General features: G+C 38.1%; 1 protein-coding gene and 1 non-coding gene across 5 annotated transcripts; one reads left to right on the top strand and one right to left on the bottom strand.

Annotated features, from left to right (window-relative positions):
- Positions 1-48,224: 48,224 nt before the first annotated feature.
- Positions 48,225-48,331, top strand: LOC136126219 (U6 spliceosomal RNA). The gene has a single exon (XR_010656107.1). It is a non-coding gene; the product is annotated as a U6 spliceosomal RNA (small nuclear RNA).
- Positions 48,332-70,645: 22,314 nt separating this feature from the next.
- On the bottom strand, positions 70,646-142,706 carry AGFG1 (ArfGAP with FG repeats 1). Of its 4 annotated transcripts, XM_065880362.1 has the most exons (14): positions 142,317-142,483; positions 123,763-123,856; positions 99,425-99,540; positions 93,625-93,787; positions 92,433-92,586; positions 86,338-86,457; positions 85,599-85,670; positions 84,087-84,296; positions 82,813-82,993; positions 80,281-80,360; positions 79,971-80,063; positions 73,042-73,200; positions 72,060-72,145; positions 71,273-71,332 (listed from the first exon to the last, which is right to left on the bottom strand). In XM_065880362.1, the coding sequence occupies exons 1-14, from the start codon at positions 142,481-142,483 to the stop codon at positions 71,273-71,275; spliced, it is 1,755 nt and encodes a 584-aa protein (XP_065736434.1). The 4 variants fall into 4 exon arrangements, with proteins under 4 accessions (XP_065736435.1, XP_065736434.1, XP_065736436.1 ...); XM_065880363.1 differs by lacking the exon at positions 85,599-85,670 and having other exon boundaries at positions 70,646-71,332; positions 72,060-72,151; positions 142,317-142,706; XM_065880364.1 differs by lacking the exon at positions 85,599-85,670.
- Between the last annotated feature and the right edge of the window lie 1,473 nt (positions 142,707-144,179).

Raw genomic sequence — 144,179 nt, 5'->3', positions numbered from 1 at the left:
GCAGAGAGAGTCCCATACAGGATAAACCCTGAGAAAAACACACCAAGACACATATTAATCAAACTAACAAAAATTAAATTCAAAGAAAAAATATTAAAAGCAGCAAGGGAAAACAAAAAATAACATACAAAGGAATCCCCATAAGGTTATCAGCTGATTTTTCAGTGGAAACTCTGAAAAATCCAAGGAGGGACACTACATAATGATCAAAGGATAAATCCAAGAAGAAGATATAACTATTATAAATGCTTCTGCACCCAACATAGGAGCACCTCAATACATAAGGCAAATGCTAACAACCATGAAAGGAGAAATCAACAGTAACACAATAATAGAAGGAGAATTTAACACCCCACATACATCAATGGACAGATCATCCAAACAGAAAATAAATAAGGAAACACAATCTTTAAATGACACAATAGATGAGATAGATCTAATTGATATTTATAGAACATTCTACCCCAAAGTGGCAGAATACACTTTCTTCTCAAGTGCACATGGAACATTCTTCAGGATAGATCACATCTTGGGTCACAAATCAAGCCCCAGAAATTCAAGAAAATTGAAATTGTATCAGACATCTTTTCTGACCACAACACTATAAGATTGGAAATCAATTACAGGAAAAAAATTGTAAAAAACACAAATACATGAAGGCTAAACAGTGCACTACTAAATAACCAAGAGATCACTGAGGAAATCGAAGAAGAAACTGAAAAATACATAGAAACAAATGACAATGAAAACATGACAAACCAAAGCCTATGGGATGCAGCAAAAGCAGTTCTAAGAGGGAAGTTTATAGCAAGTCAATCTCACCTCAAGAAACAAGAAAAATCTCAAATAAACACTCTAACCCTGCACTTAAAACCACTAGAGAAAGAAGAACAAAGAAAACCCAAAGTCAGTAGAAGGAAAGAAATCATAAAGATCAGATCAGAAATAAATGAAATAGAAATGAAGAAAACACTAACAAAGATCAATAAAACTAAAAGCTGGTTCTTGGAAAAGATAAACAAAATTGATAAACCCTTAGCCAGACTCATCAAGAAAAAAAGGGAGAGGACAAAAATCAATAAAATTAGAGGGGCTTCGCTGGTGGCGCAGTTGTTGAGAGTCCACCTGCCGATGCAGGGAACACGGATTCGTGCCCCAGTCCAGGAGGATCCCACATGCCGCGGAGTGGCTGGGCCCGTGAACCATGGCCGCTGAGCGTCCGGAGCCTGTGCTCTGCAACGGGAGAGACCACAGCAGTGAGAGGCCCACGTACCACAAAAAAAATAATAAAATAAAATTAGAAATGAAAAAGGAGAAATCACAGCTGACACTGCAGAAATACAAAGGATTATAAGAGACTACTGCAAACTATATGCCAGGAAAATGGACAAACACAAAGAAATGGACAAATTCTTGGAAAGGAACAATTTTCCAAGACTGAACCAGGAAGAATTAGAAAATATAAACAAACCTATCACAAGTAATGAAATTGAAACCATAATTAAAACTTTTCCAACAAACAAAAGTCCATGACCAGATGGCTTCACAGGCAAATTCTATCAAACATTTAGAGAAGAGCTAACACCGATCCTTATCAAACTCTTCCAAAAAATTGCAGAGGGAGAAACACTCCCAAATTCATTCTATGAAGCCCCCATCACCCTGATACCAAAACCAGAAAAAGGTATCACAAAAAAAAGAAAATTATAGACCAATATCACTGATGAAAATAGTTGCAAAAATCCTGAACAAAATACTAGCAAACAGAATCCAACAGCACTTTGAAAGGATCATACACTATGATCAAGTGGGATTTATCCCAGGGATGCAAGGATTCTTCAGTATACGCAAATCAATCAAAGTGATACAGCATATTAACAAATTAAGGAATAAAAACCATATGATCATGTCAGTAGATGCAGAGAAAGCTCTTGACAAAATTCAACACCTATTTATGACAAAAACTCTCCAGAAAATGGGCATAGAGGGAACCTACCTCAACATAATAAAGGCCATATATGACAAACCTACAGCAAGCATCATACTCAATGGTGAAAAACTGAAAGCATTTCCACTAAGATCAGGAACAAGACAAAGGTGTCCACTCTCGCCACTCTTATTCAACATAGTTTTGGAAGTCCTAGCCCACAGAAATTAGAGAAGAAAAAGAAATAAAGGAATACAAATTGGAAGAGAAGTAAAACTGTCACTGTTTGGCGATGACATGATACTATACATAGAAAATCCTAAAGATACCACCAGAAAGCTACTAGAACTAATCAATGAATTTGGTAAGGTTGCAGAATACAAAATTAATGCACAGAAACCTCTGGCATTCCTATACACCAACAACAAAAAATCAGAAAGAGAAATTAAGGAAACACTCCCATTTACCACTGCAACAAAAAGAATAAGATACCTAGGAATAAACCTGCCTAAGGATGTGAAAGACTTGTACTCAGAAAACTATAAAACACTGATGAAAGAAATCAAAGATGACATAAACAGATGGAGAAATATACCATGCTCCTGGATTGGAAGAATCAACATTGTGAAAATGACTATAGTATCCAAAGCAATCTACAGATTCAATGCAATTCCTATCAAACTACCAATGGCATTCTTCACAGAATTAGAATTAAAAAATCTTACAATTCGTATGGAAACACAAAAGATCCCAAATAGCCAAAGCAATCTTGAGAAAGAAAAACGGAGTTGGAGGAATCATGCTCCCTGACTTCAAACTATACCACAAAGTTACCATAATCAAGACAGTATGGTACTGGCACAAAAACAGAAATATAGACCAATGGTACAGGATAGAATGCCCAGAGATAAACCCACACACATATTGGCACCTAATTTATAACAAAGGAGGCAAGAACATACAATGGAGAAAAGACAGCTTCTTCAATAAGTGGTGCTGGGAAAACTGGACAGCTACTTATAGAATTATGAAATTAGAACACTCCCTAACACCATACACAAAAATAAACTCCAAGTGGATTAAGACTTAAATGTAAGACCAGACACTACAAAACTTTTAGAGGAAAAAATAGGAAAAACACTATTTGACATAAACCACAGCAAGATCTTTTTTGACCCACCTTCTAGAGTAACAGAAATAAAGACAAAAATAAACAAATGGGACTTAATTAAACTTAAAAGCTTTTGCACAGCAAAGGAAACATAAACAAAACAGAAAGACCACCCTCAGAATGGGAGAAAATATTTGCAAATGAAAAAACAGACAAAGGATCAATCCCCAAAATATACAAACAGCTCGTGGAGCTCAATATCAAAAAAACAAACAATCCAGTTAATAAATGGGCAGAAGACCTAAATAGACATTTCACCAAGGAAGACATAGAGATGACCAAGAGGATCATGAAAAGATGCTCAACATCACTAATTATTAGAGAAATGCAAATCAAAACTACAATGAGGTATATCGCCTCATGCCAGTCAGAATGGCCATTATCAAAAAAGCTAGAAACAGTAAATGCTGGAAAGGGTGCGGTGAAAAGGGAACCCTCCTGCACTGTTGGTGGGAATGTAAATTGACACAGCCACTATGGAGAACAGTATGGAGGTTCCTTAAAAAACTAAAAATAGAGCTACCATATGACACAGCAATCCCACTACTGGACATATACCCTGAGAAAACCATAATTCATAAAGAGACATGCACCACAATGTTCATTGCAGTACTATTTACAATAGCCAGGACATGGAAGCAACCTAAATGTCCATCGACAGATGAATGGATAAAGAAGATGTGATACATCTATACAATGGAATATTACTCAGCCATAAAAAGAAACAAAACTGAGTTATTTGTAGTGAGGTGGATGGACCTAAAGTCTGTCATACAGAGTGAAGTCAGAAAGAGAAAAACAAATACCTTATGCTAATGCATATATATGGAATCTAAAAAAAAAAAAAAAGAATGGTACTAATGAACCTAGTTGCAGGGCAGGAATAAAGTGGGAAACATAGAGAATGGACTTGATGACATGGGGTGGGTGGGCAAAGCTGGGGCGACGTGAGAGTAGCATTGACATATATACACTATGGAATGTAAAATAGTTGGCTGGTGGGAAGCAGCAGCGTAGCACAGGGAGATCAGCTCAGTGCTTTGCGATGACCTAGAGGGGTGGGATAAGGAGGATGGGAGGGAGGCTCAAGAGAGAGGGGATATGAGGTCATGTGTATGCATATGGCTGATTTGCTTTGTTGTGCAAAAGGAACTAACATGGTATTGTGAAGCAATTATACTCCAATAAAGATCTATTTTTTAAAAAAAAAACTGTAGGGCTTCCCTGGTGGCACAGTGGTTGAGAGTCTGCCTGCTGATGCAGGGGACATGGGTTCGTCCCCTGGTCTGGGAAGATCCCACATGCCGCGGAGCGCCTAGGCCCGTGAGCCATGGCCGCTGAGCCTGCGCATCCGGAGCCTGTGCTCCGCAACGGGAGAGGCCACAAAAGTGAGAGGCCCGTGTATGGCCAAAAAAAAAAAAAAACCCAACTGTAATGTATTAAAAAAAACAACAACGAAACACTGTTTTTCACCTGTCAGAGTAGAAAATAATCTAAATGTGTGATGACAGAATTTGTTCTCTCGGAATGAGTCAACAGTCAGTCTCGAAGATTCTTGGTGGGAGTGTACATTAATTTCATTGCTACAAGGGAAAATTCAGCATTCTAAAGATTAGAAATGTGTATGCCTTTCCACCTACAGATTTCTCTGATAGAAATATATACTTCTGATATACTTGCATGCCTGAGAACTGATTTGTTTAAAAGGTTTTTCATTAAAGTTTCTAAACACAAAGTATTGGAAACTATTCAAATTTCATTAAATGGGGACAGGGAAGATGTATTATGGGACACCAGTATATTCACTTGTAATAATATTAACTAGATAAAAAAAATGAGGAATATCTTTTCATAGTGGTAAAGGGCTCTAAAATATATTATTATTAAGTAAATAATAAAAATTTATTATTAAGTGGAGAAAAGTTAAATGCCAAAATAATAATGAATGCAATAGCTCATCATTTGTGTAAAAGTAAGGAGAAAATATCTATATTGGCTTATATACATATACAAGTTTTCTGGAAGTACCAAAAGAAAAAACCAAACACCTAATAATAATAATTCCCTGTTGTGGGGTAATGGGAAACGGAGGGAGATGTCATCTCATCATGGTTTTTGATGTTCACACCATACAAATTACCCATCCCCGAATTAAAATATTAATTTTCAAAAACGCGTTTAAAGTCTTGGGAAATAAATTAACATTGGAGAATAAGGAGCTAGAATTTTTTAGTTTTTTATATGTAACCATTCTGATGTTTTTACATTTTTGGCAATATGCATAGAAAAATAAATGTGCATTTATAATTAAAAGGAACAAACACAGAAGAAAAACATCAAATATTTTTTAAATAAAAATTTTTATTTGGTATCTCATTAAAGAGAAAGATTATTACTCCTTTGAATTAAAACATAGGTTAGCTTTGTAAGGTGTAGGGTTTTGTGACTGGTAAGAACACCTTATGGAGAAATATTTTAAATGTTTTGTTTTGTACATAGAATGACTCAGAAACAACAACAGAAACAGAACTCATAGACAAATAACAGAAATAAGGGGATAGAAATGGCAACACAATAGCCATTTCTGAGAAGAAATAAATAAGGTGATAGTTCTAGCTTGTTTGGACTTGCCCTTTGCCTATATTTAGGCCTTGACATAGGTGAAATCTGTAGATCTGGTTGAGAAAGTTGTCACTGGAGGAATGTAATGCACTTTTGACAGATAAGCAGGGTCACAGGGCCTTTAGGGAAGAAGTACACAAGGTTGCAGGAGTTGAATTGTCTTACGGAATCATCCATCTCATGAGATGGGAAAACGGCGTGTGGCTGGGAGGCCTGGACCCCAGAAGCCCTGTGCGTGCATTGCTGTCTCTGCATGTGGGTCATTCAAATTTTTCAAGAAGATGGAAATCTGTTGTTGCCATAGCAGAATAAAAGTAGAATTCCTGAGGGTCGGTTTTCATGTTTTATTAGGAAATTTAGGCAGTAGCTATGTGATGACTGGAAACAATAGTAATAGGACGAGAGCAGGTAAGAGTAAGAGACATAGTGTGCGCACAGAGAGGTAGAAGTGCCAAGTTGGAAGGCTGCAAAACACCCATCACATAGAACACTCAGAACTGTGATCCCTTTGGCTGGGTTTACAGCTCTGTAATGGCCATTTCTTGTTTGTTTGGAATTTTTTTCAAACCATTTCTTGTTTGTTTGGAATGTTTTTCAAATAAAAAGGTTTAAGACTATCATTTTGAAAGAGAGGAGCACAGAGTTCAAAAACCAGAGATATTGGGCTTCCCTGGTGGTGCAGTGGTTAAGAGTCTGCCTGCCGATGCAGGGGACGCGGGTTCGTGCCCCGGTCCGGGAAGATCCCACATGCCGCGGAGCGGCTGGGCCCGTGAGCCATGGCCGCTGAGCCTGTGCATCCGGAGCCTGTGCTCTGCAACGGGAGAGGCCACAACAGTGAGAGGCCCGCGTACTGCAAAAAAAAAAACCAGAGATATTGTCCAAAAGAGTAAGTCCCAGGAGATCCAGGTGACAGCAAGTGGGAAGAGGAAGGGAAGTCTCCTTAACTGCAGAGAACAGCTTCCAGCATCTCTTACCCCAGAAGCAGGGCCGGGCCAGGCCACCTAGCAGCAGCAGTGCTTCAGGCAGCAGCTCTTCTGCTGGCAACAGCCCTTCCCAAACCCACAGCCATACGAGTTGCAGCTACAGGTGTGGCGATGGTGGCAGCAGACCACAGGGACGCTGCAGGGAGAGGAAAAGAAAGAAAAATGGTGGTAGAAGGAATGAGTGGACGTGTATCTTACCTTCTCCCTGGAGTACTCTGTTCACCTTGAGAGAGTAATGCTAAGTGTCCCCTGGCACTGAGGAAGTACGAGGAGGAGAGCTGGTTGTGCCAGCTGCTGAGGTTGCCAGGGGTCCTGAGGTTGGGCAGGAGTAAAATGATCCCGGAAGTAAGGACTTGAGGGCAAACGTCCAGGATTATGATCAGATGGGAGATACAGCCCATCTTCCAGGCTTTCAGCGGCACCGGAGAGAGCCCACTTGGGGCTGTGTCATCAAGGAAGGACAACTGGGTCTTGACTGAGGCCAGAGAACAGGTTTTAGTCATATGTAGGCCACTTATCTTTATTCCATCATCATAACCACAGACTATATCTAAATCTCCCTATCGTCCTATAAATGTACACCATGGGTTGGTAGGTTGACTTAGGTGAGGAAATGTGTATTACTCAGAGCAAATCATTACCACCTCTAGACACACAATTGAAAGTACCACCTCTAGACACACAATTGAAAGTACATATCCTTCTGACAATAATATGGCAATGTCATTCATCCTGTCATCCATATCTGATGTGTTGACTTGCAAACACAAAGATGATCATGGATGGACAAAATAGAATTAAAGAAATTATAAAAATAACTTGTGCAATTGAAATCTTATTTTGTATCTGAACCAAGTTTCCCTTTGAATTTTGAATTCTATGAGAGTCATAATCTCTCTGGTTTCTCCCACTACAGTCATAAAATGTAAGCCTTAAAAAAATGTAAGCCTTAATTCAGATTACAGGGGAATCTGAAGAAAAAGTGCTAGATGTTTGATCAGTTTCCAAAAATGGATAAGAGTCTGTCCATGCCCTCAAGATATTGAATGAAGAAGAAAATATATTTATTTACAGAGAGGTACTGTAAGGTTACTTGTCTGTCACACAGAGTCTTTTACCTTTCTTAGTGATAAATGAATGAGTGGTATTTCTTATAATCAATGATATCTTGGGTTCAATGACATATAGAAATATAAAAAGGTTAATATATGTATAAAGAAATAAAAGAAGCCAATTTAAATATGACAAAGGAACACAAGGTTATCAACGATTACTAAATACATTTACAAAAGAAGCAAATTTCTAGAATGTCTAGAAATGAAAAATAACTGACTTTTAAAACCCAACAGAAAGGTTAAACAGATCATCAGACACAGCTGAAGAGAAAACCAGAGACGGAAAACACAGCTTAATAAATTACTTACAATTCAGCACAGAGAGGCATAAAGATTAAAACTATGAAGGTGAAAAGACTTAGATGAAAGAGTGAAGATTTATCACAGTGGTCCCCAAGCAGAGATACTTAGTTTTAGGGGTATTTGGGTATGTCTGAGGCACTTGCCTTACAATAATAACATTTAGTGTCTGGGAACCAAGAATGTAAAACGTCCTATAATGCAAGGAACAGTCTCACACAATGAAGAATCTCCTATCCAAATTTACAATAGTACTTTTGTTGAGAAACATTAGTTTAATAAATATCTAACTGAAGTTGGAGAAGACTTAATATTCAAAGGTAGTGGCTGGTCATTTTCCAAAGTGATGTAAGATACCAATCCTCAAATTCAAGTATCTCAACAAATACCAAGTTGGAGAAAATCAAAGAAATCCACACTTTCCCACAGTGAAACTGAAGAACACACAAAAATAAAATCTAAACATAGCCAGTTAAAAAAAGAGAAAATTACCTACAAAGAAATGATTACTAAATCAAAGGCAGATTTCTCAACACAATGAAAGTCAGGAGACAGTAGAAGATAAAAGTCAACCAAGAATTGTATCCAAAAGAAACTCCCTTTCAAGTGTTTTTACCACAAGGAAGAAGGATGGTCCCTCTACTGGACAGAATTCATTTGCACGTTCACAGATGAGAATTATTTCCTGTTGCTTTTAGTTATCTACAATATACAGCTCTATGAAATAGCCCACGTGGCAGTGAAAGGCTAGAATCAGGTAACTGGAAGGCATGTGCTCTAGAGCAGCAGTCCCCAACCTTTCTGGCACCAGGGACCGGTTTTGTGGAAGACAATTTTTCCACGGAGCATGGAGGTGGGGGGATGGTTCGGGCGGTAACGTGAGCGATGGGGAGCGATGGGGAGCGGCAGATGAAGCTTCCCTCTCTCGCTCGTCCGCCGCTCACCTCCTGCTGTGCAGCCTGGTTCCTAACAGGCCATGGACCGGTACCAGTCTGCGGCCCGGGGGTTGGGGACCCCTGCGCTAGAGTCTAGATAATGTCTAGTTCTCCACGATGCACAAATTCTTCCCTATATGTCAAAAGACCTCATATTCAACTGAAAAGTAAAAAAGCCAGATAAAAGCAACAACATTCTAACCCCACCATTCCGTGTCCCTTTGCTTTGCAGAGGCTGGAAAAACATCACGGGGGGACGGGGAGGTGGGGGGAGTATTCTGTTGGCAGTGACTCTGGGCGGGAAGCTACCCTGGAAATCTTTTCTAAATCTGAGGTTCTAGGAGACTTTAGGCCGCTGAACACAAAATTCCAAAGAAATTCTGAATTAGGTTTCTTTGATCATATCAGTCTGGGGGAAATCTTGGTTTATGCTTTTTTCCCCAGCTACCCGTATTTCCAAAAAGAACTGGACCCAAGAATCAAGTTTTTGTGTGACTTTACAAAAGAAGTTGACTTCAGCCGGGTGTGTGCATCGGTGCCCAGACTATGCCCTTACAGTTTAGCAGTGAAGGGGGGCTGGCTATGGGGGTCTCAGAAGCTGGGCGATCAAGGATACTGGGAGCAGGAGAAGCAGAAATAAGAACTCATCCAGAAAGGAATCAAAACAGGCAGAATTGAGAAAAGGTAACTCCATCCATTTGCCAACCTCCTGTCTTCCTTGACGACAGAAGAGGGAATCAGGTGATTTGATATGGTATTCTGATGGAGCTTCAGGGGGATTTGTTTTATTTGTGCAGTCAACCTGCCCAGCTTCCCATCCCTGTGCACTGAATGACTTGGGGAAAGATACTTAACATTTTTGTAACTCAGTTTTCTCACCTACAAAATGGGGACAAGAATGATCTTACATCATAAGATTGCTGTGAGGATTAAATGGGTTAAGACATACAGGACACGTACCCAAGAGGGCCCAGGACACAGTAAGCCCTGGGTAAGTCCTGGCTAATATTACTGTTAATGATTATTTCTCTAAATGTGAGATGTTCAGGCATACACGTTTTCTAGAACTACCCAAGTTTTGACTCAGAGACCACATTGTTAGCATTTTTCTAGGGCAGTCAAAGTTTCAAATATCTCACTGTACTGAGTAATCACGTAGCAGAGCAGTAGTTTGGGTTTTGGAAACTATTGTCACTGCACTAATGGGAAAATTAGAGGTCTTGAAAGGAGACGGTCTGCTTGAGGTTGAAAATACTGAATTGCTCTGGAGAAGAACCCATCGAAAGTAAGACCTTTTATGTACTAGTAATAAATGGAGTGCTTGATATGAACCAGTCATTGTTCTAGGTCCTGCATTAATCAGAAGGCTTAAAAAAACCACCTTCCATTTTCCTATTTTCAGCAGAGAAATAGAAATCCAACAGGTCTCTTTTCTTCCCTTAGCATTCTCTTCTGCTTCAACTGGACCAGATTAGATCTTGGCCCAGATTAGGACATCATATGATGGCTTTATCTAAAGGGACGGGGGATTTTCCTTGCTTTAACAGGAGGAGTAAATTAGAAATTTATTTTATTTGAATGTATATGAAGTTCAACTAAATCCTTAAATTTCCATTTTTAGGTATTCAAGTTTTGTAGTCCCTACCCCCAGCCCCCAATCTATAACTTTATTGTCAGAGTTTATTCTGGGGACAGTATAAGGAAATAGTGGGTTATGAAGAAGGGTGTAAAACATTATTGCCAAAATAAGGTGGGCATTTGGGGCAATGAAAATCAATCATTTACAAATTTCTTATCCCCAGCTTAGCTCCTCTAGACCTTTGGAATTAAAAACGAGGGGAGGAGTGAAAAAATATTGGGGCATTTGGCTGTGTCCACTCCACAGACACTATTATTAGAGGTACTGCGTTTGAGTCTCTCTCCCAGGATGACCCAGAAAGATAAGGGATGAATCTTGAAGGGCAAGGGGAGGCTAAAATTCCCCAAAGCAAATTCTTAAGTGCATTTGGCGGAATGTACACCCCACATCCTGTTCCCTTCTACTTTGCACAAATTGGAATCTTGGCAACACTGTTGTTCCTTTTTGTTTTCTTCATGAATGTCATTTCTCTTTCAGATCTTCAAAATGATTACAGTCGATCCTTCATATCTGAGGGTTTCACATCTGCAGATTCAACCAACCTCAGAGCGAAAATATTCGAAAAAAATTCCAAAAAGAAAAAAAATAAAAAGATCCCACATGCCATGTGGTGAGGCCAAAAAAGAAAATTCCAAAAAGTTCCAAAAAGCAAAACCTGAATTTGCCACTCCTTGGTCACTATTTATATAGCATTTACATTGTATTAGATATATAAGTACTCTAGAGATGATTTAAAGCATACAGGAGGATGTTTGTAGGTTCTATGCAAAAGTTATCCCATTTTATATAGGGACTTGAGCATCTGTGGATTTTGGTAACCAAGGGGGTCCTGGAATCAATTCCCTACAGATACCGAGGGATGGCTGTATAAAGACAGCTGACCAAACCTAAGAATGTTTGTGGGCTTCAGGGCCATTATATAAAATCCATAGTGCTGACAGGCAAACATCTAGCCCTGTACAGCCATGAGCTATACCCACGTTCAGACAGAGGAATGCTGGCCTGGAGCCAATGCAAATGTCTTAAAGGAGGTGATTCAAAAACAGGTTGTGGGCGTCCCTGGTGGCACAGTGGCTGGGAGTCTGCCTGCCCATGCAGGGGACATGGGTTCGTGCCCCGGTTTGGGAAGATCCCACATGCCGCGGAGCGGCTGGGCCCGTGAGCCATGGCCGCTGAGCCTGCGCGTCTGGAGCCTGTGCTCCGCAACGGGAGAGCCCACAGCAGGGGGAGGGCGGCAAAAAGAACAGGTTGTAAGTGTTGTAACAGGAAAAATGAGGCAGCATGCTAATAATTGCAGTAAAAGGAGGTAGATGTCTAAATTTTAATCCTAAAAGACCAAAATGCTTTTGCGATCCTGGAAGGAAGACTTTATCAAAGAAAATGGTAGAGGAAAAAACACAACCAACTTTGGAGATAGGAATTAATAAAATGTCAGAGGAAAAGGACAAGTGTGCAGACTTCTAAAAGTTCAACCGAATTAAATGTTCCAGGAAGAAAACTGTGACTTTAGAAAAGCCCTATGGCATAAGATTAACATATGAAGCTAGTGAAATAGTAAGAATGGGCCTGTTCTTCTGGTCACTAACAAAATTAGGTGCTGAGAAAATCCAAAAACTTAACTTCTTCAAGAAGTTGTTGATATAATAGTAGTCATTTATTTTTAATACAAGGAAAAATCAATTCTCTTCAACGCAACTGCAGACATTTCATTAACCTGTGGTAATGGAATTCTGACGTATTGCTCAATAAAGATTTGTGGCAAGTGTTATCCCATCTGCCCTAGAGATGGGAACTTTGAGATCATGACTGACTGCGGTTGGCCTTTGTGTTCCAATGGAGCAGAGTACAGAACTCCACATTCACCTTGTTAATTCTGCTTTTTATTGGCTGACACTCTCCCTTTGTGGAAAGCCTTCTCTTCCAAGACCACAAAGGTAAGCCCAGACAAGCTTGACTTAATCTGCTGGAAGAGGCAGCTGATGAAAAACATCTTTCTAGTTTTTGCTTCAGACATTGGTTTCACCAAATATCAAACCACTCTTGCTTGATCTTAATACAGTAAAATGTAGTACGGAAAAATTATTCATTCTAGAGGGAAGAAAAACTGTTACATCAGAACAGAGAGGGCAATAGCAAAATAGCAATTTGTATGAATTCTTATTTCTACTCCTCATTGGGTTTGTTAGGGAGAAGGTCTTTACATGAGTCAGATAATGATTTAAATGTCATTGATCTTGTAATCTGCCATAGGTTGGAGAGGGTCTGCAGCATACACTCAAAATTATATACCATTAGGTGCAATAATAAAGGCAAAACATTTTCGAAGCAACCTCCAAAACTCTGTTAGTAGCACCAGCAGCGGACTGGAACAGGGGTCCTGGGGGAAGGGAAGAAAAGGGGTCTTCCCCCTTCCTGCATCCCCAGGCCTCACAGACACAGGTGGCTCTCAGTGTAAATGCTCCTTCCCTTTCATCTGGACTTTCAATTTAGGAACCTTGCCAGATGGTAATTAACTGTCTTACCACTAAAAGCCTGACAACTGGTAGATGTCACCAGCAGTACAGTCAAGTATCCCTTTGGTATAAGGAACAGCTTTGGGGGACAGGGTGCTTAAACTAGTCAAAGAAGATCTTCTATAAATGTCCACTGAAGGGGCTTCCCTGGTGGCGCAGTGGTTGAGAGTCCGCCTGCCGATGCAGGGGACGCGGGTTCGTGCCCCGGTCCGGGAGGATCCCGCATGCCGCGGAGCGGCTGGGCCCGTGAGCCATGGCCGCTGAGCCTGCGCGTCCGGAGCCTGTGCTCCGCAACGGGAGAGGCCACAACAGTGAGAGGCCCGCGTACCGCAAAAAAAAAAAATGTCCACTGAAATAATCTCAAGAACGCATGCTCCACGTCTTATCAGTTGGGGTGATACATGAACATTTATGATACTCATCATTTTAGATGACAATCTTAAATTGGGAACTCAGCCCAGGTTCAATCTCTAGGAGTATACAGCAAGGACAGAGGAAGTAAACAAGCTTGTGTATCAGCCTGAAAGGAATAAGAGAAAGAAACTGAGATCATCATGTCCTAACCCAGTAGGAAAAAAAAAAAAAAAGAGTTCAGGCTTTACATACTTACAGAGCTGGATTCTAAAATTCTATGACCCTGGGCAAGCCACATTATCTGTCTCTGAATTTCTGTTTTCTCATCCACCGAATGGAGATAATAGCTACTTTGCAAATTTTTCAAAGGATTAGAGACAAGGCATGGAAAGCAAGTGGTATAAATAGCTGTCCAAGTAGGAATTAAGTAAAAAAAAAAAAAAAAAAAAAAATACGGCAATTACCAGCAGTATTACTTTTATGAGCTTGTTGATAGTATTCGTTAGGAAGAATTGATTTGGGGTTTTTTTTGGGTTTGGGGTTTTGTTTTTTTTGCCACACCTCACGGCTTGCAGGATCTTAGTTCCTCAGCTAGGGATTGAACCCGGGCCCACAGCAGCGAAAGCACCAAGTCCTAACCGCTGGACCGCCAGGGAATTCCCAGAATTGATTCGGTTTTGATGGACAACTGCGTACTTGGAAGACAAGCTGAACGCTCAGAATCTCAAGAAATGTGGACGGACAGGGACAAGCAGACTGAATTAGGTTGCTAGAAGCCATGTGTATAGGCGGTTATTAAAATTAAAGAGGTTTTAGAGGAAGACAAGTCGTATTTTACTTGAGGGACTTCCAGGAGGTGTGTAGGTGGTAGAAGTCTTTTGTGGGCTGAAGAGTGTCAGATATTTATGTGCATGTCTCCTTTAGCCAGTGTAGCCCTGCCATACCACTTTGTGCAGCACTGAACCAGGACAGCATGCAGACCTGACACTCAGGTGATCCCTTTCTGGGAAAGCGATCTGGGCAGGGGCACCAGAGTGGTCCTCAGCTTAGGGGTGGAGCACATCAGAAACAGAAGAATCACAGAGTAGAAGCTGAAAATTGCACATAGGAGATTCTAGTACCTCTTCTTAGAAGGGCACTCTAGGATCTCCATGAGATATGGGGAAAACGCAAAGTACAATAGTTGTAATAAACTCGCCTCCTACCTTTGTGAATGGCCATCCTCGTACATACCTCAGGGGGTTGTCTTTGGGAGACCTGGGCCAATGGAGAGGATGATATGCAGTGTCCCTTGGTCTGCTGCTACAAACTGTGACCACTCCATCAGTAAAACTACTGCTTTATAAATGTGCAGATTCTTGGACTTCAAACTTTATCTATTCAATCAGAAGCTACAGAGATAAGACCAGGACCTTTATATTTTTACCAAGTTCCCCAAGTGAATACAATGCTAAAAGCTATTCATTACAGTCCTGGTAAATGGCCCGTGTGTGAGAGAATCAAAGGATAAGGCCGGCACATAAATGAATCAACTGGGACAGTCACCCAAACATTGGAATAAAGGTAGAATTGGAACAGTGCCCACATCTGAGCATTTGAGAGGCAGGATTCAGGCTCAGAAGCCTCCCAGCAGAACTCAGAGCTGGGGTTGAAGGTCAAAGCCAATAAAATTGCTTCTTACCAAGGAATCCTCTGATGACTGCTGAAAACCTCAGCTCTTCTCCGCAGTCCTGGACTCTGGCCTCTCTGCCCATCCTCCCAAGATCAAAGGTCTGTTGGCTGGTCTGAGCAAACGGTCTTCCTGTCACTTCCCTCTGGCAGAAACACCTGCTCTAGGCACAGTGGACGTGGTCAAGGGTCTGGAGAAATATAGGCTAAGGGAGCCTCTGAACCTCCCCAGAGGTCAACAATGAGCCCTCCACCCCTCCCTAGGCCACTACTCATTGTTTTCATCCGCCAAGACCAGGGTCTGGACCACAGAACACCCACACACTCAGGCAGGCAGGTAAACAGTTGCTAGTTATAAAATGGGAGGAAGAAAAAGGGGGAAGAAGGAAAAAGATTGAACGAAAACTATATTGAGCAGTAAATTTATGCCAGATACTGTGTTGGGTTCCTTACATGCACAGATCTCAGTTAATCTTCACCAGCCTTACTCTGAAGCCTATATTACGATCCCTACTTTAAAAAATGAGGCAATTGGGGCTCAGTAGATTTTCCATTCATTTAAAAAATATTTATTAAGCCCATACTCTACCAGACCATTTCCTAGGCACTGCGAATAAACTTGCAAATAAAATAACACACATAATCCCTGATGTCATGGAGCTTACAGCCTAAGGGAGAACTCAGCTATTAATCCAATAGACACAATAACGAATGTAAAATCACCAACTAAGAAATGGGCTCTGTAAAAACCCCAGAACTGGGGTTTTTCCACACAGGTGTGATCAAAACATTTACAGGCAAGGGAATTTAGGGCATTGGTATGATTATTATAGAAATAAGGAAAAGAAAGAAAGGAGAAGCCTGGGAGATTGGAAGGAGAATAGAGGTATCTTGATGAAGAATGGTGCAATGGAACTAGTTGATCGAGTAATAAGCCAGAAGAGATGAGTGTAGTCAGAGCCAGATGACCGAATTCTCTAATTCACGGGGAATAGGGTGTGGCCATGAGAATGGACAGCTGAAGTAGAATGAAGAAAGAGGTCTTTGGAAATAAGAAGTTCAAGGAACTGGAAAGACAAGATACATTTTCATGTGGCTGTTGAAGAACTGCAAGATAATAGCAGGACTTGGGATGAAGAGTTGATGCCAAAGAGGTTGATGACTAAGGAAAAGTGGTCAGGAGGTCCACAGATACCAGCAACTAGGAGAAAGTGGTCAAGTTAAATGAGTTACCAGAAAATGAGCTTGTTGATATTTTCTTAAGGAGATTGGGAATAACTGGAGCAGCAATGAGGAGCAAGGAGAACATCAGTTACCACATGTTAAAAGCCCAAAAGCACAGCTAGAAAAGGGCGAAGCTGGTATTTGAATTCAAGAACCTGAACAACCCTGGCAACATTATTGGTCTCCTTATCAATTGGGCAAAATAACTTCCATCTCCCTTCTTCCTCAAGATCATCTTCCTCTATTTCTGCCTGATCCTGGCACCTTTTCCTATTCATCCTCTCCTCTCTTCAAGGAGGCTCTGGTCCTCTCCCATCCCCATCAAAGTGGGAGATTACGTTTTTTCTATTAGGTTTCTTTCTGATTTTCTCAAGCCAAATTCAGAGGGCAAGAATGCTAGAATCGACAAAAAGATGAGAAAAGACAGACTTTCAGCATCTCCAGGACAGCAGAAATAGTCGTATGTCCATGAGAGACATGGAGAAGAAAAGACAAGAAGTTCAGCTCAAAGTTCAACCTTGGACTTGGGCAAACAACCCATGATCAGAATAGATAGAAATATAATGGACAAAAGAAGAGACTGGGCTTCCAGAAGCACAGAAAAGAGATGATCCCAGTAAGGCTCATCAATGACTCATCAGTTACTTACACAAGAACGAACTGGAAAACCCCAGAAGCATCCTGCATAGAAGAGCAACTCCCTACTTTCTGTGAAGTAGAGGTAGATGGAAAGCAGTCACCTCCACTTAATCATTGGGAAGTTTTTTTCATTGTCATTATTGTTCTCTAGTGACATAATCCTGTTTCTGTCATTGCCACCTACTCTAAGTAAAAGCTTTGTTGATATAAATTGGATCAGTATTTATTTTACCTCAAAGAAGAGGTCAGTTCATCTACTAGGTCCCCAAATAAGGCATCTTCATGTGGACCCAGCTTGTAAAAGGGTAGAGTGGGTGGTGAACAATACAGGGTGACCTGGAAGGTACATCCCTCCCAAAGCTCTTCTGCTGAGAGCTGGAACCACCCTCATTCTTTTTTCAGGTGAGTATCATTTTTCACGGTGAACATTATCTCTAATCTCCTTTCAAAGCAAAATTACCAGAGGACTAATCGACTGTCACTAGCAAGTTAGTGTAAATGCATTTATAAAGGTAATTTCATCTCTCATGTAGACAGGATTGCTCCAGCTAATACCAGAAGCCAGGTATTTAACAGGTGAATTCTTTGACACACCACATCTATTTTCAAGCTTTCTTTTATTTCAGAGACCACACACACACACACACACACACCTCCACTCCTCAATTCTATTACTCTATTACCTCATGGTCAGCAGGAGAAGTGTGGGAGGGGTCTTGTGATTCAAGGAGAAAAGAAAAAGCCCTCTGAGACTCAGGATGGCGGGCAAGGTAGACCTCATCCCTGTAAGGCAGTTCACCTCAAAAACAACTTGGAAAGATCCTGTGCTTCCTTGTTTGTTGGCAACTCGGCATCATCAATACCATCACCACCACCACCTTCCGGGGGCCCCTCCCTCCTGCATCGGAGAAGCCTGGAAAGACATTTGCCTGGGTTCACTTCCCTGTAGGGCTGCAGGTCAGTCTGCCCATTCGAGGCACTCCTGCGACGTTCCAAGAGGGGAAGGTTTTTAAATGACCAGTGTTCTCCAAGGCAGTTATCTTTTCTTTTAAGAAAGCTGTACATTTATTGAAAAACTTGGTGCAGATTTTCTTGAACACATTGTCTTTTAAGGCCACCCATTAAGTCACAATGAATTCTTAATCCTTCGTCATCTCTTTATTTTCTGTTTGTTAACTTCTGCTTTTAATTATTTCCAACTGTATACTTTCCTTACGTTCATCCTGCTATATATATATATATATATATTTTTTTTTTTTGCGGTACGCGGGCCTCTCACTGTTGTGGCCTCTCCCATTGCGGAGCACAGGCTCCAGACGCGCAGGCTCAGCGGCCATGGCTCACGGGCCCAGCCGCTCCGCGGCATGTGGGATCTTCTCGGACCGGGGCACGAACCCGTGTCCCCTGCATCGGCAGGCGGACTCTCAACCACTGCGCCACCAGGGAAGCCCCATCCTGCTATTTTTATTTTATTTTCATTGAAATAACACTGGTTATAACATTATTTTTAATCCCAGTCAAACCCGGTGTAGACTTCCTTCTCAGAAATGCCTCTACATAAATGTAAATACCCATTATCTTAAAAATATTTAAATTCAAACTTCCTGAAGCCTGTAAGAATATTCTCTAACATAACTAGAGGGTATAAAAATAAAATACCATTAAACTAAAAAGTGTTAGATATTGGACTTTTAACCCCAGAAATGCAAGTGGAAATTTTCTTATATATTTAAAGAGTGTTCAGATTATCTGGATCCTGTTAGAACTATTTCATAAAGCACTCCAGTTTTTACCATTTTAACACATTTAACACATAATATTGAACTCCTATTGGTTCTGTTTCTGAGAACCCTGACTGATACAATAATCAATCTTATATACTTGGATAGCATTAGTAAATTTATCCAAAAAAGGTTAATAAGCATCTACTTAGGAATATAGCAGACACCAAGATGGATAAAGTCCCTTCTGTTAAACAACAAGGAGTTACTGTAAAGCACAGGGAACTATATTCAACATCTTATAATAACCTATAATGGGAAAGAATCTGAAAAAGATTATACATATATGTATATAAACTGAGTCATTAGCTGTACACCTGAAATTAACACATATTATAAATCAACTATACTTCAATTTAAAAAATTCCTTCCGTTATGGCACTTCTATTTTAGAAGGAATAAACAGATAAAAACGATTAAGCATATTAATATATAACAGGGGGTGACAAAGCAAGGCAAGAAAACAGAGGATGACATCAGAAGGGCCATATTGAACAGGGTGGTCTGAGAAGTTGTCTCTAATAAGAGGCATTTGAACACAGTTTGTACCAAGGGATGGGGCATGGCCTGCAGGTACCTGGAGGAAAGATATTCCAACAAGTGGAAATGAATACCCAAGGGCCCGCAGGGAGTTGCATGCGACTGGGCTGGGCACTGTCACTGCACGCAGTCCTGTAGGTGTTTGATCCTGTGGAAAGTCCCTGCCCAGCAGTCATTTTATCTACTGGTCTCTGATTCCTTCTGGAAAAGATGAAGGATTAGGACCAGATCATTGATTCCTGTCCAAAATACCCACAGTCACCCTGCATTCTACAACCCCCTCACAGTGGTTTCCAGTTGACAAATAAAGGCTCTGAGGAACATTCCAGTAAAGGAACCTGTATAACTTTATTTAACCCAATGTTTCCGAACTTACTTGGTCTCAAAACCCTATTTCCATTGTTAATTGAACTTGGGTTCATTGAAAGCACTTTTAGAAACGCTAGCCTCAAAGAGCTAACTCATACTTCAATTCTAAAGTTGTCTGAATTAGATATCATATGATATCACTTATATGTGGAATCTAAAAAAATGGTACAAATGAACTTATTTACAAAACAGAAATAGAGTCACAGTTGTAGAAAACAAACTTATGGTTACCAAGGGGGAAAGGTGCCAGGGAGGGATAAACTGGGAGATTGGGATTGACATATATACACTACTATATATAAGATAGATAACTAATAAGGGCCTGCCTGCTGTATAGCACAGGGAACTCTACTCAATAATCTGTATGGGAATAGAAAACAAAAAAGAGTGGATATATGTATATGTGTAACTGATTCACTTTGTCGTACAGCAGAAACACAACATTATAAGTCAACTCTACTCCAATAAAAATTAATTTTAAAAAAATTCTTTAAAAATTAAGAAAATAAAATAAAATTGTCTGAGTAATGGGACATAAAATCACACACACTCCCCCCAGAGCCCCAGCTCTCCAGATAACAGGATCTATGACTTTACAAAGAAGGGACTGGAGAGAGCGCAGCTTTTAAAGTTATTTTTAGCAGCACAACCTTTCTTACATATATATTCCAATGTGAAACATCAATAAACAAAACAGTTAAAATCAAAGATGCCTGGGCTGAAGCAGTAGTTTAGACTAGTTGGAAATCACTAGGCTCGATTTAAGTGTGTGTGATGTGGTCACACCGCCCTCTAGTGTCTAATCTTCAAAGAAAGTAAAGCTGAAATTACTACGGAAATCTCTTCTTTCAAACATTCGACCTAAGAGTTGACCAAGATGACTGTCTGCTAAGCAGTGACTCTCAAAGTAAGGTCCCCAAGCAGCAACATCAGCATCACCTGGGAACTTGTTAGAAATGAAAATATTCAGTACGAACCCACATCTCCCTCCCCAAGACCCACTGTGTCAGTTAATGGGGGAGGGACCCAAAAATCAGTATTTAAACACGCCTCCCACATGAGGAGCAAAATCACAACTCAGCCTATCACTCACAGGTGGAGAGCAATTTTTTATACCATGTTGCCTTTAATTAAGAAAAAATGAACTTGGGAGCAGCCTGTTGAAAACCCAAAAGCTCATAAACAGGAGAGTTTCCGTACTTAGCATTTGTTCAGCAGTTTTCACTTTCTGCCATAGGAGTTGCATCTATTCCAACAAATCACTGGACCCAATTTTTTTGTAGCACTGCCATGAATGACAAAAGAACATTCTAGAATGGATCTGATCGACTTTACTTTGAAAGAAAATTTCTGTGGTGATAACACCCATTGTAAAAAACAGGGATTGCATTGTGAAGTAGTGGTGAGAACCCTATAAAGCTGACCTATGATAAGACGAATAAAGGATGGTATTTCCAGCATAAGTTTTTTTTTTTCTGGCCAGCCATCGTGAATTTATGTTCTGTTCATGACCAGGGAAACCAGATAAAGGTGCATGAATGGATTAAAGCAATTTCACTACAACGACAAGAAAAAAAGTCTTTCTTCCTTCTTCCTTCCCCCAGAGGCTGCCTGAATACTTAGGATGGATGAGGGCTCCATCGGCTGAAAGCATGTATTCACTAAATGCTCTGGGAGCACCAGCCTCCCATACAAGAGACACCTTCATTGCCACCATGGCACACTTGTTTCCAAGACTTGATTATCTGACAAAGACAACAGAGCCAGTAAAAAGCAGAGCAATGGTTATACACATTAGTCTCACAAGCAGAAAATCAGTATAAGATAACTTTACAAGTGGAGTAATGACTAAGCTATAGGGCGAGGCAGTATCATTTCTGCAATTCATATAACATTAAATTTTTAAAACTAACATTTCAGTCTTTTATGAGAATACTTAAGTTTCCAAACAACCACCATATGGGGTGTAAATGATGTTCATTACTTAGCTAAAGATATTTATCCATAGCTGCAAAAACAAACTGGGAAATTTTACTCCACATATAAATAAAGACTCATTTGTTCTATTTATATTTAACAATAATGAAAGTATGTATACATGGAACTCCAGGATAGAGTATATTTAGTGAAAATTTTTTAATGTGAAATACATCTTACATTTTGCCCAAATTATCAAAAATTCAAGAAGCCGAACTATACCTTCCACACTGCTTGGAAATCTCCAAGCAAAATACCCAAGTTCATTGCTTACAAGTTCTATTATACTTTCAACAATAGAACAGAATTCAAACATGTTCTCTGCCATTTTATAACAAAGATCACCTTTCCTCCAGCGTCCAGTAACACGGTCCTCCTTTCCATCTAAGACCTCTACAGAAGCACCTTTACCATCCATATTTCTAACTATTCTGTTCATGATGATATATGAATTCTCTAAGACAGTAAACCCTTTCTCTATAGCCCCTCTCTCTTCTTCTAAGGCCTCATCAAGAAATGTCTTTAATGGCCTTATTTCTACCAACAATCTCTTTAAGGTATACTAAGTTTCTTCTATCAAGTACCTCTAAACTTTTCTACCCTCTATCCATTGCCCAGTTCCAAAGCCACTTCCACATTTTTCGGTGTTTGTCACAGCAGCATCCTACTTCCCAGTACCAAAACTGGTATCAACAATTCATCAATCCTTGTGATTTCCTGGGTACGAAGGAAACATGCAATTGAAATGAGTCCCTACAGCTAGCTCATAGCATGGACATAGTGAGATGAGTTAAGTGAGCATTGAAAGTGAACTAGGAGAAAATCTATCTAATCACCATTAAAAAATGATGAGGCTACCTAGTCAGTGTGTATTAACCAACACTACTGGTTAAAAAGGGCAAGGCAGGGTCCAGACGGAGAATGTTGCTATGGAATGCTGATATACATAACCTGGGTAAAAAATATTTTTAGCACTGAGTCATGATGAGCTGGAATATAGAGATAATTTCCTTTCAATTCTTTAAAAAGTACATACAGTAAATGTTCATTAATTTAGACTATAAGGAGAAGAATCTAAATGAACTAGTAAAACATCTGAATGGAGAAATATGTGTGTGGACAACATGTATTTTGAGCAGAACCTAACTAAACTGACCAAGTGTTCTTGTAGTGAAAGACCATAAAGATTTGATTAAAGGGCAGATAAGTATGACTTATGATTTTTTTATGTAAGTTAGTATTTTTAAGGGGTTTTCAGACAAGGTAATTCCTTCAAGAAATGGTTTTCCTTGCAACATTATTTAAACTGTAACTTTACTTTTTCAATCTCTCCTTATTGTCTTAAAATAACCTTGACCTTAATTATACATTCTGTACTAATGATCCACAATCCAAATTAGCTGGCTCTGATATGAGCTTTTACTTTATCAGCAATTCTTTGGCCCTTGTGATTTCCTGGGTCACTGAGACTAGAACAGATTCTCAAAGAAAGGCAAGGGAAAGACACTGGTATTAATTGTGGTAGGCACTGCTCTGAGCCCTCTCCTATTGAGCTCATTTACTCCTCACAAATGGTAAAGTAGATAATTTTTATCTACTTTTTTATTTAACATTTTAAAGTAGATAATTTTATCTTCTTTTAATCAGTGGGACTCAGAAAGACTAAGGGATTTGAGTAAGTTCAGCCAACTATGATTAAGTACAACAGAAAAAATATATATATATGTGGTCTGATGGCCCACATCACATAATAGCTGGGATATTTATTTAATTCCCACCCACTCATGGAGTGAGCCAGCTACACAAACAGCCAGGGCCTCCGGGTTCCCAGACTCCAGAGCTGAAATGACGCTAGGATAGATCAGTGTCCTGAAACAGAAGCCCCCCACTTTCAGTGCACCCAACTTTGCATTTTAACATAATTAGGAGCATATCAAGGCATCTGTCTGGTAACATTTTAACTGATTACCAGTAACCTTTGAAGCAACGGGTTAAAAATTAACTAAAACTTATCACTTGCTTGAAATATTAAAAATTGTACCACTAAGACTATCTGGGATTGTAAATTCAGTATCTGGCCTTTTTTAAAGTTACAACTCCACCCCTAATTTTTAAAATTGAAAAAATAATGCCTTGGAATTAGAAAAAGAGCTCTAAGAAAGGTGTGCTTCACCTTCCAGGTTGAGATTTTTTGCTCCCTTCAATCTTAGCAGCGACAACAGATCAAGGACTACTGTACTCATGTTTTCAAAGTCCTTCCTAGGGAGCCATTAGGTTTCCGTCGACCATAGGAAAGTCATTCAGTTCAGAGGGGCTGTGCAGGCAGAACATCGATAGGTAAAATAAAAACACACCGTCTTTTTGCAATAAATAAAGATAACAGCAGGGGGCAAACTTGGAGCCTGTCCTTACTGAAGTACTGTAGTGGAAATCTCACATTCGAGAGGATTTGCTGTACTATTTCTCCATGCGATCACTTATTATAGGAGTCTTTTCATGGTGGTGGTAATGGATTCCATAACCTAGTCAAACCAATCCACACATTTTGAGTCCAATATTCTGCTTTTACTCACTGGCTGCCGACATTAGGGGTAGAATCGGAAGTTATTTTCAACATAAAAACCTGAGACATGGTTTCTTTGGAACCAAAGTCCCTGGTCTCAAAAATGACGCTATTTCATCCCTGCCAACAAGCGAGGCATAGATTCAGGAGGGGGATTTGAGACTTCCTCGATACAACCTCTATTAGAAACTCCCTGATTCTATTCTGCATTTTATTAGTAGTATCTCAAGAATTACTACTCTCTCAAAAACACTTTCAAAAACTTCAGTGGGTCTGACAGTGAGAAATTATGCATTTTTATAAAGTGTGCAATTATTTAGTATGTTGCTCTTTCGGGGATTACTTTCTCATGAATAGAAAACTCCCCTGGCTGTTCCCCTTAACTGCCAGCAGGACTCCTCTGTGTAAAAACCATCTCAATTGCTAAACTCACTCACTTAAAACCTAATTGTCCCAGGTTCTAGAACCTACCCGCAGATTAAGCATGTCATACTCCAACAGAAACCAGCGCAATGGTGCCAAATGCCACCACTCTCTAGTATTTTCCCTATCCATTGCCACAGAAGTTGGATGTGGATTCTCCAGGTAGAGGCAGGAATCTAGTCCATGTTATGCACCTGCAACAATGACAGGCATTATACCAGGAAATCTCCCCACAGCTACACTCATGTGATGGACATTACAATACACCTGTGCAGGTGAAGAAAACTGAGGTCCCAACACACTAAGAAACTTGTCCAGAGTCACACGACTCGAGAGGGCAGATTCGAGATTTGAATTTGCTCAACCACAAAGCCGATGTCTTCCAACCAGGAAATCCTCTTTTCCTTATTCCAAAACTGCTCAAGAGTAACCTACATATTTTTGAAAATCAAATGGTGTGTAGTTCCCACTCCAGAGAACAACTTTAAATAACTGAACACTTGGATAACTTCTTGTTCTCATTATTTCGAATTTTTCTGGTCAGTTAGAAACTCCATTTGGTCCAATGGCTATACTTACAACAACTTTCCAGGAGACCTTCAGTGTGTCAGATCCTGTGCTAGGCTCTGGGTGACAAAGATGAATCCCTGCTCCCGAGGATCTCCCAGGCCACGGAGCAGAACTACATGTCCACACATCAGTGCCTTTCAAAGCTCTCAATGTTACAGACTGTGTAGCCCTTGCTTATGAACTGGCATTGTTCTACCAGGTACTGATTCATGTAATCCTCACCATATAAGGTAGTTATTATCGTCCTCATTTTACACATGAGAAATCCGTGCAGAGAGGTCCAGGAACTTGCCTAAGATCACATGGCTGTATGTAGCAGAGAAGGATTTGGACCTAATTGACTCTAGAGCCCTGTCTTTGACTGCTGTGCCATAATGTCTTGCCCAGGGCTGTAACTGAGATGAGACACAGAGTAAGGAGGGAGAGCAGAGAGGAAAACCCAGTCACTGACCAAGTGAGTGAGATTTCGCCTGGAGCTGTGTATTGCCTTTCTTAAAGGATGCCCACGGCTTTCCTTTTTGTCAGCCAACCTTAAGGCTTATCATCCAGAACATAAGTTCTCACTTTTCAGTATTACCAACATAAATGGAAAAAAAACAGGAACAGGGCACAGGCTAAATATCAACTCCCCAAAATACTTCTAAGCGTTGTGTTTTCATTTTACCCATGACATGATATTATCTAGATGGTGGGGTAATTCTTCTGAAAACAGGTATTAAAAACAAATCAATTCACCTCAATGGATGACAGCTAAAATTAATGAAGGCTTCTTACACTAAATCAAAATCAATGTTCACTGTGAGTTTGATACAGTCGGCCCTCGGCATCTGCGGGTTCCACATCCCTGAATTCAGCTAACCTCAGATCCATACCGAGTGTTGACTGAACTGTGCCATTTTATATAAGGGACTTGAGCACCTGCATCTGCGTCCCACCCTGCCCCCCACCCCGAACCGATGCCCAGGGATACCGAGGGACGACTGTACTTAGAAAAAGCAAGGGGTCTAGCTGCTTTATAAATCCTTGCTTCCCAAAGGCCATTTTATTCACCACTTCTAAATACTCAGTAAAATGAATTTCCAGTTTATCAACAGCTACATGTTAATAACCTCTTGATTGGGCGGGGGCACAAAGTAGATGTTTTTGCTTAGCAATTATGTCTGTTGGAAACTCTCTTTTCTACCTAAATTCTACCAATCTTATCTTCTGTCCATGATTTCTGCCTCAGGAGAAATTGCCTGATTGTTTTCTACCATAAAAGACAAAAGGAGGGTGTGACTGACTTACTCAGGCAAAGCTTGAGAGTACTTTTCTATCAGCGACCCCATCATTCCATCTGAGATGAAATTTAATCCCTTACTACAGTGCCTTCCAATAATCATTAGTTTTCTCTTTAGACCAAGAAATCCAAAAGAAAAGACTCAAGTTTTGTGTTTTGACCTGTGATACATTCTGTCACAATGGAGCATGGGGAAGAGAATGCAAGTGTCATGAAAAGAAGTCAATTAGATTGATGACCACTCTTCTTACCTGCTTTCCTCTTCTTTCTGCAGTGGTTTAACCATCCTTGAATTGGTGCCCAACGTCACCAAGCCATTCCTGGGTTTCTCCCCCAATCATTCTCTGCTTATTTGGATTTTTCTCAATGATGACATTATCAGAGCCATTTGTCATATTTTACTCAGCAGGACCGGAAGAAAATATAAGCCTCAGTGTGGTAAGTTAGCTACCACGCTGATCTTAGATTTAAGTCCAGTTAGAACCAATATCTAAAGCCTTGGGTAGGAGCAAAGTATCAGCACTTCCTACATCTCAAATGTGAATAAATGGGCCTGAATGATTTTCATGTATTTGTCATGTAAGACTATAAACGCAAGCTACAACAAAAATACGGTGGGTGCAGAACAACTTTAATCTTTCAGTTATAAAAAAAAAAATACTTGATTTTGGTGAAAATGGCAGCAGAGCACAAAGAGCCTTCTGGAAAGGGAAGGGCCCTCTGAGAGGATATGGTGTCCCTGAGCATTTATGGCTTTTCCTTGAGTTGGCTGGTATGTGTCTGTTTCATCCTTATTTACTACAGATTTCTGATATTGCATCTTGTCCAGTAGGAAGAAGGCAGGGAGACTGAGTGGCCTGGAGAAGCCTTGAGAAGGTCTCTAGGGGATGGAGGGTATCCAGCTTCTGCTACAGGAGTCACCCTTCAACCCTTCCTGGGCTTTCTGTTTTGGCAAAACTTCCCTCCCAGCTGAGAAGCTACAGTCTTTGGGGTTTTTAAGATGCATGTCCAAGCACTCTTCCTTTTTCCCAGAACATATTTTGTGAAATTTGAAACACTTTTCCAAAAGGAGGGAACTGCAGAGAGAGACGGACGATGGGCTGATGCAGAAGTTAATACTCTACCGTCAGAAGGCAGAGCCCAGAGCCATCTTTGAAGTTAGCCCAACAATGCACACGGATCTTCCTGATGAAACAAAGCCTTCACATCAAATAAGACTTTGAAGATACTTACGTTTGAAGTTGGGGTGTTCCACACCCACGTATTTATTGAACATATCAGGGTCCATTGTTGAGCTCATATTCTTCTCGTTTCCCTTTCTGGAAATTCTATTTTGACTCCTAGAAAACTGTTCTAGGAATTGGTTCCCCTTCACTTATTTCCTCTGTAAGTACTTGCTCCTGGGGAGAAGCAGGAAAAATTCCTCTTCTCTCCAGGTAATGTGTAGAAAAGATAAAATTTTCATAAAATGTATTCTTGACAAGCCCTTTAAACACAAATAGTCTTTAGTCTCTTGGTGATAGCGAAGACCTTACTTAGTGTCAAATTTTTAGGCAAAACCAGGTGAGGTAGGATTGGGTTGCTGACCTAAGGCCTCATGCAAATTAAACTATGTTTTTAAGAAAGAAAGCTGAGGGTAGTAAGAAACCTGACAATTGGCTACTTAGCTCCCAGCACATTGTGGGAACACACTGGAAGTTTGTCTATATTATGCACATTATAAAATGGCTTGTCCTGTGGCGACATATGCTCCCAAGCACTCCATTAGTTGGATCAGGGCTTGGGTCAGGGTTTCTCATCCTCACACTGTTGACATTTTGGGCAGGGTAATTCTTTGTCATGGGGCCTGTCCTGTGCATTGTAGGATGTTCAGCAGAATCTCCAGTCTCCAGCCCACTAGATCCCAGTAGCCAGCCCCTCCCCCAGTCATGACAACTAAAAATGTCTTCGAATATTGCCATCTGCCCCCTGGAGGCAAAAATACCCCTGGTGAGAACCACTGGGTTAGGGTTACGTTCGATTTGAGTTAGGATCAGAACTTTTACAATCTTTGTCACACTCTATTAAAACCACAAATTGGGCTTCCCTGGTGGCAGTGGTTGAGAGTCCGCCTGCCGATGCAGGGGACAGCCCGGTCCAGGAAGATCCCACATGCCGCGGAGCGGCTGGGCCCGTGAGCCATGGCTGCTGAGCCTGCGTGTCCGGAGCCTGTGCTCCACAACGGGAGAGGCTGCAACAGAGGAAAGGTGGGGGAGGGATGGATTGGGGAGTTTGGGATTAGCAGATGCAAACTATCATATATAGAATGGGTAAACAACAATGTGCTGCTGTATAGCACAGGGAACTCTATTCAATATCCTGTAATAAACCATAATGGAAAAGAATGTATATATGTATATTTGAGTCACTTTGTTGTACAGCAGAAATTAACACATTGTAATTCAACTATACTTCAATAAAACATTTTTCTTTAAAAAAAATACAAACTTATTTGTCTCATTTCTTCAGTAGGGTGTATTATTTTCAAGAGCAAGGATCCATAGTTTACTACCATGTTTTCCCACAGAGAAGCTCAAAAATGCTTGGTGGGCAAGTAAGTCAATGAATGACCAAATGAAGGGAATGAACAAACACACAAATGGGGAAGAAGTGTGTAGAGAGAATTCTGGAAAGGAAGTTTGGTATCTGTCAGGGACCTTGAAAAAATTTTTAAACAATGTTACAGAGAAGAAAGAGAAAAGCAGAGACAAGGACAAAGAGAGAGGCCGTTCTTACTAGAGCATCCTTACATGGCACAGAGAAAGGGTGTGCTAGAAAGAGCTAGTGTTTGTGTTTAAGAACTTGGTACCTCACTCAGTCACCAAGGGTTAACAATTGCCCATTTCTTACCTATCGCCTTGTCTTGACCAAACTTCAATCAGGCTCCTCTCTTTCCTACAGGCCTCCACCCCCTGCCTTATCTGTTTCTCCTGGGAACTGGCTGACCACAGAGGGACACTTTCCTGTCAGACTCTATTGGTCACTTCCCCTTGCTTGTCCAACTTCCCCTCCAAAGATCCTGTATATCTCTGCTTGCCCAATAGCAAAGGGTTATCTTTTAAAAGAAAAACATTTTTCAGTTTGATTTTAAGACACTTTCAGATTTGGGCAATTGCAGCATTCTCCAGATTCCAATCGTTTTTCTTATAAATAAGCCTCTCCCTGTTGACGTCTGGATTTGCTTTTGTTTGACACCAGGCTTCTGAGTCTGAGTTTTACCTTCTGCAAAGGGAAGAGGAAAGAAAAAGTGACCTCTATGGGTCCTTTGCAGTCTATGATTTTTGGAAACCCAAACATAGTTGGTCTATTTCAAACGCTGAGAGAAAAAAGATATGTACAGTTTGCAGAGCTGGATCAAGTGATTTTTCATTCAATCGAAGTTCACAATAAGTCAACCTTATTTACCATAGCCTAGAAATGCTTCAGTGCTTATGCAATGTAGATTTTAGCAAAACAGTACACTACTTTATTATGCATAGAATAACAGGATGATTGGGGTTTCCTCTCTTTTCAGGGGTACATGGCAGTGGGCCATGTAAACGTCAAGTAAAATCTTCTGGGAGAGTGGCTTTGGGAATCTTGGCTTTGGGAATCTTCTCTGCAGCTGATGCACAATCTCTATTTCTCATGCATCCACAGCTAATAGCTGGGTGTGCTCTGCTGGTCTTTGATATTCAACTCAAGTTACATGCTTCTTATAACTATAGCAGCTTATGTATGTATCATTTCTTTCTTTAACCATCTAAATCTCAAGCAACAAAATATGTTTCTTTCTTTATTCTTCCAGTTCCTCTAAATAGCATTTTGCATTGTTATATTTAATGCTTTGTATAAGAGACAATGGAACTATATTCCTATTTTAACCAACTTTCTCTTGGGACTTAAAATTATTAATCAGGTAAAAAGAAATCAGAGTTCTCACAATTAATAAACAGTGATATATTTTTCAGGTTTTGATTTTTTATCTTCTTGGTATTCATTTATTTAACAGAATCGTTTTATTGATTTTTTTCGTTCATAGTGCCTCCCTTTTCTTTCTTGGTATGAACATGTAACATGAGATCTATCCTCTTAACAGATTTTTCAGTGTACAATACAGTATGGTTACCTATAGGCACAATGTTGTACATCTGATCTCTAGAACTAATTCATGTTGCATTACTGAAATATACACAATTATACAGGTTGATTAGCAATTCCTCATTTTCCTCTCTACCCAGCCCTTAGAAAGCACCACTATATTCTTTGTTTCTATGAATTTTATATTTTAGATACCTTGTAATAATGGAATCAGGCAGTATTTGTCCTTCTGTCAGTGGCTTATTTCACTTAGTGTAATGTCTTCAAGGTTCATCCATGTTGGCCAATATTGCAGAATTTCTTCCTTTTTTAAAGGCTGAATAATATCCCAGTGCATGTATGTACTACATGTTTTTATCCATTAATCCATCAATGGACATTCAGGTTGTTCCCATATTTTGGTTATTGTGAATAGTGTTATAATGAACATGGGAGTGCTAATATCTCTTCAAGATCCAATCTCTGTAAATTCACTCATATCTAATTACTACTCTAACTTCTAGGCAAATTTTAAAATAAACTTAACAAGTGTGGGGTAAATGTATCTATAATGCAAAAGGTTAGTGTTCAGGTTTGGAAGAAATTCTAAAAATTATTGACCATGGTTTCAACCATCATGTGATATAAAAAGTTCACATAAAATGATTGTGATTCTTCTATAAAAATATATTTTCCTATTTCTTTTTCATGATACAAAAACTGATAAATTTAATTAAATATTAGACAAAACAGTTACCTAGTACCAATTACTTATTCTCTGATGGAGTGCAAGCTCTGTGAGGATAGTGTCACGCTTGTTCATGATTATACACCCGGTACTCATCCTGGTCCTTGCTCTATGGCGAGCACTTGACCAGCCTTTCTAGAGAAAAAAAAAAGAACGAATAAAATATTTTTAAAACTTTGGGCTATTGCATTTTTTTAAATTTAACCATTCTATTTTCATATAGGTACAAATTAATGTTCTTTAATGCTTTAGAAAGCGTTCCTATTACTTTCCTTTAAACCTAAAGGAAATTGGTAAATGCCAATCCCATGATCCCATAATACATGGGGCATAAACAAATAAAATTTCAAGGTGGTCCTATCTTTTAAATTATAGACTATCCCAAAGGCTCACCTGTATTTAGTGTTAAATGCCTAACAAAAGAACATGAATACAGCTCTTTTCCAAAGAACTTACTAGCTGGGGCCATGTACTCTGCATGGTAGCTTTATGGCTCCACAGTGAACAAGTGGGTGCCGTTGAGAAATGACCCAGCAGGAATTCTGAAATAAGGTCTTAGATAATATGATTACATGTAATTTCAGGTACCTGGGAAAGTAATTTCTGGGTCTAAACTGAGAAATCTTAGTAGTCAATGCCACTCTCAGTCTGCCATCAGAATTGTGGTTTCATCCGAAACCACCATGTGCATAGGTCTTATCCAAAACCAAGTCATTACTGACAAGCTGTTTAAGCATCTGTACAAATTAAATCAAGATTCCAGCCTGGAATAATTTACACACTAAATGGGAATCTGCCTTTTGATTTAATCTAGGTTTCAAAACATCAATCTAGTATAACATTTGTTCAAGGGAAAAATTTTTAGCTTAACAAGAAATACCTGAAATTATAAGGCTCATTTGGACCACGTGTTCTGTTCTCTTTGTGGGACCTAGGGTTATTTTTGGTTTTAGTTATGTTTAGTTGGTAACTCTTTACCATGAAATAGTGCATTTTCACTGAATCACATAATTTTTAAATGCTTGCATCTGTTGTTTTTTTTTATATATATATATTTTATACATCTTTAATGGAGTATAATTGCTTTACAATGTTGTGTTAGTTTCTGCTGTATAACAGTGAATCAGCTATATGTATACATATATCCCCATATCCCCTCCCTCTTGCATCTCCCTCCCACCCTCCCTATCCCACCCCTCTAGGTGGTCACAAAGCACCGAGCTAATCTCCCTGTGCTATGCAGCTGCTTCCCACTAGCTCTCTATTTTACATTTGGTAGTGTATATATGTCCATGCCACTCTCTCACTTCTTCCCAGCTTACCCTTCCCCCTCCCCGTGTCCTCAAGCCCATTCTCTACGTCTACGTCTTTATTCTTGTCCTGCCCTTAGGTTCTTCAGAACCTTTTTTTTTTTTTTTTTTTAGATTCCAAATACATGTTTTAGCATACAGTATTTGTTATTCTCTTTCGGACTTACTTCACTCTGTATGACAGACTCTAGGTCCATCCACCTCACTACAAATAACTCAATTTTGTTTCTTTTTATGGCTGAGTAATATTCCATTATATATATGTGCCACATCTTCTTTATCCATTCATCTGTCCATGGACACCTAGGTTTCTTCCATGTCCTGGCTATTGTAAATAGCTTGCATTTGTTTTTAATGTGAGGATTTTGGAAGGGATATAAAAGTAGTTAAACCTTCTCATTTGGTTTTATGTTTTTAAAGAGATTCAAGTTACAAATGTTTGAGTAAATTGCATGGAAGAATTCTAGTTGGTATACGTTAGCTTGGCCTGACTAAATTTAAAAACCAGTAAGATTATTTAAAATGAATTAACTGCCAGATATTATCACCTGTGAAAGGAAATAATTTGTGACTTTTCCAGAGAAAAATTCACCTATTAGACTCTGAAATTGCTAATTTAGACAATCAGTGATCCAGTGAACAATCTCCAAATAAGTACAAATTCATCAATGGACCTGTGTTTTCATTCACTGATACAGCTCCTTTAAAAAGTGGTGGGAATGTAAACTGATACCGCCACTATGGGGAACAGTATGGAGGTTCCTTAAAAAACTAAGAACAGAACTACCATATGACTCAGCAATCCCACTACTAGGCATATACCCTGAGAAAACCATAACTCAAAAAGAGACATATACCACAATGTTCACTGCAGCTCTATTTACAATAGCCAGGACATGGAAGCAACCTAAGTGTCCATCGACAGATGAATGGGTAAAGAAGATGTGGCACATATATACAATGGAATATTATTCAGCCATAAAAGGAAACGAAATTGCGTTATTTGTAGTGAAGTGGATGGAGCCTGTCATACGGAGTGAAGTAAGTCAGAAAGAGAAAAATACCACATGCTAACACATATATATAGAATCTAAAAATAAAAAAATGGTTCTGATAAACCTAGGGGCAGGACAGGAATAAAGACACAGATGTGGAGAATGGACCTGAGAACAGGGGGAGGGGGAGGGTAAGCTGGGACAAAGTGAGAGAGTAGCATTGACATATACACACTGCCAAATGTAAAATAGATAGCTAGTGGGAAGCAGCTGCATAGCACAGGGAGATCAGCTCAGTGCTTTGTGACCACCTAGAGGGGTGGGATAGGGTGGGAGGGAGGGAGACGCAAGAGGGAGGGGATATGGGGATATATGTATACATATAGCTGATTCACTTTGTTGTACAGCAGAAACTAACACACCATTGTAAAGCAATTATACTCCAATAAAGGTGTTAAAAAAAAAAAGATGACCTCTGAACCTCATCTACATCACATAATGTTCAATATCCTCTAGTTGCAGAGTAGTTGGAATATTTGGCTTAATTTTAGAACAGGTTAACTAGTTTTAAATTCTTATCATAATCTATCACATCCCCCCATGTAATGTTAAAATGCAACATTTCACTATTTCATTTGTCCTTTCCTTCTTCTCTGCTAAAAGAGCTTTTAGCAAAAAAGTGGCAACAAAAGCCTTGGCTTCCTGAGCAGAGCAACTCGATTTACCGCTCTGTATTTAAAAGCCCACATATGTGCTCTTTCAAAACTCTTCCCATTTGTACGATGTCAGATTTCAGATCGCCATTAATCTCAGCATGGAACCCTCTGCCCTGGTGTTGGGAGTCAACGCCTTCATTGCCTTGCTGACCCAAACCATCCTGACTGTGGCCGTGATTGACAACCAGGGACCAGGGCTTCCAGCCCACATTGAGGTAAGTGCATTGCTTCTGTGCCTGCACTGACACAGAGGCATATCTTTAAAAATATATATATTTTTACAATCAGATTTATTGAGACATAATTTACATACAATAAATTTACACATAAATTTATGTACAGTTCTATTAATTTGAGCAAAGATACAACTGTGTAGTCACCACCACAGTGAAAATCAAGAACAGTTCCTTCACCCCAAACAGTTCCCCATGCCCCTTTTTCGTCAGTCTCCTCTTTCAACTTCCCTCCCCAGCCCACTGATCAGTTTTCTATCCCTATAGCTTTGTCATTTTAGAAAGTCATAGAAATGGAATTATAATAGTATATAGCCTTTTGTTTCTGGCTTTTTCCATTTCTCATAGTGTCTTCAGATGGAATAATTCTGTATTGAGAAATAGAAATATAATGTAGTTAAGATGCATTCTATTTCTTAAGAAACTTTTTCATTAAACAGATGACCTTTTTATTAAACAGGTGGAAGAATGAAGGAACTACCTAAAATAGGACCATAAAGTCATTCCCATTTAAGTGGTTCCCATTTCCCACAGCTAAAGGTTTTTCCTTGCCTTGGCTAAAGTTCATTCTCATTAAAGCTTAGTTCACAAACTCCATAAGCCTACTCAATCTCATGAACAAAATGGTCAATTTTACATATCTCTATAAATATGTAATACAAAATATTTAGAATATTGAACTATCTTCTTTGAAAACAAAAAACAGAAATCATTTCACAAAACACAATTAAATAACACCAGGATATTTAAAAAATCTATTTTAACCTCCCACCTGTTCAATAGAAGGAAGGATATCTGCATTTAGTAAATATTAAAACTAAGACTCATATAGATTCAGTACTTTCTGAGATAATAAAGCAAGGAGTTTTTACTCTCTAAAATTAAATTTGAATTCCCGATTTATTATCTGGCTTGCAATTCTCTCCCCTGTTTTTCAGTAATTATTAAGTGTGTGATGGAGAGAATACAAGCTTAAAATCAGAAAAATATAGATTTGAATATTCAAGTTTATTAGTAACTATTTTAAAACTTCTAATTTTGGAAAATTTCAAATACACTTTAAAAAGTAGGATAGTGTAGGGTAACTTCACCCAACTTTAACAATGATCATTTTGTGGTCAGTCTTGTTCTATCTGTACTCCTCATGCAATTCCTCACCTTTTTTAATATTTAAGTTTATCGTCAATAAAATGGAGAATATAACACCTACTTCAGGAAGTTTTACAGAGACGGAATACCAGCCTGTTAAACACATGATTCCTGGCCCATAGTGTATTCAATACATGGGTGTGTTTCTCTCTTCTCCTAATTGAATAAATATTCACATCAGTCACACTGTTAGGATGTACTTATTTTTTCTAAGGACTTTTACATTAACATCTCCAGATAGTTCCTTTTTTTTTTACACAAACCGTGTCTTAATTTGAAATGAATATATTCCTGTGACTGAAGTAGGCAAAATAGAACTTGAGATGAAAATTATCCATCAACCTGTCTATCCTCCTTCTGCTGCTATTTTGTATAACCTGATTTCAATGTCTGCTTTGCTGGCAAATCATTTTGACCTTTCTGGGGAGTTCATGCAAATATCAAAGACTCAGAAAAGAATTAAATTTGGCAGAAAAAGTCAAGCTTCATCTTGTTTCCCCTGATGATACAAGATTTTTCATCTTTTTAACTTCTCAACCAAGGGAAATCTAGATTTAAGAAACTTCTCCAAGATCTTTCTTTGTATTTCTATATTTTCTCTTCTAGTTTCTGCCAACATCCTCAGCACTAGGAATAACTTTCATTGAGGTTCTTTCATTGAAAATTGTTTTAAACCTCAGCTCCCAAAGGACGGACTTGTTTACCCAGGGGCCAGAGCAGAGTAAGCAAAAAAACACACAATCCAAAGGCATAATAGAAGATAAATCCTATTTCAATAAAATATTTCCCTAGACAAAAATGTGTTATTGCAAATCCCTGGTTTTGAAAAGCAAACTTCTTCAAAATTGATTTTTGGTAGGAATCTAATTAAATATGCTTGAATTAAACTTCTAAGTTTCAAGATTGTAAAGATATATTGATTAATAACTCCCTAATCTCCATCATAAACGTTCATTTATCATTGATTATGCACTTATGACATCCCATGAGCTCTTTAATGTAATGCCATTTTAAAAGATTGGAATCTAAAAAAATAGAAAGTACCTTGTCAGCATTTTCCACATGACACAGATTTATCGGAGAGAAGACTGCATTGAAACATCCTAAAGTAATTCTATTTTCTCAGCATTTCTCAAACCGTTATGACAACATAGGCTATTTATGAATTTTGCAATTTTAAAAAAGCCATGAAGAGCTTAAAAAGATGATTCAAGCACATCTTCAAAGATTACTGAAAAGCTAGGGGGGAAAAGGCCCATGAGAAAAGCTAAAAGAATCTTTTTACCTCATCTAGAAAGAGTTAAGGAGTAATTTAATAATAATCTTTAAATACACAGCCAATTAGGCAAGGAGTGGTAACTGTAAAGTCTCCATCTTTACTAAAAGCATAAGAATATGTTGTGATAATAGATGATATAATTTCCTGGCGGGAATCTTATTTTTAGTAGATGAAATTCCTCAGTCTAAAATATGGGGGGTGGGACACGGGGTGTTAGAGAAAGTGGGTGAATAACCACACAACCTCTCAATAAAGGTTAACTTCTTCAGATAACCCTTTAGCTAAGTAAATGAAGTAATAACACCTCACTAGTTTCACACCAAACACCCAGCTATTGACAAATTGGTTGCCTGTTACTCTATCTCTCCACCTCTCTCTCTGTCTCTCTCTCTCACACACACACACACACACACACACACACACACACACACACACACACACACACACACACACACATCCTTCCACCCTCCAACTTGCAAAGATACTCTTTTGAATGGGGAACAGATTGGGTGAACATCCGTTTCTTCCTGACTGAGGGAGTTGACAGTTAGAACCTCCTCTCATTCACGAATCTCATTGGCTTCGCCCTCCTCCTTCCTGGATGGTCTGGAGGCTTAAGATATGAAAAGCAACTCTGTAATTTTAGAAGAATATTTTTTCCTCCTACCGTGTTTGGTTCTTAGCTGGGTCTCTGTAACAAAAGACAGATTAACAAGAGAAAAGCATACAAATTTATTTGATCTAAGTTTTATGTGCCACCGGAGCCTTCATAAGGAAATGAAGACCCAGAGAAATATCTAAACCTGTGTGTTTTTATCTTAGATTTGATGAAAACTGGAAAGTCATGAAAAAAATGTGATAGGACAGAAAGGATATGAGCTAAGAGTAGTAAACTGGGGGAAACTTAGCATAGCCTGTTTATTCAGGTTCCTTTCTGTGTCCCTTTGTCTTTGGAGGTAAGGATGCTCCTTTCCTCTGGGTATAGGGAGGGCACCTCTCACATGAGGGTCTAATGACCTGCTTCAGGGGAAGGTCAGAAAGTCCTTCCTGCAGTATCTCAAATTCCTATTAAAAATATTAGAGAGGCTTCCCTGGTGGCACAGTGGTTGGGAGTCCGCCTGCTGATGCAGGGGACACGGGTTCGTGCCCCGGTCTGGGAAGATCCCACATGCCTTGGAGCGGCTAGGCCCGTGAGCCATGGCCGCTGAGCCTGCACGTCCGGAGCCTGTGCTCCGCAACGGGAGAGGCCACAACAGTGAGAGGCCCGCATACCGCAAAAAAAAAAAAAAAAAATTAGAGAAAAACAAATATTGTATATTAATGCATATATGTGGAATTTAGAAAAATGGTACAGATGAACCTATTTGCAAAGCAGAAATAGAGACACAGACATAGGGAACAAACATATGGACACCGAGGGGGGAAAATGGGGGTTGGGATGAATTGGGAGATTGGGATTGACATATATACACTACTATGTATAAAATAGATAACTAATGAGAACCTACTAAAAAAAATATTTAGTATGCCAAGATGCATATTTGGGGGTAGCATTCCTAAACCCCATTACCACCAAGTTTGGGAAGCACACATGAAAAAGAAGAGAAGAGTAGTGGTGCAAAGTGGTCACTTGATGTCATGAAAATCACAGCGCCGTGCTGCTCTGTCTTTCCTGTCCTCCCTGGGGAATGCAAAATGATCCTTTCTAGCTCTCCTGGCAGAAAGCCATTGCACTCAGCTACTCTAGGACCTGCCAGATGGACCCTGATTACACACTCCATTAGGTTATCTAGCTAGGATAACTGGTGCCTTCGTCTACCCTAAATTAAATAAAAGTAGGATCATGAAAATGGATTTTTAGTTATAACCCCAAAGGGCTTAATTAAGGGAGGGACACTCTAAACAGAAAGATTACCTCACAGAAAGTAGAGCAGTGATGCTGTTATTTTAAGTGCATGAAATAGGGTTGTGTTCAAATTTGGGGCAGCCTCACATACACCAAAACTGAAAATTTTCAGATGTGTTTAAAGCATGTAATACTTGCCAGCCCAGGTAGCTCAGATGAGTGTTTTCACTTCACATCCATTAATCCAAACCTGTGATGGGTACAGTTGCTCAGCCTTAGGCTTCACTATTTCATAAGCTATTTTGGAGTCAACTCAAAGAATAGCTGAAGTTGAAAGCCAGATTTTCAATATCAAACAAAACAATGACTTATATGGATTTTCAACGTGTTTGGGCCCTGATCATTCGGACAACTTTTCTTACCTCTCTATTCTCGTGGAGATGGCCTCAATGCAGTTATCTTCAGGGGAATAGGATTGAGGGATTGAACTCGAAGAAGGAGAAGAGAGTGATGTTTGACATTTAAACAAATTTCAACAAGTGTTTTTAAAAATATTAAAGGCTTACTTCCATTAAAGCAACAACAGACTAGATATCAGGAAAATCCTTACACTACAAAACACCTAAAACTTGTGGATATAAATTTAACTTTTTAAAATAAATGTCTGAATTGGTAATAAGTAAGAAAAATTCCTCGGAGGCCAAAGCAGGATAGGAAACCAGATAGAAAAGGAAGCACTGTGTCTGTCATGTGCTCAAGGCATCTGCTGATTCTCCCAGTGACCTGGAGTTTGGGCTTCAGTGGCACCCCAAAGGGCTACATCCTCAGTGAGTGGTGAAATAGAATAAAGCAGGGGGGGAAAACCCTAACAAAGAAGATTAATCTGGGTGGAATTGGAAGAGTTAACTCTAAGAATGTGTCTTCATAAGCCAGCACTCACATAATTCTAGAACCCAATTCCTGCAAGCTAATTTCTTTTTTTTTTTTTTTTTTTTTTTTTTTGCGGTACGCAGGCCTCTCACTGCTGTGGCCTCTCCCGTTGTGGAGCACAGGCTCCAGACGTGCAGGCTCAGTGGCCATGACTCACGGTCCCAGCCACTCCGGGGCATGTGGGATCTTCCCGGACTGGGGCACGAACCCGTGTCCCCTGCATCGGCAGGCGGACTCTCAACCACTGCGCCACCAGGGAAGCCCGCTTATTTCTTTTTTAAACTGAGAATTTAGTTTAAAGTGGTCTGGGGACTTCCCTGGTGGCGTGGTGGTTAAGAATCTGCCTGTCAATGCGGGAAACACGGGTTTGAGCCCTGGTCCGGGAAGATCCCACATGCCATGGAGCAACTAAGCCCGTGTGCCACAACTACTGAGCCTGAGCTCTAGAGCCCGTGAGCCACAACTACTGAAGCCCGCGCGCCTAGAGCCCGTGCTCTGCAACAAAGACAAGCCACCCCAATGAGAAGCCCGCGCACCACAACGAAGAGTAGCCCCTCCTCGCCCCAACTAGAGAAAGCCTGTGTTCAGCAACGAGGACCCAATGCAGCCAAAAATAAATAAATAAATAAATAAATAAAATATTTTTTAAAAAGTGGTCCGGATTGGCAATGGTTGCAGGCACATATATGTATTAAAGCAGATGCTCTCTAGAAGAGTGTCGCTCAATACAAGAATCAAAATATTGCCACAGGGGCTTCCCTGGTGGCGCAGTGGTTGAGAGTCCGCCTGCCGATGCAGGGGACACGGGTTCGTGCCCGGGTGTGGGAGGACCCCACATGCCGCGGAGCGGCTGGGCCCGTGAGCCATGGCCGCTGAGCCTGCGCGTCCGGAGCCTGTCCTCCGCAACGGGAGAGGCCACAACAGTGAGAGGCCCGCGTAACGCATAAAAAAAAAAAAAAAAAAAAAAAAAAAAAAAAAAAAAAATATTGCCACAGATGAAATTCCGCCAAATATGTTTATGATTACAAAATCCAAAATCATATAAGGATATAAAATATCATAAGCAAATCAACTGAAATAATAAACAGCATAATCAAACCAACAAAGGTTTTAAAAGAATTATCAGCATCATTGTGTGGAATTGCTGGATCATGGCAATAATAAAATGCAAACAGTTTTAATCAGTTTTATTATTTCTTTTAAATTCTCTATGGACAATTCTCCCCCTTACTGACTGTACCCAGGACAGACAACTCCCACCACCAGCATTCTTATACACCCCCGCTTTGTTTAAGGGTGAATATGTCAAGTGTAACTACTAAAAAATTAGAAGTAGATTACATAATTTATATACAGAAGAGAGGAATACAACATATTATGGAAAAATGATAACCCTAAAGAATTCAAGAAAGGAGGGGGGAATTCAGGAGCACGAAAAAATATGAAAAATATAGTAGTAAGAAATAATAAACAAGCTCCTAGACTGAACTACCAATTTACAGAAAATAGAGGAGGTACAAGGACTCATTAAATAACATCCAGGGATATCACTCAAAAACACCAGAATCTGGGAAGCTATGGTTCTTTTCAACAAATAAAATTCAAGGGGATAAGAAAAAGAAGTTGATAGTATCTTAGGGGATTTATCAATCAATTGTCATGTGTGAATTTTATTTGAATCCTGATTCATACCAAGAAACTAATCAGGGAAATCTGAACACTGACTAGAGATATTAAAGAATTATTAATGTTTTTAGGTGTGATAGTAGTTTGTGGTTATGCTTTTGTGAGTCCTTATTTTTAAAGATACGCACAAATATTTATTAAGCTATATGATACAGGATTCAAATTAATCTATGAGGGGAAAGGGTAAGTGCTTGGGGCATTGATGAGACAAGAGTGGCTCTGAGCTGGTAATTGATGAAGCCTGGTGATGGGTCAATAGGCATTTGTAAACTATTCTGTCCACTTTTGTGAACGTTTATAATTTTTTAAAAATTAAATTCAAACAATTTTAAGTTAAATTACCCAGTAAAAAAAAGTAAAATACTAAAAGGTATTGCCAGACAGGATTCCAATTATAAATGGAATCATTATAAATGATTCCAAATATATTCTATTTATAGAAAACACATCTAAAATACAAGGACATCTAAGGTTCAAGGGGGAGATGGGGGAAAGAAAAAGTTCACACCATACAAATGAAACAATTTTTAAGTTACTATAGTTAAATTTTTAAAATATAAAATATAATTAAGGCCTCTTGATCTAGACATATAAAGAGTCATTAAAACAAGGGTTCAATTATTTCATTAGAAACATACATTAATTCTAAACTGTTATAGGTCTATTAATATAATTTCAATGGTTCTAGATGGAAACACTGCCATTTTTTCAAGTATATTACATTCTAGGAAATAATAAACTATATATACAAATATAGTAAATATGTACTATATCTGTATATATAACTATATATAGTTTTAGAATATGTATATATTTGGAGAGTTTCAGAAGCATACAAAGTTAAAATTTACTGAATTCATACTATATAGGTACACTTCTATATGCCTTACATGTATGTAACAACTTATTTAATCCTCACAAGTGTGTGAGTAGGTATTGTTATTATTCTAATTTTACAAATGAGAAAACCGAGACAGAGAATCACACCTGCGGAAGCTCTCTCAGCTTATAGTAAAATATCATTATATATATTCAGTGTCAGACTTATGTGACTCATTAATGTCCTTTTCTTTTCCTTTCATTCTTTTTTATTTTTATTTTTTTTTAGTTTTTAGTTTAGGGGAGTTAATTTTCTGTCATTGTTGGACTTTTCCTAATAATAAGCATTTACATAATCTATTCAGCCAAATACAGAAAGGGAAAATGTAGTTCTACTATGAGTCAGAAACTAAATGAATCAGAGGACTCAACTCCTGACAGGAGCCCAGCAACACAGTTTTAGTCTGGTCTCTCCCACCATGGACTCAGAGGACAGGCTTCCTGAATATGTGTGGTGCTAAAATACATGGTTCTTTAGTGTTTTATCCTAGACTAAGATACCATGAAAGACAGGACCATCACGAACCTCATCAACATCACATTAAAGCCTCAGCTATTGGCCAGTAAACAGGATACAACCAAAAGATGGAGGTGATGAAACTGAAACAAACCCTCTGTATGGTCTCAGTGAGCAACTGGGACCCAAAATACCATTTCAATACTTTCAAGTCTGTCCCCAAAATAACATGGAAATCAGACAACTTGGATCATCCAAGAGCAGGAAGATGAAATATCCTAGAGTGAATGATATATATTAGCTGTCTGTGTCTTACCTCATAAAAGTGTGATTTGTTTTGATTTGGATAATAGATAAAGAAATACAGAGCACAGGTCCAATACATATTAAGTGATCAATGTGTGATTATTATTATTATACTAGTATTGTATACAGGCATAGTTCAGAGATATTGCAGGTTTGGTTCTAAACCACTTCAGTAAGGTGAATATCAAAATTAAGTGAGTCACATGAATTTTTTGTTTACCAGTGCATATAAAAGTTATACTGTATTGCACTGTTGATGGCAATGTAAATTGATACAGCCACTATGTGGAAGAGTATGGAAGTTCCTTAAAAAACTAAAAATAGAATTACCACATGACCCAGCAATCCCACTACTGGGCATATACCCTGAGAAAACCATAATTCAAAAAGAGTCATGTACCACAATGTTCATTGCAGCACTATTTACAATAGCCAGGACATGGAAACAACCTAAGTGTCCACTGACAGATGAATGGATAAAGAAGATGTGGCACATATATACAATGGAATATTACTCAGCCATAAAAAGAAACGAAATTGAGTTATTTGTAGTGAAGCAGATGGACCCAGAGTCTGTCATACAGAGTGAAGTGAGTCAGAAAGTGAAAAACAAATACTGTATGCTAACACATATATATGGAATCTAAAAAAAAAAAGGTTCTGATGAAGCTAGGGGCAGGACAGGAATAAAGATGCAGACATAGAGAATGGACTTGAGGACACCAGGAGGGGGAAGGGTAAGCTGGGAAAAAGTGAGAGAGTGGCATGGACATATATACACTACCAAATATAAAATAGATAGCTAGTGGGAAGCAGCCACATAGCACAGGGAGATCAGCTCTGTGCTTTGTGACCACCTAGAGGGGTGGGACAGGGAGGGTGGGAGGGAGGGAGACACAAAAGGGAGGGGATATGGGGATATATGTATACGTATAGCTGATTCACTTTGTTATACAGCAGAAACTAACACACCATTGTAAAGCAATTATACTCCAATAAAGATGTTAAAAAAAAGTTATACTGTAGTCTATTAAATGTGCAATGGCATTGTCTTTAAAAATAATGTACAAATCTCAGCTAAAAAATACACTATTGCTAAAAACTGCTACCATGATTGTGAGAAATACATTTGTGAGGGGAGCTCAGCATTCTTGAAGAACTCTGTGGTTGATTTTCTCTGCAGGTCAGAAATTACAGTAGGAGCTGATACCATTGAAATGAGATACTTAAATGCAATGGAGATAATGGGGTCCTGGGGTAGCAGAGGCCAAGTGCTGTCACTTAACTGCCAAAGACAAGATGGTATGGTTACTACAATGGAGCCAAAGCAGTGATCAGAATAGCCTAACTCACAGAGACCTGTGGTGTTGGCTAGTTAGCATCCCCAGAAAAGAAACAGATGCACAATCTACTAAATTCTTACTTGATCTGTCTAAGCAGAGGTGTTCAAATTAATTTTAAGCAACTCAATATTCACTCAAAGTTGTAATGGAAAACACTGACATTTGCTTTGTGATAATTTGGAGTCTGATGTTTTTAGTAGAGTAAAAGCTGCCTGGAAACTAATCCACCCAAGGATAAAAGATGCCTGAAATTTAATCCACCCAGGTGTCTTTAATTTAAGTCCCAGGCGAATGAGTGTAGGGGTAGTGGGAAGAAATGCTCCGGCATAGGAGGCAGCTCCACTGGGAAAGTTTTCAAAATGTTTCTTCCCAGATTAGATAGAATGTTGAGACAAATGACTTTATTCTCTACTATGGGCCTTGATCTCTCCCTGCTGTGCGCTGAGTAAACACCTCATATCAATTTTACAATTCACAAATCCTCTCTTTGATGGTGCCCACATTTATTTTGTTGCTTGAGTTTTTATTTCAACTTGCATATTTTTATTCCCAAGATTTCAGATTGGTAGTTTTGATATCAACCTATTCTTCTTTCATTTCTACCTGTATTTGCCTTCTAAATTCTTATTCTTTTTTTATGGAAGTCATCCCTTTATTTATCGCCTTGAAAATCCAAAATAATTATTATTTAAAAGACATTGTCAAGAAGAAGTAAAGCTAACACTGTTTGCAGATGACATGATACTATAAATAGAGAATCCTAAAGATGCTACCAGAAAACTACTAGAGCTAATCAATGAATTTGGTAAATTAGCAGGATACAAAATTAATGCACAGAAATCTCTTGCAGTGCTATACACTAATGATGAAAAATCTGAAAGTGAAACTAAGAAAACACTCCCATTTACCAATGCAACAAAAAGAATAAAATACCTAGGAATAAACCTACCTAAGGAGACAAAAGACTTGTGTGCAGAAAATTATAAGACACTGATGAAAGAAATTAAAGATAATACAAATAGATGGAGAGATATATCATGTTCTTGGATTGGAAGAATCAACACTGTGAAAATGACTATACTACCCAAAGCAATCTACAGATTCAATGCAATCCCTATCAAACTACCAATGGCATTTTTCACAGAACTAGAACAAGAAATTTCCCAATTTGTACGGAAACACAAAAGACCCTGAATAGCCAAAGCAATCTTGAGAAAGAAAAACGGAGCTGGAGGAATCAGCCTCCCCGACTTCAGACTATACTACAAAGTGCCAGTAATCAGGACAGTATGGTACTGGCACAAAAACAGAAATATAGATCAATGGAACAGGATAGAAAGCCCAGAGATAAACCCACACACATATGGTCACCTTATCTTTGATAAAGGAGGCAAGAATATACAGTGGAGAAAAGACAGCCTCTTCAATACGTGGTGCTGGGAAAACTGGACAGCTACATGTAAAAGAATGAAATTAGAACACTCCCTAACACCATACACAAAAATAAACTCAAAATGGATTAAAGACCTAAATGTAAGGCCAGACACTATAAAACTCTTAGAGGAAAACACAGGCAAAACACTCTGACGTAAATCACAGCAAGATCCTTTTTGACCCACCTTGTAGAGAAATGGAAACAAAAACAAAAATAAACAAATGGGACCTAATGAAACTTCAAAGCTTTTGCACAGCAAAGGAAACCATAAACAAGACCAAAAGACAACCCTCAGAATGGGAGAAAATATTTGCCAATGAAGCAACTGACAAAGGATTAATCTCCAAAATTTACAAGCAGCTCATGCAACTCAATATCAAGAAAACAAACAACCCAATCCAAAAATGGGCAGGAGACCTACATAGACATTTCTCCAAAGATATACAGATTGCCAACAAACACATGAAAGGATGCTCAACATCACTAATCATTAGAGAAATACAAAGCAAAACTACAATGAGGTATCACCTCACACCAGTCAGAATGGCCATCAGCAAAAAAATCTACAAACAATAAATGCTGGAGAGGGTGTGGACAAAAGGGAACCCTCTTGCACTGTTGGTGGGAATGTAAATTGATACAGCCACTATGGAGAACAGTATGGAGGTTCCTTAAAAAACTACAAATAGAACTACCATACAACCCAGCAATCCCACTACTGGGCATATACCCTGAGAAAACCATAATTTAAATAGAGTCATGTACCCCAATGTTCATTGCAGCTCTATTTACAATAGCCAGGACATGGAAGAAACCTAAGTGTCCATGGACAGATGAATGGATAAAGAAGATGTGGCACATATATACAATGGGATATTACTCAGCCATAAAAAGAAATAAAATTGAGTTATTTGTAGTGAGGTGGATGGACCTAGAGTCTGTCATACAGAGTGAAGTAAGTCAGAAAGAGGAAATCAAATACTGTATGTTAACACATATATAAGGAATTTTTTTAAAAAATGGTCATGAAGACCTACGAGAGAATGGGCTTGAGAACACGGAGAGGGGGAAGGGTAAGCTGGGACGAAGTGAGAGAGTAGCATGGACATATATACACTACTAAATGTAAAATAGATAGCTAGTGGGAAGCAGCCGCATAGCACAGGGAGATCAGCTCGGTGCTTTGTGTCCACCTAGAGGGGTGGGATAAGGGAGGGTGGGAGGGAGATGCAAGAGGGAAGAGATATGCGAACATATGTATACGTATAACTGATTCGCTTTGTTATAAAGCAGAAACTAACACACTACTGTAAAGCAATTATACTCCAATAAAGATGTTAAAAAAAAAAGACATTGCCAGTTCTATAAAGTCAATTTCATCTGAAATGAATTCATGTCCTAAGTTTTATTTCATTGTTCTTTCTCAACATTAGATGTTTCCAAATGTGCATTAGTTATTTATTACTGCATAACAAATTACTACAACACTTTATGACTTAAAAAGCACACGTTGATTATCTCACAGTTTCTGAGTCAGGAATCTGGGTACAGCTTAACTGGGTCCTCTGCTTCAGAGTCTCTTACAGGCTGCAGTCAAGGTATTGACGGGGCTGTGGTCCCCTCGTGGCTTGTCTGGGGCAGGATCCATCTCAAGTTCATGTTGTGACTGTTGGCATAATTCAGTTCTTTGTGGGCCATTGAGCCGAGGTCTTCAATCCTTTGCTGGCTGTTGACTGAAGACCATCCTCAATTCCGTGCCACGTGGGTCTCTGCAACATGGCAGCTTGCTTCATCAAAGTGTACAAGCCAAGAAATCAAGAGTCAGCTTGAAGATGGAAGTTACAGACTGTATGACCTAATCAAGGAAGTGACATCCTATGATTTGTGTGGCATTGTGGTCATTAGCCATTAGATCCAACCAATACTCAAGAGAAGGTGATTTCACAAGTGTGTCAACACCTGGAGGCAAGGATCATCGGGCGCCATCTTAGAGGCTCCTACTACAAAGCGTGTTTGAAACTTGTTTGCAGACTTACTTAAAGTGAGAGGTGTTGTGGTTTTGTTTTCATTTCTTTCTCTTCTCACCCCAACTCCCCACGCCCTGCTTCCTCCTGTCTAGAAGTTTTGTAGTTATCTCTCCTGCCCCACCCCCAGGCCCCATCCCATAGCAATCATGGGATATCATAGATTATCCTCAAACCACAGATGATTTAAGTCAATCTGTGGTCTCAAATGCAGCATATACACTAAAACTGGAATGATACAGAGATGATTAGCATGGCCCCTGTGCAAGGATGACATGCAAAGTCATGGAACATTTCATATTTAAAAGAATAAGAGGGGCTTCCCTGGTGGTGCAGTGGTTGGGAGTCCGCCTGCCAATGCAGGGGACACGGGTTCGTGCCCCGGTCCGGGAGGATCCCACATGCCGCGGAGTGGCTGGGCCCATGAGCCATGGCCGCTGAGCCTGCACGTCCGGAGCCTGTGCTCCGCAACGGGAGAGGCCACAACAGTGAGAGGCCCGCGTACTGCAAAAAAAAAAGAAAAAGAGGGGGAAGGGGAGGGGAGGGGGGAAGGGGAGGGGAGAGGAAGAAGAGGAGAAGCAGGAGGAAAAGATTTGCCATCTCAGGACTGTGTCCATCCTCCAGTCTCTCTGGTGGACAACAGTTTAGAAGCCACAGCCCCAGGCAGCAAAGAGCAATAGATATTTTTCAAGACCCAAGAGGACCCACCCTGGCACCTAACCTTGAAAGTGAGCGTGGCTCTGGTCTCCCATCTCATGTGGGACATCTAGTCTCTGCTATCATATCCCCAGTCTCTTAATAGCCCATTTTCAGGCCCAGAACCCGACAAGGGCACGGCTACAGCCTTGCGTTCTGCATTCTCATTCTGTATCTTCTCCATGGGGATATTTATCTTGATTTTGAGTCCAGCTATACTATTAACTTATTTTATTTGTTATCCACACTAGATCTTTTTTTTGCTTTTTTGAACATAGAGGTTGCATCAATGTGAAAATACTGAACCACTGCTATCCAAAATCTCCTCAGCCTACGATCTCTACTCCTTATAAAACAGCAAAATCTCCACAATTGGAGAAAGTTGTAGAGAAGAACCAGAAAAAGAAAAAAGGAAAGGAAAAGGAGGGGAAAGAAGGGAATAGAAAGGTAAGGAAAAAGAAAAGAAGCGGTTACCCTGTTGCTTTTAATTAAATTGAAAGAGTGGGGGGAAAGTCTTCCTCCTGGAAAAAATGCATTGAAAACCCCCTTTCCCCTTGGCTTCCTTTCATCAGGCCTTCATTTCACTTATTACTTTTGCTAAAGATAGCTGAGAAGACAGAGGCATTGGGAGAGTTTGTGGCAATCTAATGTGTTTTATTTTAAAATGTTTCAATATCTTTTATTGAATGTTGCAGTGTACTGAAAAAATTGAAAACTTCATACACAAAGAATAGGAAGAGGAGAAGAAACAGATTGAATACGTCGGTAAAAGAAACCCGTCAAAAGCCCAAGTGGTCTTAGTCCCACCACTGAATTCTGTATTTGGGTCCTGAAGGGAATGGCCTTGTTCGGCTTGCGGACCAGCTGCTGATGGGCCGTGTCATGTTGCATCAGTGAAACAGGGAAGAGGCTGCACGTGTGGGTATAAGTGAGGGAGGAGTCACTGAGGCAAAGTGCTGCTTCACTGGGAGGAGAGGTTAGTCCCCCCTGACCTGGCAGAGCTTCCTATCTGACCTTTGCTTGTGATGCTGCCGCTGTGAGGGTTTTAAAGGCTTTGTTCAAAGATAAATTCTCTCAAGTTTCAGAACAGACAAACCAGGATTCAGTGTGCTCAAACACAACGAAGACAAAAAGAATGTTTTCTTATGGGCATCTAGTTTTCATTTTATTAGGAAATTTGGACAATATTCTGTGATAACTAAGAACACAAAAGGAAAAAAAGAAAAGAAAACCATGCGTGAGGACAGGCAAAAACGGAGCAAAGATGGAGCTGAATGGCAGTCAGTTGGATGTATTCATATCCATAAAACCAAACATTAGGAATCATGATTTTTGTTCAGCTGAGTTTACTGATTTGCACACTCAGGTGCTGGGCTGCATACCTATTTTTTCCATTAGATGTTTCCTATTAGTTTGGAAACTTTGCAGATGGGAAGACTTGAGGTACAAAAGAAAGCCAGGAAGAGAGTCCAGGACCATAGAATGGAGGAAAAACAAGCAGAATGGGAAGGAGGGAAGTCTTACCAACAGAATGGGTACCAAGCAGCACCAGCCCATCTGGCAGCAGCATTGCTTCCGGCGGCAGCTCTTCTGCTGGCAGCAGCCCTTCCACCGCCACAGCTGCCCACGGTGTTGGGAGAGAGGACTCGGGAGAGGTGAGAAGGGAGACCCAGGAGGGGAGGGAGGTCTGATGCCGCCTTCTACGAAGCCCTTATGTACCATCTTGGGAGAAGCGGGAGGGAGCAACCCAGGACTCCTGACCAGTGGTCACTCCCTCATTGTTGCCATTGCAGATTCCAAATGGGGTTGTCTGGGATTATTCCTTGTTTACATTCTTATGGACTATATTTGACCCAATACATTTGCTAATTTTAGCTTTTCTCTTTAAAGTCATTTTAGAAACAAACCAAGAGATGCTAACATGTTGGAAGGGATCTTCATTTTCACAGAAACACAGCTGAATCTTTGAGATTTTGAATCAAGAAGGCACTTGATTACTACCAGCTCCTGTTCCGTTTCTCCTCAATGGTTTTCTCTCCAAATATTCAGTTGAAATCACCCTGCTTTAACAGAAGCTTCGAGATGCAGATGAGTAAATATGAATATACAAATTGAAGAAGCTATTCTCTTTCAAAAGTTTCCCATTTGTTACTATTGTGTGCCTTCCACCTCATTAAATTGGCCATTTTCGCTCTTGTGAAGTTACATGTTCACGGCTATATTTCCAAAATTTTTGGAATGAAATGAAAATAAAATTTGTAAATGAAATGACCCTCTTTTCTTTTTTAACCTCAAAAGTTGTCTATTAAAAGCCTGGATCCAAAGCTCTCCTCTCTCACTCTGCAATCTTTCCCTTGGTGCTCACATCCACACCCATGGTTTCCACCTCCACATGTATATGCCTGGACTCGTTCCTTCAGTGTGCACGTCCAGCTTGGAATCTTCTCCAGACTCCGAACTTAGCCAACTTGCAGTCCAGCTTCTCCCTGCGGGTATCTCAGAGGCACTTCCAGTGTCAATTGCCCCAGACTCAAGTCCTAATCTTCTCTGCCCACCCCACCCCCACAAAAAGTACATTTCTCCACTGTTCCTTACCCACCAAATTGGCAATCTATTAAAAAAGTCATTTTTGAATCCTTCCTTTCTCTCAACCCGTATCTAGTCTTTCACCAAATTCTGTTGATTCTGCCTCTTTAAAAGCTCTCACACCTATTCACATATCTCTGCTCCACTGTGCTGCTCTCCCCTGTACAAGCACCCCCTGAGCAGCTGAAATGCTCTTTGGTCCACATACCACAGAAATGGTTTGGGATCATTGACAACACCACAATCAGCCCTGGGGACGACACAGCATTTCCTCTCACTCAAACTCCTGAAGAACAATCTTACCAGATGGGCAAAATGGGTTCTGAACAGCAAGCCTGTTGCAAATGAAGCTTGGGGGAAAGTCAGCCACCAAACATCCCCACCAAGGTCTCTGAAGTCTCAGTGATGGCTAGAGATGCTCCTACACCAGCTTGTGTGATGAATAGCCCACTTGCATTTCCATTTTTCCTACCTTATATTTTTACAGCTTCCATATTGGTCACCAACCCTCAAATCTCACCAGGATCCACAACTACATGCTTTACCTCATAGCCACAGAGTCCTTTTTTTCCCAACTTCCCCTGCATCTCTGGCCTCTGCCCCTGCACTCCTCAGGGTACCTGCCCTGCTCTCAGAATCACCTAAGTCAGGCTACTTAGCATAGTGTTTCTCTCAGACATCAACTGATGTCGTATCATCAAAGACAAAATTAGTTCCTCATCCAAAGCTAAACATACCAAGAACTACATCATCAAAATTCAGACTCGTCAGAGGATGTATTTGTTTTTAAAATAATCATTACAGCCTGGGTGTGAGAAGACAAATCACAATGGTATGCTTCAGATGAAGAGGTAAAGAATAAAAGCTTCTAGCCTCAGCAGTTCCTACTGGTCACAAAGCATAATCATGGCCTCTGGCCTTGGCGGTGGACTTTGACTCTGTTGCCATTTTCACATCCCCATCTCCCAACATCACTTTATTGCAAACTCTTTGAGGTCAAAGATTATACCTTAAACTTCACTGTACTGACCCCCTTGGAAGGTCACAGACCACCTGGCCTAGGGGCTGTCCAATGATGGGTATGGTCTGCAGACCCCCTGACAACCCACACACACAGTAATGTTCCCTGGGCAGTGAGGGATGACAGAGATGTCTGCCCATCCCTGTTGACAGCTGGGTTCCCAGCATGCTTCCCTAGAACTTTTAGGCCTTTTCAAATTGCATTGGAATATAGTTTTATGAAAAAATTATCAAAACTGAAAATGTGATGAAGACAAAGATATCTAAAAGTAATAAGAGATGATATCTAAAAGGGAAGTAATAAGAGATGATGGATTCTTCCATGTAAATCAAGCCAAATAGCAACGGGGAAATGATCATGTGTCTTCCCTCTCCTGTCCCCAGAGTCGGTATATAAGGGCCTCCCCCAGCAGAAGGCGGCATCAGACCTCCCTCCCCTCCTGCATCTCCTTCCTCATCTCTCTCGCGTCCTCCCTACTTGACACCGTGGGCAGCTGTGGCTGTGGTGGCTGCCTCGGCTGGGGTGGCGGCAGCTGCACCCCGTGCAGATGCTCCCAGGTCGGCTGCTGCCCCAGCTGCTGCCCCTGCTGCTACGGCGGCCCTGGGGGCTGCTGCAGCGTCCCCGCGGTCTGCCGCCATCGCAGCACCTGGAGCTGCAGCCCGTGTGGCTGCGGCTGTGGAAGGGCTGCTGCCAGCACCAGAGCTGCTGCCGGAAGCAACGGTGCTGCCGGGTGGGCCAGCTCAGCTGCTGGCAGAGTTTGCAGGGATTGGGTTTGTCTGTTGGCAAGTCTTTCCTCCAGCCCTCCCCGTCTCTCCTTCCGTGACCTGGAAGTCACTCCTGTGCACTCAAGGGTTGTAATCTCTGCCACATCACAAATTGATAATTTCAAAAGACCCTGCTATTGAGGTGAACAATAAGAACTGTGCAAACAAGACAGCCCAGCCGCTGTAGACAATTCACATATTGAACAAACCTGAAAATTGAATCATAGTTACTTTTTTGCTTTTCTGAAATTCTTTTACACAACTTCAATGCCCGCACTTGTTTTCACTGTGCCCGTACATTACATGCCATTTCTTCTGTATTCTGCCCAGCAGTGCTGTACTGCTAAAAATGAAATCTTAAATAGAATAATGCACCATACATTGATGGCTAAAGACCTTTTTTTTTTTTTCTACTTTTATTAATTGTCTTGCTATGAAAAGACCTTCTGTGGTCTCCAAATTCAGGAAAGCTAAATAAAGAAATCCTTGCTGGGAAGGATTTCCCCAGTTGTAAGATTCTTTTCTTTTACGATCATCAGTTGCACTGATGCGTTATGGAACAATCACAAGCAGGTCTCAGAGCTGCCTGATTTACCCACATTCTGTCTCCTTATCTCATTGTGACACTCATTTCTTTGAAGTCAATGGGAATGTTATTATTCTTTCCAAAAATTCCTACATCTCACCTTGGTTTGAAAGAACATGAACCCAGCTTGAGTTGTTGCCACTCCAGAATAACAGCTGGCGTTTCACCCCCAAATCAGCCTACCCCATCCCTGAAAAGGATATTCTTAAGACAAATGTAATACATTTCCAAATCTGCCTTAAATCTTTTCTTTTCAAACCTCAGTTGGAAGTATATGGCCTCTGACACAAAACGCTTATCACAGAGAGTGATTTTTGTAAGAGGCCATGACCATGGATTGCCTCTGGCTCCTACATAGCAATGGCTCGGTGCCAGGATGTGTTGCGATGGATTGGGAACAGGTGTATGCAGGTGCTACCAAAGTTCACTGACCCAAGGTTAGGCCTGCACCTGAAGATTTAGGTCCTAATTTCTTTTTTACTCTGGTACTACTCTTAGAAATGGTGAAAATATTTTAATTCTGCATTTGCCAGTTTCTGGGAGTGATTCTCCACCCCATTCTTATGAGAAGAACAAATAAATGAGCAAGACAGATCTAAGATGTTGATCAAGGGCCCCCCCACTCGTTTTACGCACATTAATGTGCAAGAGGATGAAGATTTTTGAAATTTCTGTGTGATACGGGGATAAGGATTACAATGACTCTTAGCCAAGCAATGCCAGGAATATACCATGAGTACCTGACTGTCAGGACCCAGGAAAATTCTCCTTGTGTGTAACTAAGTGAATGCAAGTCTAACAGAGAGAGAAAACGTCTACAAAATTGAAGGATCCAATTACTATACTTAGTAGTATTCATCTACTTAGAAGAATTCATCTACACTGACTTGTGCCATCTCCTACATTTTTAGAAACTTAATCATTTACCTTTAAACAAGAGACTTTATCAACAATTCAGAGCAAAGGATGGCCTCTGGCCTATTTTCTTTAGAAAGACTCCAGGTATAAAAAATCCGTGTCCTCCACTGTTGGCCTATCCCAATGCACCCCCACCCCGGTACTTCATATCTTCCAGATGTACAACTGAAACCTTCCCTGGTTTCATGTTTCCCCTGGTCCACTGTAGACTTAGATAAGAGTCTGCTCATCAAACTCTTTATAGACCTGAGGGCAGTCTTCAGTCCTTTTTTTTTTTCCCCAATAAGCAACAACCTCAAATTTTTAACCTTCAGTAGAGTTAGAATATATTAGTCTATCTCAAAGTGTAGCCCCTGGAGCCAGCAGCATTGGCATAACCTGGGAACTTGTTAGAAATGCAAATTCTCAGAGAGTCTGGAGGTGAAGCCAGTAATCTGTGGTCTAACAAGTCCTCCAGGTGTTTCTGATGCATGCTTGAATTTGAGACCTTTGGACTGTATCAGTATAGGAGAAGAAGCTTTCTGCCATTTAGATTTAGAGAACCATCTCATTATAATAGGCATCTAGTTAACTATTTCTATTTCATTTTTCCAGGGAAGTTTTTTTTTTAAGAGAAGATCATCTTTGGAAACTAAGGCTAGATGAAGAGTTCTTAGATTTGACACCAAAAATACGAACAGTAAAATAAAAAATTGACAAATTGGACTGCATCAAAATTAAAAATGTTTGCTCTGTTAAAGACCTTGTTGAGAGGATGAGAAGACAAGCTATAGACTTGGAGAAAATATTTATAAACCACATATCCCGCAAAGGACTTATATCTAGAATACATGAATAACTCTCAAAACTCCAGTTAGAAAGCAAGCAACCAATTAGAAAATGGGCACAAGACGTGAACAGACAATTCCCTGAAGAGGATATACCGATGGCAAATGAGCACATGGAAAGGTGTTCTACATCATTAGCCATTAAAGAATGCAAATTAAAACCACAATGAGATATCACTATATACCTACCAGAATGACCAAAATAAAAAATGTGACAACCCAAAAGCTAGCAAGGATGCAGAGAAACTGAGTCACTCATACTGTTAGCAAGAATAAAATATGGTATAGGCATTCTGGAAAAGTATATGGCAATTTCTTACAAAACCAAATATGTGTTTACGATACAATTTAGCAATTGTACTCTCAGACATTTATCCCAGAGATATGAAAACTTAATGTTCACAAAAAACCTATACATAAATGCTTATGGCAGCTTTATCCATAATAGCCCCAAACTGGAAACAGCTCAGAAGTCTTTCAATAGGTGAAGAGTTAAACAAGCTATGGTATATCCATCCCCGGAATATCGCTCAGTCATAAAAAAGGAACGAACTACTGCTCCATGCAATACGTGGATGACCTCGATGGAATGATGCTGAGGGAAAAGCCCAGCTCAGCAGGACACATAGTGTATAATTCCATGTGTGTAACATTCCTGCCATAACAAAAGTCCTGAGACGGAGAACAGGCTAGTGTTTACTAGGGGTTAGAGAGGAAGAGAGGGAAGGGAGTGAATGTGACTGGAAAAGGGTAACGGGAGGGGTCCTGGTGACAGACCAGTTGTCTTCACTGCGGTGGTCACACACGTCTACACGTGCAATAAAATTGCATAGAGGTAAGTACATGCAAATGAGTGCCTGTAAAACTGGTGAAATCCGAACACAATGTAATGTCAGTTTCTCAGCTGTGATTCTCTACTGCAGTTATGCAGGATGTTACTACTGGGGGAAACTGAGTGAAGGGTGTGCAGGACCTCTCTGCATTCTTTCAAGTGCATGTGAATCTACAACTATCACCAAATAAAAAGCTTAAAAAAAATTAAGCTGCAAAGAACACGTCTAGATCAAGATGGCACCTAGGCTGACTGAGACCCCTAAAGCCCTCCTTTCCAGCTCTTCTCTGGCGACTCCGTTTGCTCATTCTCAGTCTAGACTGTGAAGACTATGCTCCTCCCCCACTTCCTCCTGTGTCTGGATTGTCCTACCTTCACCATGTACACTGGGTGAATTCCTCTTTCAACAACATCCAATTCTTTCTCCAGTACCATCAACCCCGCCACTAGCCACTGTCTCTTTTCTGAACTACAGGTGTAATCTCCAAATTACTGTCCACGATTCACCCTTATCCCCGATAAATTCCCTTTTCCACACAGCAGCTAGAGTTTGGACCACATCATGCCCGAGCTGACAACCCACCAATGGCTTCCCTTCATGCTCTGGGTTTGTCTTAATCCCAGCCCACAAGGCTCTACATGATTGACCCCTCCCCTTCCCTTCATCAGCCCCACCCACCAGCCACATTTGCCTTCTTTCCATTCTCAAATACATAAAGCATGTTCCAACTTGCACACTTTTGCCCTCGCTGCTTTCTATGCCTGGAATAAAGTTTTCCAAATCTTTGCACAATTGATTCCTGCTTAATTTTCAGGTAGAAAATTAAACCTCACCTCTGTAGAGTGATCTTTTCTGATCACTCACTCTGAAGTAGCCCTTAGGGTATGGTGTTTGTAAACACCAGAATTTTGCTTCTCCATTGGCCCTTATTGTTTTTCTCTCTCCCTCCTTGGGAGTTGAGTCCTACCTGCCTATCAGTGCTGTGTGCCTGGTGCCCACCACAGTGCCAGGCACACCCTCAGTAAACACCCACTCAGAGAAAGAAAGGGAGCTCTGGAGGCTGACTCTGACCAGCTGGCTTCCTCCCCATCATTCAGAGTCAATTACTCCCTTACCTGTGCAAGCAGCTGCCTTTTACATGATCTCACTGGTACATCAACACAATCATGCACGTGCTTGTTTACAAGACCTTGCAGTTCTAGAGAGCAGGAGCCACATGTTTTGATTTTGAATTCCCAGGTCTTTTCACAGTATGAGGCATCAATTAATATTTGATGAATGAAGGACCATCCTCTTTCCAGGGGATGACACCAGGTGGTCACATCCCCAGGAATCCATTTAAAGCCATTTACAAGGCCAGCGAGGATGGGTATTGAACAGTGTCTCACGTGAGGTATAAGGGTCAGACACCGACGACCTGACACTTCCCTTCTCATTAAAGTACGCAATTCAGTCGTGTCCTTAAGCTTCTGGCCAAAGACATTCTTCACAAAAAACTCACAAAATAAAGGAGCAAAGCTGAAAACCAAAAGCACAATTGCATCTTCTAGAAAGATTTTAAACTGGAATGCTTTTTAAAAAGGTACCTCATCTAAAACAGTAGGGAAATGAAAGCCCCGTAATAGTCATACAACAAATTTCATTCAAAATTAAATCAGTGATTTTCGTAAGGGATGCCCAAGTGACCTTGCTTCTGGGAGGTCACCAGAGCGGATGATGGAAACTCAGAGAAAAGAGTCATCTTAAAAGCCAAGTGGGTTTTTTAAACCCACGCTAACATAAGATCATGCTAATGTCCTTTTAAAAAGACATTAAGATGATCTCCCAATTCATCTATAGAGTTTTTTTTTATCGTGGTTTTTGTGGCTTGTTACAAAAAAGTGCAGTAATTAGATACAAGCAAAACTGAGCTACCAAAAAAAAAAAAAATATATATATATATATATAGGCCCCATAGTTGGACAATAAAAAGAAAACCTTCGGAATGAGGTACCTAAAATGTCTAATCTATGTGGATACTTCTTAACACCCTCCGTCTAAGTGTCTCAACAGGCCAGAAACTCGGCTTCCAAAGAGAAGACTTACCCCCGGTGCTTCCCACCAGCTCCACACTTGCAGACCGAGCTTCACCCAGCGCCACCTAGCCCCAGGGGCAGAGCCGCCGCTCAGTTCCATCACCAGCCTCTTCATCCTGGGGTAAAAAGACTTACCAGCAGAACCAAAGCAAGACCAAAGAGATATGCCTAATTCCCTGGGACCCAAGATCTTCAAAATGACTTTTGACTATTTTTCAAGGAGAGTATTCGTGGATATTCTTTTCCCTTTGAGCTATTCTGACACAGGACAGAATAAAGAAATTAGAAACTAAGAGCCACTGAAAGGAACAAAAAAGGGGTGTCTGGGACACATCACTAACCCACCAGGAGCCAGCAGGTAGGACCAAATCTTCATCAAACACTTCTCAACGAGACCATAGGATATGGGGCTGAGAATTTTTACCCAGAAATCACCAGCTCTGTAATTGTTCATAAGACTCTGGGAATAGAGGGTGGGAGGCTATAATTACCACTGGTGGCTCTCCGATGCCTTTTAAACTTGAGGTCAGAAAAGAACCTGAGTGTTGTAAGACTGATGGGCTAGGATGGGTCAGGAGGCTGTGATAGATGGAAGATGTACATTGATTGGGGAGTTCAAACAGGTAATTGAAGGGATAACATAAAGTAAGGCCTTAAGGGCAAGTGACCAGTATCATTATTTGTCTTTTTCGTAATACAAGAATTGGTGCCTTGGAACAAGCGTTGAGTGGGCACAGCAGGCAGAGCCATCTGGTTTTGTCCGTATCACAGTGCAGCTGTCTGCCTGTCAATAAGTCACTAAACTTCTCTAAACAGCCATTTCTTCCCTTGTAAACATTGGGCTCAGGCTCTCCCAAGGATCCGTCCAGCTCTTAATTCTTCTGAGAGTTTAATGATAATACAGAATGATCCATTTTAACTAAAAATTATTCTCTAGATATATGTTCATAAAGGGAATTACTGATTTATCTAAAGAGGGCAGAAGTTACTTTTATTTGATCTGGATTGATGGTTTCATTTTTTTTTAACTTAATGTATACAACTATGTAATTGTGAAATGATTTCAAATTTACTTATATGATGAGGTTAAGCAGATGATGCTAGAATTGTAATTTAATATAAGCATATAGACCCAAATTTTATTCTTAAAAGTTAGACCAGACCTAAAAGAAATTTAGACTCTGAACAAGTAAAAACTTGAAAACAAAACCCACGATAATGATGAAGGTATAATAATAGGCACCACTTACAGAGGGCATACATACATCAATCTAACTTAATTCCGATGATAATTCTGACAGATCAATATCATGATCTACATTTTACAAAGGGAAAAACTAACGTTCAGGGAAATTAAATAAGCTGCTAAAGGTGCAAGGCTTTCTGAGGTGTGGAGCTGGAATTTCGATCCAGATTTGAGATTTTTATAGCCCATGTTCTCAGTTACTGCACTGCAAACACCAGCAGGGTCACAGAAACAGTGGGTTGCTGGATAAACTTGGGCAAATGGTGAGGTAGGGGTAACCAGATGCCTCCATATATTTTAGCAGTAACTACCAGCACTGTTCATTCTCTCTGGATAAGGACAATCAATCTATCAGGAAATATTTGAGGCCAGCTAAATTCTTTCTTGATTTGAGCTGTGTCAGTGCTCTATCAAATTAAAAGCAGCAAAGAAACACAGATATCAGGTTCTTTCCAAGCCGAGGACAGGACAATTTTCCCTTTGTACCTTAGCTAGTCCATCCCTTGCTTTTCTCATTGCCGCTTGTAACTTCTCTTTCGCGTCCCATGCCACCTCAACCCAAACGTGACCCGGTAAAAGTCGTGAGATTCTTTCCTCACAGACACAACCTACCTGGTGTCTTCAACCATGTTACCAGAGCATGTTATATGAAGTCTGAGAATACTCGTCAATAAAGTGCTGAAACAATCAATTATGACCAGACTGCTCATAACATCACTTGAGCAAGTAGATAATATTTGCTAAGTGGTTGATGGCAAAAGCCATTCCAGGAAGGGAAGCAGTGGAACCGCCAGCCACATCATCATTGGGAAATGAGTCACAGGGACCCATTTCATCACCCCTGGGAAATGAGTCAAAGGAATTCAATTTAGGATGACATATGTATTTAGTTCACTTGTTGAACTGCTCCAAAAAAAAAAAAAAAAAAAGAATGAGTGACTACTTGCTAGCACTGGTTTGGTGCTAGGGATACAGAAGAAGTCTCCATAGTCCAGTTAGGGGAGATTAAACATTTGAGTGACTTACCCGGGCATAGTTATTTTATTTTTGCATTCTTAATTGTGATATCATTCACATACACTTTTCCTTTTTAAAGTGTACAATTCAGGACTTTCTTGGCGGCGCAGTGGTTAAGAATCCACCTGCCAATACAGTGGACACGGGTTCGAGCCCTGGTCTGCGAAGATCATGCCGCAGAGCAACCAAGTCCGTGCGCCACAACTACTGAGCCTGTGCTCTAGAGCCCGCGAGCCACAACTATCCATTCTATACAGACTAGCTTGCATAAAATGCAGATTCTGATTACTATCCTGGGATGGGAATTTACATGGCTAACAAGCTCCCAGGCAACGACCAGGCTGTAGGTCCTCAGATCACACATTGAGTACCAAGTGGCCATAATCATCTTTAATGCAATAGGTGCAATATATATGCTTTAGAGCAGCGGTCCCCAACCTTTTTGGCACCAGACACGGGTTTCGTGGAAGACAATTTTTCCACGGACGTGGCTGGGGATGGTTCAGGCGGTAACGTGCGCGATGGGGAGCGGTGGGGAGCGGCAGGTGAAGCTTCGCTTGCTTAACTGCCACTCACCTCCTGCTGTGTGGCCCGGTTCTGGTCCACAGCCTGGGGGTTGGGGACGCCTGATTTAGAGAATTCCAAACTAATACTATTTTACACTAACTTTAAATACAATTATTATTATTGACTCTTACACTGCTTTCCATGTTCCTCATGCCCTAGGAACCTGGAAGTGTTTGCAACAAGTACTCCTACACACACACACCCCATCCTTTATTCAAATGCTGGGAGGACAAAGCTGTCCAAAGTGCAGCAAATAGCAGCTTCTCCATCGATACGGAGTTCCCACAACATAAACGCCTCTCTTTCCTGCTTCCTTCAGCTTCTGCTCAGCCTTAGCCCTCAGTCTTACATTCTACTATCCTTTCAAGGTGGCTACTCCTTTATATGTCTGCCTTAGGCTGGACTGAGATCCCTTCTACTCTCCAGAGCCCTTTTCCCTGCCCTTGGCTTGCGTGTTTGCATACATCAGCCTTCCCCCATCTAGACGATCAGTCCTTCCAGGGCACTGTGGTGGAGAGGTTCTGAACATCCGTTTGGAGAGTTCTGCCACTTACTTTCCTTGAGCAAGTAAACCGCCATATTAGCCTTAGTTTCGTCTGGTAAAACAGAAGTCACATAAGGTTGTGAATTATAGGAAATAATGTTTACAAAACATTTAGCAAAGTGGCACCAAATTAACACCGACTAAATGGAAGCTACTATGACAATAACGTACAGCATTCAGTATAATCTTTCACATGAGAAATTCTCAAACGTTACTTAAAAAGTCAAAATTGTTCTGCATTTTAAAAGGTATTATTTCTGAATAGGGGAAACTGAAAATATTGGAAGTCTCCGCATGGCGCACTAGGATTTGCAAGGTCCTCTAATCTAAAATTTCCAGTTTAGGGGCTTCCCTGGTGGCACAGTGGTTGAGAGTCCGCCTGCCGATGCAGGGGACACGGGTTCGTGCCCCGGTCCGGGAAGATCCCACATGCCGCGGAACGGCTAGGCCCGTGAGCCATGGCCGCTGAGCCTGCGAGTCCGGAGCCTGTGCTCCGCAATGGGAGAGGCCACAAGAGTGAGAGGCCCACATACCACAAAATAAATAAATAAATAAATAAAAATAAAATAAAATAAAATTCCCAGTTTAGGATGCTGGACATCTTATCTGGAAAGCCTGGTAATTCCTCTCTTCTCTGAGGGAGCTACCCAAATATATTTAGTAAATGAAAAGAACAATAAGGCTTGAAAGGAACTGTATGGTTCTAAAATCGTTAACTACTGTATTCTATAAGTTTACAGTATTCTTCGGTGATAGCCTTATAGAAATTTAGTCTGAATTGTTATTTATAACCATAAGCATTAAAATGTTTGAAATTCTATGATTCCACAAAATTTTATTTAGTTCCCTCATCAAAAATTCTCTCTTAAAAACCTTAAAGGTTTTTAAGAAGAGCATACTGCAGAGATAACATTTGAAGATAGAACAGTCAAGAAACTTGCAGAACTGGTAAAAAGAGCGATCCAGACTCAAGAAGCACATCAAATTCCAAGCACAAAATAAACACCCACATCCAGACACATCGTAGTGAAACTAATACCCTGCCCCCCCAGGCCCCCACCAATAGCCATTTCTAGGTTGCTATGTGTCGCAACAACAGGGTAGGGAGAAAAGATGAGCTTCTGAGCCTGAATAATGATCAGTTCAACTAGAGTATCTGAATACATTCATCCTTCTCTAACTAGTTTAAAGGGGAAAAAAATTATGGAACTAAGAAGAAATTTCTAGATTTGAAATTCCATTACAGATGATGTTATTCAGCCTAAAAGTTAAATGACATTAGTAACAATAGAAAAATCCTTGATTGTGCCTCTGTAATTTCATAACAATACACAATGTAATAAATAAAAATACAGATTTGGTGATCCAATTAATAGTTCCAAGTTAACTTTTAGAACAATTCATAAATGAGAAAATTCAACTAGTAAACTATGGTAAAATCAACCCCACCAATAAATAAAGATAAGGCATTATTTCATATGCCTTAAATTAGCAATCATTAAAAGGAATTCCCTCTGACAACTGGAGATTGAAGAAAGAATGGCCCACATGTCTTTTTCGTATTTATAAATATTAAAATAATCCCTTTAAACAGTAATTTAGTTGAGAAGATAAAATGTTAATCCTTATAAGCCATCAGTGTGATTTTTTTTCCAGAATTTATTCCAAGAAATAACACAAATGAAAGGTTATATACAGCAAGGTACTCACTTAACATTAAACTATGAAAAATGCTAAATGACCATGAAGACTACATAGCAATACAGAAAATATCTGAGACGTACCCAAGTTCTTAAGATGTACACTCTTCACTCAGCAATTCCATTTCTAAGAAGCACGAGGCCAAACCCCAAGTGTGCAGAAGTATAGGTAAAATTTCTGATGTTGAAAAATTGGAAACAATCTAAATGTTTATCATAGGGATGAAACATCACTGTAAGAGAATACAGATCTACATTTGAAATTGAAAGAAACCCATGATATATTGAGGAAAATGTTACAAAGTAGTAAGCATAGCATGATTCCATTCTGGAAGAAGTCTTTATATTCTTATACATGGAACAAAATCCAGAAGTACTTACAATATACCTGCACAGGATTATAGTTTTTTAAAAAATAATTTTCTGTATTTTCAGATTCTTTACAGTGAGCATATATTATTTTTACAATCAGGAAAAATAATAAATGTATTTCCAATTTGGAAGAAAATTATCTGGGAAAAGTACAATATTAAAAATTAACCAGCTATGATCACAATGCAAAATTTCATATGGGCAAAAAGCAAATACGGAGAGAAAAAAAAACAAAATTAGATCGTTGGGGATAAGAACGCTGAGTTTGAGTCCCATTAAATGTTTGTGAAAGTTTTTTGTTTTTTTTTTAAACTCACACTCTTCTTATTAAAACTGCTGGAACTAAGAGCTTCAAGGGGGGAATACAATATGAGAGGATGAATCTTAAAGTCAGATAGACTTCTAGTCCTGCCACTTACTAAACAGCTGTATAATCTCGGCGAAGTAGACACCTAAATGCCAATTTTGTGACAAATACTGCCTGGAAGCTGTTGTGGCCATTAAATGATATCAATTATATGAGGTGCACCTCACTAAGTTGGTAATTAACAAATAGTGGCCATAACATTAAACTATATGATGTTGTTGATACCTGGTACTTTCAACCTACAAAAACACAAGTTTCTTATGTTCAACCGAACAGCTGTTATTCTTAAATGTCTCATTCCAATTTCCAAAGCTTAACTGTTCTCTAAACATGTATACCAAACGACTGACGTTCTACCATGTTTCACCATTTGGAAGAGATCTCACTTTAAAGCTGGGGAACTGGCATCTAACTTACCTGCTTGAATGCCAGTTAACGGCAGAATTTATGACTGAAACACAGGAAACTTGACTCTGGTTTAGTACTTTCCAGAGTCCCAATCCTAAAGTTCAGTTAAAAAAAAAACAAAAAAACAACCATTAGCATACTACTTAAGAAAAAAGTAAGAATTTGAATCTTTCCTCATTAAATGAGTGAGACTAAAATAAATATTAGTTTCCCCCTGGTGGGAGGGGAGGGAAGAGTGGTGGGAGTGGTGGTGGAATTACTGATTCTAAGGAAAGTAAATTTTCTTCTGGGTTCTGATGATGATTAATGAAAATAATTTAAACAACAAAAATGATAGAGTAACTGAGACGGATATACAAAAAATAATGGTGACTACTACCAGGAAATAAGATTAGGGGTGTGAAAATCTAAAACTAGTTCACTATTTGCCTTTTAAATTTCAATAGGTAGTAGAGTAACTAAAATCCAATTACAAAAAATACTATCTTAAAACCAAGCTAGACCAACATGGATTTCGAGAACATCGAAATATATGGAAAAATAACCAAGTTAAACAAAGAGAACCAAGTTATAAAACCATACATTTAAAATAGGGAGGACAGTGAGAGGCATTTAGAGAAAGAGGTATATAAAATAAATGTTAACATTTCTGAAAGACTATATAAAAACACAAGAAACTGTATTTCTCTGGGATGTGGGAATCAAGTCCCAGGAAGGAGGCATACTTTTTCACTTTGTATACTGCATACTTTTAAAACATCATAAACATGTATTATATTCTATGGTAACATATAAAAAAATCTTTAAAGTCTTTAAAAACCCACAGCATTCTATGAAACACCGTATAGCATCAATTCGCAATCCTCTGCTGCCTTTTACTTAATGGTCATTTAGTCAAAATCAGAGGCTCCTTGGGGTGTTTGCTTTCTCTGTCCCTCCACTCAAGATTGAGGGAAATGTTGAGAATTTAGTTTAAGTTTTAACTCTCACTGCCTAAACTGTAATTAAAAAATTAATCAACGGACATCTGAATCACCAATTTTATCTAGGATCACTTTTCCTTGTTACAAAAGCCTGAATCACTGCACTGTTTTCATTAAACTCTACAGCCCTGTGAGTTGCACAAAAGCACAGATTTCAAAAATATAGGTAAATATATATTGAGTTTTTATCTATTGGCATAAAACAAGCAAAATACATAGAGGTTATCAAGTTTGAAAGAAAAATACATTTTTGGCAAGAGTCTTCACCAGAAAATATCATAAATTCAAATCCTACAGGACTGACTCCAAAATTAGAACAGCTAAGAGGTGGCATAAGAAGAGCCCTTTTACGTCTACTCAGGATTTGCCAATTCAAAAGCCTTAAAACACGTTTGAACGTTTGAGGCTCAGAACACTGTGAGTGGTAGGCTAGTGGCCACCTTGAGAGTGTGAATACCCTTCAAACTATATAAAATCGGAGTTTTTAAAACACTGTGATGGTCAAACAAAACACAACTGCAGACAGAATTCAGAGTATATGCCATGAATGTGCAACCTCTACATTAGCACAATAACTGGACTTTTTAAAACCAGAATTCACAATACTTGGGTCTTTCCAGATTAAATACTTCAGAGCCCAGTACGCTTCTAGAAGTAAACTAGTGTTCAAATATTTTCTGGATTAACAACATAAAACAAAAGGTTCTTCAAATATTGGATACAATCACCAAATAACCTGTATATTTAATGAACTGGGTTGTGGGATTACACATCAGTGCTGTGTGCTGGAGCTGGCCTGCAAAGAAAGACTGGTGTGTGTCTCTTTCTAACGCCAAATTTAATGATATCAGATTGGAAGGTGAAATCAGCCATGGCGAGAGTATTTATAACCACAATGTCAGTAAATACTACAAAACAGGGCACTTTTTCATAAGAGAAAAGCATTCACCAGCACAATATATGAACAGTACATCTTGGTCATATTTTCATTTGTTCAAATATACTACATAAAAATTTTAATGAATGACGTTTTAAAATATACAAAGAAAAAATTTTAACTAAGAAGATAAATTCAATACAACAGGCTAATGTAACACAAATGTTAGTAACAGCATCCTTTCAAAAGTAAATTTTACTGTCTAGGGCACAGACTTTATCAATAAAGTTGAAATGTTTCACAAAATAGGAGTCCCTGTGATACTTCAGATGTCTCTTTAGTTTAAAACCTGATCCACTAATTATCCCATTAATTTACTTGTAAAGTTTAAGTAAAACCCTAGAGAATAAACCATACTGATTTCAGCAAATTATGAAGAGAACCCAAATTAAAAATGATTAAGTTTAATTAGGTATATAGGATATAGAAAGTAATTCTCTCAGAATTTCCTAAGATTTTGTAAAAAATTGACTTACACATAAATGTAGACAGCATTTTAATCCAACAATATAATATTTGCTCCCCAGAGCAAAAGCTCTGCCATTAGCCTGTGCCTTGCTTCTTTCATCCTTAAAGTATGAGTCCACTTTAAGGACTGTATGAGATAATACACGAAACGCATTTAGCAAGTTTCTGATACACTGAAAGAGCTTAATAAGCCACACTCTGTAATACCACCACCAGGTTCTTTGCAAGTCATTATTTTTGAAGAAATATATCTTTATAAACTCCCCTAGAGATTAATTTTCTGATGTAAGCCTGAGACTACAAGTGGAGGCCAAACATGAGGTGAGTCATTCTGAACATGAGTTCAGCAGAGGAGCACAAATGTATGGTCAAGGAGGCCCCAGAGAGAAGGCACAGGCCGGCCTGAGGAGGGCAGCGTGTTCTGCGGTGTGTGCCAGCAGCAGCAGCAACAGCCAGAGCTTTCTGTGGTGACTGTACCGTAAGTTACCTTTTACAAAGTCACTCTGTCTTCAAAAGAATTTTAAAACATTCTGTTTCAATGAGAAGCAACAAGTGCTCTCTCTAAAAATGGACAAGGTATAAAAAAAACACTGGGGGATAAAACCATAGCAAACCTCCTTCTTAAGAAGTAAACACATTCCTTTAATTGTAGCCGACTTCCTGGAGGGTAGTGATTTCTGCTAGAGAAATCCAACTTTCATTTTATATTATATATATACATATATATATATACACACACAGATACAAACAAAGCTAAAATTCTTTGTTAACTATAAGCATAGGAGAGAGAAGAAATTATTCTTCGTTTTGAACTTTCTTTAGCAAGGCATTTCAGTTTTTAAATAGCTATTTGATACTCCCCCAAAACAATTAAACAATTTCAAAGTGGTCAGAATAGTAAATAATTCCTAAATAAACACTCATAACCAGGAGTCAGAACTTGTAATATCCCTTTTAAAAAGGAGCTATTCACTAATTTCATCATTATTGAAATACGGTCAAATAAAAAAGAAAACCCAGAAAACAGTATTTAAAAAGTTTACAATTTCAAATGAAATTTCAATTCTCCCCACCAAGCCAACAAAAACACTTAGAAGTTCAGGGAGTAGTATATTTACCCTGAAACTAAACACTGTTGTTCCAGAAAATATAAACGTAAAGTGTAGTGTGGTCTCAGGACCCTTGAGGGTCCCCCCAAAACGCAAGGTCAAAACTATTTTCATAATACTAAAATGTTATATGTCTGTTTCACTCATGGTTCCACAAGTGCACAGTGGAGTTTTCCAGTGCCCACATGCCATGTCACATAGAAAGAACTGTCATGCAGAAGCAGTATGAGAATCCCACTGCTTCTATTAGGCCAGATATTAAAGAGATGTGCAAAATGTAAAACAATGGTCTTCTAAATAACATTTGTGGAAAACAGTAATTTGTCATCAAAAAGGGTATTTATGTTAACATGTAATGGGTTTATTATCATTATATTTAAATGAATAAACATGTTTTTAAAAGATCTCAGTATTAATTTCTAATACAACAAATTCTGAGCGATATAAGTTACATAAACAAAAGCTCTTTGAGAGCTCTATTAAGAGTTAATAATAGTCCTGAGACCAAACTGTTTCAGAAGTCTTGGTACTGTGACAGGAAAGCAGCCACTTAGTTACTGCTTCCATTTTACCAATTGACAGGAACTGTACCAACGAGGACGTGTACTGGGAGCAGGGCAAGTCACAAGTAAAGAAAGCACCGATGTGCTTCTTCACATTTACAGAAAGAATTATTCGACAGAAGAAAGTGATTACCTAATCTCTATTTTCACAAAAAAGAGAGAAAAATATGCCTTTAAACTTATCAATGAAGTTTGTCACCCTAAAAGAAAAGAAAATTTTCTTTCCTCAGCAAACACAGGAGAGAAGACCTGATTCGACTAGTAAATCAGGAAACTCGAGTCTTCATCCTTACCACCTCTGAGTATTTTCTCCTCTTCAGTGCTCAACACAATTCTGATGGTCTGTGCAAAACCAGAAGCAAATCTGAATATGAAAGTCTAACTGAAGATTTTAATCCACATCAAATCTGGATCACTTCTTACAATAAGCATTTCAATTTCACAAGTTTTCATTTAAAGTCAACAAGAGTTCCCACTTAATTACAAACCTCAAGATTTACCCAGAAAAAAATAGTCTTTAAAATTATTTTATCAACAACTGTTTAATTTACTTGTTTCTTAGATGGAAAGCCTGGTAGGTTAATTGAATAATGGCCTACAATTTTATAGCATAACTTTGTACATGAGTTGATTGGGACCCAATACAATCTAAAACATAGGAATTCAAAGACATTTCTTAAGAATTCCCTCCATGAGAAGGGGTCTGGAAGGACACCCCAAAAATGCAGACATTTCAAGTATACACCAAGACACACCCAGACCTTTGCAGCATTCATTTAATTCTAAGAGCCATACTGCTCAGAAAAGGGGCAGAGATTTCCCAATTTTCTTGCTTATCAAAATCGTTCAGATAACCACACGTTCAGCTAGATATGCACTGGACAGCAATGTTTCAAGAAGTCTGGAACTCTACACAGATTTTAATATAGTATGAAAACAACTCCTGTAGTCACCATTCGAAAAGGTATTCAACATGAATAAATAATGTTTGAGGAAACTGATGTTCACCTCTTTTAATACCAAGCTTTAGAAACAATTTAAATCATTATAAGAAAAATTTTCAAACATGTATCACATATTTATATACGTAACCTCACCTTTTCTTGATGACACAGTCACAGTAATAGACAATTATCAGAAGAAGATGTAATATACTGATGCCCTCTAAGCTGGGCTGGCTGTCCCTACACTAACTGGTCTTTGACAATATATGCTCTTTTGGTCTGGGAAATCTATTAATCAAAACTTCACATAAAGACAAATGCATGAGCTCTAACGTATAGACACTGTGACTTATACGGGCTGCTCAAAGGCATTTTTTTAAAAAAAAATATTACAAGTTTCTCAGTTGTGTTCTGTTTTGATGAGACTGCCAGATTACCACTGGATGAATGAGGCATTATATAAATATTTAAACAAGTTCATTTGAATATTAACATAAAGCTATAACTAAACATTAGTATTGTTGCCTTTTTAAACAAAGTATTCTATAACTTTAAGGTAACACTGGGTTCCAGTTTCTTTCCCTCTAGAAATGAACATAAACAAATGTCCTATTAATATCAGTTTGTCCAAACAAAGAAAACTGAGGTGCAATCATGTCACAGTTAATGCATGTCTGCTTCCAATACATTCAAAGACAGTATTTAAAAAAAAAAAAATCAATAGTTAAAATAAGCCTTTTGCAGTCTGAGAATTCAAGATACTTTTAAAAATTTGTAAATACACATACATGCAAATTCTTCATATATACAAATTTTCACAAAATTAAGAAGTTGCAAAGAAATCAGAAGGATTACGGTGAATCTAACAAGCTACATTTAAATGCTTTACCACTGACATATTCCTGAACATAGCAGTTTTAATAAATTTTCTACATGGCCTTTTATAAAATTTTCTTTTAGACATAAAAGTTAGTCACTAGAAGTCTTCTGAAATTCTAATTTAAGAATTCAAGATGTTCTCAATTCACTACTGATATTTAAGGCCACTTTGGTAAAGGCATTGCAGCAAGAACACAAAAACAATAGCATATTTTCTAGTATTTATTTTTTTTCACCTGCAAACTGTAGCAAAACATGATCAGCTTTATTCTGCAGACAGGTATCCCTCTACATTTTTAAAGAATTTAGGCATGTATAAATAGAAGAGCTCTTTAGAAAGGAAAAATTCAAGAATGAATAAAACCTTCCAATTCTGACTCTGTAACTTTCCAGAAGCAATGGTTAAAGTGATTTTAGGTCATTCATTCCAAGATATATGACAGCACCTTAAAAGTGGCTGATCTATTTCCCCAGTAACATTTCTCACATAACAATGTGTTAAAGTTACAAATACTGATATGCACAAATAACTAATTTCTAAGAAAAATATGTACAGTACTGCAGCATAATGAATGTGGTATCTGCAATAACTTAATATTAGCCAATTTTTAATATACATGATACCGCTACTTTTTTTGCCAATTCACAGGTTAAAAGTTGTTACTGGAGCCCTCTGTTTTGCACATATTTCCTGGTGTTTAATACACAATGCAGGCTTTTTAAAGACTTCTCTTGTGTTTAAAGCTAAAATCAGTGAAACAAGACAACAGTGCAAGAGGCGGAGAGATGTAATGTGACCATGTAAAAGTTCGTTCCAGTAAAGTGTCTATATAAGGCTATAAGAAAGGATTGGTTGATGAGCTTCCTGTTGGAAATTGTCCTGTCGGTGCACCAGTCTAAAGGAAAACATAAGACAAAGTAAATAAATAAGAGTGTGTGGAGAAAATATTTAATGTTATTTAATTAAACTAGATTTAATTAAATAGTATTTAGATTAGGAATTATTGGCAATCATATTTATTCATCATTGTTATTAGCAATATACTGGAACAAAGCGACAGGTTATCAGGCACTGTGTTGTGCCTATTGATATCCATTATTTCATATAATTCTCATCATAGATTCTAAGAAGGGACCTGGCCCTAAAAAAATGCATTTATGATTCAAACCAAACCTGACTCCAGGATTCCTTTTTCACATTGTTCACTAAATCTACAGCCTCTCATAAAGCATTATTTTGACAAGAAAGCAGACAAGTTTCATGTCTAAAATAGCTTATTAACTGTCAGTGCTTTGATTTGCAACTGATTAATGTGTTTTCTGGGGTATTTTTTTGAATTTTATTTTTTTATACAGCAGGTTCTTATTAGTTATCCATTTTATACATATTAGTGTGTACAGGTCAATCTCAATCTCCCAACCAATTCATCACACCACACCCCCAGCCCGCCACTTCCCCCCTTTAATGTGTTTTCTTAAAAAGGGATCGTGCACAATGGCTGCCTCGGATTTGTATAATCTTGCAGAATACCAAAGAGCATCTAGGAGGAATCACATCCTGCTTTTCCCAATTTGAAAACAATGCAACAACTTAGAAAGTGCTTAAAATTGCATCTCACTTACCATAAAAGGATTACTAGATACTCCAGCAGCTGCAACTTGACCAAAAGGGGTTACCACTGGCTTTGTTTGTCCAAATGCTGCAAAACCTGCACCTTGTTTAAAAAAACCCACCAATTATAACCATACCTTTGAGACAATCTGATGCTTATAAAGCTTCATAATGAGTTTCAGAAAAATTCCTACCAGAGCAACAATAATAAAAAAAATCAATGTTAAACTGTTGAGTCTCATGCTCTTTCAAACAGCAGTTAAACTTCCACTGGCATGTCTTAAAGAACTTACATTGACTCTCCAGAAATGGTTAATTCCAGTTTGTCTCAGCTACGTAAATTGCTGACAAAGGATTTAATGAAGAGATAAGCTTGTGACTATTTGAGAGGGGCTGTGATCCAGGTATTTCAAACTTTAGCAAATGAGTGAAATGGGCTCCCCACCAACCAAAAAAAAAAAAAAAAAAAAAAAAACCAAAAAAAACCCCCAAAAACAAAAACTGGTCTCTAGTGAATTTTCCTGAAAACAAGTAACAAACTCCAACCACAACACAGTCACCTATTTAGAAAATGAGTTTATGTCACCAAAAAAACCCCAGAACAACAACAAAAAACGTACACAAAATGGAACAAAAACAGTTCTCCAATGCAAAATAAACAAAAACACTCTAGGTCTATAAAGTTTCCTTTTAAAATCAAGAGGCGTATTAATAACACAGAAGATATAAGAAAGACACTGGAGATTCTGAGAAAGAAGAGGTACTCTTTAGTCCCTGATTTCTCCTAAACCTATAATCTGGTCACAAAAACTACGAAATCACTCAATTTTCTGTGGCCCAAATCACCAAAGGCTTTTCTATATTTGTGTAGTAAACATTCAGCAGATAATGCTACAGCATTCTCTAGATAAGTCTTTTTGTCCAAACATTCATATTATGATACATAAAGGACACCTGCAGTGGACCTACAGCTAGCCAAATGTTAGATCTTACCATTGGGCTGTTGAGAAAAGGCTGTCTGCTGAGGGAAAGTTGCTTGGGCTGGGAAGGCAGGCTGCTGGAAGCTGCCACTAAAGCTGGTGGGAAGACTGTAGGGCGTGGGAGTCCCAAACCCCGCAGGCATGCTCATGGATGCCGTGCCGAAGGTCGCCGCTGGCAGGAGAAAAGAAAGGCTGGTCACTTATGAAGGGTAGGTTTTCGTATATATACGCATTCTCAACGTATGAAACAGACATCATTTACCTTAAAAAACAGTATGATGTATTTTAAACTCCAAAACTCCCAACAAACTTAATAGTAAGTTTTAGCTCCAGTTTAACATAATCTATATTTGTTCTCCTGAAACCAATGACCAGAATGAAACTCATAAAGCTATCATTTGAAATCACAGGAAAACTTCTCAGAGTAATTATATACAGTTTGAGTCTAAACAGCAGTCTACTTTTTAAAGTCTATCATCATGCAATTCACATGTATACTCGTATATACATTTTTAAGTTTTGTTTTGCTATATGCAGTAAAATAATCAAGCATTTAATTGTATCCAGTGAATTGTCTGCTATAATGTAATATATGTGTTCCTGGAAAAACATTGAAACCCTCTGCAAAATAATTCACTATAAATAAAACTTACAGGAGAAATGGGGTCAGAGGCAGGCCACTCAAAACCTATGCAGCTTTCTAACCCAAGGCAAAAAAAGGGGTGGGGCGGGGGGCGGTCCTAATAAAAACACTAACACAATTAAACTGAAAACATATGGACTCCCATTCCTTTTTTGGAAAGTAAATGAACACTGCTTTGGACAAGGGGTATAAGGAAGGTTAGGTCAGGACTGATGAGTTATAGAAACTGGGGCAGAGTACATAAAAATTAAACAAATAGTGAAATAAGCATTCTTACAAGAGACAAAGAATGTAAGATGAATGACACTGTGTCCAATAACTTCTCCATGGCTTGCCACGTCCAGCCACTATAACTTGATGGAATAAAGCATTCATTCACAAGTTGGGGAAATGCGCGTGTGAAGTACAGCTATATATATACATGGTATGCTGTCATCACTCCCCCCGTTTACGAATTACTTATGAACTAATTCACATTATTACATTATCATATTATTATATTATTTATATAAACACATATAGTAGCAGAACAGTATATTACTTTTTGCTAGTGAAGATTCAAAATGGAACCTTCCAACTATATGTTGTAGGAAAAGCCTAAGTGAAATAAGAGCCAATAATGGTGCTTTTAATACAGAACACTAGAAATTATATACTGAAATATTTTTAGCATGATGCTATCAATAAACATAATTCACTGAATTTCCTGATTTTAAGAAAAAATTACCAACTTGATTGCTGATTTAAGGCACAAGAAATTAATACTAAAAGTGCTACACAGAATTATCTTTTATTTAAAAAAAAACTAAAAATCATGTTACGGATGTTGCCCAACGTAATTCTCATAATCCTAGTTTTTACAACAGTGCAATTCTCCGCAATGAACCTAATTAGATTTTCCAATTTTAAATATTACTTTTTATTATTGATAAGAAAAAAGGGGAACTAAGCCACTGGGAAGCAAGTGAATTAAAGAATAATAAGCACACTGCAAGGGAAACGGGAGGGTTTCAGAACAGACAACAATGCACTGACATAACTTTGACAAATCACTTTTTAAGAAAGCAGTATAAAGCAAAAGTTGGATACAGTTAAGCAAAACCAAACTCCATGGAATAATGTGGTAAAATGGTTTGGTGCATCGAAAAGGTGTGTCACTCAAAGTACTATGAATTCAAACTTAAGAAAAATAATTGAGAAAGCTATTAACATTCTAATGTTACCATGGAGGTAAGCAACATGCTTTTCAGTATTAAAACGCCACAGAAGATTTTCATGTAACTTTAAATATAATGTATTCCCAATGCCACACATCCATGACCACTCCATTTTAAAACATGGAAAAAACTTAATTCCACATGCAGGGATCCAGAACACCAGCAGAAGCTTCCACAAGCAGGTAGACAAATTGCCACACAAATCTAGATATTAGCTGTGGCCACCTACCAAAATGAGCGTGAGGAAACACTTGAGAATGCATTGCTCCAGAAAGGCCTTATGGAAAGCCATAAAGAGACCAATGTCAATTAACTTATGAATAACTACTGACAAAATAAAAGTAAATTTGTTTCATTAAAATGTTCTAAAATTAGAATATACTGTTACAAAGTAGGTAGCATAAGAATACATAATAAAGACACATCCAACAGAGTCTTTTTATTTCAACTATATTCATGACAGTAGTATTTACACTGTTTGAAATAAAGGGGAGATTAGAATACCAGAAAAACAAAATATCAAATGAAGAAACATTTAGGAAATCCATCTTTTAAACAAATAACATTTTTTTCATGTGAAGATACAATAATATCCATAAAAATACTTTCTAGGCCTCACCACTTACACCCAAAAGTGCTATTCATAGGATCATCTAAAATGATCTAGCATCTACCTTTAGCATCTAAAAATTCAAATCTAAAAAACTAAAAATAAAATAAAACTCAAATCTTGGAGAAAGCACTTGAATAATGTTTGATTGTTTTATTTATGACTCCATACATTAACTAGAAAAGCCTAATGATAACTCAAGTGAATTAAATATTACGCAGGAAAAATTATTCGATGTAGTTCATTAGAAAGGCGAGCAGCACTTTCAGTTTAAAATATGATGGCTAAAAAGAGAGAGAAAAGAAAAATACATCTTGTGCAGATCTTACCTGGCATGACTGAGGTCAGACAGGTTACATATAAATAAATGTAATTAACAGAAAACAAATTTAGGTTGTTAAGTACCAGAACCGCTGTTTTAACCATCTGGAGTGGGGTTGTTTCTAAAATATATGGCTATGCATTTTAAATTAACATACTTAACACCAACTAAATTTGGGGAAACAAGGCGATTGAGAGATTAGAGTGGTTCTGTCTTGGTTCTGTAGCTTTCTAATTACAGGATACCACAACTTCTTTAAGCCTCAGTTTCGTCATTTGCAAACGGGGTGGAGGGACAGGGATAGTATAATACATATCTACTTTACAAAGCTGCTGTGATTAAAAGTGCTACAGGGTAAATATCCAAGGAGTGTTATTTTTTCTTGCTAACTTAAAAAGATGTTTACAGCGTGTTCTAAATTCAACAAAAGGCTGATTGAGGGGGAAGGGTTCTGAAACAAGCTTGGTCACTTTATCTCCTTTCTTAGAGCACTTTATAAGCTCTGAGAAATCCTGCATTAATAATACTGGTTAAATTTTGTTTAACTCAGCATTTCCCATATATATTTGGGCGTAGAATCCCTTTCCATGAAGCACTGATAACACCATCTCAGGACACATGTTCTACAAAATAGGCTTTGGCAAAAACTGACTTTAGTCCACAGTGATTGTTAACCAGTATTAATTTCTGTACCTCAATCTGCAACAATGATGCCTAGTTCTGGGCTGCTATAAAAATATTTTAGACTTGTTTTAACAACTTTTTGATATATAATTCACATATCATACAATTTGTCCACTTAAAAGGTAGAACTCAGTGTTCTTTTTTAACGTTATTCACCAGGTGTACAACCATCATCACAATCTAATTTTAGAACATTTCATACCCCCCTCACTAAAAGAAATTCCATACCTATCAGCTCTCCATTTTGCCCCACCTACTTTCTATAGATTTGCCCATTCTGGACAGATTATAAATGGAATCATACATTATATGTCACTCTGTGACTAACTTCCTTTATTTAACCTAATGTTTTCTAGGTTCATCCATGTTGTACCATGTATCAGTACATGTCATTACTTTTTATTAGCAAACAAATTCCACTGTATGGCTATACCACATTTGGTTTATTCATCCATCAGTGGATGGACACCTGGGTTGTTTCCACTTTTTGGCTATTAGGAATAATGCTGCTGTGAACATTTGTATACAAGTTTTTGTGTGGATATATGTTGCATTTACTTTCCTATGAGTGGAATGAGCGGAACCAGTGGAAACAGTGCTGGTTTAGAAGCACTCCGGGTACTAACACTAGATTAGTCATTGATTAATTTTGGACCCTTAAGGCGGGGCAGGGGGCGGGGGGAATCTTTTAAAATCATTTTTTCATTAAATGAATGTTAGAAAATAAAGGTACTCATTCAGGGACAAAGGAGAGATTTAAGAGTTATAAGAGAATTTCCTAATAACCGAAAATTATATTAACTTTATTAATTAGATTTAAGAGCTCAAGTGCTCTGGAAAAAGAATGCTAATTATAGAATCCTAAAATAAAAAAGGTCTTAGGCCACATTGGCTAGTCTACTGAAGGTTTCTATATAACATGGTAAAAGAAAGCCCAAAAGCTTTGTAAATGCAGGAAAAAAGTTATTACTAAAATGTGCATTTTAAGAATGAAATACATCAGTAAAACTTCTTAAATAGTTCACATTGAACTATTATCAGTACCCTCTTTCAAAAGCTACCTCAAATGGAATTTAACAATACTAATATATTTAAGAACACAAAATATTTCTAAAAAACTATTAATTTTGATGGTATGAAAACACTGGAAATACCTAAGCACAGTGTATTTGTCAAAGTGTTATTTATATTTCAGCTTCAGCAGAAACATGTTATATAGTTAACATTTACTTTGACTTAGTCAATTCAATAATAACCTAGTAAAGATGATCAATGTGCTAAATCAAAATGGTTTATAAGGGGAAAAAATTTTTTACCTTGAAATAAAAATTTGTGGACACAGTAGGCTTACCTTTCAATAAATTTTGCTTAGGCTAATATTAAAATTATATCATCTGAACATACTTTGTACACTTTATATTATTTCACATCCCATGTAGAACCTTAACTTTAAAGGACTTTCATACTCCAAATAATTGGGGTGGGGGGGGCCTTAGCTCTAATAACAGAACTAGTCTGGAGGTACAGTCATGAAAGGAAAATGATAGGAATGATTTACCAAGTATACACAATAATGCAAAGACCATGCATGGTGATTTACATCATCTAATTCTCACAACATCCCTGCCAGAGAATAGTGTTCACATTTTACAGAAAAGGACAACAATAAGGCTCTGAGGAGTTACATCAACATAACCTTGGTCAAGGTATAACTTGAATTTCCATCCTTCAGTTGTCAAATGGGGTTATAATAGCTATAAACATCTCAACGGTATCTTGCAAATAATATATCTTCCTATCACTTTTCCTCCATTCATTAAAAAAATAATATACAGGGCTTCCCTGGTGGCGCAGTGGTTGAGAGTCTGCCTGCCGATGCAGGGGACATGGGTTCGTGCCCCAGTCCGGGAAGATCCCACATGCCGCGGAACGGCTGGGCTCGTGAGCCATGGCCACTGGGCCTGCGCATCCAGAGCCTGCGCTCCGCAACGGGAGAGGCCACAACAGTGAGAGGCCCGTGTACCAAAAAAAAAAAAAAAAAAAAAAAAATATACAGAAAGCATTTTTAGGATTACCTAGCAAGTAAATCTAAATCAGGATTTGAACACAAATCTGGCTGTACCCAAAACATACGCACTTAACTTTTCTGAGCCTCAGTTACCTCAGCTGTCAAAGAGTGATTAAAACATTTATTTGATGAGAGTTAAGAGGACTAAATGAGAAAACGTAGAAAACCCTGTGTCATGAGACATTTTATAAATTCATTCCACGAAATCAAAATAATATGCTTAGAAACAGAAATATTACATATATCACAAGTGATGTATAAATATTTTGTCCAAAACACAACAGAAATTTGAAACAATCACTGATTATGTATATTCAGATTAAAATAAACAATTTTTAAAAATCAAATTATGTGCAAAATTCAAATAGTTATTAAACATCTACTGTGTGAGATATCAACAGATTATGACTGAAGACATTTATATGAAAAGGAAAGTTATGGTTCAAACTCCCAATATCACATATTCTCAAACCTTGCCAATGACAAAAAGATATGCTAGTAATTACCAAGTCTAAATGGTGCAAATTTATTGTGATGTTACAAACACCTTAATCTCTCAAAATATCACATCAACAAAGGCTATAACTGAAGTTCAAAGCTTTAGTTGTAAAATTATCTAAATCTAAAAACAGAACTGACAAATTCAGTTTAATGGGTATTGGGCCATACCACATGGACTTGCTAATATTCCAAGGTACTGGCAAATAACTGGTGTTCAGGGTAATAAGACAAAAATCAAAGAGGTACAATACAAGAAATATGTAGCTGGCTTACACTGTGAACCAAAAAGAGGGGGAGCAATAAAGAGGATTTTAAAAAAATTATCAGAAGAGAAAATATTCAAATGTTATACCACAAATTAAACCAGTTTCCCACAACCTAAAAAAATGTTAACACCTAAAAGAAATATGTACTACAAAAAGACCTAATTATTAAGATCTCATGTAATAATACCCATCTATTCCTTGCAATCCCATGAAAAGGAAAAAAGCAAAAAAACTTACACATTTTTTTCTACTAAGATTGAGTTATAACCAATAATTGTGAAACCAGACCAACAAATAAGTCAGAATTACAATGTTCAAGTACCATCTCTGTCATATATTGGCTGTGGGCTTTAAGGCTTTAAGTCTCATCTCCATGCTTGAGCTTCCGCACCTGAAAAACGAAAGCTTTGAGTGGTGGGTGCTAGGTAACTTCTCTGGTCCATTTTCAAATATTAAATTGAAGGATTTTATAAACTTTCAGCTACTATATGTCTTCACGGACAAAACTAATCCACTTTACAGTCACTTCAGTAAGAAAGGAACCTTATTTTCTGATGCTCTTCACATGGTGTCTTTGCAATATATACCTTTTCCAAAGCTTACTGTTCTATAATTTATATTTATTTCTTACCTGTTGCTCCTCTGGCATTGGTCTGAAATGGATTTGTAGAAGATGCCACAGAAGGACCAGCAGCAGCAACAAATGGATTTGTGGAAGGTGTAGCTTTAAAAAATTATAAAATACACTATAAAATCCTAACGCATTTGTATTCAATTATTTAAAGTATTTGTTCATATATTTATGAAGATAGAAAACTAGAGTTTTCTGATAATAAACTGGTGCTTTGATTATCTTCTGGTATCCCTACGAAAATGCGATACAATATATATTAGGGTTCTTTATAAAAACCAGTATATATATATATACCAGAAACACGTACCTCCAAATGGAGCAGGCACACTTGAAGAAGCAGGCTGTGTCTGTGCAGAAGCACCCACTGGCACTGTTCCAAAAACATTACTGAAAACAAGTATTGAAAGAGTTCATGTTTTGAGGGGGAAAAAAAGCAACGGTAATCTATCTACAAGGTTGCCATAAAATATGGAAACAAATAATACTGAACATATCATGTATCACATCAGTTCTCAAACTTTAAGTCTCAGAACTCATTCACATTCTAAAAAATTATTGAGAACCCCAAAGAACTTTAAGTTGCTATATTTACCAATATATATTGTACATCAATTAAAACAAATTTAAATAATTTTATTCATTTAAAAATAACAATAAAGCCATTACATGCTAACCTAAGTAGCATTTTCATAAGTAACCATATTTTCTAAAACAAAAGGAACCTAATGAGAAGAGTAACACTGTTTGATATTTTTACAAATCTCTTTAATGGCTGGCTTAATATATGATCAATCTCTTATGATATGTTGTTTAGGTTGATGCATATGAAGAAAAACTGGCCTCACATGGTAACATAGTTGAACAAAACAGGAGAATTTTAACACCTTTTCCAGATAACTGTGGATATTTTCCTTGACATCATACAAAAAACACCAGGGATAGTTTCCTAAAGGTTAGTTGCAATATGGAATTTGAAACCATATCAATGGACTTTTATGTAAAGTAACATCCACTAGTCTATCTTACACTTTAAATGAATCTTTTACTAACTTTATATCATTTGGAAAATAGTTGATGCAAATCTTCAAAATGTCAACATATTTCCCTATGCAAAATAGAAAAATTACAATCATTAATATCACCATCCATCTCATCAGAAAAGTAATGGGAAGCTTAATTTTAAGCCCACGGTGGCCCCTAAATTTTCCAAAATTCTACTATTTGCTTGAGGGTATGTATTTTAAGTAGTTATTTTCCTTAAAGTGACAGACTTAAAATTTCATTTTTGAGAAAATGTCTACCAAATATCGAAATCTGAATAACCATAGTTTGTCTATCAATCATACTTTCAAGAATAAATGGTGTTCCATAAAACAAGTGGCTGGTTTATTCCACAACTCAAACAACCACACAAGCTGATTTTACTCAAGACAGCTTTATACTTCAGTATATAGCAGAACTACCTGATGCATACCTTACTTCAACACACAGAAAATTAAGAAGACATATTTAAAGGTCAAGACTTAAATTCCTTTACTGCTTCATACGGCATATTCATAATAAAAACTGCATCAAAAATATTCTAAGTAAAACTGAATGTGTGGTGGTAAGGAATATAATGACTATTAGATGACTATTTGTACGGCTTGGTGCCAAAGCTGTAAATCAATGCTAAGGCACCAGCAAGTTTTACCTGTCATAGTTTTTGCACCATCAAAACAAATGTCAATTACTGAAAACATAAATAACCCCTCAGAATTATTATGAATTTAGGTTTTAACCTCACAGACCTTTTGAATGGGTCTCAGGTACTTCAAACATTCCATGGGTTACACTCTGGGGGACCACTTATGATTATAATGTAATACCAATAAACCATGTCATTACATATACCTGTCTATGTTTCCAGACTTTACGACCACATTGCTATAGTCCACTATTATATATGTGTAATGTAGACAACATTAGTAAAGCAAAAAATACATAAATACTCTAAATTTTATTCTTTGGATTCAATTTTTCCCATCTGCCATACAGAAAATTTGTTACTGAAGAGTGAGCCAAACTAGTTAATGTTACCATCTTATCATTTCTCTATGGAAAAGGTGCTAAAGGGAAATAAAAAGCTACTCGGATAACAAAAAAGAAGAGACAATCTGTAGGAATGGAAAACTAAGAGATGGGTAAGACACTGTACAGGTAAGTCACCTGTACTTCTAGGTCTGCTTCCTTGACCCAAAGATGAAAAAGTCAAAACTAGAAGAGTTTTTAAAGACCAAACACTGTTAAAATGCAGTAGACTTTCTGCTGCCAAGAATTTCTTACACCCGATATATCTGAACACAGTAACAGGTATGTCTGTTTATAAATACCAGTATGACAAAAGAGATACAGAATTGGTCTTGGGTTCTGGTGCAAACATTTCTAAAACTGCTTATTTACAACTAAGGCTATAACATGCTACTTTAAGTGTTTAATCTTCATGACTGAGAACTGTACATTAAAAGCAAATAATTCTGTAAATGGATTCTCTGCTGAGTACAATTAAATTTGTATATGACTATCCATTTCAAGATGTGTATATACTCTAAATTACATTTTAGTGTTCAAGGGAAAAAAGTAACAAAGCCTTCGATTAAATAAAAAAATAAAACTATGGCACTTAACTCAAGGATTATATTTTAATTAGAAAATTTAAACACAGTTTCCTCAAACTTACAAAAATATTCAGGAATCTTTAAGCCCCAAATGGTCATTACTTAACAGCATTATTATTCAGAGTTGCAAGAAAGTTTAAAAGATAAAACACAAAGCAGGAACACAGACTAAGAAAAGCTACCTGCTAGCATTACTTGTGGAAGAATATGCGTTACTGGAGGTGGCCGCGGAGCTGAAAACGCTGTCCAGTTCTGCCAGGGCTGCATACTTGTCTGAAGATGCACTTGACTGACTGGGAACTGAAACCACAGAACCAACAGGAGCTTTACCTGTGGTCCCAAACCCACTACCCTGATCACCACCTGTGAACAAACAAAAACATACTACATCAAAAATTTTAACTGATGCTTAACTTAATGCTTTCAACTTACAACCACATTTGCCATGAAACACATGTAAATTTAAAACCGATCTGGAGCTTAGCAAATAAATGGACATGATTCTAGAGTCTTATCCAATAAATAATCCAGAAAATATTGGACAAGATTAGTGCTATACATACCACTCTGATAAAGACAGCATACTGTTTCTGTAACAAAAACTAAGACCCAGTACCAATAACATGTCTAGATTACACATAAAGAAGAAATTCTCAAAGTGCTACATTGAATCTGCAAGACGGGGACATCTCATTCAAGTGAACATATACACTCATAAAATGCTTGAACTATGTGAAGAGTCTATTAATAATATCATTTTCCCAGGGTTGTTCATGAAAAAATTAGAGATAGTAGTAAGAGAAAACATTCACAGAGCACTTACGATGTGCCAGGCACTGTTCTAAATGCCTCCCATGCAACAACACATATAATACAACTTTTTAAGGTCAATGCTATTACTATTGCCCTCGTTTCGTAGGGTAGATGAGAAATCAGGCTCAGAGATTAGGATGCAGAATCCAGTCTGAAAGTAGACCCCTGCTGTTCCCCCACTACACTACGCACTTTGAGAGGCAAAAATACTAGCCTTAAGACCAAAACTAGGTATAAAAATACACTGTAAATATCTTGTTTCTTTAAATAAATACAAAAATATTAATAGAACATAGTTCAAAACAAATGTATCACAGAACCTACCAAATAATCCTCTAGTCATCTCTATTAATAGGATTTCTTGGCCCTTTATGGCCTTAGAACAATAAAGCGTGCTTTCTAAGAAAAAATTAAATTTTTGTCAATTATTTTCTTTTAAATCTAGACGTTTACAAATAGTTTCTAGGCCTCCCATTGTGTAGTTATTTCAGATCCAAAATGTGCCAAATAGTCATGAACATTTAGTGTGAACTAAACATCTATACAACTAAGAAAAGCACATCCTCAGATTTTAATAAATACAACCAAATTTAGAGGACTGTTTAATATACAAATTTGTATTCGTCTGTTTAAAGGCTGATACCTTGCCCGGCACTGAAGATATTGTCTAAATTAGCAAGTGCCGCATATTTGTCTGTAGTCTGTAGACCAGCTTTGTTCGCTGAAACTTTACTAACAGCTGATACTGTTTGATGACTCTGGGAAGTATTGAAGGTTCCAAAATCAGCACTGGAGGATTTGGGGAAGTTATCAAAATGAGCAAAATTAGCATTTACTGATCCAGCACTTCCACCTGTAACAGAACAGACAGAAAACTTGAAATTGCTAGATTTTTCCCAATATCCTTTGATAAAGATTATATGATCATTTCTTCCTAAATTAAGTGCTCTATAAACAATCCTAAATTCTTAAAATTAAAAACTGGCAAATGGCATTCAACTTTAATTATCTACACGTGACTTTCCATAATTTACAGAACTAGATTTTCAAAGGCCCTGGCAACATACAGGGCAACAAGTTTCTGTGTGTAATTTTCTATCCTGGAATGAAGAAAATAATTCACAGGAGAGTGTCTCCATGCTACCTAATTTGAAACTCAGTTACTTCATAGAACATTCAGCTATGTATACTATGACCTTTTACCAATTCTCCCTAAACAAACTCTGTAGGCAAGATGCAAAATATCTTACACTACAGAAGTTTTGTAGTTCCAACAGAGACCTGGTTGAAACAAATCCCAGGGTAGAGATTTAAAATGTTTACAATGTACTACTTTGATCCAAATTTCTTAAAAGGTGGTTTTTGAGCTTTAGACTTATTTTACTTGAAGAACTATTACTTAATTCCACATAATAATTTAATGTACACACACCACCACAATGTCTTCAGTAAAATTATGCCCTAATATACAGCTCAAGGAAAAAATTATTACATCAACTTTATCCTGCTAAGATTTTAAAGACTGTTCTGTATTCTAGAGAACTCCCTAAGGTACTACTAAAATACTAAAACCAGTATATATTCATTCTACACTGTTGGTGCTACACTTTTGATGTTGATTCTTTATGCCTAAACCATTAGTCTCAGCAATCAAGATAGTAGATAGATATAGATATAGATATTTATATATTAAAGTGAGAGAAAAGCACACTTATAGGTATTTCAGAAACAACGGTTACACCCTATTTTTTAAAAAACCACAAACACTTTCCATCAATCAGTTTTTTATGCATTCTAAAACAAATATATTTCTTTCAGGAATTAAACTCTAGTTGTTTTCGATTAAAACTAAGTAATGTTTGTATTTAAAAGACTGTGATCTGTTACAAGGAGCTGATGAACAAAGTACATACTGAGCTTTCAAAATCTGTATGAAGAAATTTATTTCAAATTAATAAAAACTGAATTATTAAATCAACTAACTGTTGTATACTACTATGTTCTCTGAGGTTAGCAATAGTGGAGAGAGTAAAAGTGAGACTTTCTGAAGGATTATCATTAAAAGATGATTAACATTCTATAATTGAAAAACCTAAAAAATATAGCACAAAACATACAAATTAGTAAAAGATGCCTACGTGACAACAGAACTTACTGTTGGAAGCCTGGAGAGGAAAAGCTGAAGTAAATTCACCAAAACTGCAGCTAGATGAAAGCATTCTAAATGCTGGACAGCCAGATATTATGTAAATGATGAAATTTAAAGAAAAAAAAAAAAAGAAAGAAAGAAAATTGAAAGAAAAGGCTTTAAGACAATACAGAGTTAAAAGCTGAACGAAAAATAATCAGCCAAAGATCTAAACAGAGGTTCAATGAGTTTCTGAAAACAATACAGTTTATGGGAGAGCATTCAATTTTTAAAGACCAATTCCTGCACAGAAAACTATTTAAAGTTTATTAAAGTGACTGTTAAATAATCTACTCAACTAATAATATTTATTTTCTGAAGCTTGTTGCCCTGAAAATTACTTAACGTTTTTAGTTCTATGGAAGCAAGCAATCAACTAGCTTCCTTTATTCAGAGCTTAAATCGTAATGTGTTTTGTGAACCTAAAAAACTTTTAGTACTTTAATACCTCTGTGCCTAAGAAATTTAAGGAAGATTCATGTGCAGGAAAAGGAGAATAGATGTGAATTAGACAAAATACTAGCGTTCAGAAAAACGAACAAAGAAAAATATAAAGATTTCAGGTTTCCCCAGAGCTTTGTAAGACAGAACTAATTTAGAACCAGATAATCACAGAATTTAAGTTTAGAGTAATGTTCCAAAACTACCTCTAGAGAGTTTTTTATTTTTTGAAGTAAACATTAAGCATAATGCTGGAGAGCTCTACCTGTAGATTGGGGCTGAAAAGAAGAGTGGCTTGCTGTGGGGAAACCTCCAAAATTACTCGAACCACTAGACTGTCCAAATGCATCAAAGTTTGCAAAATCTGCATTTGCAGAATTCTGAGCTGTAAATGGTAAGGAACAATATATGTTAATGAATATGAAAATTATAAATGAAAAATATGACAAATGAATTTAAGAATTTTATGAAAGTTTCTATGTCTCACAACTTACTTTAAAGAAAACTCATTTAGAAATCAGATTTTAAATTCTACCAGTGTTTATTTCACCCAACTTCAAGCAATTTATTAAAGGGTATCCAGGAATTTCCAAAAATGATAAATGATACACAATGATAAATTGTACACAATAGCCTTTGAGTGACCTCAGGAATAGTACTGTAAAGTGCCTCTATTAAAGGAAACTCTGAATTAAGAGCACTAAATATTTAGTTACAGTAAAGCAGACAGAGATGCAGGATACAGGATACATTTGGAAAATTCAGATTTAAAATAGTGATAAGTGATTCATCAGTTATGTGAATCTAAAATAATGATACAAAGATGGCTTAATTACATTAAATCTTTTGGTTGCTTTTTGAGTTTACAACGATGTCACACCATAGCGTATTTAAAAAAAGAAAACTCGAGTGTATAAAAAGAAGGACATGATCACCAAATACATTGAAGATACTCATATTTTATTAGGAGGCTGCCATTTTAAAACACATATTAAAACTTAAGAAACGATAAAAACATAAAAATCATAGCATAAATGCACCTCATACCCAGTGAAAAAGACCAACTGGTATTTCCCAACTGGTCACCAACCTAAGAGCAAAACTCCAGGCTTCCCTAAAGTTAAAATATGTAAGTAAAATGAAATAACTCAAAAAACTTTTTTTAAGGCCAAAACAGATGCTGGATAAGATTTTTATAGAGGATAAGATAAGAATAAGAAGTGGCTGGTATGCAGGAAAGGGAATGCTAAGTGGTAAGAACGAAAAGCATGTCCAAAAGATGGAGAAAGATTATAATATGTCACCAACAAAGTGAGTGAGCCACTTAAACCCTCTGCAGGCAATTCTACTTCTAGGTAGTTTTTGTAAAGAGATAATATTGCAAATGAGCATGGCTGAATCTAACAGCTAAACAATGTGTTTTTTATAATAATGAAAAACTTAGAAACTCAAATGGCCGACGAGAGATCACTTAAATATATTATGGAACATCACACAATGGAATATAATGCAGCCATTTAAAAAATTCATGTAAAAGAATATTTAGCCCTATACAAAAATACTTACAGCTAAGTAAGTAAGATAAATAGGTTAATAAATTCCAGATACATTTTCATCTGCTAATTTCATTAAACACGGCATCATGTGCATAGAAAATCTGCATTTTAGTTAAATCAAAGTAGTGAGATTTCAGGTAGGTATCATTTCCTTCTTTGTTTGCCTGAGTTCGCTAAGCTTTTTCAATGAATATGTACTCTACTTGTAAACAAACCAAAAGAAGTCACTAAGCAAAAAAATTTTCCATTAACAAAGTAAAACATTATTCTAGGAAGAAAATCAGGAAAACTTAACAGTATTTCATGTAATTGCTGTTTTATCTATCTAAATGGATATGACGGGGGCGGGAGAGGAATGTACCTAGAGTAACCCCCTTTTCCTACACAGCTGTGCCACTTCCCTTCTAGTGTCTTCACACCTACCACTTCTGATGAGTGGAGTGCTATCCCCACATGTCACTGCTCACACTGCGTTCTTAAAAACCTTTTTGGGGGCTTCCCTGGTGGCGCAGTGGTTGAGAGTCCGCCTGCCGATGCAGGGGACGCGGGTTCGTGCCCCGGTCCGGAAAGATCCCACATGCCGCAGAGCGGCTGAGCCCGTGAGCCATGGCCGCTGAGCCTGCGCGTCTGGAGCCTGTGCTCCGCAACGGGAGAGGCCACAGCAGTGAGAGGCCCGCGTACCGCAAAAAAAAAAAAAACCTTTTTGAAACACATCTGACCTGGCCCTTAAGCACTACACACTAGAACCTAAATTAAAAGGCTGCTTATTGCTTAACAATATAAATTCTGTATTCTGGACTCCCTACAATATTTTGTCTGTTTTTACTTAATATGATAAAATTCAACTTTTTTACAGGCTGAAATTTGACTTTCCCCAAAAGAAATATAATGGAAGAAATACTAATAGATAAATAATAAATTTAAAAAATTAATTTCCTAAAAAATATTTTGAAAGGAATATCTATACCAGTTTAAATATAAGTTTAAATAGTTACCATTTAGCATTGCTGAGAACACCAGTAAAAAAGTACAGTTTAGTGAAAAGAGAATCTAAGATAAGAATCAGGGAACTCCATCCTAACATAAGTAACTGTAAACCACTGGACAAGTCCCTCAATTGTTCTGGCTCTACCAGTATTCTCACTAACAAAATGAGAAGATTTGCTAGATGGTCTCTACTAGCAAAACCAACAAACACTATAATTCTACAACTTATGAAACAACAGAAATAAATTTCTTAAGAGCTTTGAAATACTAAGCCAAAGAGAAGAAAATTCTACTAAAAGACAAAATAAGTTTATTAAGGCCAAAATAGGTAATATAACTATAAACCAAATGAATAGAGAACACGATATAGGAAATTCTCAAATTTAGAGTGGATTATATTCCAAAATGCAAGTTTCCAAGTTTTTTGAACACTTAGCTGTACAGTTGAGAATGACAAATGAAACATCTGTCCCTTGTAGAAACAAGAATTGGGTCCCTAAGTTAGTTTGTGGCTTATAACCTCGAACATATATGTAGCCTATAATAATACATATTCTACATTTAACTTGTATTTAGAACATCATATGGGAAAATTTTACATTTAACATGTTTGAAACAACATCAGGGAAAAAAATCAGTTCAATGCAGGCTTCCCTGGTGGCACAGTGGTTGAGAGTCTGCCTGCTAATGCAGGGGACACGGGTTCGAGCCCTGGTCTGGGAGGATCCCACATGCCGCGGAGCAACTGGGCCGTGAGCCACAACTACTGAGCCTGCGCGTCTGGAGCCTGTGCTCCGCAACAAGAGAGGCTGCGATAGTGAGAGGCCCACGCACCACGATGAAGAGTGGCCCCCGCTTGCCACAACTAGAGAAAGCCCTCGCACAGAAACGAAGACCCAACACAGCAAAAATAAATTTATTAATAAACTCCTACCCCCAACATCTTCTTAAAAAAAAAATCAGTTCAATGCAATCCATTTTGTTGGGCAAGCCTATTTTATCACATTTATATTTTCCCAATGATTTCCCACCAGAGCACCAAACACACTCATCAAATACCTATTCACTATAGCAAGACAGGGTTTTGTAATACTTCTATCCATTTTTATTTGTAGACACTGAATCTACTGTCTTCAACAACTGATTATAGTAACTTTTTAAATTTGTAAAGTGTTACGGAATGAAACTGATAAACACAACTTTGGAAATTAAACACTAATAAATTCAGTAAACAAAAATTACTATCTGGAACCTCAAACAATCTCTACACAAAGAAATCCAAACTAAAAAGAATGTGACAAAATAATAAAGATGCTTTTTACAGTCTTATTCAAAAACTACAAAGGAGTCAACTCAGAATTTAGAATTTAAGGCACCAAGTTAATGAGCCTGAATCTTGCCAAGAGTTGTCTTTACTCTTCGGTGAGCAACAGATACTCATGAGAAAGGAAAAAAAAAATGCAGAGACCAGAGGATGGAAACAGGCAACCCTCATCAAATTCAGCTGACAAACAGACTTTGTTTCACCTATATGATAGTTTATTTTCATTAATTCCTAACATTTAAAAAGAGAGCATTTCACATTACATAACAAGTTTTCATACTTCTCTTAAAAGAAAATCAGTGTATTTAGTAATCCTGAGCCTGTATTTTCATGTGGCAACAGGAGATTATAGACCATCCCCTTTTGAAAGGGGCACTGCATTATATTATTCATTTGTGTTAACTGGGTGGCAAGGCAATTGAGTTTGACATCCCTCATATAAGGTGTGGCCAAAATCAATTACAGTTTACAGTTCACAGGTTTTGTGATACGTTTATTACCAAGCAAAATAACTATTACATGCTGTAGTAAATTATGTTTCTAACTGCATGCCTATTTCTGTAGAAGATGACTTTTCCTGAACATAATACTGACCCCACCACTGACACATATCCACACACACACCAACTCAGCCAGAATGTTCAAATAAAGAAGGGTAAAGACTTCTGGCTTTTAACCCACTGAACTATCTGCAAAAGAACAGTTTTCCCTTTAAAACAATGCCGGCCAGATTGGCGTATCTGAATAATTAGTTTGCTATTAAAAGTTCCATTTGTCATATCAATGTGTTCAGGAGAAAATTTTCACCTAATTTTTTTTTTTTTAAATGATAAGTTCAGGGCAAAAACTCAGCTATCAATGACTTTGTATCTATGAACCATGTATGGAAAAGTAAAAATTCAGAGTGCTTGCAAAGGCTCTGGAAAAAGACATTTCAGATTGAACCGTGATACCAATTTAAAACTTACTTAAGGTAAAATGCGAAAGATGGCATCAACTATACTAGAAGGGAAAATAAATGAGTAATTTTATTAGCTTGTTCTTGCAATATCCATATATATTTTATGCTCCTGGGATCAATCAAATGAAGTAAGAAAAGAGTGATCTGAGTAGTCATCTGTAAATACAAAAGAACTTCAGGCTAAAAAACTATTACTCTCAGGGAACCTGACCTAATCTACATGGTTATTCAACTACTTCCTCACAGACACATCTGTCCTACCATTTCTGCCATATGTGGAAAAGAGACAAAATAGTTAAGATTTACTATCTTCTATCAATCTGATAAAATCATACATTTCTCTCTCTTTTAACATTTTCTACAATTAAATAATGACAATTATTTTCAAAAAGCATTTTAAGGGAGTTATTAAAAGTATGAGGGTAATCACGGCACAAATTAGTCTGTGGAGCTGCACTGTCTTGTCTATTTTTGGCTAATATGATTACACAGAAAAGTGTAACATCAATTCCCTGACTTGCAAATATTCACAAATTGCGTTTAGAGACAAAAACAAAAACACACATACACACACAGAAGGGAAACATGAAATAAGTCATGAAATAAGCTGAAAATTTACAAAAGAGTTTGGCAGTTACTTTTCCATCATTTCAAATTACATTTCCATAAATCTAAAACTGAGATAAATGCAGAATACTCATAAATTACAGAAGGTTCACTCTCTATTCACTGAGTCTTCCACCAACTCTTTTGGCCACCATTCAAAAACCAAGAGGGGGGACAGAAGCTAGGGCTCCTGTCTGCTCAGAGAGGGAACTGGCTTCCCACCTAGAGGATGAAGGGAAGAGTCTCCTCGGCCTCCTTCTGGACTTCTGGGCTCAGCCAATGTAAAGCAGGTGGAAACCTACCACAGCCCTAACAGCGCAAGCCTCCCTATTTCTTACCCTTCTCAGTACAATCTCTCCTGAAAGAAATTCTCATCCTAGAATCCCTTTTGAAAAGCAAACACACACACAGACACAAACATACATAAATCACACCACAACTTCCTTCTGTAGCATATTCTTAGAAAATGTTTCCACTGGTATTTAAAACAAAAAATTCCTTCAATGCTTGACAGAAATAAATGTGGCTGAAGAGCAGGTTTTCTATAATTTTCCAAACTATCTCAAAAGGCACATTTCTGGATGCATATAAACATGACATACTTTGTACCATTATTATCCAACTATAAGCCAGGACGTGAAATTGAAAGGAAAAAAAATAAGTGGGATAGCATCACAATTTCATAGGTGAATAAAAGAAGGTAAAATAAATCCCAAAGTACTAATAGGAAATCAATTCAGTAAGCACTGGCTTCAGTTATGCTTAAAAAACAGTGAAATATATACATGCAAAAAACAGAAAGCAAAGTTTCAAATTATCAAATAAAACTGCTTCAAAATGACCAAATCAATTCTTAAATTAGTGTACACTATTTAATTTGATGATTATTCAATCACTCTGGCAAAAGCTGCTGGGAAAAAACTTACCTGCATGACTGTTGAAATGTGCAAAGTTTGCAAAATTGGCTGTAGCTGTTGACTGAGGTGCTGGAGCAGCAAAGATGTCTGAGCCAAGATCACTTAAAAGGTCAAACTGCTTCTTTTCCTGCTGCTGCCCTTGAGAGCGACCTACAACAGGAGACTATAAACCACATATTAACTATAAAGAGCTTCCAGTCAGACCTGCTGAATTTTTATACCACTACTTCCAATTCACCAAGCTTAAAACACAGTTTAAAGATTACATAATCTTCCATTTGTAGAGTTTTGAGTTCTTTGATGTTTTTTGAAAAGCACAAATTTTCAACATCTATTCCCATATTATCTTTCAATGTTAAGTACAGAGTCAAAAGCAATGAAATACAATTACAACAGTTGTTACACCTCATGACACGAGACAGACTTACTGCTAAGACAGTATGATGATAAGGCTTTCGTAGAACAAATCTTTTATCCATGGGAAGAGTTACAATATACTGACTTTACCCTTCTCTTCATTTTCTACTCAGACCTTTGATGAAAGTGGAGCAACTTATCTAGATGCCCTAGTATGTGCATTATTTTAAAAGGTGGAATTTATTTCAAATAGTACCATGCCTCAGGATCATTCTTGTGTAGGACAGACATTATAATGCCACACAGTAACAGATCTGTCACAGCTCACTGACTATCATGAAGTACAGAAGCATAAACTCTAGACACCAACTGCTGAAAAGACTTCAGTTTTTTAGAATATGCTATGTAATGCAAAGCCACCTGCATTTCAACGATAAACATGCTTCACAATCAGGATGGAGAAAAAATCCTATGCTTGAGAAACCCTTTCCTGTAAAAGAATATCACAGAGGCCATACTGTTCTAACTCTGATGGTCGCCACAGATTCATGTTTTACCACTGTATGTTATATGATACGTATGATAAATGTGTTGATAGATAGCTATAATAATGTTCCTGTACAGCTTTACAAACTCGTATTCACAATAGCATTCGCAATAGCAGAAAGAACAAACACAGACACATTCCAACTACTTAACCAAGTATCTTTTAATGTATTATAAACCACTAGGACACAATGCTACTGGTATATAAGGTTACGCAACTGTCTTAATGAATTCCCAAATTCATGGTACTCAATCCTCCTTAAGTAGAAGCCTCTACAAAGACTTAAAAACTACTCACCTGACTAGGTGTGCCCTTATTTAAATGCAGTGCTGGTGCTGAATCTCCTAAAAGAGATTTCAGTGGTTTGACCTCAGGTGTGCTGCTTGTGCTACTGGCAGAGGACCCTGAAATAGATGCATGAACTGATGCCACCACTTTGGCTTGTTCTGGTGGGACATACCTAAAACATATGAAAAGTTAAACAGGCAGTTAACTAAGGAAGATGTACGGAACACTAAGCTCAAAATGATAAGCTTAATTCTAATTTTGTACAAGACTGGTTTGATATTAATCTTATTTCAAAACCGTCTTAGAACTGACAGCTTAAGACTACACTTAATTAAAGTATTCAGAGAAAGGGTAATAAAGACTAACCACAAAACTTGTTTTGATTATTTACTTACAGTTTTTCTAATAAATACAATATATTAAATAACTGCTTTTTTTAAAAAAGGACTCGTAGTTAATCATGATGATATTTAATTAATAACTCTAATTTTTAAAAACCAAAGTATCGTATGCTCATAAATAACGTTTGAAAACAGAGAAGGAAGGAGAAACATTTATTATATCACACTTAGTAGCCCAAAATATAAAGGTCTATTACAAATCTATAAGATTAACAACACAATTTTTAAATGGACAGAAGCAATTCACCAAGGGAGACAAAGAAATGAAAATACTTGTAACCGAATAAAAATGTAAATTAAAATGACATTCGCATTTGATCTGAGTATAAACTTTACAAACTGAGTTACTCTCTATTAAAATACATAAATAGGTATACTCTGTGCCCCAGAAGTACCATTTCTAGTAACTTATCCTTAGGAAATAATTGACTAACTGTACACACATAAATGTATACGTAGGTTATCACAGCACTCCTTAAAATTTTTTAAATTGGACAATAAACCAAAATCCACCAGGAGAAAAATGCTTAAAAGGATTATACTAACATCTATATAATAGAATAAGACATAGCTACTCTGTCTTGACATGCAAAGATGTCCATAAGACTTTACAGGTCTTTCTCGTTTGATCTCAGTCATGTAAGAATTCACAGGATCAAGGGAGTAAAGGAAGGAAAGAGAGGTAGTAAGAATATAACGCCTAAATATTGGCAACGCTAATCTCCAGAGCTGGGATTATGTGAGAGCTTTTGCTCTCTGTATTTCTGGGGTTTGTTCTACCTACCCTCCTTCCCCATATTACACAGGTGGGAGAAGTAGAAAAACAGAGCTTTTCTACTCTGTTCCAGAATCTGAGTTCAAATCCCAACTCCATCACTCGATAGCTATGAAACGTAGGGCAAACTACTTCAACTCTCTGTGCATCCAAATTTTCTTCTAAAACACTGACATATGGTTGTTATGAGGTATAAACAAGTTAACATTTATGAAGTACTCAGAACAGTTTTCTGGTACAGGTGTTAGCTATACAAGTGTTGCAATTATCAAATTATATAATAATCACAAACAATAAAACTGCTTTGTTTTTTCCAGTATATGGGAGAAAACAGGAAGTCACACTTTCCCATAATTTGGCCTATCAGTGATAATGCCAATTTCTGAGTATAGCCAAGTCTTATTAACGGATAAAATCAGATAATAGTCTTTGGCTCAAAGGCTTCCTTAACTAAAAGTAAAACAGCTAAGCATGTATAGCATAGGAATTGAGTCTGAAAACTGGTTAAAAGAACAATTTCAAAATCCCTTTAGATGACAGCAACAGTCTCAATGTTCTAAGTGCAGTTGCCCAGTAAGGCTTTTTAGGGAGAGTGCATTTGGATAGTGCTTATGCCCTGTTAAAAACCCACTGCCCCACTCCAGTTACATGTCTCAAGTATGCGGGTATGCAGGACTGTGAGTTTAAAATGCACAGGTCCCAGCCTAGCTGAATGTTGGTCACTCCCTCTCCCCTATCCAACAACTGAAGTTTCTATTTGTATTTCTCTTATTAACTATCCTGTTTCTTAGGACAGAAAAGATAACACAAATTATAATTATTTGAGGTTTACAATTATTTGCTTACTGTTTAAATGAATTATTTTTATTTTGTTATTATTATTAATGTGGGGGGGGGTTTCTGGTTTTAATTCTATAAACCTTATTCACACACACTTTTCTCTTGGTAGTTGAAGCTAAACTATCTGAAATCCCAGCTAAGTCCTATTCAAACTAACTCTGAGCTGGTAAAAGTAAAACTGTTGGGAAAATCAAAAATTAGGCCAAGGCTATCAAGCAGAAATGTCTTAACTACAGGAAAGGGTCTAGGAAAAGGTCTAAGAAATTAAGTACTAAAATGATAAAAAGATAATTATACACTTCATTTTAAGAGAATCACTTATGGCACCATGTTTTTACTATCACTGCATCTTCTAAGTTTTTTCTTTCCTGAACTAAAATCTTACTGATACGTTTTCTTCTATATTCATACTTAATGTTTCTAGTAATGCTGAATATATAGCCCTGGCAAAAATTAGTCTCCTCTAGGGAATACAAAGTTCACAGAACATACAAATCAGAGCCCCTTCTTTCTACCATGCTCACTTAATGTAGGTAGAGATATCTCACTCATAACCATGGCAAGTATTCCTGAACCAAAACAAGCTCTTGAAGATATTCTCTGAGTTCAAATACAGCTCCTCAGGGAAACAAGAGGCCATGTACTTCCTCATTACCTATTCCTCCTATTTGTGACTCTCTCTCATCTTCTTAACGTCCCAAGAAGGAAAATATACACTACTGAATACTGATAAAGAAACAACCAAGAATTCATCACTGAGTTTCAGTAAACTGACTTAAATTGTACTCATACAGGTAAAAATGAAGAGCTCAAAGTAACTGAACACTACTAGTTCTATGAATATACCCCCTGCTCTGCTTTAAAAGGCTTACTAGCCAATACATACCTGTCTTAATTCCTTTCTAAAAATTAACATCTGACAGATTTAGTTAAAAAGGTATAAAATCTTCCTTCTTAAACAGGTAGAGTAAAATGACTTCTTGGTTGGGCAGTGAGTGATATTTTGAGCAAAGAATTACTACAACACACAATTAAGTGAATGAACAGATTGCTTCATGAGTGCTTTACCATAGTGCCTAGTACATAAAAGACAGTAAATAAACACTTGCTAAATGAAGGAAGATTTCCGCCCCCTCAGTGGAGCAGGCAGAACATACACATTTATTGATTAATTTTGCTCTCTTACATGGATGCAGTTCGTGGTGCCCAAAAAAATTACAATATTAAATCAAAGATCACTGATTACTGATTACAAAACACCATGACAGATATATAAATAATGGAAAAGTTTGAAATATCTGAAGAATTTCCAAAGTGTGACAGAGAGAAATGAAGTGAGCAAATGCTACTGGAGAAACAGCACTAAGAGGCTTGCTCAGTGCAGGGCTGCCATAACCTGCAATTTGTAAAACAAATCTGTGAAGTACACTAAAGTGAAGCACAGTAAAATGAGATAGGCCTGTATATTGCACTTCCGTCATTCCCAGAATTGTGCCTGTGTCCCTTTTCAACCAATCTTTCCCCATTCGCCAACTGAAAAACATTAGATTTATTCCCACTTTTTTTTTTTACATCTTTATTGGAGTATAATTGCTTTACAATGGTGTGTTAGTTTCTGCTTTATAACAAAAGTGAAATCAGTTATACATATACATATGTTCCCATATCTCTTTCCTGTTGCATCTCCCTCCCTCCCACCCTCCCTATCCCACCCCTCTAGGTGGTCACAAAGCACCGAGTTGATCTCCCTGTGCTATGTGGCTGCTTCCCACTAGCTATCTATTTTACATTTAGTATATATGTCCATGCCACTCTCTCACTTTGTCACAGCTTACCCTTCCCCCTCCCCATATCCTCAAGTCCATTCTCTAGTAGGTCTGTGTCTTTACTCCTGTCTTACCCCTAGGTTCTTCATGACATTTTTTTTCTTAGATTCCATATATATGTGTTAGCATACGGTATTTGTCTTTCTCTTTCTGACTTACTTCACTCTGTATGACAGACTCTGGGTCCATCCACCTCACTACAAATAACTCAATTTCGCTTCTTTTTATGGCTGAGTAATATTCCACGGTATATATGTGCCACATCTTTATCCATTCATCCGATGACGGACACTTAGGTTGTTTCCATCTCCTGGCTATTGTAAATAGAGCTGCAATGAACATTTTGGTACATGTCTCTTTTTGAATTATCGTTTTCTCAGGGTATATGCCCAGTAGTGGGATTGCTGGGTCATATGGTAGTTCTATTTTTAGTTTTTTAAGGAACCTCCATACTATTCTCCACAGTGGCTGTACCAATTCACATTCCCACCAGCAGTGCTAAAGGGTTCCCTTTTCTCCACACCCTCTCCAGCATTTATGGTTTCTAGATTTTTTGATGATGGCCATTCTGACAGGTGTGAGATGATATCTCGTTGTAGTTTTGATTTGCATTTCTCTAATGATTAATGATGTTGAGCATTCTTTCATGTGTTTGTTGGCAGTCTGTATATCTTCTTTGGAGAAATGTCTATTTAGGTCTTCTGCCCATTTTTGGATTGGGATGTTTGTTGTTTTGTTATTGAGCTGCATGAGCTGCTTGTAAATTTTGGAGATGAATCCTTTGTCAGTTGCTTCATTTGCAAATATTTTCTCCGATTCTGAGGGTCGTCTTTTGGTCTTGTTTATGGTTTCCTTTGCTGTGCAAAAGCTTTGCAGTTTCATTAGGTCCCATTTGTTTATTTTTGTTTTTATTTCCATTTCTCTAGGAGATGGGTCAAAAAGGATCTTGCTGTGATTTATGTCACAGAGTGTTCTGCCTATGTCTTCCTCTAAGAGTTTGATAGTTTCTGGCCTTACATTTAGGTCTTTAATCCATTTTGAGCTTATTTTTGTGTATGGTGTTAGGGAGTGTTCTAATCTCATACTTTTACATGTAGCTGTCCAGTTTTCCCAGCACCACTTATTGAAAAGGCTGTCCTTTCTCCACTGTACATTCTGCCTCCTTTATCAAAGATAAGGTGACCATATGTGTGTGGGTTTATCTCTGGGCTTTCTATCCTGTTCCATTGATCTATCTTTCTGTTTTTGTGCCAGTATCATACTGTCTTGATTACTGTAGCTTTGTAGTATAGTCTGAAGTTGGGGAAGCCTGATTCCTCCAGCTCCATTTTGCGTTCTCAAGATTGCTTTGGCTATTCAGGGTCTTTTGTGTTTCCATACAAATTGTGAAATTTTTTGTTCTAGTTCTGGGAAAAATGCCATTGGTAGTTTGATAGGGATTGCATTGAATCTGTAGATTGCTTTGGGTAGTACAGTCATTTTCACAGTGTTGATTCTTCCAATCCAAGAACATGGTATATCTCTCCATCTATTTGTATCATCTTTAATTTCTTTCATCAGTGTCTTATAATTTTCTGCATACAGGTCTTTTGTCTCCTTAGGTAGGTGAAGAAAGATTTTAAGAAAGGAGGCTTTATAAGACTAAAATGTCTAGAGAAGCTAACAGGGATAGAGACGGTTTCTAAGGAAGAATCCCTAACTTCCCCCCAAAGGGTAGGAGGTCTGGTGATAAGAAACAGGCTACTGCTAGGCACAGATGAGTTAAGATAAAGCAGAAGTAAAGGTCTGTGGAAACCAAATTCAATAAAAAGCCAAAGTATAATGAGTATCTACCTATTTCCTTATTCTCTATCTACCTGCCTACCTACTTATTTCCTTCCTCCTTCCTTCCTTCCTGTTATACTAATCTTACCCATAATTAATGTGATTTGGGGAGGCTTTGCTCTAAATACAAACTATTCACTCACCATCTTTTCTTTTCATATTTTTCTTGTAGGAACTCTTTCACTTTTTGTGGATCCCTGAAGTCTGGAATTGCTGAAGATCTATCATCAAATAATCCTAGCCAAATCTGTTTACAGACCTTTGGAAAGAATTAAAAAAACAGAAGTGTTAAATTCGACATCTCAACTTAATGAAATTTTAAGATAATTACGATTGTCTCAGAAAGATAACCTACTTAATTTTAATAATATTGCTTTCAATGAGGATATTTATCACAATGATCAATGAAGAAGCAACAAATGAAGGAACTAAATTTATTTTAATGTTACAGCATGCAGTAAAATCTTATCAACAGTATCACAAAGAACAGCTCCTCACAGGGAAACAAACAGTGAAATGGCATTTAAGAAGACCTCAGATTGTTTGGTCTTTAAATAATCATACACTGTAAACAATCAGCAAAGTCATGTAACCTTTATGAACCTCAGTTCCTTCACCCCGTAAAACAAACGAATTAGACCAGTGAGTGGCAATTTCCTGAATCCTTGACAAGTTTAAAAATCAACCAAAAAGAATAAATAAAAAGTACTAGAATCATAAGTAATTTGCTATTAAAGTATAACAAAACACAAATACAAGGCAGATACAACTCTAGCTTTATAATTACCTCCTATGCTTTTTTTTCCCCAATGGCTAAAAAATGAGAATCTGAGATTTAAGTTTTCAATAAAATCAAAGAAATGACATGATGCAGAACTCAAATAAGACACAAAACATAAAGAGAAGTATAAAGAAAAAATTTATAAGGTGGGCTTCATCAAAATTTACAACTCTTGCTCTTCAAAAAAATTAAATGAAAAGGCAAGCCACCAACTGAAAAAAGGTAGTTACAAAATGTATAAAACCTTGAATTCTTAAAACTCAGTGATAAAACAGACCCCAAATCAGTATTTTTTTTAAAAGAGTGGGCAGAAAAGTTGGCCACTTCACCAAAGAAAGTATACAAATGGCAAATAAGCATCCCAACATCATTAGTCATGTAGAAAATGCAAATTTAAAAAACACAGACCCCACTACACAGACACCCATACATACCACTAGAATGGCCAAAAACAAAAAGCCTAAAGAAAGGCAAAGCAAGGCTTTTTTCATGAACTATGTTAATCAAAAATGCAATGGAGGGCTTCCCTTGTGGCGCAGTGGTTGAGAGTCCGCCTGCCAAGGCAAGGGACACGGGTTCGTGCCCCGGTCTGGGAAGATCCCACGTGCTGCGGAGCGGCTAGGCCCGTGAGCCATGGCCGCTGAGCCTGCACTCCGCAACGGGAGAGGCCACAACAGTGAGAGGCCCACGTGCCGGGGCTGGGGGGAATGCAATGGAGAAAATGCTTCATTAGAATTTCCCCTAGAATAATTTTCTTTCTCTCCTCTATAGACCATTAACTCTCTTGTGCCATTTGTAAGTTTTTTTGATACATAAGAACTTTTGGAAGTTCTTATGAATGAAATGTGTATGATTATTGAGGTACTTGGTGTTTTGACAAATATTTATTACAGTCATCCAGAAATAACTATTCTAACCACCTCAAGTTACATTGGATGGTTATTTCTGAAATAATAACGGTTCTAGCCAGGAAAAGAAAAAAAGACTGGCCATATCATATGTTGGTGAGAATGTGGAACAACTACAACTCTCAAGAATGTAAAAATGGTACAACCAGTTTGGAAGACAGTTGGTAGTTTCTTAAAAGTTAAACATATACCTACGATATGGCCCAGCCATCCTACTTCTAAGTATTTACTCAAGAAATATAAAGGCACATGTCCATACTCAGATTTGTACACAAATGTTCACAGCAGCTTTACTGCTAGTAACTCCAAACGGAAAACAACCCAAATGTCTATCAACAGGTGAACGGATTAATTGTGGAATATCCAAGTAAGATACTATCCAGCAATAAAAATGAACAAATTATTGACACAAGAAACTACGTGCATAAACCTCAAGACAATTATGCTGAATGACAGACCTCAGAACCACCCCCTACAAAGTACATACTATGTAATTCTATTCATTTAAAATCTTAGAAAATGTAAACTTATCTATGGTGATGGAAAGCAGATCAGGAGAAGCATTACAAAGGGGCACAAAAAACTCTTGGGGATGATGAAAATGTATGTTATCTTGTTACTGTAATGACAGTTTAACATATGTCAAAACTCAAATTGTACACTTTAAATATTTATTTATTATAATTTATTATAATTAATTATTCCTCAGTAATGCTATAAAAACACATCCACAAGTTTCTAAAATTATATTACTTTAAAAAATAACCAGTTGTAACGCTGTGAAAAGAAGGCAGTATCTAACTTCAAAAGCCTGACAAAGATTTGAGAAATCAGAGACAGAAAGGTAGCACCCTTCTCAAGCTTATGTCCTCACTGAAGTGGATGAGAGAGAAATAAAGATAGGAAAAAAGGATTCACCCTTTTCCTCTCTTATTATGTACCCCAAGCATGTTTCAAAACAGCATTTCTTGTGGTTCCTTCCTACTCCAGGCTCAGTACAGATACTACAAAGTCATTAAGGCAGTACAACTGACATAAGTGAGGCCTAGGTGACGGCACAATCTCATTATAAAAACATTTCAGTGGCAAAGCCCAAGAAGTTCAGATACCCAGGAACGGTAATGCAACTTATGCTAGAAATTCTATATAAACCCTGTAGAGGGCCAGCTTCTCCAATAAATATTTAGCTACTTTTAAAAAACCACATGATCCAAAAGTACACATGCACCCCAATGTTCACTGCAGCACTATTTACAATAGCCAAGATATGGAAGCAACCTAAATGTCCATCAACAGAGGAATGGATCAAGAACATGTGGTATATATATACAATGGAATACTACCCAGCCATAAATAAAGAATGAAATAATGCCATTTGCAGCAACATGGATGGACCTAGAGATTATCATACTAAGTGAGGTCAGACAGAGAAAGACAAATATCATATGTCACTCATATGTGGAATCTAATTTTTTAAATATGCAAATGAAGTTCTTTACAAAACAGAAACAGACTTACAAATATTGAAAACAAACTAATGGTTAAAGGGGAGGGGGGGATAAATCAGGAGCTTGGGATAAACAGACACACTCTACTATATATAAGATAGATAACCAATAAGGACCTACTGTACGGCACAGGGAACTCTACTCAATGTTCTATGATAACCTATATGAGAAAAGAATCTAAAAAAGAATGAATATATGCATATGTATAACTGAATCACTTTGCTGTACATCTGAAACTAACACAACGTTGTAAATCAACTATACGCCAATAAAATTAAAATATTAAAAAAAAAAACAGGGCTTCCCTGGTGGCGCAGTGGTTGAGAGTCCGCCTGCCGATGCAGGGGACACGGGTTCATGACCCGGTGCGGGAAGATCCCACATGCTGTGGAGCGGCTGGGCCCGTGAGCCATGGCCGCTGAGCCTGCGCGTCCGGAGCCTGTGCTCCGCAACGGGAGAGGCCACAACAGTGAGAGGTCCGCGTACCGCAAAAAAAAAAAAAAAAAAAAACAAAAAAAAAAAAAACCCACATGAGACTCTCCTTAGGAAAAGATTCTGTGGCTTTACAATTACATTCATAAAGCGAGAACTGGTAGTTTCTAATTGTTTTATTTTAAAAATTCCCAAGTGAGAAAACAAGAGAAATTTGCTCAAAGACTTATTAATTGTAATTGACAGAATTCGTTTAGGACACTTCATGACATTTAGTCTTTGTATTCCAAAACCCCTATTAACTAACACATACAATTTTAACTAAAAACAATTAATGAATAGTAAATAATAAACATATTGATACAAACAAATAAAAAGGAGATGGGTTAAAGACATCATAAAGTTACTGTCTTGGCACTCATCATGGGAATACAAAGCAAAGATGGAGTGCTTGATGATAAATTTTATACATATATGACATTAGCAGCCTGTAGGAGTCACTCAAAATTCTGTACTAACTGCTGGTGGTTCTGATCCTTCTCTGACAGGTCAAACTGCTAGAGAAAATCATTAAAACTCATTGCTTGGGTCCACTACAAATTCCTGCTATCTTACTATCAAAGTTCCATGATGTTGTTAGGCAGCTCTTATTTCTTCTGACTATGCTATCCCACAATAGCTATTTACTATATTGCTCAAAATCCTAACTATACCTGCCACTCTTGGCAGCTGAATTCTTACTCAAGTGAAGTGACTCTCAAAATGGGATTCCCCAATTTCCTGGACTGGCAGCATCAGTGTCACCTAGAAACTTGTTGTAAATGCAAATTTTTAGGAGCCACCCAAGACCTATGAAATCAGAACCTCTGGAGGTGCTACCCAGCAATCAAGCCCTTCAGGTGACTGTGAAATAGGCCAAAGTTTGAAAACTAATGCTTTAGTAAAATCTAGGCCAGCAAATGGAAACTTCCTTTCCATATAAATACTATATATAGTTTTTAGCACTTCTCAAATTTACTTAGCCACTAAACCTCTTCTTGAACAAGATTCATTAAATAAAAACAGTGTTCCAGAGATACATCTGGGAAAATGTCACAGTCCCTATCTCTTCTGATCCATTCACATTTTAGTCTCTGAAAAGTTGGCTTCTGCTCCTACCATTCTCCTACAACTGCTCTTTCAGGTTTGTAGATCTGCTGATAGGAAAGTATAAAGTTCTCCTTTCTCCATGTTTGTTTTGTTTTGTTTTTCTTTTAAAGTAAAATAATAAACACCATCAACTGAAAAGGGAGGGTTTTTCAGAACTGAATAAAAATGGGAGAGTGAACCAACTAAAACTGCAGGCAGCACTAAGGTTCTGAGGTCACAAGTATTTAAAGTGAAACTAGTCAAGACAGTGGTGTGTTTTCCACCAGTCTCATCTGGTTGTTTACGTACAAAGTAGGCAGAGTATTGGCTTTAATCAGGTAAAATACAACAGGAGTTAAAGTGAGTGGTTATAACAACAGAACACAGAATCAAAGCTAGGTTAAGAAAAATGAAAACACAGTAAGGATGATACACAACAAAGAAATTTAGCATCAGTGGACTGGAGGTCTCTCTTATGGTTGTCCCAGAACTGTTGGAGTACGAAATTAGAGGGAATGAGCTGGGAAGAGAGAAGCAATGATGGTCAGAGAACAGGATGCTTACACTTGAAATCTGAGAAGTAATACAGTTACTGATAAATAAAGTCTAAAACAGAAGTAAGGATTACTGGACATAAGAAGTCAAAGAATTCCAGAGGCTGAGTTATCTGTGTAGACACTGGGATTGGCAGAAATGGTTAACACTAGTGGAAGAAAGACACTCACTACGTGAAGTGCTGAAATCTATATTGAATGAGGGGCGCTAACTGGTATGACTGCAACAGGATGACAGAGCAAGTGATAAATTCTACTGGCAAGAGGAACACAGGGCTGCAGGCCTTGAAACATCACTGAGGAGCAACGAGGATACCTAAAAGCCATCATTTGAAAGGGCTGCATATATGATGGATTCATTTTGATGATCTCTCTGGAGAGGTGGATAATTAGTTTTAATTAGAGAATAATATTGTAGGTATGGTAGTTATGAGCCTAGACCAGGAAATCAGACTGCCTTAATGTGAATTCCAACTCAGGTAAGAGAACCTGCTTCACTGAGATGTTGGAAGGGTTAAATGAGTTAATATGTTGTCTACTCAGAACAGGTATATATAAGTGAATTTTAAATAGTATTAGTTATTCTTACTTTGGGGCCTGGTATCTTATGTGGTTTGCATTGGTGTGTTATGGGGTGATGAAGTAATAAGCAAGGACTGGGAAATACAGGCCTTACCAGAAACACAGGAAACTGCAGGTCTCTCTTCAGTCCTGCTGCAGATGGAATCAAAGTGGTCTTAATGGAACAATCACCCTCTCTGAATTACTATAGCACTTGTAATTCTCACATGAAACTTACCACAAACTGCTTTTTATTAGAATTACTGAGCATGTGTCTCACCTACTTCTGAATTCCCCACAATGCTTAAAACAATGGGTTGTGCCATATTAAGTGTTCAGTAACCAGGCCAATGCTACCCAAAACCAGACCTTATGGAGGAATTAAAAATAAAATCACACATCAACCAACAGAATAAGTTCATGAAACTGTCAGAATAATTTTTCCCTTATTCTAGTGCTAATCCACTTTAGAATTGCAATCACAATAACCACTGACAGAATCTAAAATACTTTAAAGTATATTTATCAGTCAGGGCTGTGTTAGGAAACAGATGGCACACTGAATTTGGGTAATTTGAGAAGTTTAATAGAGACTGTTTAAAGCATAGGTAGGCTGTAAGGAAATCACAAGTGAGAGTATAGTGTCCCAGGGTTAGCAGCAGGAGGACCTACCACCACCCGTTGGCAGTGAAGGTAGAAGGAGAGGAAGTGGTTGGTAACCTTAAAACTAAGAGGGCTACTTGATGGGAGTTCTGACCTTCAATGAAAGGAGGCAGCCAGGCTACAGAAATCCCACATGAAAGAAGTTAAGAAAGTAAATATCTTAACCTTTCCCTCCTTCCTTTCTTTGGTCTGCTGACAACGTTCTCCATCAGCTTGAATGAACCCCCCACCCCCACCCTGCCAGAAGCCAGGAAGCAAGAAAGTCCATTTGCGTAACCAGACAAACCAGGTGCTTGGAGACAGAGCTAGAAGGGCAGCTGAAAGCTATGCAGCACTGAACCTAAATCATGATAGTAAATACATGCAGTGCAAGCAGTTTAACCAACTCAATTATGAACACCAAAAATAGGGAACATCCATACTAATTCTCAATTACTCACATATAAAAGGAAGAGTAAGAAAACAGTGTTGCATCCATCAGACAAATAGATATGAATAGAGATAACATGTTACAGTTTTATAATCCTCTCAGGGACAACAAAATAGAGTGGAAACTTGCTGGAATGGATACTTACCTTTAAGATCAGACAACCCCTTATTTTCATAAGAGATACAAAGAATAAACAATGTGACATGACCCTGCTTGCAACCTCTAGGTCCAAAGATATAAAAATAAGGAAAGGACAGAAAGATTCTCTGGAAGTAGAGACTTTTTTCATTAAGCCAACCTATACACATCAACTAGAGTTCAGACTCCTTTCTGTCCTTTCTCTCCTCAGTAGAGAGATGGAGTGCCTTCTTCTGTAAGACATAATTACAGCAGTTAACAGTACTGCCCATAAAATATAGGAACAAATAGGAGACTTAAAGAACTGAAAAAATTCATGAGCAAGTAACTAACATCCACTTTTTGGAAGCAGAAATAAATATTAACATTAGAAGTTCTCTGGAGAGTTACGATAGACCTACACAAATTCTATAAGCAACATAACATTTTTCCCTAAAAGGGAAAACAAGGGTTTGTTTGGGGGTTTTTTTGCCTTATTTTGTCCTAAAAACTAACAATCAGAAACAATATCTCATAAATATGTCATGATTTAAGTTAAATACTGAAAAAACAAGTACATTATTAAAATTTTCTACATTCACCCAAGCCTACATGAGCATGACTATGCTAGTATTTCTAGGTCAACAGCTGACAGGTATTTCTCAGTGATGACCTATCTATAAAGGATTTATACTCATTAATAGTGTTTAAAGAAATAACACTATCCATATGCCTTAAGCAAAGAAACAGATAGTCCTGCAATTATTTACATCTTTTGATGACTGTATGGTATATTCCATCTTAAAATTTGGTTTTACAAAATGTTTTAGCAAGAATTAGAACATATGCAACCGAGTCACTGAAAACAGGCATGCACAAGCTGCATGTGCAGACCACCAAGACACCAGAGCCTTTGTGAACCAGACAGATAATTTGGGTATGTGAGGGAGTGTCAGATTTATGAGACATCAAATCCAATTTATTTAATCCTAGTTTGTTGTTGTTGTTTTTCAATTTAAGCACAAACTACTTTATAATGGCTTCCTCAGCCTAAGAATCAAATTCTTCATCACCACCTGTTTAGGCCCCATAGGATCTCAGGCCTGATTAATTCTCCAAACTCATCTTACATCATCGCTCTTTCCAGCCATAAAGTCTTCCCTGACCACCATTCCAAAGGGGTAACATTCCCCACACCAAAACTAATATACACGTTATCACAATGTATTATTTATTTTCACAGACCTTTATCTCACAACTTCTAAATGTAAATTTCACGTGGCAGGAACCTTCTCTCCTATTTGCCACTATCTGTATTCTCAGTGCCTGCCAAACATAGAGCAGACACTAAATAAATATCTGGTGCATGGGTGGAAGCAACTTCCTAACAGCCCTGAAATATATGTACAGTGGAAATTATCTTTTTTTCCCCTTCGTTCCGTCTAAAATATACATGCTGACCTAGAACATTCAGCTTACCAACTTACACAGAAGTAATAAATTCACTGATCCAAATTCTCAAATCAAATTTAGGCCAAAGGTTAGCAAATTACACCTCCCAGGCTAAATCTGGCCTACAGCCTGTGTTTAAAGCTGAAGTTTCATTGGAACACAGCCATGTCCACTTGTTTATCTATTGTCTAGGGCTGCTTTGCTAGGTAGTTGCAACAGAGACTGTATGATACAAAAGCCTAATATTTACTATCTGGCTCTTTATAGAAAAAGCTTGCCGATGCCTGAATTACATGCAACGTGGACTTACTATGATACCATCCCAGCATCCAAGAATAATAATGATTTAAATAGTATAATAAATAAAAGCCTGTTTTTGAGGTCTGTGTTATAATGTGCATGGGGAATAACAACAGAGAGATGAACATAAAATGAAAGAAGTCCTTCCCTGCAGGAAGAACTTTCCAAGAGTGAGGACTATCTAAGGGCCAATTTATTATACAAACCCATTCACTTGAGAATAAAGGAGAAAAGTACCAGAGTTTGAGTTTCAGGGAGAGAGTAACACTTTTCAAAATAACTGATAATTGGGGCTTCCCTGGTGGCGCAGTGGTTGAGAGTCCGCCTGCCGATGCAGGGGACACGGGTTCGTGCCCCAGTCCGGGAAGATCCCACGTGCCGCGGAGCGGCTGGGCCCGTGAGCCATGGCCGCTGAGCCTGCGCGTCCAGAGCCTGTGCTCCGCAACGGGACAGGCCACAGCAGTGAGAGGCCCGTGTACCACCAAAAAAAAAACCAACCTGATAATTACAAAGAAATAGAAAAGATAAAAGAAGAAAATATTTAGGATACTAGAGAGAAATTAAATGAAGTGGATATAGCAATAAACCTTAACTGCAAGTGTTTGTGAGTTGTGAAGGAGACCGGCAGATCTAATTCAAACACCTACGGTAAAAGTCAGTATATACAACTCACAGCACACTCCCATGCCTTGTTTCATTTAATGTCTCTAATGTCAGAATTGCATTCCAGGTAGGTTGCAAAGAACCAAAACTCAGCCACATTTGATCAGATAAAACAAGTTTATGCAAAGTGAACAGTAACACTTAAAACATGGGAACCTGCGCTGCAAACAGGAAGCCATCCGGGACCTAGGCAGTCTGATTACCTGTTTCCAAAGCCCTTCTCCACTCCCCGCCCCCTGCAAACACATAGTTTATCACTTTTGTTTCTCATACTATGTCTAATCCCTGCTCTTGCTTATCTTAGTACAATTTTTTTTTTCCTGTTTACTTGTTATGACTGCACATGGCCCAACTACATACTGCCTTTTCGGTTAACTGATTCACCTTTTCAGTCCAGCCTCTGTGAACCTTAATTCAATTTCGTAAAAGAGAGAGGATCTGATTAGTCCCTGGCCCCTAGGGTTAGGCATCCATTCTTAGTCCAAACAGCTGTGTGTTTTGTGTGTTGTGTGTGTGTTCTGTGGTTTTCCCAGGAGAGGGAGCCTTCCCCCCTTTCTTCAGTAAGGAGCATGAGCTTGCTAAGCTGCCCCCCACTCCTAAACACACATCTATTCATGAATGTGCTTTATAAATTATAAACAGCTTTATAAACGTAAGATTTAGTATATTAGCAAAGGGACAAGTAATTTGGGGAAAGAGTATCAACTGCCCTATTTTATCAAACTAAGATGACATATGTAAATTACCCTGTACCCGGTATTGCTCTGTCTTTCAATCTTGTATGCCATGGTTTTAGTAAGTTTCTATGTTTTAGCTAAATTTGCCAATTTTTACTTTTGTGATTTCTTCCATTGCTTTTAGTCTATAAAGTCTCCACACATTTAAATGTTAAATATGTAGTCAGCTAACCTTAAACACTACCATTTAGTTTTGCCTGCCTTTTAGTTATGAAATAATCTGTTATACAGAAAAGTTGCAATTGTAGTGGAAAGAAGTCCCATGTACTGTTTACCTAGAGTCTCTAAGATTAACATTTGCTTTATCATTCTCTCTCCAAAAAAAGTTTTGGAACCATTTAAATTACAGACATGAACCTTTTACCTCTAAATGTGTATCTCCTAAAAATGAGGACATTCTTTCCTATAACCGTAACACAATTATCAAAATCAGGAAATTAACACTTTATACTATTACTATCTAATCCACAGACTAACCATTATCTTAACAGTATCCTTAACAGCAAATGGAAAAAGTTCTCCTGGTACAGTATCCATAACTGTCTTGTCACCTTTAATCGGGAACCATTCCTTAGTCTGTTTTTGTCTTTAATGACCTTGACATCTCTGAAGAGTACAAGTCAGTTATTTTATAGTACGTTCCTTAATTTAGGTTTCCTCATAATTACATTTATGTTACGCATTTTGGGAAGGAATACCACATAAGTGATGTTGTATCCTTCCCAGTGCATCATATCAGGAAGCACATGATGTCAGTTTGTCCCATTCCTGGTGATGTTAACTTTAATCACTTGGTTAAAACAATATAGGCCAGATTTCTCCACAGTAAAGTCACTATTTTTCCCCTTAAGATTAGTAAGTATCTTGTAGGGAAATACTTTGAGACTACTTTCTATATTTTTATGGCTTCCTAACTCTAAAATTTTTCTAAAACTTATCTTGGCGTACCATGTCAGTTAACATTCTAATTGATTCTCCATTTATTGAATAATGAATTCCTTCCACAGCACACTGATGAACTTAATTTATTTTATAATAACTTCATATACATATTTAATATACATAAGGATTATAGTATATCTCAGGATCTAGTCTACAGATCTAGTCTACTAGGCCCTGCACTAGCTTCAGATTACTGTAATTAATTACTTCAAGTTTACATTACAAATTACTGCCTATAAACATAGAGACACATTTAGTATCTACTAGAGCCAATCCTATTTACTCCTTGCTTTATAAATTCTTTCCAGCTAGTTTTACTTTTTTTGAGCTTTTGGATAAACTTTAGAACCATTTTCTAAAATGGTATTAAAAAAAAAATTCCCACGAACGTTTTGGTTCCATTTGTTCTAAACTTAATTTGTGAAGTCTCTTAAAGCAAAGCATTCTCATTCCCTAAGACAGTATGAATCTGATAAGCAAGCTTGCCAAGAAGGAAAAATTACCAAAGGTTCATGTTTCTCTCCCTACAGGGCAAGTTTTACATTTTTTACGTTTTTCAGAATATAACAAGAATAAACACAGAGGTGAGCAAGGGAGAATGGGCAAGTTGGTCTGATACTTCATTTAGAACTGAATATTAAGAAGTTTTATTTACTTGTCTTGATATGAAGTAAGAACTGTTCGTGGATTATCAATGGTTTAGGGATAGCATCAATACCAGAGCACCACCTCTAGCACGAACACTACTCATCCACTGTTTAGCTTCATCTAAGGCTCAATAATAGTGATTGATTTGGACTGACATTCTATTGTCTGGTTGTCCTGGTGACTGAAGGCATGCATTTGCCAGGCACTCGACTAAGGTTGGGAATGTAGCCCTTGGCAAATGAACAGAGATTAACTGGCCCAAATGCAAAACAAGTCTCTGAAGTAAACGTGATCTGTACCATATTCTACATATATCAATCATGAGAAGAAGAAACATTTAGTTTTCTTTGAATATCTGCAAATAGACAGATGGCTCACAGGTTAATATAAGAAGAGGAAAAGGAAAATTTAGGGAAAGCTCTTCTAAGTAAAAATGAGATTTGCAGAAGTTATAGTAGGTTTCCAAAACAGATTATCTCATTGTCCAAAGGGGACAACTGAACATCAACAAGAATAACTGCTACTGACTGAAATAAGTCAAACAATTTCACAGTGATATATATATATGACCAATTTATTGTATATATACACACACACACACACACACACACACACACACACACACACACACACACACACACACACCCTGATTGGTCACTGTGGGAGATGCTACAGAACTAACTCATTTTGAAAACAGTTAAATGTTGAGGACCATAAATGGCTTTGTTTATGTGCACTCTACTGATATTTATGAGAAACAGTTTTAATGTACTTTCTTTTTACTTCTTGGAAGCTTTATTGAGATATAATTTGTATAACATATAATTCACCTGTTTAAAGTGTACAATTTAATGTGTTTAGTACATTCAAGAGTTGTGCCACCAGCACAGCTCAATTTTAGAACATTTTTATTATCGTCTAAAGAAATCCCATATCCATTAGCAGTCGCTCTACATTACCCCTACTCCCACATCCTAGGCAATATTAATGTACTTTTAACAGCAATAAAACTATTGTATGTTAATGTAACTAACTTTTAATTGTAAAAATAGCTATATTTTCTAGAGTAAAAATTAGTGAGAAGAGTGGCACTGCTTTATATTTTTGCAAATTTCATTAATACCTGTTTAAATAGAAGACAGCTGATTTCTGATCAGCTTCTGCATTGTTATGTTATGTAGCTTCTGGAAAACTCCACTGTATAATCATGAGACTGGGAGTAAATACAGCAAATCAAGTCGTAGAATTATTATTAAAAAAATTTTGACCTCAGAGAACCCCTGTAAAGGTCCCAAGGATCCCCTTACAGGTTCCCAGACTAAGTTATCACCATTTTACAATCCCTACTAATGGACGTAGGCATAGAGTATCAGCCACCCCCTCTCAACACAGACAAAAACACGAAAATGTGTTTCTCCACAAAAGAACACACCATCTAACCTATGAAACACTGAGTCTTCCCTCTTCCCCCAATTAAATGTGAATCTTAGGAAGCTACTAGATCCGACTATCAATTTATAGGGAACTGAGATGACAGAGGAACACTGACACTGCATGGATGGAATCAGCAAAATCGTGATAGTGGGACACTACTGAAAAATGACTGAGCTGAGAGAAGGAAAAAGGGAGCGGGAGAGAGAATAGGAGTAAACAACTGAAGGGGAAACTTATAGAATAAAAAAAAAAGTTAAAAGACAAGCAGAGCAGGTTCCACTTCCAGTAACGTCAGTGTAGCTCAAATTAAAACCCAGCTCCCAGAAATTAACAACTATAAACTCAGCACACATTATAAGAATTATCAGAAGACACTAGAAAGCAACCACAAGGTAAACAGATTCTGGAGAAGAGTCAACACCTGTAAGAAAGAAACAGCACTAAGTATCTACTCTTTTTTTAAAGATCATCATTTGAAAGCAGACCTCTGCCAAGCAGAGCTGCCAAAACTCAAGGAGAAATCCACAAATCTAAAAGGTTAAAGACAGAGTGCACAACCACAGCACCTGTAAAGTGAAGGGTATGTCCAAGAAGGGAGAGCTGCAAAACTTGCATAACAACTTTGCACAAATCTCTGGCTCACCCTTGATCGAGGAATGTACAGGGACAATTCAAAGCAGTTCAATTAAGGACTAAAAGAACTGAACAGAGATTTCAGCTGGCTCCCACCAGGAGAGGCAGAGTTTGCTAAAGTAAAAAGTGAGCAAAACAAACAAAACCAATAATTCCTGGACAAACAAGACAGAACCCAGAGGCTCTACAACTTACCATTTGCTGATGCTCTAGATATAATCTAAAATCACTAGATACACAAGAGAGTGTGATCCATAATCAAAAGACAAGGCAATCAGTAGGTCCTTGTTGATTATCTATTTTATATATTGCAGTGTGTATATGTTAACCCCAAGCTCCTAATTTATCCTTCCCCCTCACCTTTCCCCTTTGGTAACCATAAGCCTGTTTTCTAAGTCTGTTTCTGCTTTGTAAGTAAATTCATTTGTAACATTTTTTTAGATTCTACATATACTTGATATCATATGATAAGTCTTCTGACTTACTTCACGTAGTACAATAATCTCTAGGTCCCCCATGTTTGCTGTAAATGGCATTATTTCATTCCTTTTTATGGCTGAGTAGTATTCCATTGTGTATATGTATCACATCTTTATTCATTCATCTGCTGATGAACACATGTTGTTTTCATGCCTTGGCTATTGTGAATAGTGCTTCTATGAACATAGGGATGCATCTATCTTTCTGAATTATAGTTTTGTCTGGATATATGTCGAGGAGAGGAATTGCTGGATCATAGGACAACTCTATTTTTAGCTTTTTGAGGAACCTCCATACTGTTTTCCATAGCAGCTGCACCAATTTACCTTTCCACCAAGAGTGTAGGAGGGGTCCCTTTTCTCCATACCCTTTCCAGTATTTTTTATTTGTAGAACAAAAAAAGCATTCTTAATTATTTTCTTTATACGAGTATGAATAAAAATCAAAACAGTGGTTGCCTCTGGAAAGGGGAGGGACTGAACAGGAAGAGATGTTAGGGGAACTCTGGGGGAATGATGGTCATGTTCTATATCTTTATAGGACTTTGGGTTACCAAACTGGATACATTTATCAAAACTCTTCCAAAGGTACAATTATGACTTTTACATTCACTGTGCATAAATTATACCTCAAAAAAATCTTAACAAATATCGCATTCTAATTAAGATATATATAAGATTTTAGGGGTGATATGAACTAATGTTTGCAAATTACTTTGAAATGCAAGAAAAATATAAGGTGGATGACCAAATGGAGACTGATATTTGCTAGTGCAAATACAGCACCGTGTTTAATGTGCCTGCATAATTTTTAAAGTTTTATGTATTTCTCATAATAAAATGTTGAGAGGTGAGGGGGCAGAAGACAGCCAAATATGGCCATCGTGTTGTGGCTTTGAGCAGACTCTGCCAGGGACAAGATCTTGCTATGGCCATCCGTGAGAGGGGGGTATGAGAGACAACTTAGCAGATAACCCAACCAGGCCCCCCTCAAGCAGAGCAGCTACAGTGCTCACACTACCAGGAGACCTTGCTCACCTTCAGTAAGACTTATGGCACCATACTGCAGTTAGGTGGCACAAGGCAGGACAGGTTCTGGTGCCAGAAGATGACTGCTCACAGCCACCCCATCCTTGGAAAAATCCTAGCATCACAGGCCAGTAAGAGATCATCCCTGGGGAACTGGTGGAGCCCATTGTCTAGGAGAAAACTGACAAAAGATACCATCTAAATCTCTAAGAAGTTCCTGCCGGGCATGGCCTATGGCTACTACTACCCAAAGATGATCTTGCCTGTGCAGGATAGCTTGAATTTCATGAAAAAGAACCAAAAAACCTTCGATGTCGTCACCAATTCGTCAAAAATCTATGGCCCCAGAGCTTTTCTTAAGTTCCTTCTTACCAGCTCATAAAGCACCCTGCATCCAGATGGAATCTTCCGTTGCCAAGATGAATGCCAGTTGTTGGTTGTTGGTTGGTCCTAGCAACCAACTAGCATTCCTGCTCTATAGTAAGAACCCAACATTGATTTTCAGCAGCCTGGTAGCAGGTGACACTGGAGCAATGGAAGACACATGTGAAAGACTACAACTCAGATATGTACCAGGAGAACTTGTACTGTGAGTTTGAGTGCAAAGCTTGGAATTCACCTCAACTGCTATGATTTCCCAGGGACTTGAGCTGGAAGGGCCCCCAGTTACAGTGTATCCAGCCCCAGAGTAACCACCTGGTCTGAGACCCCCACTGTCCTGGCACAAACCTGACTCTATTCCACAGACCAAGTGGTACAGGCCCCAGGAAGTTGCCTGGTCCCAGCCAGGCCTAGGCAGGCCAAAGTCTGACCCATCTAGCCTCCAATCCTTTGTCAGAGTTTCAAAACCCATATTAACCACTCATAACATGTGAGCCTTACTTGCATCTCTATTCAAACATATGCTTAAGGGAAGAGAAAAAAGGAAATTTATGAAATAAAAGGAAACTTGAACACTGGCTATGTAATTAGATTACTATCAGTTTCTATGGATATGAAAACGATATGGAGTTATATATTCTTTTAAAGTCCTTTTTTAGAGATAACATCTAGTTCCTGAATTTACAGAGGAAAATTGTATGTCTCAGATCTGCTTCACATAATAAAAAAGGGACAGGAGTTTGGTACATTATTCTGTCTACTGTGTAGATATATGAGCAGCTCCACAACAAAAAGTTTAAAAAAGAACAAAAAGAATGAATAATTTTATATTTAATTTTTAAAAAAAAAAAAAAGATAACATACTTAAATGGCAAGAAAGAACGAACCAAAAGCTGAGAGATGAGAGGAAGCTAGAATGGCTGAAGCAGAGAGTTAGAAGGAAATAAATAATATGACCTGGGATACAAATGCAATAAAAAGTTAAATAAATGCTCAGAGTAGTTACAAACTACCGTCCAGCTCCTTCTACAATACTCCTGAGTTTTCAGTCATCACTCAGAAAGATCAACAAGCTACAATATGTACAAAACAAAGATAACATTTCCAACATTCTTTTTGTTAATTAGTATCATTAGATATTTCTCTGAAAGCCAACAACTAATATCAAAGAATGCACTCTGAATATTTTAAAGATTACTATGTCATTACTGATTTGATTCAGCAGAATTTTTAGAAACTTAACACCTTGCCTTTCTTTCAAAATAGAGGCCAGACTTTAAAATATGCGTTTCTTCATAAATATGCAGAAGTTAAACAAATAGCCTCTTTAATACAGAACATGCTTCGATATTTTAGCTAGATGGTTTTAAACCTCAAATATCTCACTAGGAAGCTAGTCTCTCAAATAATTACATATTTTTAGTTAAAATTTTTTGAAATGGTACTATTATTATTGAATTAACTTTTCATACTGATTAATACCATCATATTGACTGTAATTCTGCAAAAGTCTCCCTAAACTAAATTCAGTTCAAAGCACACCATTTTCCTATATACTTTTTTCCCCCTGAGCTTAGAAGTCAATGAAAAAGTACATTTGCACTTAAAACTGACATCTTACATCTACATAATACATCAGTTTTCAAAATGTTTTCACATGTACTACCTTCAAATCAACCTCATCAAATAGGCAGGATAGGTACTTCCCATAGTGTACAAAGGAAAATGAAGCTCAGGGAAAAGTAGTTTCCCCAAGGTAACAAGGCTTATCAATTAGTGGTGCCGAAACTAGACCACAGATTATTTTGAGTCTAGACTGGATGGAGCCTTTAGTTACTGTACTGGTTCTCTCAAAAGGTGGTCTGTAGCCATCAGCAATAGAATCACATGGGGCTTCTGGCTGAAAATGCAGACAGACACTCCTCTGCCCCACCCCACACCCAGGGTCAGAATCTCTGAGGAGTAAAGCCCAGAAATTTTTACAAATATAATAATAATAAAATAAAACAAATAATATTTAAAATAAACACATTTACATATATGTACACACACACACATTGATACATTCTCACTGCTCTAGGTATAATGAAGAAATATATAAGATTATGCCATGGAAATGTCTATAATGTTTTGAGGGTAATAAGACCAATACAGAAGAAACTATGAGAGCAATAAAAAAAAAATTGTGTAAAATCTTAGAGTCAATGCTATATTTAAAAAAAAAAAGCTTAAAGTATGGGGGGCAGGGGGGTGTCAGTCCCTGTGGGCTAAAATACTCCTGAAAGGCTTGATGGAAGGGTAAAAACTTTGATAGGTCTTGAAAAACAGATTCGGGATAAATGATTCAGCTTGAGCAAAATGGCAAGAAAAGTGGGATACAGAAACCACTGGCGTTCAAACATTTCTATTGGTAATGAAGCAAGAAAAAGATTAACTAGGAAAAGAAGCAAGGTTATAAAAGAATTTATATTGAGAGCTGAAAACTTCGGAATTCCATAGACCAGGAGTCTATAATCAACCACCTGCAGATCAAATTTGGGTCACTGGCCTATTTTTGTACTGCCCCTGATCATTTGGTTTATGCATATTTAAAGGGTTACTTTTTTAAGATTTTTTCTAACAAGAATATACAACAGAGACTGTATGTAGGTGGCCTTCAATATTTACCATCTGGCCATTTACAGAAACACTTTTGCCAACCTCTGTACAGACAGCAAAGTAACTGTAGACCCTGGATTAACGAGTATGTAACTTAACTCTGCCACTCAATAATATTTAATATGCTGTTACTAAAATAACTGCCAAATTTTACTAATATTATTTAAGCTCAGCATATAATTAAAATGCTCCAAAGAGTTTAAATACATAACCTAAAATTAATGTAAATGATGCTACTGTATTCTAAGAAAACTGAAAAATTCCCCTAATGAAACCACTCTGAACAAAAAGTCAAAAAAAAATATTGATAATCCTTCTATACCTTCTACCATCTTAGATTCTGATTCAACAAACATCTGAATATCTATATTATTCTATAAGAAATATGCTGGGAGGGCTTCCCTGGTGGCACAGTGGTTGAGAGTCCGCCTGCCGATGCAGAGGACACAGGTTCATGCCCCGGTCGGGGAAGAACCCACATGCCGCAGAGCGGCTGGGCCCGTGAGCCATGGCCGCTGAGCCTGTGCATACGGAGCCTGTGCTCCGCAATGGGAGAGGCCACAACAGTGAGAGGCCCGCGTGCCGCAAAAAAAATAAAAATAAAAAAATAAGAAATATGCTGGGAACTTTCACAGGTTGCTTGAGTTCAAATTATTCTAGCCTTTCTATATTAAGACACTGTTATTATTTTACACTTGTAGAAAGTGAGGCTCAGAGGCATCTTGTCCACCGTTCCCAACCTTCCAAGTCCAAATCCAATCCTTTCTGCACAAGACCACTGCACTTCAAGTACTCTTTTAATAGGCCCAGCCCAAATTTTATTAATTTCCCTAGAGAGCTGCAGTTTGGGTTAAGATTGTTTAGTTTTTAATCAAACTTAAAAGAAATGAATACAACACTTTGAAACTACCTGACAGTTCCATGCCCTGATTCAGGATTAATTCAAAAGCTCATTGTCTTTACTATGATAATGGCCTATGGGCTCTTTCTGATATTGGTCTTCTACTTTACAGAGTCCACTGTTCTGTATTGAGAATGACCATCACTTATTACAAGTTTATAAGACAGGATGATTTAGGAAATAACCACTAGTGTCCTGTTTAACAGCATAATAGATTGAGTGTAACATATCACAAAATGATACCTGAATATTCTAGCAAAACTGTCACAGCATGTGAATTTGGAACTTTAAATTTTTTAGGTATCAAAATATTTTTCTTTGTGGCAATGCTTGTTTCTGATTATAAAATAACTCCAATCTTCCCAAAGATGCAATTTAACTACACTAAAGGCCTAAACAGCTGTCTCATAAAATAAAGCCTATTTAAGCCATAAGTATAACTTCTTGAAAAAAACTGTCTGCATAATCCCAAGCATTTACAACTCTAAACTGAAGCCCTTTCTCACTCTTATACCAAAATGGAACTCAAAAAAATTATTTTTACTGTCTCTCTCCCCTAGTAGACTGTAAACTTTACCTGAGGGCACGAATCATAGACAGTATCCCTAGCACCCAAAGACAATCCCTGGCACATGGTAGATGATTAATAAATCTCTGCTTCAAGAATGAAGTATGGGGCTTCCCTGGTGGCGCAGTGGTTGAGAATCTGCCTGCCAATGCAGGGGACACGGATTCGAGCCCTGGTCCGGGAAGATCCCACATGCCGCGGAGCAACTAGGCCCGTGAGCCACTACTACTGAGCCTGCGCATCTGGAGCCTGTGCTCCGCAACAAGAGAGGCCGCGACAGTGAGAGGCCCGCGCACTGTGATGAAGAGCGGCCCCTGCTCGCTGCACTAGAGAAAGCCCTCGCACAGAAACGAAGACCCAACACAGACAAAAATTAAAAATAAAAAATAAATAAATTTTAAAAAAAAAGAATGAAGAATGAATCAATTATGAATGTTAACCAGGGAAAAAGCACACCTTACCTTATGGGTCTACTGTTTAAGAAGGATTTTTTTAAAGCTTTAGCTTCTGGGTTGGGGGTTATTTTTTTTAATCTAGCATAAAGATGATCAAATACTGTCAATGAATGCATGATTTTATTCCTACATGTAGATTTTATGCCTGTGGAGCATCAGCAGTAACCCTTTTACTCTCAGTCCTGAAACATAATTAGGAAGATTAATTTATTACTAGAAAAGAAAAACTGTATGGTTCAAAATAAAATTACTTCTACATTTTCCTTTTACTGAATTATCTATAGCACTGTTAGCCAGCCTTCCTTCCATTAAGTTTGATAATCAGAAGTTAACCCAATAGTGAAATTCCTTCAACTAGAGGACCATGGTTGACCCACAACATCATAAAAGAGGACATATGGAGCAAACCACTAAAGATTTTCTTTAAGTAACATCATGATACAAAAGAAAGCATTACAAGATAAATATGTGGAAATTTTTTGTGAAATATCTGACTTTTGGAAAAAAATGTCAACACCAATAAACACAAAGTGCTTTGTTATAAAATATTTTACTAACATCTGGCAAGTATGTTCTATATCCTGATAATGTACGTATCTCCTCCAATGAACACACTGTAGGAGTCTAAGAATTCTAAAGTAATAGTCAAGTAACTTGTAAACTACATCTGTAGATATTAATGATATGTTATAAACATCAAGGGTGTCCGTGATACATATTTATAAATACTAATAACATCATCTGCTTACCACAGCTACCAACTCAGACCAATTCAGATGTACTTTATTAATGACTCAAATGCCGTGAGTGGTGCTGCCATCAGTTTTGTGACTTGCCAAAAACAGTCAACAATTCTTAGTAAAGTTCTCAATGAAAAGTGAAATCTTTCCCAGATATACAAATGTGTCAAGTCACTGCATCGACGGTCTCAATTAATGGCTTCCTGTATCCAAGCCCTCTGCCCTGTAACTTGGTAGTCCCCTCCCACACTTGATTCTGGACTTGGCAGCATGACTTCTGGCAATAAGTTGTTCACGACTATTAATGAAAGCATATAAAACAGATTTAAGTTATACATGCAGACCGACTGTAAAAAGCTTTTTCCCACTTATAAAGGTCTGGAGGAACATCCAAAGCATGTGGAATATAGGTTAACTCTATTCAACACCTTGTGAATCATCCAGCAACCATGGTGCTTGTCTGCTTAAGCCAGCAACATTCCCTAATCGTTAACAACCAAACATGCCCCTCAGAACGTTAAAACTTCCTCATAGGGGTAGAAGATCCAAGACTTCTGGCAGTTAATATACTTTTTGATCTTTTAACTTCAGGCATGAACCCATTCATGCACAAGATGTATGACAGTACCTTCTTTTTAATCCAAAATTTATATGATTGAGTATGGTCCTTTTCAGACTACTGAGAGACAACACACACTGCAAATATGGCAACATAATTTGAAACGAAAAATAAAGATCTGTATTTTTTCTCTATGCATGTTATACTTAAGATTTAAATGTTTAAATAAGATAAACTGATAATAAAGCACTTGTACTTCAAGTCTATAGTTTTTTATTAAGTTGTACCAATCATCCTGCATTTCATGATATCAATCTTCACCTTCTATACATCTCTTGAAATTTTAAGAACACAGATATTGCTAATATTGTAAAGAATCAAATATACCTAGTCCAATACTTTGGTTCTAAGATGTCCTTAGGGACACAAGAAAGTATGCTTTCCTCCCTTAACAAGTAATTAAATGGTTGGTACACTTTCTAGCAGTAAGAACCATTGCAAATTTCTCTTTTTCTTTGTGCACTGTGTTTGCTCTGCCTGCAATATCTTTTCCTGCCAGCCTAAGTCCTAGTCACCCTCAAAAGCCAGCAAATGTTCAGCCCCCTCCGTGAGATCTTCCCAATCCTCTCCTTTTCACCAACAGATTGAGTCCCTCCTTCCACATTACTTCTGAAACTTCTTATTCTTTACCATTAATTATCTAACACACTGTTGTAATTATTTGTTACATACCTGTCTCCCAAACTAGACCATGAGCTCTATGTCAGCTAAGCCTATGTGACATTTCTATAACTGTATCCAAGTACCTAGTACAGTGACTGCCATGGTGAGGGCTTTCAATGTCTTATTAATTTGCATGACTCTTTGTAGGATTTAACATTCATAAATCCATTCCAGTCATCTCTATTGTTTGTATTTTGTTTCTACTATTTGATATAATGAGTTACCTAAAATTTCTTTTCATATATTCTAAATTTATTTTGATATTACAGCCTTAATAACTTCCTTCAGAAATCCTGTCATATGCAACAGCATGGCTGAACCTTGAGAACATTATGCCAAGTGAAATAAGCCAGTCACAGAAGAGCAGTACTACATGACTCCACTTAAATGAGGCATCTAAAACAGTCCAACTCACAGAAGCAGAAAACAGAATGGTGGTTGCTATTCAATGGGTATAAAGTTCAGTTATGCAAGATGAGTAAGTTCTAAAGATCCATTTACAACACTTTGCCTATAGTGAACAATACTACATTTTACACTTAAAAATTTTTTAAGAGAGTACATCTCATATCAAGTGTACTTACCACAATTTCAGGAAAAAAAGGTCCTTCAATCGTAGTATTCTGGAACCAGTCTCCACCTAATCTTATCTACTGACAGGTTTGAATGTTTTTTACTTACTTCTCCAATGCATTGTTTGTTATCTTTCCAGTTCTACTACTCTGACTTTATCTACTGTCAGTTGATTTTTAATCTAAGAACAGATAATATTTTTTCATTTCTGACTCCATTCTGATGTCCAAAATTTTGTATAGAAGGCCAAAATTCTAAGGAAGTAATTTAAAATATGCACTGCTAGGCTAATCCCAAACTTTACACAAATAGTTCAAATTGTCTTTTAATCCAAAAATACATTTCTACACTAACTGTCATTACACACCTTCTGCCCTTTATCTTGCTTTAGATTTTCCTGTAATATACCTACATCAGTCTGGAACTTGATTACTCAAGATAATTTTTTATCGGCAGAGTCTGGAAACTTCAAAGTGTGTGCTCAATTCTCTAAATCATGTATTTAAAAATATTTCATAATCTTAAATTTATACTTCTTTACTACTTTAGAACCATATACACACATGAATCACAAGTAGACAAGCAAGTTTAAGAGGCTACTATCAAAGTGTTAGGGAAAAAAGAGGCAGAGTACAAAACGCTTGCATATATCTTCTGAGGGTGAAAAAGAAGATTGAAATTAATAAAATCTTAAGACTTAAATTCTTTTCTGTGTCATATCAAAAACATGCAAAAATAAAAGCCCCAAAAAACATGCAACCACTGTAGTACAACTAAAGTAATATTTCCTTTCTAGGAAGTGATTAAAGTGTCTATTAAATAATAATGGCTATTACTGATCAATTGGGTTGACTGGCTCATCCTTGCCCCAAAATTATAAAACATGCTTGCTTTTGCTGTTAATTTTAGTTTTTTTTTTTAAATAGTAGACCACCACTTTTACTAAGAAAGCAAACAGAATGGAATTCCTGAAAGCCCATTAAAGCAGAGTAGAAAGAAAAGGCTCCCCTGCTAATCTTTACTGAGTTCCTCATGACGCTAGGCTGCCCCCTCAGAACTACTAACCTCCTCCCTACTGAGCACTTCTCAATATTAAACATCACATACATCTAAAGTTAAAAACGTAAAAAGCAAAGAGGGGTCCTCAAGTGAAAGCTGATCACACAACAGCCTAACAAAAGTTTACTACAATACCATAATGTTAATTCCCTTTCTCCCTCTCTTATTTTGTCTTTTAAAGCAAAAACTAACAGTTACTCCAATACTAGATGTCCTCCAAAAATGCCTTTTATATTCAATACTGACAAAGTTTACACACAGGTTTCATCTCAGGTTTAAGGTAAAATATTTATGTAGTAGACATTAATTCTAAACACAGTATTAAATAAGTACTTTCTACAACATCTGAATATAGAATACAAAAATAACTTTTTAGACAGTGAAAATTCACCATTCTAAGCAACTTATTAAATCTTATTAAAATGACTACCAACAAAAAAGTTGAAAATTGTAAAAAATACTTACTTCATTTCCATGTTTTTGAAGGAATTCAATTTCCTGTTGTGTGAATGTTGTCATGGAGATGGATTTCACCCTGTGTGGTGGATTTAACCCTCGCCTGAAAGATAAAATATTTTACAGATTTACTATTACAAACTACAGTATTTTTAAAATTATGTATCAGATAATTCAAAACATTTTTAATTAGCACATTTAAACTTGGAACAGTGTTTTCATTCCATAAACTACAAATATTTAAAAGTTATCTTAAACTATTAATCCCCACAATAGTTATGTCAATGTAAATTTAGTCAGACCCACACTAAATAATATATTTAAAGATAAATTCAAGTAACCACCTAGTTAGAAGCAAACAGTACCTGTAACACATGAGCTTCTTGGAAACACAAATATTGCTTTAGTGTATGTCTGATGGAAGGAGAATAATACATATATGAGGGGCTCAATGGTAAAGAATTCAAAGTTATTATTTAAATATTTTCATATTTCCTAAGAAAGTGACAATGATATGTCAGGTTTGGACGTTATCTGTTTCACATTTCGAAGTGGAGAAACGTTAAGTTAGGTTTTGTTGTTTTGCTTTAAGTTCTACACTAATAAATTCCTTTCCTTCCAGCTCTTGGTAAGTTATAAAATACAGTTATGAAGATTGCACAGGAGGAGAAACTGAACACAGCAATTTCATCCTAGTAAAACTTCCAAACTTAACTACGAAGAAACAACTACCATATGAATTACTTTCAAGTACCTTTACAACTAGCAATCACAAATTAAGGCTTTAACGATATCATCTAAATTTCCAAAAGTGAAAATTTAGCAAATCATTATTATTCCTTTAAAGCAGGACATTTTGTTTTCCAATTCATCTGTATTATGAGAATAAGACTAAATTCATCATATTCACAGCTTATTCATTTATGATATTTATCCTAACAAGTCCTATCTTGTTCCAAAACAATTTGAAAAGGAATTAACTTATTATTGTTCTCTCAGATTCCTCTGCTCCCTCCCTCACAGTTAGCAACTTTGTCTCTCCTTATTCCCTAATACTGCCTCTACCCTTGTTCCAGCCAACCCTCTACCCTTCCATCTCCCTTATAGTATCCTTTCAATAAAATAAGCAAAGGAATAACTTTCTAACAAGGAAATGTCAAACACTGCTACAAGGGTGTATGTTTGAATAAGGAAGTTTGGAGCAATGAATTATATCCCTGTACTTCTCAAATCATCAAATGAGGGAACCCCTGACTCCTAAAGTTACATACAGATGTAATCTCATGAAAGCACTGTACTGTATAGCTTACTCTCTCATACATCTCAACGTCCTACCATACCACAATGTCCATTTTTGCATAAAGAAGGTATTCATATTACTTAAATAAGTGAACAAATTTTCTCACTTATGAAACAAACAAAACCATAACATACTCATAACCAAAATATGACAGGACATTTTCCCACTTAACAAGAAGACCTATTACAGAGCTTCTTTAAATGCACTCTCTCAGTGCACTTAAAATAAGATTCAATTTACAAAACTGGTAGACACAATTTTGCAAGGTCAGCAGATTACTTACATAAATTGAGTAACTCCAAGGAAATTTTACATTTGTTCATATTGGTTTCTCTAATTACTCTTTTATATTCCATTAATTCTGGTAGATTAACTGTATCTTCAGTGCAAAATTTTTTCCTTTTTTAGCTTCCAAAAGCTTTGTACGTGGATATAACATGACTATAAAGTAGTTTGGTAAAAAAATAGAAGGCTGACTCTATCAATTTCTTAAGAAGAATGCAGACTGATGAGGCTGTAGTAAAAAATGTAGTCTCATACACTGATGACAGTAGGATAAATTCACCAACCTGTGAATAACCTTATTCATGCGTTTTGACCCAGTAATAACCTTTTAGGAATCTATTCTAAAGAAGGAATCTGAAACTTAACTATGTACAAGATGTTCATCAAACATCACTCATACTAAAAAAAAAAAAAAAAAAAAAACCTTCTTTATCAAAGGGCAAGTGATTAAGCGACAAAACTGTACAACTATGCATACTTATGCTTGGTTTTAAGATGAAAATTATATAGTATTCTCAAAGCTATATTAAAAAATATCTGCAAAGAAAACAAACTAAATACCCCAAAATGTTAACAGTCTTTGCTTATAGATTATGGAACTGAATGATTTTTTTTCTATTTATAATTTTCTATTCTCTCCAAGTTTTCCAGAATGAAAACTTGTTACTTATTCTGTAACAGAAAAAAAAGAAACTGCAAGAAATAATAAACAATTCCATTAACTAGTAGTAGTCAAAAAATTTGGACTTTTAGTCCTGGCTTTATGGATGTGAATGTCTGTGCTGAAGAATTACAGAAAGTAAATGAGAAAACAGTTAAGGCTTTCTTTCAGTTTTTCTAAAAAACCTGGAAAACTTTCCTCCCAAATATAGCCACCAGCATCAACAATTTATCTTTACCTCATTTCTCTAAATCAGGCACTACCGACATATTAGGCAAGAGAATTCTTTACCATGAAGGGGCTGTCCTGTGCACTGTAGGAGGTAGGGCAGCATCCCTGGCCTCTACCCACTAAATGCCAGAAGCATGCCCAACCCAGTAGGAATAATGAAAAATGTTTCAAGATACTGATAAATGTCCCTCAGGGGTGTGGGGTGGGACAGCAGAGTCCTTCTACTTGAGAACCACTGCTCTAAATATACCAAATATGTTAACTACCAAGTGAAGAAAGAAGCAGAATTCCTTTGGATCACTACTGAGATATAAATTCTACCTAGGTTCAATCTTCTACAGAACATTCTACACATTTACCTCATATACAACAAAACACTTAAATTTTCCCATAAATTTACTATTTCCCAAATAGCAGAAAATAGAAACCCTTAGAAGAGATTAAGGAAAGTGTCCACAAAAAGTAACCATATGATGTCAAGCACACTTATACAAATTGGTAGGCAAAATATAATTTAATAAGACAGAAGGAAATTAATATTTTTAAAGTAACCTAGATTGCCACTTTGCATATCTAATCTCATTAATTTCTACTTACAATAGTATAGCAGACTAGATATCTTGAAAGGTTCCTCTGCTAAAATATGACACCCCATAAATTATTTTAAAAAATTAAAAAAACCTAATTGTTAACATTTCTAGAAAGTAAGGGGGCTCTCAAAGAATCCCCCCTTCCCAAAAGAAAAAAAAAGACCAAAAAAAAAAAAAAAGAGTGAGCTGAAACCAGAAGAGTGGCCCATGTGATACAAAAAATTCAGTGTTGCTCAGAAGGCAAATACCAACAATAACTAAGACAAGATGAGAGGTAAACCTGAGATATCCCTGTTAAACCCAAGACCCTGGATGGAGAATTAAGTAGCTTCAGGGTGGTAGTATCCCTAGATCACAGGAGAAGAATATACAAATCCTCTCAAGAGAAATGCATTTCTGGGCTTCCCTGGTGGCACAGTGGTTGAGAGTCCACCTGCTGATACAGGGGACACGGGTTCGTGCCCTGGTCCGGGAAGATCCCACATGCCACTGAGCAGCTAGGCCCGTACAGAGCCTGCGCGTCTGGAGCCTGTGCTCCGCATCGGGAGAGGCCACAACAGTGAGAGGCCCGCGTACCGCCAAAAAAAAAAAGAGAAATGCATTTCTAATTTATAAATTATGCTATCAGGATTTGAAAATATTAATTTCAATAAAAGATGAGATTATAATAAAAATCATCACACAACAAAAAAACAAATCACTGAGCCTGAGTCAGTAGAAACAAAAGCTTTATGCCACCTCTTCCCAAGACTTTAGCCATTGGATTTATCAAATACAAAATACAAAGTAAATATAGCATATAGGAAATGTTAAAACAAACAAAAGATGGAATAAAAATGAACAGGAAATTGTGTAATTATCAGAATAACAGTTAAATTTAAAAGTCAGAACTTTCGGAAATGAAAAATTATAAATGTGGAAATTAAAAATTCAACAAATTAGTTAAAGAGCAGATAAGACATACCAAAAGAGAGATTTGGTGAATTAGAAAATAGAAATAAGAAATAACCCAGAAGGCAGCACAGATACTTAAGGAGACGGAAAAAAGCGAGTGTTTTTAGAAAAGGAAAAAAAACAGGGGTGGGGGGGCTATTCTTGCTTTTGAGAGACAGAATTGAAAGAATGAAGGAGAGGCAATATTTGAAGAGCTAACGGCTGAGATTTTTTAAAATCCAATGAAAGTCATGCGTCTACAGATATAGGAAGCACAGCTTATCAAAATCAGGACAAATAAAATTCATACTTAGAAACATTTGGATGAAACTTCAAAGATAAACAGAATATCTTAAAAGCACTCAGGGGCTTCCCTGGTGGCACAGTAGTTGAGAGTCTGCCTGCCGATGCAGGGGACAGGGGTTCGTGCCCTGGTCCAGGAGGATCCCATATGCCGCAGAGCGGCTGGGCCCGTGAGCCATGGCCGCTTAGCCTGAGCGTCCGGAGCCTGTGCTCTGCAACAGGAGAGGCCACAACAGTGAGAAGCCCGCGTACCCCACTCCCCCCCCCAAAACAAAAAGCACTCAGAAAGAAAAGACAAAGGAAACAAAATCTGACTGAAAGACTTTTCAATGGAAACCAGAAAATAGTGGAATATTATCTTTAAGTAGTTAAAAAAAAAGTTGTTAACTCAGCAAAAATATCTTTGAAGTCTAAGATCAAAATGACATTTCCAGATAAACAAAAACCAGAGTCTACCCCCAGGAGATCTTCACTAAAGAAACATACAGCTGGCTCTCTGCGTCCCTGGGTTCTACATCCAGGAATTCAACCAACTGCAGATCAGAAACACTGGGGAAAAAAAATTCCAGAAAGTTCCAAAAAGCAAAGTTGGAATTTGCCATGTGCCCAGCAACTATTTACACAGTATTCACATTGTATTTACACCTATTTACATAGCATTTACATTGTACTTATGACCATTTACATAGCGTTTACATTTTATTAGGTATTATAAGTAATTAGAGATGATTTAAAGTAAACAGGAGGATGTGTATAGGTCATATGCATCTTACATAAGGGACTTGAGCGTCATCAGATTTTGGGATCCGTGGGACATCCTGGAACCAATCCCCCAAGGATACTAGCGGATGACTGTATACACTTTAAGAAAAAAAATAACCCCAAGAAGGTCATGCGATGCAAAGGGGTGAGCAAAAAAACTGGGAAACACATTGGCAAATCTAAACAAATAGCATCTGATTTCAAAATACCCTATGTATGGTGGAGGGGAAGGGGCAAATTTAACATTTTACCAAAAATAGCACTTAAGTGAGAGTACTCTGTATTTTTAAAGACTTTGTATTATTAGGGGAAGGTTAAAATACTGATTAACTCTAGAATGTTAGGATGGATAATAAAGTTTCAACAGTGACCATAAAATAACATAGAATTTACAGCTTCCTAACCAGTATAAAGGGGAAATCAAATCAAAACAACCAAAAACACTGTCTTTTTTTAAAAAAAAATTAAACATACACTTACCATAAGACCTAACAATTCCACTCCTAGGTATTTACCCAGGTGAAATGAAAACTTGTGTTCACCAAAAGATCTGTATATAAATAACTGTATGAAACAACTGGGTTGTTTCACAGGTAACAAAAACTGGAAAAACCCAAGTGTCCCTCAAATGAGGAATGGGTAAACTCCCAAGCAATGAAATACTACTCAGCAATAAGGAGAAATGGACTACTAGAATATGTATTGGGTGGGCCAAAAAGTGCCTTCGGTTTTTTAAGTAAAAATAAAAGACACATTTTTCATTTTCACCAAGAACTTTGTTGAACAACGTATTCACCCTTTTGTTCCACTACCTTCTGCCATTTTTCAGGCAACTTCATCATTCCATCTTCCCAAAACTCTTTAACTTTTTGAGCAAAGAACTAACTGTTCCAGGTGCCTTTTACAGTCTTCCAGGGAATTGAAATTTTTTCCATTAGAGAATTTTGTAAAGACCGAAATAAATGGAAATCCGAAGGTGCAATGTCTGCTGAGTACGATGGATGAATCAGAACTTCACAGCCAGGACTTCCCTGGTGGCGTAATGGTTGAGAGTCCGCCTGCTGATGCAGGGGACACGGGTTCATGCTCCACTCCGGGAAGATCCCACATGCCACGGAACGGCTGGGCCTGTGAGCCATGGCCGCTGAGTCTGCACGTCCAGAGCCTGTGCTCCACAACGGGAGAGGCCACAACAGTGAGAGGCCCGCGTACCGCATAAATAAATAAATAAATAAAAATTAAAATAAGAACTTCCCAGCCAAGCTGTAACAGTTTTTGCGTGGTCATCAAAGAAACATGCAGTCTTGTGTTATCCTGATGAAAGATTACGCGTTTTCTGTTGACTAATTCTGGACCCTTTTTGTCGAGTGCCGCTTCAGTTGGTCTAACTGGGAGCAGTACTTGTTGGAATTAACCGTTTGGCTTTCCAGAAGGAGCTCATAATAGTGGACTCCCTTCCAATCCCACCATATACACAAAGTCACCTTCTCTGGAATGAAGACCAGCCTTTGGTGTGGTTGGTGGTGGTTCATTTCGCTTGCCCCACGATCTCTTCCATTTCACATTGTTGTACAGTATCCAATTTTCATCACCAGTCACAGTGTGTTTTAAAAACGGAGTGTTTTCATTACGTTTCAGTAGAAAATCGCATGCGGAAATATGGTCAAGAAGGTTTTTTTCACTTAACTTGTGTGCAACCAAAACATCAAAGTGATTCACGTAACCAACCTGGTGCATATGATTTTCAACACTTGATGTGGATATTTTGAGTATGTCAGCCATCTCCTGCGTGGTATAACATCAACTGTTCTCAATTATTGTTCTGATTTGATCACTATCAACTTCAACTGGTCTACCTGGCCATGGAGCATTGTCCAATAGAGAAATCTCCAGCACGAAACTCTGCAAACCACTTTTGACACGTTCAATCAGTCACAGCACCTACTCCATACACTGCACAAATCTTTCTGTGTGTTTCAGCTGCATTTTTACCATTCTTGAAATAATAAAACATAATATACCGAAAATGTTGTTTTTCTTCCATTTTCAATATTAAAATGGCCAATTTTGATAAGTCTTTTTAAATGCATGCTGATATGACAGCTGCCACATACAATCTAACAAAATTGTTTCAAATGAAGTTAAAGACAACTAAGTGCTACTAGAGCCATCTTACAGAAAAAAACGGAACAAACCTTTTGGCCCATCCAATAACAACTAACCTGAATTAATCTTAAAAGTATTATGCTGAGTGAAGAAGGTAATCTAAAAAGGTTATATACTGTATAAATGACATTCTCAGAAAGAAAAACTATAGTTGTTGGAGAATGGATCAGTAGAGGCCAGGGGTTAAGGAAAGACAAGGGTTAGAGAGTCTTGAGGGGTAACTGAACAGGTCCATTCCATGTTCTGATTGTGGTGGTAGTTACATGAATCTATACAGATGTTAAGACTCCTAAAATTACACAACAAAAAAGTTGGTTTTAATGTATGTCAACTTAAGAGTCCATGTTACTATCTATAGAAACCACAATTTTTACAAACTAAATTTTTTTCATCGGCAGACTACCTTCTCCATCTACCAAATTTGATCACTTGAATGAAATCCTCAATCAAATCTGAATTACTCATTTATTTAGTTATTTTCAAGATATATTCCTGGAAGCTGCTGCCACTTCCCCTTTTCTGCTAAGCCAAGTTTAGCTATCATGTGAATCCACTGTTTATAAAACACTTTACTGTAATGACATTAGTCATAACTATTGGATGAAAGTGTTAGGCAAGTAAACCACATCATTTTTACACTGCCAATATTGAAGTACCACCCATTCTGGATCCTAAAATACACGTTTTAAGTCTCCAGTTTAGTACAAAAGAAATTTTTTTAATGACTCATTTAATAACAGCAGTATTAATATTTTGAAAGCATGTTTGTCACTTAATTGGTTTCAAGAAGTTCCAAAGTCATCTACTGGTGGAGCCCAACATGCTTCTGCAGTATAATTAAGTCATATGCAGATTCCCAGGAGTTTTAGTTTTAACGACCACCACTCAGGTATGACTGCAACCAGATGGTGTGACTCATTCCATATGTCCATCAGTATGCTACTCTTAACTACGCAGCAAACAATCTTCCAAATAGCCATTTGTCAACTCAAATTACAATGTGTGCTAGATGAATAAGTAAGAAAGCTTATTTAGCTAGTTTTATTAATTGTTTTTCTCCTGCTGGGGGAAAAGCTGGTTAAAACATTTTACTAGGCTGTGGAAATTTAGGTGGTTGTTAATGTTGGCATAAAGTAATAAAGCTAATCTGGCATTTAAATCTATTCCAATCTTAGTTATTTAGTAAAAATATTATATACTATGTTTCATATTATAAAAATTATACATTTAAGGGCTTCCCTGGTGGCACAGTGGTTGAGAGTCCGCCTGCCGATGCAGGGGACACGGGTTCGTGCCCCGGTAGGGAAGATCCCACATGCTGTGGAGCGGCTGGGCCCGTGAGCCATGGCCGCTGAGCCTGCGCGTCTGGAGCCTGTGCTCCGCAACGGGAGAGGCCACAGCAGTGAGAGGTCCGCGTACCGCAAAAAATTAAAAATTAAAAAATTAATAAATAAATTATACATTTAAAATCTACAACAAATGGAAGATGCCTTTAACAGGTTATCAAAAATCTACAGACTTTTGATACCAAGATATGCATGTATTAGATAGTCCAGAATGTTAGTTTATCCAGAACACAACTTTAAAACACTGAAAATACACACACACACACACACACACACACACACACACACACACACACACGGTGCAAACTATGATTGTTATTTTGGGTTTTTGTTTTTGAAAGCCAGAAACACTACACTCACTGTAAGGTCCTTGTAACATTTAGGGCAAGCACCTAAAAAATAACACCCAAGTAACAATTTAAACCTAATTAAGGTATTCTTGCTAAAAGTGGACAAAACCCAAGAATGTCTTTACTACCTCGCTAAACTCTACTGAAATGATAGCAAAGGAATAAAAAAGCATTAACCCACAAAGAGAAGAACAGAGAACAAAGAAGGAACCCAAAGGCATACCAAAATCTAGAAAATTACCAGCAGTAACTGACTGTGCAGACTAAAGAAAGCCAAAACAGATGCTCCTGTAGAGGTGGGAGAAGCCAACTAAAGATGATTCCCACCACAGAACCCCTGGAAGATTCATGAAAGGAATCAAGCCACAAGTTGGGGGATTTACATAGGGTCAAAAATAGATTCCCAGTTTCCCTACTTCCATAAGACTACCCCTAAGAAGTCCTAGGCAGAAGTCTGAAGGAAAATCTGATCTGGAGAGGCTATTCCAAATAGGCTCTGGACTCAGGCACAGCTGAGGATCGCTACTGGGTACTATGCTAAGAAATGGAAGCTTATCTGAGACTCTACACACTGAATGATAATAGGTTCTATGCCCCCAGTTCCCTCCCTCAACTTGTGCCTAGAAGAATGACAGCCAGGTTTTTTTTTTTTATTCCCCAGTAAGAAGACTGGAGAAAAAATATCTATAAACTAGCCAAGCGTAAGTTTCCAATCCAACAAGTCCAAAATAAAGCCTAAAACATTGAACAAAAAGACCTATACCAAAATACTTCAGGGGCTTCCCTGGTGGCTCAGGGGTCGAGAGTCCACCTGCCGATACAGGGGACATGGGTTCATGCCCCGGTCCGGGAAGATCCCACATGCCGTGGAGCGGCTGGGCCCGTGAGCCATGGCGGCTGAGCCTGCGCGTCCAGAGCCTGTGCTCCACAACAGGACAGGCCACAACGGTGAAAGGCCCGCGTACCGCAAAAAAAAAAAAAAAAAAAAAAAAAAAAAAAAAAAACTTCAATATAGGTTCAGAATAGTAGGGATAAAAAGATCATATATACTCTCAAAGAGAGAGTGGAAAACAGGGCACAAAGAATGAGTAATAAGAATAGAATCAAACTTCTCAATAGCAGTACTGAAGGATTAAAGACAATTAAGCGGGACTTCCCTGGTAAGAGCAGTGGTTAAGAATCCACCTGCTGATGCAGGGGACACAGGTTCGAGCCCTGGTCCGGGAAGATCCCACATGCCGCAGAGCAACTAAGCCCGTGAGCCTCAACTACTGAGCCTGCGTGCTAGAGCCCATGCTCCACAACAAGAGAAACCACTACAATGAGAAGCCTGCGCACCACAACAAAGACCCAACGCAGCCAAAAATTAATTAATTAATTAAAGACAATTAAGCAATGCCTTAAAAATTCCAAGGGTAAAGTATTTTCACCTTTGTGAATGTGAGGGCAGAATAAAACACTTTCAGCCATGTAGCTCTCAAAAATGCTCTCCCATTAACCTTGAATCAGGAGGCTAATGGAAATGCAGGGGTCCTGGAAAAAGAGGTTGCAACACAGGTTAGGCATGAAGGGAATTTCCACAATGAAGGCAGGAGAAAGTCCCAGGATGACAGCTGCGGAGCAGGCCTAGAGAGCAGCATTTCCAGACCAGAGGCTGACAGAAGTACCCAGGAAAAAAAGAAGTACCTGACATATCTGGTCATATTGAAAACAGTTATATACCTCAGCCAGAGATAATTTATCTGGGGATATAATAATGATACACACATGGAAAACAATGCAAGTGAAGTAACCTAGACAATTACAAACTTCAGGGGGAAAAGGCTGTACAAGAAAGAAAATGTAGTAGTAATATACTACTGTATGACTCAGCTGAGAACAGCATGTATATAACGCAATAAGGTAAATACTAAATAGTGATTTAACCAAAAATTGTGATGTTATATTGAAGGAGCAGATGCAGAGTATAGGTGGAGAGTGAGAGAGGAGTGTTAAGAGGGCCAAAGCCTTATCTTCCCTCTTGTACAGTAGAGAAGTCAATAGATAAAAGCAAAAATTGAAAAATCAAAAAAATAGCTGTAAGCATGCTAGCCAGAAATACTAAGGTAAGTTAAGAGGAAAAGAACCAACTGTCCATGGTAATCAGAAACAGAGAAAGGGAAGAGACGACTGCTGCTGCTCGTTATAAGTCTTGGCCTTTTTAAACTATGTGCATATATTCTTTCGATAAAAATTAAAATTCAATTAAAAACGAAACATAAAAAAGAATGGAAAATAAATGGTTCTTTCCCTTCAAAATCAAATTTAACTGACATATGTGTAGGCTGGTTTCTTTGATGAAAAAACATTCCTAGAAAACATGAGGAATTCTTAAAATTTTAAATCCCTCCTATTTCAAAAATGCCAAGTCTCTTTACTAGACACTAGCAATCTTTTTATAGAAGTACCTACTGAGCACAACTGTTCCAAGTTAGAGCCACCAAGATTCACAGAGTAAGAGATAAAGATTAGAAGAGAGAAATGAGGAAGTTTTCACATCTTCCCACATTATTAGTTCTGCTGATTTTCATACTTCTCCCATCAAAGACCTTGCAAAATTTAACCAAAAAGTGGGGGAAGAAAAGAATTTTTAGAATGACACTACAAGGAAAATTCCTCTTCCTTTTCTAAACATGTATGTTTCTCTGTAACTTCCATACCTGGTCTTGTATCTCCCCCTACAGAATAAACCTATTACCTCTTCCACATAAATGCCTTAATTTACCCAAAGACAGTGACTACGTGAACAGCTCCCCACCCTCACTCTCTCGTTTTTCTTCTTTAAGCTAATAACACTTCTGGTCCCTGCAAATATTCCTCTCATACAGAATTTCAAATCTCCTTATCCTAATCAACTGCCTTACACCATGCTCCAGTTTGTTAATTCATCTCTTAAAATAAGCAACTAGAATAAAAGCAAAGTGTTAACTATGACTTCCCTCCCTCTAAAAAGCAGTTATGGTACCAATCAAAAAGAGACGATGGGGCTTCCCTGGTGGCGCAGTGGTTGAGAGTCTGCCTGCCGATGCAGGGGACACGGGTTCGTGCCCCGATCCGGGAAGATCCCACATGCTGCGGAGCGGCTGGACCCGTGAGCCACGGCCGCTGAGCCTGCGCATCCGGAGCCTGTGCTCCGCAACGGGAGATGCCACAACGGTGAGAGGCCCGCGTACCGCAAAAAAAAAAAAAAAAAAAAAGAGACGATGTCTTACTCAGGAGTCTTTGGAAAAATATGTTCTAACTTAAAAACAAACAAAAACTCACTCCCCATACATAGAACAATTCAAATAAGGTTCCTATCCCTCCTATAAGTTAATAAATTTCATTCTCATCATGTCCAATCAGGTGTCTTCAGAGCAACAGCTCTAATGTGTGAGGCTGTAAAGGATGTCACAAGGAACCTATTAACGAAGTACCCAAAGTTATGAATGATTTACTTTTTTAATATACATTAGAAGAACCAAAGGTTTATATTCCTAGATAATCATCGATTTGACCATGTGGATTGGGAAATGCATTACTGAGCGGAGGAAAAAACAGGAAGGGTAATGGCACCTAGTCCTGAATATCTCCACAGAAGCTTCTCAAGAATGTAAGCATTATGCATGTTGCATAGAGAAGACTGAAAATTGTCAGTCTGAGGATTTGCTTATTTTCCAAAGAGTGTACTGAAGTTAGATACAGAGCTTTCTAAAGAGGCAATAAATTTTAAATTGAGGTCCAGAGATCAGCAAGTTCCTTAAAAGAATGTTTTAATTCTTTTTATTTGTAATCCAACTCACAAAATTTTAATATAGATTTAATCTAGATAAACTGTACAACCACTACTTTGAAACTGACTAAAGGTCAAAGTGTTTACAATCACACTGATCCAAATTCACAGACAAATGAGAGAAGAACAGATACGAACTTGATATAAAAATGCCTTGGTAGCAAGTTATAAATGCCTTGGTACCTATGTGCCAAACTCAAAAAAATCAGTATCAGAACCAGTCAGCACCATATCCCATTACTCTCACAATACACAACAGTTTCTAAATAAGTCAATGAAAAGACATTTGAACCTAACAAACTATTTAAAGAAAAGCATGACATAACTATAAAACAAAAATGTGTGATACATCCATAAACTACCTGTCCTGCCTCTTAAAATCCAATGAAGTAAAATCCACCATTTAAATCCCTCAAATATAGAATTCACAACAATTTACAGCAAGCATTAAGAGTGTAAGCTACCATTTAAAGTTGTGGAGGGTAACAGTACTTACCTTATATGATTGTTACTAGAATAATGCCTGACACAGAGTGAGCAGTCAGTAATTCTAAATAGTAGTTATTATTATCTTATTTTTCATTTCTTTAATTTTTGTATCCCCAACACATGTACTAGTGCCTGGACTTAATGAATATTTGTTTAAAAAGGGGGAAAAAAAGGAAAAAAAAACCTCTGCCCTTCACAATTGAAAAAGTTATCAGTTTTCCCACTCACACTAAATTGAAGTTGTACTACACTGTCAAAATATCTCACTGAATGTAGCCATGTTAGAGTACAAAAAAAAGTGAAAAGGGAATTAAGGATATAAATCATCGCCAACTGTGAGCTCATGTGGTACTGAATATTATAAACAGAGTTCCAAAAGGGTATTTGATTGCAATCCACTCAAATGTTAATGAGCGTATAAAAACAAATGCCTCTTTTCATCTGTCCAACTTTAAAGTCAAAATTCTTATAAGATTCACCAAAAGACTCAAAATGCACACAAAATTAATAGAGTATAAGTTACTATCTGTCTACATTTATCCTCCTGTGAAATTCCAAGTTTAAATGCACTGTTCACATAAAAGGGCTGGTATTAAGTGGGACACGGTGTTTCTCAAATGTTATTTTTTATTTTTATCTAAACTCTCTCTGAAAAGTTTATGAATCATTTTTAAAGGATAAAACAACTCTCATATTATTTACTGATTACACAAATGCTAAAACTCTCCACAAAATAAATAATTTGGTCTAAAGCTAGTCTTTAACTGTAAGTTCTTTAACATGAAGGTAATATTTTATGTTGGCTGTAATAGAATGCCATTCATAATTCTAAATATTTCTGTAGACAGAAGCAGAAAGAGTGACAAATCAATCTGTTAGAACAACCCCATTCTACCTCAGTGACAGTTTAATACATCTATCTCAAGTCTATTTTAAAGTTTCACAATCGGAATTCAGTTACATATTCTAAATAAGCATCATACAAGCACAAAGTGCAGTCATCTGAAAGAAAAAACAGGAAATAAAAGATCAGCTCTGGGCTTCCCTGGTGGCGCAGGGGTTGAGGGTCCGCCTGCCGATGCAGGGGACACGGGTTCGTGCTCCGGTCCGGGAAGATCCCACATGCCGCGGAGCGGCTGGGTCCGTGAGCCATGGCCGCTGGGCCTGCGGATGGGCCTGCGCATCCGCGGCGGGAGAGGCCACAGCAGTGAGAGGCCCACTTACCGCAAAAAAAAAAAAAAAAAAGAGATCAGCTCTGAGTCTAGTAATATTAACAATAAGATACTTGTTCAATTTATTTAAACAAAGACACTGCTAAATATATGATAAATGGCATGTGACTATCCCAAAATTTTAAATTCATGATGGTAGATACCCTTTACTGTGTATCAGCACTTTTTAGGCACATCAAGGTTTCTGACCGGCAGCTACCATGACTCAGTTCATATATGTACATCCACTGCTTAGCACCATACTCAAAAATAATATATGTTCAATAAATATTCAATGAATTGTACCATTTAATCCTCAGAACAACCTTAAGCTATATATTACCATCTTTTATCACAAATAAAGAAACTGAGGCTGAGGGGATGGGTCCAGGCCGACCTACACATAGTGGTCTTAATACTTTGCCCTAAGTCACAAAGCTAGTGGCAGTGTCAAAATCTGACTTCAAAATTCATATTCTTTCAATTATACCATGGCATCTAAATAGCAAAGACATTATTATTAAACTCAATAGTTATATTAATCTTAAAGTATTTTCCTATATTATTGCTTTCCAAAGAAAAAAATCCTCAGGAATTACTGTCCTTTCAATATTTCTGCAGCAGACATTTGATTCAGGATCCACTCTTTCCTTCACAAGGATCCCAGATTTCTGAGTTGGGAACTCTATCTTGGAGATCCTTGTTGTTCCAATAACGTCATGATAGAACGCATCCAATGAGGGCACTGGTTCTACTTAGCCATATGACCTAAGCTAATCCAGACTGAATCACAACTTCTGGAAAAGTTGTAACAATGATATAAATTAAAGCAGTATGTAGCCCCAGGAGCTGGGAGCAGCCATCTCTGGATGAGGGAAATCGAGGCAACATCATTAACCACTGGATAAAGTCTTATTTAAAAACACACAATAAATTCCCCTCATATTTTCAAAGATTTTTTGATGTGGACCACTTTTTAAAGTCTTTATTGAATTTGTTACAATATTGCTTCCGCTTTATGTTTTGGTTTTTTGACGTGGAGGCATGTGGGATCTTAGCTCCCTGAGCAGCGATCGAACCTGCACCCCCTACACAGGAAGGCGAAGTCTTAACCACTGGACCGCCAGGGAAGTCCCTCCGCTCATATTTTTAAACCAACTTGAGTCAGGTTTTGAGTTACATCTAAAGAATCCAAACTGATAGATTTTTTTATAAAGCTGCTTCTCATTTCAGCATCCTTCACATACTGTTCCCTACTCATGGAATATCCTGTCCCCCTTGTTAATAATGCCCCTCATATATTGGGGAGCTACTGATATTATATATCCCAGGCATCATGTGAGATGTCAAACATACACTATCTCTAATATTGAAAACTAATCTGCATCCCAAATGTATAAGGTAAACCTTATCCTCACCTTTTCATAGATGAGAAACTTCAAAACTCAAAGAGACTGACATTCTCAGTACCACACAGTTAGTAAGTGGAGCCAGGATTCAAAACCAGGTTTATCTAGCTCATAAGTACTTGTTCTTTCAACTACATGAAGCCACCTGCCATGTGGATCTTGTCTTTAAAGGTCTTTGCTCAGGCATCAAATCTTCTGTGAAGCTTTCCCTATTCATTTAGGTATGTCAGGGATAGCTCAAAGCTATGAAACATTACAGTGTATCATAACTATGTTTACATACTTAGAATGCAAGCTCCTTAAGGATAGTGGGATCCAAGTAGGACCAGTGCCTCCCACAGTACAAGACACAAGCCAAGTGAGCAATAAATATTTGCAGAATCACCACTAAACAGAGATATGGAGTCCTATCTGTTACAGATTAAATTCCAATAAAATAAACAATTGTCATGTATAATGAGATATCCTTTCATATATAATGTTTCGGAAATGTGACCTCTAGGAAGGAATTTGTAAATATTTTTCATATTACACATTTGCTGCAACAAAGTAAATTTATACTTGCAAATGGCTACACAGAAATGTCAGAAATCCAGAAGAGTAAATATATACTTTCCAAACTAAATACTTTAAATGTATCAAAGGACCTTGTGTTTAGTAAAAACACTGGCATACTTATTATGCACATAATGCAAGTATACTCAAAACAAATTGGACTACTGGCTTCATTTTAAAACCAAAAGTTGCCCACAAACTAAGTCTTTATTTGTAAATGAAAAGAATGAATCAGACTATCTCCTAAATACTACCTAGCTCTAGGATTGTGTTGTACTTCAATAACAACACTATCAACTTCTCAGAGTGCTTTCTTGACTCTACAATCTAAAAGTAACCTCTCCGGCTTCCCAGGTGGCACAGTGGTTAAGAATCCGCCTGCTAATGCAGGAGACACAGGTTCAAGCCCTGGTCTGGGAAGATACTGAGCCCTCTGGCCACAACTACTGAAGCCCGCACACCTAGAGCCCGTGCTCTGCAACAAGAGAAGCCACCGCAGTAAGAAGCCCATGAGTTGCAACTAAGAGTAGACCCTGCTCGCTGCAACTAAAGAAAGACCGCGCGCAGCAACAAAGACCCAACGCAGCCAAAAATAAATTGAAATAAATTTTTAAAATATATATATAAAATAAATGTGACCTCTCAGAGAAGGTCTCTCCTATCATACTATTTTAGTGCATACTTGCCCCTGACATTTTTCTCATTTGATTACTTATTATGTGTTCCCATCTCCTCCACTAGAATGTAAGCACCAAGAGAACAAGGATTTTGCTCTAATCATCAGCACAGTCCAAGGCTTTACAAAGAACCTAGTAGGCACCCAATAAGTGTTTATTGAAGAAATAACAGTCATGGAAGAGTATTAATGCTTCTTTGCCCAACTTAAGAAGAAAACAAAACAAATCGTACTCTACTAGGCATACCTTGCATTTTCCAAGAATGAGTTTTCTCATATATCCATTGCCTCAGTATTACTCTTACAAAGTTTTTTGGGGGAGAAGTGGGTACCAAATTACTTTATTTCAAAGAATGGTACAAGTAAAAGAACTTAAGTAGATATTTGGTGGACCAAAGGTTTTACGAACATTTAGTAACTACCACTTCGTCAATAACTTAGTGAATACAAAATAATTTAGCATATAAAAGCAACTTATTCAGTTCCAAAATCATCCACAAACTCTCCAAAAGAAACCTTCAATCACAGCAACAAAAGTCTTATGAAAACGCAGCTTAATGTAGCAAAGAGGAAGAAGTACAAACCATCCCAGTAATTCAAGACGGTGGTCTCCCTTTTTCTGAAACAACGCTGTCTTTCCATCTCTCCTCATTTCTGTACACAGCCAAGACACTTAGCTATTGACAGAGAAATCTTACAGATACCACCACCCTATTTACAATGACACAGCTCCGAGTCAATTCCTTACTTCCACTAAAACTTCCCCCAAACTCCTCAAGACTCTCTGGACCATAAAGCTAAAGCCCCGCAGCCTCACTTCTGCTTTCTCTGCCTCCCTCTCCCGCAATTAATCTTCTCTAACTTTTCCCTTGGGAATCACATCTCTGTCATCACGACATTTTAATCCCGCTACTATTCCTAAATGCCAGCTTCCTCCCACTGACCTAGGTACTCTCGACCCGAGGAAAAAAAGCCCAAGCTAAGCGTCCCTGCTCTCTCCCACCCCAGCTTCTCCCCCACCCCCCAACGGCGCCCGGCAGGTGTATTGCTCGGGACCGCCGCGCCCCGGCGGAGAGGCGGGGCACACAAAGGACCCGCACGGCCGTCCCCAGCCTCCTCCCGTCTTTCCCCTGCAGTCCCGTCGGGTCAGCGCCCGGGAGAGCCGAGGCCCGAGGGAGGCGGCGCCGGCTCCGCGGGGACTAGAGATGCTCACGCCGGGTGCCCCCTCCAGACCCCAACCCCGCCCACGCCCCACCCACAAAGGCTGCCCCGGGCCTGGACCCTCGCCCGGCGAAATCGAAAGCGCATCCCCAGCCCGGCGGCCCGGGCCCAGCGCATCCTGGCCCCTGGCCTCGACCGCCCCCCCCCCGCGAGCCCGCGCCCCAACCGCCGCCGCCAGCCGGACCCCCAAAGGACCCCCACCCAGCCGCCCGCTCCCCACGCCCGGGGAAGGGCCCCCCGCCCGCCCGGCGGCCCCGCACTCACAGGCTGCCGGAACAGGAGGTACAGACGAAGGAGCCGACCGTCATGTTCACGTAGGTGGGGCCGCGCTGGTCGCAGTCGAAGCACTTTCGGTTGTGCGGGAGGCCGGTCATGTCCCGCAGCATCTTCAGGTGCTTCTCCTCCTGCTTCCGCTTCGCGCTGGCCGCCATGGCTGCGGCGCCGAGAGAGGAGGCCGGCAGGGCCGGGAGCCGGGCGGCGCTGCGCCGGGGACCCGCGGTCCCACCGGCCGCCCTGGCCGCGGCCGCCGCCCTCCGTCAGCGCGCGCCGCCCGCGCCGGACCCGGCCGCCGCGGCGGGACTCGACTGGACTGGGCGCGGCGCGGACGCTGCGGAGCGCGGGCTGACGGGCCACACCAACCGGCCCACCTGGGACAACCGCCACCGCCACCGCCGCCGCCGCCACCTTCCCGACTTCTCCTGAGGGGAAAAGACGAGGAAGGAGGACGGCAAGAGGAAGCCCGTCCCGGGCGGCCGGAGGCCAAGTGTCGGCCGGCGCCTTCTGCTGGACAGGAGGAGTTACTGCGGCCACGCTTACAGGGCTAAGCGCATTACTTGGGTTACCTTACCCCCGATGCCTAAAGCTCTCCAAGGGCTGCCCACTGCTTTGGGGATAATTCCAAGTTCCTCACCGTGTGCCCTAAACAGCGCTCCATCATCTAGCCCAGGCTGCCTCTCTCACTTCATCCTGGGTTATTCAGCCACAGTGGATTTCCATTTGTATCCGAACACAGCAAGCTCCCTCCTGACTCAGGACCCTTGCCCTTGCTGTTCTCTCTATAGCGGGGTTTCTCAACCATGCCACTGTTGACGTTTTGGACTAGTTAATTTTTTGGTGTGGAGGCTATCCTGTGCGGTGTTAGGATATTGAGCATCATCCCTGGCCTTTATCCACTAGATGCCAGAACGACCTCCCCACCCTTCCCACAGCTGTGGCAACCAAAATTCCCCGGACATTGCTGTATGTGGAGCGATGATAGAGGGAAGTGAAATCAACGGGACTGCGGACCATTGCTACACGTGGAAGACCACGGCATACATGCATCCATGCAGCCTGGAAAGTGCAGTATTTCCATGTGAATATTTCCACGTTCCTGGAAAGTCACTTTCCATGAAATGGCTGTGTTGTATCGTCTTCAAGGTTCTAGCTGTTTAAAATCCTACTCCTTCTTTAGTGTTTACTATGTTTTATCTGGGATCTCCCTTTAGGCTCCAAAAACAGCCTACACCCCAGTGTTTTCTTCACTACTCCACCCTCTGCCCCTCCCAGAGCTGGAGGCTAGGTGCTCAGTATTTATGGAATGAATGCATTAAGTACCTAATTTAATCTTAACAAGATCTCTTGTTAAGGTAAGCATTATTGTTCTTTCCATTTTACAAATCTGGAAGCCAAAGCTCTGGAGGATTAAGTAAATTTACCCTAGGATACGTGTGGGTTGGCCCAGATAGTCAGACTGTCGGACTCAAATCTCTTAATCACTCCAAAAATCCACAACCAGCAGGACGTTAAAAATCATCCCTGCCCCTCATTTTCCAAAAGAATACAGGGAGACCCAGTGAGTCCAAAGTCATTCAGCCATTGAATGACTGAAAGTAAGATTAGAATCCAGGTTTCCTAATTGCCAAGGCCAGCCTCCAGATCTCCCATGAAAGTGACTGGATAAATCAACCAAGTGAGACTTCATATTGATTATTATACTGAGAAATGGAATATTGCCTGCCATATCAGTAAACAAAGAATGTCACTGTCATCAGTGATTGCAGCCACAGCTGATGGTGGGCTGGTGACCCCTGAGGAAACTCAGGAAGGAAAGAATACCTGCCATCAACAGCCATCAGACTGCAGCCA

Source organism: Phocoena phocoena, chromosome 7 (assembly GCF_963924675.1).
Source record: "Phocoena phocoena chromosome 7, mPhoPho1.1, whole genome shotgun sequence".
In the NCBI taxonomy this organism is placed as follows: domain Eukaryota; kingdom Metazoa; phylum Chordata; class Mammalia; order Artiodactyla; family Phocoenidae; genus Phocoena; species Phocoena phocoena.
Note: the sequence above shows the minus strand (reverse complement) of the source record. Positions and strands in the feature narration are given on the sequence as shown.

Excerpts from the sequence above, each read along its gene's own strand:
- AGFG1 (XM_065880362.1), bottom strand. The coding sequence starts at position 142,483 with ATGGCGGCCAGCGCGAAGCGGAAGCAGGAGGAGAAGCACCTGAAGATG. Across the intron at positions 82,994-84,086 it reads TATCTTCAGTGCCGGGCAAG|GTGGTGATCAGGGTAGTGGG; the intron begins GTATCAGCCTTT and ends GTTTGTTCACAG. Across the intron at positions 73,201-79,970 it reads CAATGCCAGAGGAGCAACAG|CGGCGACCTTCGGCACGGCA; the intron begins GTAAGAAATAAA and ends TTCTCCTGCCAG.